This window comes from Melospiza melodia, chromosome Z (assembly GCF_035770615.1).
Source record: "Melospiza melodia melodia isolate bMelMel2 chromosome Z, bMelMel2.pri, whole genome shotgun sequence".
NCBI lineage: Eukaryota > Metazoa > Chordata > Aves > Passeriformes > Passerellidae > Melospiza > Melospiza melodia.
The window spans coordinates 45160421-45271255 of NC_086226.1; the positions used below are offsets into that span (position 1 = coordinate 45160421).

At 42.2% G+C, this 110835-nt stretch overlaps 5 protein-coding genes and 2 long non-coding RNA genes across 13 annotated transcripts; 4 read left to right on the forward strand and 3 right to left on the reverse strand.

Moving 5' to 3' along the window:
* Nucleotides 1-1967: 1967 nt before the first annotated feature.
* LOC134431808 (uncharacterized) lies at nt 1968-13323 on the reverse strand. Its single transcript, XR_010031113.1, has 5 exons — nt 13221-13323; nt 9770-9831; nt 8599-8678; nt 5352-5547; nt 1968-3284 (listed from the first exon to the last, which is right to left on the reverse strand). It is a non-coding gene; the product is annotated as an uncharacterized LOC134431808 (long non-coding RNA).
* A 604-nt stretch (nt 13324-13927) lies between these two features.
* Nucleotides 13928-63966, forward strand: SLC1A1 (solute carrier family 1 member 1). Its single transcript, XM_063179621.1, has 12 exons — nt 13928-14107; nt 27408-27548; nt 43827-43919; nt 45501-45615; nt 47449-47491; nt 49209-49316; nt 50615-50799; nt 52671-52778; nt 57491-57613; nt 58143-58337; nt 58830-58964; nt 61861-63966. Exons 1-12 carry the CDS (start codon nt 14017-14019, stop codon nt 62105-62107), a joined length of 1584 nt encoding a protein of 527 aa, XP_063035691.1. The 5' UTR covers nt 13928-14016; the 3' UTR covers nt 62108-63966.
* A 2889-nt stretch (nt 63967-66855) lies between these two features.
* Nucleotides 66856-73345, forward strand: LOC134431810 (glutamine-rich protein 2-like). The gene is made up of 16 exons (XM_063180006.1): nt 66856-67336; nt 67661-67747; nt 67963-68067; nt 68471-68764; nt 68885-68982; nt 69128-69236; nt 69399-69566; nt 69813-69935; nt 70142-70204; nt 70518-70682; nt 70831-70949; nt 71604-71669; nt 71977-72078; nt 72507-72603; nt 72774-72849; nt 73186-73345. Exons 1-16 carry the CDS (start codon nt 67001-67003, stop codon nt 73233-73235), a joined length of 2058 nt encoding a protein of 685 aa, XP_063036076.1. The 5' UTR covers nt 66856-67000; the 3' UTR covers nt 73236-73345.
* Nucleotides 73346-84110: 10765 nt separating this feature from the next.
* On the reverse strand, nt 84111-86829 carry LOC134431865 (uncharacterized). 4 transcript variants are annotated; one of them, XR_010031124.1, is made up of 3 exons: nt 86623-86829; nt 86256-86525; nt 84111-85844 (listed from the first exon to the last, which is right to left on the reverse strand). It is a non-coding gene; the product is annotated as an uncharacterized LOC134431865 (long non-coding RNA). The 4 variants fall into 4 exon arrangements; XR_010031126.1 differs by having other exon boundaries at nt 84111-85840; nt 85987-86525; XR_010031125.1 differs by having other exon boundaries at nt 84111-86418.
* Nucleotides 86830-86929: 100 nt separating this feature from the next.
* On the forward strand, nt 86930-90253 carry LOC134431863 (E3 ubiquitin-protein ligase TRIM7-like). Of its 4 annotated transcripts, none has more exons than XM_063180109.1 (3): nt 86930-87083; nt 88114-88216; nt 88543-89470. In XM_063180109.1, exons 2-3 carry the CDS (start codon nt 88141-88143, stop codon nt 89049-89051), a joined length of 585 nt encoding a protein of 194 aa, XP_063036179.1. In that variant the 5' UTR covers nt 86930-87083; nt 88114-88140; the 3' UTR covers nt 89052-89470. The 4 variants fall into 4 exon arrangements, with proteins under 4 accessions (XP_063036179.1, XP_063036178.1, XP_063036180.1 ...); XM_063180108.1 differs by having other exon boundaries at nt 86952-87250; nt 88543-90253; XM_063180110.1 differs by having other exon boundaries at nt 86952-87089; nt 88543-90253.
* On the reverse strand, nt 89838-92839 carry LOC134431864 (C-type lectin domain family 2 member E-like). Its single transcript, XM_063180111.1, has 5 exons — nt 92782-92839; nt 91757-91855; nt 90887-91059; nt 90440-90546; nt 89838-90051 (listed from the first exon to the last, which is right to left on the reverse strand). Exons 1-5 carry the CDS (start codon nt 92837-92839, stop codon nt 89838-89840), a joined length of 651 nt encoding a protein of 216 aa, XP_063036181.1.
* A 1902-nt stretch (nt 92840-94741) lies between these two features.
* LOC134431942 (killer cell lectin-like receptor subfamily G member 1) lies at nt 94742-98331 on the forward strand. Its single transcript, XM_063180242.1, has 6 exons — nt 94742-95363; nt 96031-96129; nt 96446-96586; nt 97026-97180; nt 97405-97514; nt 97928-98331. The coding sequence occupies exons 1-6, from the start codon at nt 95294-95296 to the stop codon at nt 98094-98096; spliced, it is 744 nt and encodes a 247-aa protein (XP_063036312.1). The 5' UTR covers nt 94742-95293; the 3' UTR covers nt 98097-98331.
* Nucleotides 98332-110835: the final 12504 nt, after the last annotated feature.

Here is a 110835-nt window from a genome sequence, read left to right on the forward strand (position 1 = left end):
AAGATGAGAAAGTCAAAGGCAAACATAGCTTGACAAAAACCAAATCAATCTACTTACTGCTGAGAGCACGAAACCAAAGCAATTTTGAACTATTTCCAGTTGGGTGCCTATTTTCCAACTACTTACGATTCCAAGAAACTGAGTTGTTAGAGTCCCGTTCAGCAATAAGTCTGTTAAATGATATGGAGTAAGCAATAAGAAGTCACCTTATTTTAACATGACAGCTCCTAAAAAGGGATGATACAAATCTCATGCTTGCACAAAAACACTGAAATTATTTTACTAGCTATTGGAATATTTTTATTCAGCAAAATAGATTATACAAGCAAGGTGATTTTAGGGAGATAGCAAGAAATAAATTAGCATAAAAAATCTAACTATTTAAGGACTATTTTTGCTGTTATTATAGTGAATTTTTTGTCCAGACTTTAATTTGAACCAAAAAAATGGCCTAATGTACATATACATAATTATATTATATTAATTATATTAATTATATAGTATCATATTATATTATATTTTATAGAATTCGGGAAAACTTCCAACAACAGACTTTCAGCATCAAATCACAGCTAAAGTGACATACAATGGTAATTGGAAAAACTCTTCAAACTATGAATTGCAAACCACATTGCCAAAAAATGGCTTCCATGGGATAATTTACTTGTTGGTTTGGTTGTTTGGTTTTTTTTCAAACTGAGAAAAAAATATACAAAAAAAGAAAAAGAAATGAAAACAAAATATAACAAAGAAGAAAAGTGTGACTGCTTACTCCCTTCAGTAAATGTTACTTAGAAAAAGTTATTGCAAACTGCCCAGTTAGGGTAATTTCACTATAGAGATGTTCAGAATTTAACGGATCCCTTCACTTAAGCATATTTAGTCTCATCACTAGTAGTGTTTCCTAGGAAACACTGTTGGGCCTGGTCCTGTTTACTAACTTTATCAGTGATCTGGATGAGAAGCTTGAGTCTACTATTAGCAAATTCATGGATGGCACCAAGTTGAGGGGGAGTGTTGATCTGCTGGAGGGCAGGAAGGCTCTGCAGAGGGATCTGGACAGGCTGGATCATGGGCCGAGCCCAGTGGTGTGAGGCTCAGCAAGGCCCAGTGCTGGGCCCTGCCCTTGGGTCACAGCAACCCCAGGCAGTGCCACAGGCTGGGGCAGAGTGGCTGCAAAGCTGCCACAGGAAAAGGCCCTGGGGGTGCTGGTGACAGCAGCTGAGCGTGAGCCAGCAGTGCCCAGGGGGCCAAGAAGGGCAATGGCATCCTGGCCTGTGCCAGCAGTGGTGTGGCCAGCAGGAGCAGGGCAGGGATTGACCCCCTGTACTCAGCACTGTGGGAGCCACACCTCAAATCTTGTGATCAGTTCTGGGCCCTTCAATTCTGGAAGGACATTGAAGTGGTGAAACAAGTCCATAGAAGGACAGTGAAATTGGTGAGGAGTCTGAAATGCTTGTGCTGTAAGGAGTGCCTGAGGGAGTTGAGATACCTTAGCCTGGAGAGGAGGAGTATCAGGGGTCCTCTACAACTCTGTGAAAGGAGGTTGTACCCAGGTGGGAACCCTTTTTCCTAGGCAGCTATGAATATTAGAAGAGGACGCAGTCCTCTTCTAGAAGGGACATTTAGGTTGGACATTAGGAGGCATTTCTTCACACGAAGGGTGATAGACATTGGAATGTGCTACCCAGGGACATGGAGGTTTCACTGTCCCTGGGGATGGTTAAGGAAAGAAAAGTGGCACTCAGTGACATGGTCTGATTGACAAGGTAGTAATTAGTCATAGGCTGGACTGGATGATCTCAAATGTTTTTTCTCAAATTAGCTGAATCTGTGATTCTGTATTTCTCAGCACATACACTCAGAAATCACATGTTCTGAGATTTTGTGCCTTGATCTGTCCAGGTTGAATTCTTTGCTGTTTCCTGCAACTCATGAAGACATGTCATGACATTAGAGCTGAAAACTGAGTGACCAACACAACATTTTATTGGGCAAATATCTCCCTGTATGTATCTTCTTACCTTCCTGTAAAGGCAATGTAACAAGCTGGTAGAAAGGATTATCAGCCTCAAATTATCCACATACTCTCCCACCTCAAAGGAAGAATGTTTTTGATTGTTATTTTCAACATATAGACTCTACCAAAAAAATCCTTACATTATTCACTGGCTTGGGAGGGTGTCACAGTAAAGTTAACCACTGCTGACTTTTACATTCACAAAATTTGAGACTAGGAAAATCAGCACTGCAACAGACTCTTTCCCTGCTATTGTATTTTTGTTTTCAATGTAGAATGTACTTTCATTTTCAAGAAAGCATGTGGTCGTAATCTGAAAGTAGCAGAATTTAAATGTAACCAGAATTTCTTTAGACTACAGATGACACAAATGGAATACCCCACAGACACATTAGATGAAAAGAAGTAACCTACTGTCAGCTGACACTGTGAAGATTATACAATATGATTTCTGTATAGTGACTCCTGCTTTGACAAAGAACATGTTTGACTCCTTCCTACTGGTTGATTGCATGAGAACAACCATATTATTCTTTTTGTATGGTCTCCAGATAGAGCGATCCTGGGGTGCTAGACACATCTCTGGAAATTCTAAAGTGAACCTACAACTGAATCTACTAACTTGAAATATAATATTCTGCTGCAAGTTTGACCCCAGTTCCTCTCTGCTCCTTAGCAGGTGAAAAGAGGACATAAGCAAGGGGTTGAATGCACACACATGGACAGAATCTATCTGAATTTATGTACAGATTGCTTCTTGAGTACTTTCCGCTTCTGCCATAGAAAAGAGCTGTGTTCTGCAAGCTCCTGATATTGACCAGCAGTGTGGGGTCATTTCCATGAAATCCTTTTGCTAGCACAGCACAAAGTAACCTGCTCACTTGTTAAAATACTTTCATATTTCATCAGTCAAAAACCTTACCATGCAAATCTGCTGTACTGCAGTTAAGTCCTGATGCATAGGGGGACTTTATGTCCTTTTGGATGACAAAGAGTTTCCACAGCTATTTCTCAGGAGATTTTGTCTCTCCAAAGGCTATTTTCAGAAAGATTTGTTTGTTCTTACAGGACATTTCTATCAGAACTGTGAAGTTATGCTTAAACTGCCCTGCCGAAAGTTAATTATAAAACTTGCTAGAAGCATAGGTTGAAGTCCTGCTTACTGCTGGTGACCACAAATTTCTGTCAGGCCGGAAAAGTCAGCTGCTTCAAGCCCAGCAGTATTTCCATGACAATATTGTGTCCAAAAAATTCATTTTAAAACCTAAATTTAAAAAAAATATTAAAAGGTGATTGCTTATGGTTTTAACTCTATTTCTTACTATAGAGTTTACTGATCGCCAGCTAAACAATTCCTAAGAAACAAAGCAAAGCCTCAAGTCTTCTCTTTTGGCTACTGCAATTAAATAACAAGAATTACCTCCTCTATTGCCCCCTTACCAGTAATAGTTACACCTCTGGTGATAAGTAAGAATCCTAAGGCCTAAGAACTCTGTCCTGGATACGGGGACAGGAGGATGGAGCTTTCAGTGTTGTGTATTCCACACCACCCACATCACTGCTGGAGGGGTGCGGCCTCGACAGGAAAACACTATGAGCAGAAACTGAAGTGGCACCATCTTTAGCCAGGGCACATGGAAGGGCGTGTGCCAGAGCAGAGTCCAGACTGCACTGCTACTAGGCACCAGGATAGAGCTGGCACCATAGCTGTTGTAGCCATCAGAGCCAGCACGCCGGAGCTGCTGGCTGCCACTCTGCTGCTGCCACCACTGCTGCAGCCACAGCCCTGCTGCTGCTGTGATGGCAGAGAGCGAAAGAGAGCCTGCACCGGTACTGCTGCCACCACCAGAGCCAGTGTCTCTGCACCACAGAGCCTTATCTGGAAAAAGTAGTTTTCCAGATTTTGTTTTGTCCCTGTTTTTCATTGTTTCTGGACTGGGGAGGAGGAGGTTGAGCCACAGGAGCCGCCCTGGCATGCTGCCTCTGTTTTGCTGAGGGCCATGTGATGATGGTTCTATTTTGCCTGTGTTTAGACAGATTGGTGCCCAGGTGGACGTTTGGTGAATACCCTTTTGTGGGCAAAACTCTCTCCTGTCGCTGCCTCTTGTACACTCTTTGTTACTAATATTGTTGTGATTATTTCAGTAAGTTGTGGTTCCAGTTTACAATTTCTCCTAGTTTCCACCATTATAAGAAGGGGCAGGGGGGAAAGGGGGCAGCTACAATGGGTTTAATTTTTCACCTGGGTTTAAAACCAGCACAAACTGAATCACTGAAAGGCATATATAGGACTAAATTGGTCAAAAGTTAGAAAAAAATTACACTAAAAATGACAGTAAGTGCTTTGTCTCCTATGAACTACTATCAACAACAACCCTCACATGATATATTGAAATAATGACCATATTACTGTTCAAACTGCTTGCACAATTTGCACTAAAATATTGTCTCTTGTATACTAACAGCTGTGTGTGAGATTTACGTACCACACTGGCTGAGCATTCACCTGGTTCCTCTTGTTCATTTCCCCTCCTTGTTCCTAGCAGACTTTTTCTACAGTTAATGCACTGAGACAGATGCTTGGCTGTCTAAGGCTTTCCTACAACCAGGAAAATTTGGCCTATGACTTTCCATGCAGTTTCAACCTAAGCTCAAAGGCCAAGCTTCAAGTCTCAAAATAAGATTGCCTCCAAATCATGGGCATTTTTATAATACCAGCTTTTTTCTTGCAGCTAAAATTTTGGCATACATTCATTGCAGTTCAGGGAGGGCTGTAATTTGTCAGCCAGCACTTCATCTATGTTTGTAGAGATATGGTAGCCCATGGTGTTCATCCTGTTTCTCCTGCGTTAATATACCCTTTGACAGTTTTCATTCCCCAGCTTTTGCAGAAATTCTCTCTCAGAAGAAATTTAAGAGCATGGAGAAAGGATACACAGAATAAAAGCTTCAAGGGTCAGGTGGATTTTGAGATAAACCTGATGAGGTACAGCTGCAGATCCTGAGGAAATTGGTGGAGGAAGTGGCTAAGTTATGTATCATATTTGAGAAGTTGTGGCAAGCCACTGATTAGTAAAGCAGAAATATAATCCCGATTTTTTAAAAGGGAAATAAGGTATACCCAGGGAACTATAGGCCTATCAGTCTCATCTCAGTGCCTGGCAAGGTCATGTAGCATATCTTTCTGGAATGAAGGTACAGGGAGGTGATTTGCAACAGCCAGCATGGCGTCACTAAGGGCAAATTTTGCCTAACAAGTTTGGAGGCCTTCTATGAAGGATTATAGTATTGGTGGATTATTAGTACTACCAATTTTGTGGACGGGACGTACCTGAGTTTATCTGGCCCCTGCAGCTGAACCACAAGGTGACAGCTGTGGTGTTTCACCTCAGAGATTCTTTTGGCTAACTGGATGTTGCAGCTGGGCACGTGGAGATAAGTCCAGGCATGCTGGGGCTCCGGTGGTGGCAGGATGGAGCTTCCTCTCATAGACAGTCCGCTCCTCAGGTTTCCCTCTGACGGAGAAGCTTTAAGGCGGTAGTGAAGGAAAGGAGTCAGTTCTGATGGAGGGCTTTAATCCAGAGCTTTTATTCTGGCCCACAGGCCTCTGAATCCAGCAACTCCTCCAACAGAACTCCCGGACCACATGGTTGCTCACTCTTTTACTCAGGGGAGGGGAGGAGGGAAGGGATAGGAAGCCCACCAACCAGGTACAGGAGAGGAGGTCTCAAGGGACAAAGGACACCTGGATGGCCCAATGGCCCCCCGGAGGGTAAAGGGCATCTTTTGAATCTGCCCAATCACTTGACACCCTTCTGGAATTCCAGGATTGACAGACAGTGCTTGGCAGGGGGCAGGGTGGGGAAAGGAGGGAGGAGAAACCCAGGGGTTTGGGGTAAACCCTGAAATCATACTGCAACAGTGAATGAGGGAGGAACAACTGACATCATTTACCTGGACTTGTGCAAAGCATTTGACAGTGTCACACATGACATCGTTGTCTCTAAACTGGAGAGACACAAATTTGGTGGGTGGAACACTATGTGGATAAGGAATTGGCTGGGTGGTAGCCCTCAGAGCTGTTGCTCCCAAAACAGCTTGATGTCCAAGTGGAGACCAGTGAGGAATGGTGCTCCTCAGGGGACCAGTGCTACATATAGTATCTGTGGCAGTGGCACGGACAGTGGAAGCACCCTCAGCAAGTTTGCTGATGACACCAGTCTGTGGGCAGCCAATGCACTGGAGGGCAGGGATGCTATCCAGAGGGACCTGGACAGGCTGGAGAGGTGAACCTGTGCCGGAAGGTGGGCCTCTGGAAGTTCAACAAGGCCAGATACAAGTTCCTACCTCTGTGCTGGGTCATCCCAAATACGGACACAGGCTGAGTAATGAATGGATGGATGGAGAGCTGCCCTGAGGACAAGGGCTGTTGCTTGACAAGAAGCTTGACATGACCTAGCAAAGTGAGCTTGCAGCCCAGAAAGCCAACCATGTCCTGGGCTGCAGCACACGAAGTGTGACAAGCAGGTTGAGGGAGATAATTCTGCTCAAGGAAAAACTTCTAGCCGCCTTACAGCATCTGCAAGGGATCTACAAAAAAGCCAGAGGACTTTTTACAAGGACATGTGGTGAGAAGACAAGGGCGAATGGTTGCAGAGACTAGATTTAGAATCATAGAACAGTTTTACTTGGCAGGCAGCTTAAAGATCATCTCATTCCAATTCCCTTGCTGTGGACAGGGAAAACTTCCAGTGGACCAGGTCACTCAGAACTCCATCCAGACTGGACTTGAACACCTCAAGGAATGGGGCATTAACTGTTTCTCTAGATGACCTGTTCCACTGTCTTCCCACTCTCACAGTAAAAAGTCCTAATGTCTAATACAAACCTACTCTCTTGAGGTTTGAAGCCATTCACCTTGTCCTGTCACAACATGCTCTTGTAAAATGTCTGTCTCCATCTTTCTTGTAGGGTCTCTTCAAGTATTGGAAAGAAGGCAAGGTATCAGATAAAATGAGATTTTGAAATATTTTAAAAGATGAGTTCTTGAACCATTTACAGTGCATTACCGTTGTATTTTTCCAATTTTTTTTTACATTCTTTTGAAGTAGAATCCTAGTTCACAATTAGATGTTTTTATTCTAACGTGTGCAGGCAACTAAAAAAGCTGAGGCTTAGACACAGACCATGCTAAAGCTCCAAATCCTGTGATGAAACTCCTCAGAGCAAATTGGGAATACAATGACTGTTTAGTACTGCCTAGAAAAGATGCCAAGGGCACTGAGTATTTTCAAGCTCTTGAAATGTCCCAGAAGGTCAGATCATATGCCTATAATTCATTTTTGAGTTGCATAGCCAATAATTCTAAATTCCTTTCTCAACTTTGCTCTTCAGATCTTTGGCTATCACAGTTAACATATTACCTCAAACTTGCTGAACATTTTCTAAATTAGTGTTCACTCACTCATCCATTTCAATGTGCTACTAAGAGATTTGAGTTCCAAAATAATTTTGTGATTTGCTATCATTATCTTCTATCCAGAAAACGTTCTGCTTCATTACGCCTTCATTAAAATAAATCTCCAAATGGAGTGTGGGTGAACAGTGTCCTTCAATTTCACTTATGTCATTTGTGAAGACTGGTAAAAAGCAACTGCTTGCTAGAATCAATAATTTTATAATTACATGTATAGTACATAATTATATGTATTAGTACGGCAACTTGTACCATATATCGCATAATGAGGCATCCTGCAGAGTTGCTGGAGCAGCAGTAGAATATTATCCTATAATTTTTGCTTTGTTCACTATCACCTTGTATTAATACATATGTACTTTGTGTAGTATGGAGGTTAAATGATGTTACTCCAATATGGCTGGAAAATATCACCATCTTCACTTGGGGAACAAATTATTATTATGCTAATAAAGTGATATTTGTTCAACATAGTTTTACCTCTTAATTTTTCAAGATTAAGAGACGCGATTGCCACTACAGTAAAGATTCAGCCTTTTCACATGGGCCTAGAGGTCAGATGCAGGTGCTGCTGTGAAGTAACTCTTCCTCTGAGGTGGAATTGCCTTGTACATATTAGTGTGCCAAAGAACAATATATCCTGTGCAACACCCAATATCAAGTCACATCTGAAAACAATAATGCCTGATTCACAGCTCAAAAATCTTGGAAATATATATGAGGTCTAGTTCAAATTTCTTTTAGTCATTTGCCTTAAGCAGAGTTCATTTCTGAGTCAGCAGGTGAGAAGATATTACAAAAATCAGAAGTGAAAAGGTAAATCTCCACTCCAGATAGTAGATCTATTGTTCTACTCTACAAAGATTTACTGAATAATTTTGCCCATGAAGACATCATACTTCAAAACAAACCTCATCCCTGCCATGCTGATATTCTCTGACAACCATTTTTAAATGCTTTGCAGAAACTCAGATATTTTTACTCTTTGTGCAAATTTAATTAGTTTTTTTATTACTTCCAGAGTTCCTCTGCACATGAGGCTAAAGAAGGGTGTTGTGAGAAATATGTGTGCTTCATACTTATCCTTGTTGTTCATACTTACCCATTTTGTGTAATTAGGAAGGAAAACTATTTGCAGTCATATTGGTCTAGATTTTTTCACGGACTCTTAAGTGGCTGAATCTTTAAGAAAAGGAAGAATAATTTTTAAAATCATTGCCACAGTATGCACCTGGATTTACACCACTGCTGGTTCATGATCACTTCACAGATATGCCATCACTCTTTCTAGGCAAATGAGAAATTTGTGACCTTGTAAAATGTGTCTGCCTGTAATGATTTTCAGAGCTTGGCTTTCCTTCAGTCTTCTGTTAATAGTACATAACTACTAGTTAAATCTCAATCTGTGAAACACATTTCATGCCACCTTCCCACTCTGCTTGCCCACTTTCTTACAACATAAAATGTCTGCAGCCAGGAGAACATATAATCACAGTATGAAATATTTACACTACTTGAAACAAGAAAAAGTAATGACACTTTCTCACTGATAGAAATTCCTCCAAGTAAGATATGGACACAACATCTTCCAAACTTCATTAAAATAAGTGACAATATACGCAGTATTTTTACTGAGGCCTGGAACACATTTACTAAAAAAAAACCAGAAGTGATCTAGAATGCAAAGTTCCACATCCGTGGTTTTAAAAGCTTAACAGGTAAACCATTATCAAGGAATTCTAATACTTTTTCATCATTATTCTTTTATGTTTGTTTGACACATATGAGTTTTGATACCAACAGTGAAAAATAGCTGATAAAAGAATATTTAGTTACCAAAAGTGGGTTTTGGTAGCAAAAAAATATATTCAATATTAGAGGGCTACAAGCTGGCAAACAAAAATCTCATCTGCAGCTGTTGTCTTCCTCCCAGTTGTGGTCCCATTGACTCCAACAACAATAAAAATCTCATTGATCGGGCATAGGATTTCATTTAATTAAGGAAAACAAAACAAAACCCCAACAACCACTGACACCCTCCCAAAGCAAGCAAACAAAAAATAAAGTCCAAACAACAAAAAAAAACCCTCCCAATGTCCTCTCTTTGTTAATTTTAGCTCAAATCCAGACTTTTTTATCTACTGTTAAGCATAATTCAACAATTCTAAAAATTCTCAGTTGAAGAAAACATGAAGAATGACTAATTTGATAAGGTTTAGGGTATCTTTGGCAAGAGTAGAAAAACAACTGCAAACAGAAGATAAAGCACCTACTGGTAATATTCTGGAAGTTCTATGTAGTTAGATGGATCCCCCTATGCATTCAGGAACAGCTACTGAAATAGAAATATATATGACTTTAAAATTATAAGAGAGGGTTGGATTAATTAAATATACCAATAAAGTTTCTGGTAGTTTAAAACTACACTGGATTAAACAGCAATTGTGAAAGAAAAGTCTACTGCTATGAGACCAGTATCATGGCACCAGATATAAAATCAGCCCCCCATCAGCTCTGCCCTTGAGGACAATCAATGCATCTGTCAAGTAAAGCTCAGTGGAGGAATTTTTTTCCTATAATATATTTTTTTCTTATCACATACGCTATATTATACAGCATATATGGAAGTTAAACTTCAAGGTCAGATGTCAGGAGGCATGTCTTCCAGGCTATAAGGAAAAATTCTGCAATTTTAGGTGCTTGGTAACACTAAAGTATTTACAGACATAAGACACATAAGATCTTTGGGCATTTTGTTCCACATGCTTTGGCACTTCACTGAACTTAAAAATGCTATGATTTTTTTTGCATTATTTTCTCATTAAGACAAAGAGATATTAGAAGGAACTGATCAGTTTGTGTTTTCAAATTTTGCATATACTCATGGCTTTATGTTATTAAAAACTATTGCAAAGTTCCTATCTTGTGCACTGGCCTTAAATTAAAAAAGCAAAATTAAATTAAACAAGCAAAATTAAATTAAAAAAGCATATTTAAAACCCTCAACTATTCTACCCATATTTTATGTAGATTATTTTTTGAAATATTTTAAAAATACTGTTGTTTATCAAAGCATTTTTAAAAACACAATATTCAAAATTTCCTTAATTCCCTGTTGATGCAGTTTCCTTTGTATGCTCACCATAAACTAGAAGAAAAAGGCACTTCATTAGTTTTCTATGGAACAAATCAACTGTCACCAAAACTTATACAAATTATATTAGTAAGCTAACCAATGCAGAAAAAGCTGAACATCTAAATAAGTAAAACTGAAGTGATTTTTTTTCCCTTTCTTAATTAGAATCACTGAAGATCTTTTTTAAGATTTATGAAAGGGCAAGCTTCCACTTGCTATACTCTGCTCTGCATTGTACTGTACTGTACATGCTCCAGTAGGACTGCTCTCCCAGCATCTCCCAGCACTGAAACATTCATATGCCTCAAAATTGAAAATATTCCTATGCTGGTCTTCAGTAAAAGACCAGTAATGCTGGTCTACACTTAAAAAATGTAGTTAAGAGAGTTATACAGATTGGAAGTTATTGTTGAGACATGGCTGTGTAAGTATTAGGACACCATGTGGTAATAATTTATCAATAGAATGGTTATTTATGTATTTATGTACACTCCTAATTCTACAACAAAATAATCTGAATTATTTTAGCCTTCAGGAAAAAAAAACCAAACATGGTGAATGTATGTCATTGTTTCCCAGGACAGTGTTCACATTTTCAAGACTGATTCCTCTGTATGGTTCATTAACATTAAAAAAATTGAGCACAAAAAATTAAATCATTTTTTCATGCATACAATCCTGACCATGATCTACTCTGACAACTTTGTAACAGTGATCAATATAGCTGCAGAATATATTCTTATCATCTTTACAGGTAGAGTGTATCGACATTTTTTCACAAATGCATTCTATTCCTTTCATAATGATTCCATGATGTCTCAAAATCAGACAAAAATTTAAAAAAATGTTTTAAATAGAATATAGATTTATGTTTGCTCAGTAGTTACACTCACTAGTGTACAAGCAGGTAGTCTTGAAAAGTGTTATGTCTTTTAGTCTTTTCATATAGATTAATTAGTTTTTAGAATAATTTCAACATTTCAAGAATGATCCATGGGCTTGGGCTACATTTCTTTTCCATTTTATTGGGATGCTTTTTTTGTGATGTTGGGTTTTTTAATTTATAACTCCCTTTACAGAAACTGCCAGCTTGACTCTACATCCAGGATCAAAGCCAATGTCCATCATTCTATAATAGGAAAATTAAATTTAAAACGGCTTGCTCATCAGGATGTTGAAAACATCCCTATTTCATAGGCTTGATTTTTTACACCCTTTAATTTTCAATGGGTGTTGTGTTGTCAACTTTGTGGGTTTAGGTTTGGTTTTTTTGAGGTCAAGACTGTGGAATTACTTTTGATTAAATTAAAAAATAAAGACAATTATTAAGGAAAAAAAGACTAGAACTTTGGCGTGCTTTTTTCCTTAAACATTTTTAGGGACAAAACACTAGCAGAAAATAATAGAACATTGTATTGTAACAAAAGGTATATGGAGGTCTTCAATATTATTCAATATATATATTGTGTTGCTGTTGCAGAACACAAAAATAAGATCTATCTCTAGCCTTCACAAGTTGTAAAGCAAATTGTCTTATGTTTTTTCTAAGGTTGTGCAACTCATTTAAGATATTTCAAGCTTCAGGAAGAAATATATCAGCCACAATCACATTGTTTTGCACCTACAGAAGGGCATTTTTCTGTCCTTAGAATGCTGCAGATAATTCTAGATGTACCAAGAAGGTACTCTAAAATCCTTAATGTGAAATAGGATACTTAATGTTTCAGTATTAAGAGAACTACAAAACCTTAATAGAGAAATAAGTAAATTCTAACCTTATTTTAGCTAGTCTTCAGGAACTGAATTGGAATAATTTCCCCTAGCTCACCAAAACAGCTCAAAAGAGAAGCAGAGTAAGTTGTAAGAAGGTGTATGTGAGAAGGTGAATAGAGAGAAAATTAAAGGAAGGCCTAAATTCTGAAGATGTCTTGCAAATCATTTTGTTCTTACTATCTAGAGAGGCACCAGTTCACCACCTCCTGGGGCAGATCAGACATTTGACTTACTGAAAGCAACATCCGAGACTCCAAGTATATAGGAGAGGAAATAATAGTTTTAAAAAATTATACCCTGTGGCAATGAGATCCAAAGTCAGAGCTCTTCTGCACGAGGTATGCCTGATCTTGCCCATCCTGAAACCCAGTGTCTTTTTCTTCAAGTATCTCTTTGGTGCCACTCATACTTTGTGATATTTCCGTACCAAAGTCTAGGCACAGTTGTTTCTTATAATTTCTTTGCATTAATTATTTTTGCTTTGCTTTACTGTAGCTTGTAATGTGATAGTATGCCAGCCTTCCTTTTAAGAGGTCTGACACATTTTATGGCTTAATTAAACTAATATATTTACTTATCTGTTTCCTTTCCACCACTGGGCTACCACTTATTTTTTTTAATTAAATTCTCCTGATGACAGATGCAAACAAATTACTGCAGTTGCTCTACACACCTGAAAAATAAGGACAATTTTAGGTGTGTCTCTATGAATTTATGTATCTAGGTCCAGGTTTTAACACTTGAGATTGATGACAGCTCTTGCCTCTCATCCAGGTGGATTTCAGTGCTCTTACCTGATTTAACAAGGTACATACCTGACTCTTTCTCCAGGCTGTCACACAGCACAGCTAGATTCATGTGAAGGAAGAATGAAGAGAGAGCAGAAGTGACAAGGTTTCAACTGCGGTTTTTGCTGATCTCCTTCAGGTCTTAGTTATCCAGGTGTTATAGACAGAAATAGGTAAACCTCAGTAGCGTATGGTTAGAAATCAATGATATCAAGTGCAATTAAACAAGATAAAATAAATTTTCATTCTGCTCTCTCCTTCATGTCATTCAGCAAGACAATGGCAGATTTTGGTTGGGGGCTGTTTGTTCTTTGCATTTACCATTGAGCTACGGGTTTGACAATCAAAATCAGCATCTTTATAGACATATTGAAAACCATACACCCACAGAGAACTGGGTCCAAATATTATATAAGCTTTAATCAGCCTTATGATGGGGAGGAAGAAGGAGAACATTACCAGTGAGATGCACAAGAAATAAACCCTTCTTGGATATTTTAGTATGTAAGCCTACCAGGGTCAAATCCCGGGGGGGAAATCCGACATGTGTGTACCTGCAGTCCCCAATTTTGTCAGCAGGAGCTGGGTGTGCTGGCCGGCAGGTGGGCCGGCCGAGCGAGGGGCGGGCGGGGGCCGGCCTCTCCGGTTGCCAGGTGAAGCGCGACGTCTCCGCCTCTCCGCGGTGAGCGCGCAGCCCCGCGGAGCGCACGCAGGCGGCTCGCTCGGTTCGGTCCGGTCCGGTCCGGTTCGGTTCGGCTCGGATCGGATCGGATCGGCTCGGCTCCGCGCGACACGCACCGCACCAGCCCCGCCGATCCCCGCCATGGCGAAGGCGATAAAGAAGGGATTGCTCTGCCCGAGCTTCGTGAGGGAGAACTGGCTGCTGCTGAGCACGGTGGCCGCCGTGCTGACGGGTGAGCGCGGGGCAGGCAGAGAGCGGGGCGACGCCGCCCCCCGCCCGGCCTTGCCAGCACGGTACGGCCTTACCGGGCCGTACGGTGGCGCGGCGCCCGACCGGGGACCACGCCGGGGCGAGGGGGGCTGCGCGGCCGCAGGGCAGGGCTGGGCAGCGCGGGGCCGTGCTAGCGACCCACCCGAAAGGCAGGCGAGGGCGGCGGGCTGCTCTGCAACGGCTCCGCCGCGGCCGCGGGGAGCAGCCCCGCAGTGTGACGGTGCCGCGGTCGGGCGGGAGCGGGGCTGGGAGCGGGGGGACGCGACGTTGTCAGCCCCGGGCGGCCGGGTCGGCAGCGGGGGCCCAGGGCCCTCCTGGCCGGGCCGGCTTCTGCGCGCGTCCCTCCGGCCCGTGTGGCAAAGGTCGGTGATCGGCGGGGCGAGACCGCCGTGCGGAGAAGCGCACGGGCGCCGGGGGCTGTGAGCCCTCCATGCTGCGGATCCCCACGGCGGGCTGTGCCCCGGGGGCCTCTGCAGCTCTGGGGGACGCGCCCCTGCCTACTGCTGGTCTGCAGGTGGCAGCCCCGCCGAGGGAAGCTGCTGTAGGGCCGGGGAGCGGTGCAGGTGGCTGCTTCTGGTGGCCCAAGCGAGCGGTGCAGCTGGAAGAGTTTGGCAATGCCGCCCATCTTTTGGAGAGGTTTTCGGGGTGGAAACGTCTGGCAGTGCCATCCGGCTTTCAGAGAGGTTTTCACGGCCATCATTGTAAAGATAGCAGGATTTATCCCCTGTACGTCAACCAGCTTCTGAAGGAAAAACGAGTTGAACGCCATCTTATTAAGGATAAGTGGGCAAAGGAAATGCACTGTGTTACTTAGATGAAGAGATTTTTCCATAGGGCATCATTTTGGCCCTATTTATTTCATTTTCTCTTGGTTATTATTTGGAAAGCCTTGTTCACTTTTTTTCTCCTGTAGAGAAGTGGTGCTATAAATATTTCCTTAGCTTGTTGTCTGGGTCTCTTTCAGATGACTTTTCTGCTAATTTGAATTTTGGCTCAACCATGCCTATTTTAGTGCAAATTTGTTCAGAAGAGAATTATTATTTTGGAATTCCTCCTAGTTATTTATAAGCTGTAATCAGAACTGTGCTTACATATATATGTTTTCCATAATACACTCAGTATTTGAAAGATCCCTGGATTTTTCTGACCTTGTTCAAAAATATTTTTGTGAGTTTTGTATACCAAGTGTGCGAAGGGCCTTGCTTTGAAAATCTGACTGTACAACTGGAAGAGTGTGTTTATGTGTCTGTGTTTGCATGTGTACAATTGTTTTTTCACATAGTCTTGTCAGGTATTCTTCCAGGAGTTGGCGTACTTACTTTTGATTTACAGAAGTGGTTAAGAAATATTCCCCTCTTATTATCTTCGGTGTCTGTAGTTAGAATTGAAGACTGTGATGTGATTCTACAGCTGCAACATTCTGAAATTAAATTTCTCCGAGAGCCACAACTTATGACAATGCAGGAGCTGTGGGGACAAGTGACCCCAATTCCCCTAATACCCAATAGGAATTCCCAGTAAGAGGACAGTCTCCCAGCACCTGCTATGTCCTTCAACTTCTCTGCCTGCTGCCCTGTAATTAACAATCCATATCTCAGGGGAGCTCTATAATATTGTCAAAGAGAGTCTTCATCGTAATTCTGTGAGCCTTGGACCAAATTACCTTTTCAAGGAACTGTGTATCTGCAGCATTTCCTGTATTTCTCATAGGTGAAGTAAGGTACACGAGAAGAACAGTGAAACCCTTGTAAAGATGAAGTTAAATTATATATTATTGCTTTACTACAGCATGAGGAAAGTTTGTAGTATACCTACAGTCCACAAACCCTTCATAATTAAATTTACATATTTATTCTTTTTTAATATACTCTGGGAAATTGGTCTGAGGTTTGTTAATCTAGTTAGTTTGGAAGAACAATTTAGCATTTATGAGCAGAAGAGTGGCACATCATTTTGAAATAAGAAAATAGGCTTTTCAGAAGTGTATGGAAGTAATAAATGCATCAAGCTGTGAAAGTATGCTGTGAAAACTGTCCAGCTGTCTTGCAAAGTACCTGACATTCTTGCACCATCGTATGGAATCATGATTTTTGCTCATCATCCTCAGAGCCACGTTCAGCATCCAATTGAAATACGCTTATCTTTTCTAGTACCCTTACTAAATTGAAAAGTTTTTCTGATTACTTGTGTGCAGCTCTGAAAAGAGACAGAAATGGAAACCCCTCAGAATTCTGAACACTGCTTCCTTCAAGAGTATTATTATCTTAAACATTCAACATTTTGCCTGTCCTTTCCCTTTTCAAATGTACCAGAACTTCTTTCATAGCAGTTGTGTATGTGGAGGGTGTAATTTAAAATCTGTACACAAAATATCTGGAGTGTCATGTTTTTTGGGTAAAAACACCTGAATGCACATTCAAACAAAACAAAATTTGAGGCTCAAGTGGTTATTTTCCTTGCCTTAGAAGAGAGTCAGCTTTAGGCCACTAAGCTGATGTGAAGAGATGTGAAACCAGGAGAGCAGCAGCCTCACACAAATATCTGCAAAAGGAGGTGCAAAAAGGTGCAAAAATCTTGCATCTTGTTGTTCTATTGACCTTACTGAGCCCAAAGCAACTGAGCTAACAAAAGTAGTGTACAAGTCAATTTGCTTCGAGTGCTTCTGCAGCCCATTTTATAGAAAGTTAAATTGTTTCCACATTATACAATCAAGGCAAAATCAACTGGAAATATCCCTGAAAATTACTCACCCTGAAACAGGCGTCCAAAGGGTAATTGCATACAGAGAGTTTAAGTCACACTTCACAGGTTTCTCATAGAGCATTTCTTATTTGTCATCACTTTGTCTCAAAAAGGTCACTGCTGCAACACAGACAAACCAGTCATGAAAGGAAAAGGCTGATTATGTGACAGTGTCTGGGAAAGATTATTCTGAGGGATTCAATTCACCTAAATTTGCAGATACTTTTTTTTTTAAATTGCTGAATGGAGTGTCTGTCACTTCCTAAACATATTCAGAACTTAAGATACCTCTAAACCTATCTGTGACTTGGGATTGGGCTTATTTCAACAGCACACATGTGGGACACTGAAGTTGTTCAGGTATTTATGTGGAAATGTGAGAAATGCAGTATTGAGATTGATAAAGAAGGAGGAAGCTAATGGCACCGAAGACTGTGAATCTCAGGTGTCCTTTCTTCAGCCCTTTGTTCATCAGGGGTGTGCCAGTGCGGTCTCAGTGAGAGGCGGCGACAAACACTTTTGTGTTCTGCCATTACCTTCCTTCATCGTTGTCCTCTTCACGAGTGTACACGGTCCTCACGCTGTACGCCTCGGGCAGGCGCCGCGCCGAAGGAGCCTTGGTGCGGGCCGGGAGCCGGGTGCCGCGGGAGCTGTCCGAGGTGGCCCAGCACGGCCGGCACCGGGCGGGCGGAGAAGGCGCGAACACGCGAGCTGCAGCCAGCGGCGATGCAAGGCGGGGCCGGAGTAAAAGAGAGGGCGGGGGTCAGGTATTGAGGCTGGAGCATGCCTAAACGACTGACTTTTCCACCTCTGAAGTGAATTTATTCAGTCTCTGCAGGATCAGATGCTTTGCTTGTGCAGTTCCATTGTTGAAAGATTTGGTCTGGCATCAGCCTGCCTTTGAGAGTGAGATTTAAACAGGCATAGTTCCTGTTGTAACACCAGCATTGCAGAAACTTTGAGTGTTGTGACTAAAATGATTTTCCAGAATTTGGTGAGTGCACTAGCCATTGAATCTTCTAGTTTGTATTTTATGATACCCCCTGGCAGTTTATATGCCTTTATTCTCTGTAATGTTAATGGAAGTTATTATATAAAAATATTAAGTAGTAATATCTCACTTTAAGAATATTTCTTTGTTTCTAGACAAATCAGGTCCATTCATACCTGCTAAACTAAGGGCTGTGCTCTCTCTGTAATCAGACTTGACACGGGGACTTGACAGCTGGTTTTAATAGCAGTAGTTCTGCATTACTGGAAGCCCACCAGTGCACTCATACAAGAATGAATGTCTCATAGGGTGAAGACAACAACAGAACAATTAGTAACCTATCACTCTGTTGATGGCCTTTCCCTATGTAGAAGGCCGCCTGAATCCAGGGAGCTTACAATATTCCTGAGGTTTTTTTGCAGATGTTGACTGCAGCCTCTAAACCCCAAAAACGTATTAACTCTCTGTCAGTAAGTTGCTTCTGTCTCTAGCAAATGCAATTTAAATAGCAAAATCCTAGTCTTGATATGAAGTAAAGTTTCACCATTTTCCCTCTCTCCCTCCTTGCACCATATCAAAAAGTGGCCTCTTAGGTTAGTTTAGGCTGTCTTCAGTACCATTTCTTGCTTGCACAATATAGTGGTAAGGTTCCAAACAATGAAGCAGATTTATAGTCTCTTGAAATATGCTAGCAAAACCAGCAAGAAAGAAGTTCTTGGGGAATAAGGAGAATATAATAAAACAAAAGAATTATTGCTTTGTTTCTGACAAGTATAAATGTAAGCCAAGCATTCAAATTCTTTCTTGAATTCTAAAGCACAGCATTTTATTAATTTGGAATTTATAAAATATGAAAACCAGATATCTTGAATCAACTGTGGTAGCATGGAGATTTAAATGAAAACTGTTTTCTTCTTGCTGTGCCTCAGAACAGCAAAGATGATACTTGTGACTTTCTGTGCCACTCTAGACAGTGATGATTCTTGTGTCTGTGTTTCTCTGTAACACTTGCCAACAGTTTGATATAGGATGGGATCTCTTCAGAAATGTATGAAACACAGCAATTCTGAGAAAATGTCTGAATTTAATTTTAACAATGGAAAATAAAATGTGTAGTGACAAATAATTTCATCTGACAGTTTAACATGCCACTGAGGATCAGAAATTCTCTAAATCAGGAAGTCAGACAATGGAAGAATTCAAAGGTAATTGAAGTTAAGCATGATGCCTCTTTTGAGCTGTTTTGAAGCGAAGAAAACCCATCTTTTATTTCTTCTTCTGGCATGTAAATTTTCCAATTTTATTGTTTGTTTTAACCCAGTCTCTGGGTTTCACTTTATGTGAGTAAAGTGAAACTATCACTAGAGCTGAATTTTAAAATCTTTGGAAAGGGTGAGCTTAATGTCAATTTACACTCTGAAAAGTCCCCAAACTACCAAAGTCTACTGGTATTATTTTTACATTTGAAGCAAGAACCCCAATATTAGTATCAGTAAATATTTACTGTATCAAATTTCCCAATATTATTTAAGGGAAGATGTAATTGCAAAAATTACAATGTAATTGCAAGAATTTCTTTTATATTTACATTTTAGAAACAAAGCATAAAGACACTTTAATCTTATATACCCCATTAAAAAAGATAATGTTCAGGTTGAGACTACTTGCAAACAACAGTTGCACTGTTCAGAAATCTTTTTTTTTTTTTCCTATAAATGCCCCATAGGATTTGTGCAAGGCATTTGTGCTTATAGTCCCACAACATTGTCTTGTCCAGTGAGAACACATGTGTATCACATCTGAAGATGTTTCAAATTTCGTGGTCCTTTCATTATTTTGGAATGGTGAACAACCTGGCCTTGCTTAATCTGAGCTATTTTTTTGGGTCATATATCTGATTTCTCAAGGCTTTGAAATCTTCATTAGTTTCAGAATAACAATGTTACTGCATTTTGCTATCTGTCTATCTTTAGTGTCCACTAAATTGCCTTTCCATCTGCTTATCTCTATCACAATCATTCCATTGCTCTTCCAGCAAGGGGAGAACTAGAACAGAATGTCCTGTTTACTGTCCTTTTCTCTCATGAATGAAGTAATAACAAGGTTTAGAATCTGGCAGATATTTCCAGTTACTGGCCTTTCACCTTTCTTATACCGCTTCCAACCATTTAGTTTCTTGTGTGTTTTAGGGGTCTTAAGTAAAGATGCATTTCTCCTGATGTGCTCTACTGAGCTAATATCTCTTGGGCTATCAATGTACAAAGGTGCTCATGCAGCTTTGGGATAGCAAGCAAAACATTGTGGAAAGAGAACAGAAAATCAGTGGGGTTTTATAAGGAAGGAGGAGAAATTATTGGTGTTTTGTGTGTGGCATTGTAATGGTGCCCATGGTACTGTAGTGTGTCGGGCCATATAAGCAAAACATTGGATGCTACAACTGAGAGACATGAATTTCTGAAACGATTGAGAAAAGGGGTCTAAACAAAAACACTGCTTTATAAATTGTAGTGTGTTTGGAGACATTGTGGAAGCACTAAGACCTATACATGTCTGGATGACTGCATAATTAAAGAAGGCTCACACATCATAGATGGATGAGATGAAGGAGAAGGGTAATGGTTTTAGAAGTGATATATGAAAGGGGTCATAAGGAAGGTCTGCAAAAGAAGAAAGACCAGTTACTGTTGTCAGGTTACCTTTCAATTTTACTGTAAAGCACAGGAATAGAGAGATAGAAGGATACCCTCTGGGTTATCATATCTAGCCTCTGCTGCTTTGGGTTGCACCATTGTAGATAAAATTCTGTTAAATGCCATGCTCCATCTTAACGTTATATAGGCCATTTGATGCTGTACATCCTCCTAGGAAGCTGGATTCTTCAATCTAATGGTTGAAAGCCTTACGACTTCCACTGTAAATGTACTGTTTCACTATTTATGCATCCAATAATTAAAATATTACTCCATCACTAGTATTCAACCATTTTCTATATTCCTACCTCACTCATCCATGGTGGACAAAATAAGCTCCTTCATCTCCCCTCAAAAGGTAGGCTCTTCATTTTTTTTAATTACCCTATAGTCCTCCTTCATGTATGTTTGAAACTGATTTTGCTTTTCCTGAAACCTTAATGAGTTTCACACAGTATTTCCCAACAGAACAGGTGCTTTCACCAGGACACATCCAAATCCATGAAGAAATGTAGGTTGCATAGCTGCTGGGACAGAATTGTCATTTTCCCCAGATTGTTTGTTTATGACATGACCTTGCTTATAAAATAAATAAGTTTGTTATGTTAAGGTTGTAAGCACACTACTTCATAAATATAATAAATTAACAAGTTTTTGAAACTATGAAAGAAAAAAATCTTATCTCTGGTATGACAGTTTATTTTTTAGTGGTAGATTCTTTACTAGAGTTCTAGCTAGATGAAGCACAGTTGAAAGGTTTTTTTCTTCATTCACCTGTATATTGTTTTCTTGGCTTTCTCTGAAGGAAGTTTCATCTGCACATGGAAAATATTTGGAAAGTATGTGCAGGTGGAATTCATCTACACTGTTTGGATAAAGGAGAGGAAACCCAGAGTCCAGTAGGAGACATGGTTAAATAATCAAGCTGGTTAGCCCTCTGCATGTTTGGAGGGAGTACTGGTTCAGATTCAGCAGAGCTGTGGTCACACAGTCACAGGAAAATAGCCACTATTTCCCTTTTCCTGGATGAGTGAGGTAACTGCTCTTGGTTTGAGGAAGGAGGAGGTGTGCCTTGTGCAGGGCTGCATAGCAGAGGGGCTGCTCTGTGTTAGTGGTGACTGCTACAGGCTGCCCTGTGTTATCAGCCCTGTTCCAGGCTCCTGCAGCACAGAAAGTGGCAGGAGTTATGTGGGTTTGCTGTTTGCAGTGGCCTTCAAACCTACTGTGAGTAAAGGGAGCGCACCTACACTGGAGTAGCTGATTTTTACCCCTCTGGCCAGCATTCCACCTTGCCTTCATTCCTGAAGGTCCATCACATGGAGTCACTGTCTTCCTGAACTTCCTGAACTTTTCTCACACTGCAGTCAGATAACAATGTGCTACTTGTGTGAAGGAGTTTACAACCACTGCACCCTCAACAGGATAATCTGAGAGCATCAGGGGGTCTCACCATGGCAGAGGACAAGCATTCTCTTATACATTGCTACTAAATATTCTTCAGTAAATCAAGAGCTGATATGGAAACTCTCTTCTGGAAGATTTCTGAGAGAACTTTTCTTCACATGTCTTTGTAAGCAAGCTGGTAGTCTGGCTAACACAAGCAGCCATAGAGTTAAGATTAGTTACCATGTAATTATACCCCTTATACCTTAGTGGTTGCCTGCAGTTTTTCCAAGAATCATCTTTTTTCAATCCACATCAGTATGTTTATTGGAAGATAGAGTGTAAAACAGTAAAATGTGTAATATTAGAAAGTATTAAAAACAATGCAAAAGAGCTGAAATAATATGTTTATAAGCCTTTGTAATATATTCTTCCACACTCTCTCTTTTAGTGTTCTGTAGTTGGCACTATATTTCTTTGCACTGAGACAGCCAGTGATAAGAGAAACTCTATGGAGAGAGCAGACAAAATTGTTTTATAAAATATTTCTAAAGGACTGAGAATGTACCACACTGCAAAACTCCTTCCTGCCTGTGCTGCAGTTTGACATGTTTATATTGAATATTTTGTATTGTGTTTGAAATCAAGTCAGTGAACTTTGTTTGCTAGCCTTTTCAGTTCCATGAACCATCTGCTGTGAGGTTAATCCAGTTAAGACTCACCAAAATGATAGAAGTAATTGTTTTAGTCTGTCACGTCTGTGCAGCATATAATGTGAAATTATGAAGAGCCTAATCACTTAGTTAATAGCACAATAGATATTGATACAATTCAATTAAATATTACCAGGTTTGAACAATGTGACTTTTTTTTCTTCTTTCAGTGCTGTGTCAAAGCAAAATTCCTGTAATTTCCACACTGTCTAACAGCATCAGCAGGATCACTAACTGCTTCAGTGAGAAGGAGTTTGCACATTATAAAATTTTAAGAAAACAGGAAAAATAAATACCACAGCTTTTTTTTCAGAGCAATACACGTGCTACAGAACAGATAATTTTACAAAACAGATTATTAGTTTTACGGAAATACATGCTGGATTCCTTTTCTCATTGCCTTTATGGTTCATTCCTAAGGATCATTCGCATAATAAAGTCAGTGGGAGGTGAAGGTGATATGTTGTTTCTTCAGTGTCATGCACATTGATGGAGAACTCCCTGTCAATAGAAACTGTGCATCCCAAACCAGTGTTCTCATCCATAAATGCAAATAACATGAGGGAGTCCCACCTGTTGGATAAATTTTTTTTTTCTGTTTCACATTCTCTTTCAGTGAGAAACAGAAGCAAGCGTGTCTATATGTGGACTTAGGTTATCTGTTTCAAAAATTGTGAGTTGTTCTACCTGTGAAGGTAAAGAAAGTAAAGGGGCATGCTATCTTACCATATTCTTATCAGGGATGTAATCAGGTTCTGAAGAGCAACTAACCCACAATAGTAATGATGTAAAGCAAATAAGTACTGTAATGTCATACTGCATATCCTGAACAGATTCAGATACTCAGGGTTTCTGAGTTTTGAAATTCAAAATCTGTATTTTGTTAACCTCACAAAAAAGGGTTCAGGGTTTAGCTATGACTTCCTGGAAAATTGTAAATGGTCTCCATGTTGGGTTGCTTGGGAGCTTCTGAATGGCCAGCATATTTTTACAAGTTTACAATAGCCGTCAGACAATCTATGACACACCCCATGTGTGCTAGTATAACTGAGCATGGAGATTATGCCAATGTTTTGAACAGAATGTGTGTAGGTTTTTTACTCCTTTCCAAATCTGTGTCATGAACTTCAGCAAGGCACTTGAAGAAAAATGTAGTAGCCCTATAATCGTTCCCATACAAAGAATTTACTTTTTCCTTAGATAAAATTTCAGAAAGAATAGCAATATGCAAAGAAACACTCCAGATGAAGATCAGATTGCAATAAATTACTGTTCACCACATACCCAGATGTCACAGAAATTGTTTTGCAGATAGACAGAAACCTCAACATAATGGTCTCCCAAGCCTATTTTACCTAATTTCAGTGGTGGACTCACTGACCATTAATACACAAGCAAGACTGGTTCTTCCTCCTCTCTACACACAGCCATCATCTCCTAGGTCCTGTAAAGCCTCAGGCTTGGCAGATGTAATGGATCTAGTGCTATGTACAGTGGAGCCAGTTGCAGGTGCTAGGTAACCCCTTGCAGCACTTTCTGCTGCCCTTTTTCTGGGTGGCACAATGAAAAACGGCTCATCCTATAGAGGGCAAACATGCATTCCCTCTGGCTTTTTAAGCTGGGACTCCCTGAAAATTGGGTGCCAATGGGTTTCACTTGGTGTGCTTATATTCAGTGATTTTCTTCTGCTCTGTTTTTCTTGTTCTTCTCATCCTCACCCCTCACTTACTTCGTCTGTATTTGCACATTTTCTTTGAAGGATTTTCTGTCTGTTACCAAGCTTATAAAAAGCCTTGTGTGTTACCTAGGAGAACAGTAGCAAAGAGTTAAAACATGTGAGAATTGTCCTGTGGCCTTCATTGTGCTTGCAAACTCAGGGATCTGACTGCACCTGTCGTTTGCTGTCTTGGTGGCTGCTGGGAGAGGAAATGTAGACCCCATGCTATACAGCATGTGCTCTACTATTCACAGTTACAAGGATATGTTTTCCTTAAAAATTTAAATTAAAGGTATGAGATTGTACCATTTATTCCACCATCATTATTCACATCTGCCAAAGACTGCAGAAATCTGGAGCTTAAGCAGAATGTGTCATTGAGCTGCAAGTAAAGGATTGCTCTTGTGGTAAAAATCATAACCTAACTTAGCCATGTGGACAAGAAGGAAAAGCAAAAAGAAGAGATGGAAAAGAAATACAACCAGTTTATCGTGGATGAGAAGAAAGGTGGAGTTCAAACTCCTCCAGGAAAGATGAAGAGAGCAAGTAGGAAAAATAACATTTTGCTCTTCAAAAAGTACAAGCAAATTATTCCATAAATTAAAGAATAATAAAAAAATAAAATTAAAATAATAATAAAAATTAAAAATAAGAAGGAAGGAATCCTAATATATAGAAGCAGCTTTGAAGACTGTATTTTAAGGTTGTTAAAAGTAATTGTTGATTTTAATTTCAGAAATAAGGGAGTTATCAGTAGCATTCATCTAGAGAAATTGAGATTTTTATAACATATTGTCTCTGCTTTGGGCTGCTATAATCAATGTGATGTTAAAATCAGTGGTTACCATGTGAAATGTGTTTATGCTGAACCACACTTCTTTTTGTGTGTTGCAATTCCCAGAAGAAATTTCCAAGTTAAACTTGGTTATGAAGAGGATCAAAAAGTTCTACATATGTCCATTTCCTGTACAACAGCAAGTTTATTCTGATGAATTTCTAATCTTCTCTTGTTACTGTTACAAAATAAAATTTCTGATATTCCCATGATATATTCAAGCAGCATATGCTAGATGCTAACTGCAGTTAAAAAGTAGCTGCATTTTACTGTAGTTTGGTATACTACATGAGTTAATATGGATATAAGGGCGCTGCCGGGTAAAGGAATTGCATGAATAAGGAATTGAGAGCAATAATGTAATTTCAAGAGATTGTTGAAACTCTGTTCTCAGCTATTGCCATTAGATAAATAATATCCTCAACAAAAAAATCAAACAGAACAGGTATAAGTGTATAGATGGAACATCTTAAGGAAACCCTGCTATAATTTTGAGAGCATGTGGGAAGTTTTTGTAATGAAATCTGAAGAAGTGGAAAATAGAACCCTCAAGAATTAAACCAAGGGTGAATCTTTCTACCTGCAAGCAATCCTGCTGAATATACAATTATCAGAATTCCATCTGGTCAAATATGGCAGTCATATAGAATGAAAGGCAGATGGTTAGAACACATCCTAGTCATACCTGCTGAAAGTAAAGTGGCAGTACACAATTTGCCATAAACATGCAGTTCAATCTTGCTGCAATTTAAGCAAATGTCTACCCTAAGTTACATGCATTGTCTGAAGACATGGAAATTACCTGTATGGTTAGATTCAGCTATTTACTCTAGTGCCTTCAGGATCAAAGCCTTAGCAACTAACTTCATCTCATGTAACCATTTTACAAATGGAATTTTATCTTGCTTGGGCTTATCTAAAAGTGCAGAGTAAATATTTTCAACTCATCTAATTCAGTACCTAGATGAGAAGTAGATATCATTGTGTCTTATCATTCTTTAATCAAGGTTATTTGCATAATATTGCAAATATCTTCAAGGCTATTAACATTCAAGATTGCTCCAAGGAATTCAAGCTGTCTGTATTCACTGGCAGAGATTATACCTTGATCAGAAATCTTAATAGTTGACTAGAGCAGCTCATTTTCTTGGAAGGTTATCTGGTTAATTTTCCATCTCTATTACTCTATTAACAGGAAAGACTTGGTTTTTAATCTGTTTTAATTTTCATTTAGCTTGATTTTGATGATGGAGAATTCTGACTTGTTCCTTCATTGGATCCAGTTAGAAACTGGATCTCTTGATCTCTTTTCATTCAGGACTGAAGCATTACCAAGCTTCTATGTGAAACAACAGTTCTAGTGCTTTTTAGACTAGAAAAAACATTTTACACATTTCCTGTAACAGTCATTTTAATTTGAAAATCATGTTGGAATGGAAAATAAAGCTATTGCCTGTCAAACTGAGGAATTTTGTCTTTTGACTCATAATTTTTTTTCTTTTGGTAGAAGTCTTATCTGTGATTTATCTCAGAAGTGGGAACTATCTGATAATTCATATAATCCAAAGACAAGAGGATGTATAAAGGTTCCTTGTGCCATGGCTCAATCACTGATTGAATTTATAATCTGGTATTTTTAGGCTGGTTGTGTTGTGAAATGAGTGTGAAATGAGCAGAGTGTATTTTTGTTGTTCTGTTTCCTGGAAGTTATTAAATTAATTTAGTGATTACAGTCACACTCTTTCCTAATTATGTAGAGCAGCAATTACTGAGTGTGTTGCTGCTGGGTAGGCTTATTTTCACCAAAAGAAATCATCTGAAGTATTTATGTCACCATCTCTCTTTAGTGTTTGGTAGTGTTTATATAGTCTATTGATTTTTTAAATGCCAGTTATGAGTCTTCTAGAACTGGTGAAGGTGGGTAAAAAGTCAGAACTGGACTGGACTGATAATCAGACCACCTAATCAGATTTTTCTGAAGACATACCTAAAGACATCTTGCTTCAGAATTATGTGTTATTACTTTGCTTATTAGAAAAGGAAATAAATTATTTTACCTGATTTAGAAGTTGTACCAGAGTTGTGAAAATATGTTTATTTCTCTTTTTATTCTGCTATTTTTTCTCCTTGTCTCACATGTTTCTATTATAAACTACATCTAATTTGTGTAACATTTTTATGTCCCTTTTAGGTATTGGGATTGGCGTGCTGGTACGGGAATATGGCAGTCTGTCTAAGTTGGAAAAGGTCTACTTTGCGTTTCCTGGGGAATTGCTGATGAGAATGCTCAAACTCATCATTCTGCCATTAATCATATCAAGTATAATCGCAGGTATGAATGAAAATGTACTGTTGGCTTGTGGGACTCTCATTATGGGTTAGCTTTTTTTCTAAAGGATATAACCCCTAAAAACAACTTGATGGAACTCTATACTGAGAAAGAGAGATTTCATACCTTTAGGTTAAATTATTTCTTTATATAATGAGAATGAGAAAAGATTTAGAAAGATTAGCACTATTATCTATAACATTATACAGAGCTGTGAGCTAATAACTTTGCAAATCTATAGATTCTTGTATCTCTCTCTCCCTATTTTCAGAAGTGGGTTAAGCACACTGCAAGCCCAAAGCTGCAACTACATATTCTGAGGTAGAGTTAACTGTTATAAGCAGTCTCATGATGCCATTTCACAAGCAAGAGAGAGCTGATCTCATTGCCTTCTGTCACAAAGAGGACATTCATGACCTATACTTCCTTGGTCTCGGCTAACTTCCCTGAGGTACCTTGCATGAAGTCTAGCATTCACTGAGCCCTTCTGCAAATCCACTTGTACTTCCCCAAAACTGAAAACTCCCTTGAACCAAGCAAGTGCTTGGGAGACTGTGTGGCCAGGAAGGAAAGAGAGAAGCAAAGCTTCCATCTTCTGGGAAAAGCAAGCAAGCTGTTGGCTGGAACCCTGCCCTAAGTGCTAGAATTTGCTAGCACTTCACCCACAGAGAAAACTTCGGAAAGATTTGGTGGAGAAAGCCCAAAGCAAGGAGACAGAACTGAATGTCAAATAGCCTTTCCTTAGAAATAACTTTTTTCAAAAAAGGGAAAGCCAAGTAAACTTCTCTTTATTCTTTAAGTCTTTACTGAGGGTGCAAGGATTGTGACTCTTTTCTTTTAGCTTCTTACAGTGACACATTGGTCCCTTTTCATCTCCACAAAACTTCTATTTTGACAACATATTCATGTCTAGATATTCATATCTGTAATGTAGGGTGAGATGAACCCCGTGTTAGAATTGAAATGGAGAATGTCAAGAGCTGCAAGATCCAGAATGGAAAGCTGCCAAAGGCAGAGTGAGAAATGATGTCACAAAATAGTCAAGGGTTATGTCCAAAGGAATGAAAGGAGGATAAGCAATTGTTAGTGTGTAAAGGTGAGGAGAGCCTTAGTCTGTGTCAGGCTATCCAGGAAAATGAATATCCAGGATATTTATTGTGTTTAAATGTAACTGCCAAGATAAGATTAAGATATTTCTTTTTTTGAACAAGGTTTTATTTGTGAGTGAAGTTGGGCTCATGTCTTCAGAAATAAATTGGATCATTAGGATAATCATGAAATTATTTTTTAAATCTATCTGTCCAGCACTTAGAGGGGAAACAAGAATCATCCTGTTAAAAAATATTGTGCTCACTTGATGTATAATGTTCCAGTATGAGTAAACTGCACTTGTAACTACTAACATAATCTTGGATTTTACAGATTGCAGATTACAGTCAAATACAAAAATGACTGTATAATTGGAAATGCCAAGGTCAGAATCACAGCATCTCATGGTGAGAACGAGATGCTCTGATTCTGACCTTGGCATATCCAATTTCCTTGGCAAGTAAGGCCATATTTTTCTACACTTCTGTATTAGAATTTTAGGCAAGGGAAAGGAAGCAAGGTAGGTAAAAACAGAAGCTACTTCGATAGGCTATATAGGCCTTTGCAAATGAACCACAAATGTCGGTGCATGATGCTATTTACCCATATCCATCCTCAGGATGTTAATGAGATATTGCCTCTTTTAAAATAGGTATGTTAACCTTCCAAGCATCAGAAATGCACATTTGAATTGAACAAGTAAACCTGTGAATGGTTATGAAGCATACTAGTCATTTTTCTTCTTTTACACAGAGTCATATAGAGTGATTGAGGTTGGAAGGGATCTCTTGAAACTATCTAATCCAGTGCCCATGCAGGATGTCATGGTGATACTGGCTAAACACCAGATAGCCACAAAAGTCATTCACTCACCTTCTTCTGTTGTAGTTGGGCAGAGGAGAGGGGAAAAAAAAATTAACAAAGGGCTTGTGAGTTAAGGACTGGGAGAAAAATACTCTAAGGGCAAACCAGGTTCAAATTTGAAGGTATAAGATAAATTAATTATTAATAGAGTCAGAGGAGGATAAGGAAAAGTAAAATAAACCTTTAAAACACCTTTTTCCCTGCCAGCCCCTCACTCCTTCCCACTGACAGTGGAGGAAGACAGGGTGTGGAGGTTCTGGTCAGTTCATCACCTGAGATTTTCTGTTCACTCAGGAAGAGGAATCTTTTCTCTGCCTTGCCATGGGGTCCCTCCCACAGGCAAAGAGTCTTCCCAAAACTGCTGTGGCGTGGGTCACACATCCACAGGCTGCAGCCTCTTAGGACAGGCTGCTCTGGTTTGGAAGTAAGGGCCCTCTCTATCTCTGGGAGCAGGAGCCCTCCCTCTCTATTTGGTTCTCCCATGGATCACAGCATCCTCATGGACTTCATGCATTACAGGGGGACAGTTTGCTTCACCACAGTCCTCATCTTGCATCTGACACTTGGAGCACCTCAAGGCATCACTGACCTTGATGCCACCATGTTGTTTTCTCTCACATGTCCTCATTTCCTCCTCTTCTCTGACTAGAAGAAAAACTGCTCCGTGTAGGTACCATTGTCAACAAGTTCTACCAATTCTGAGATTCCTGCAGGATCCCACAGTGCCGAGAGGTTCCACGCTGGGGAGTCACTCGTTGTGTTTCTGCTGCTGGCCAGGTGACCCTGCTGCCATGGCACAGGCAGTGATGGATGCCGTGGCACTGGCGCCATTTAACATCTCCCTTCATGTGGGGTCTGGGAAGGAAAGGCCACCACCACCTCTGCCCTTCTGCCCACGGCGTGGCTGCCTAGGGGCGGCCAGGCAGGCAAGGCCCGCCGTGGGCCGCGTCGAGATGGCGGCAGCTACGGCTCGTCGCCACCACTGGAAAAAACTGCACATGCTGTTTGGCTTTTCTTCTTAAATATGTCATCACAGAGGTGTTGCCAACCTCTCTAATTGTGCCAGCAGCATGTCCATCTTCAGAGCCATCAGACACTGCCTCTGTCGGGCATGGTGGAAGCTTCCAGCAGCTTCTCACAGAAGTCACTTCTGTGGCTGTCTACTGTTACCTAATAATGCAGGCTGTGTCAAATCAACACACAGGGTCAGCTAAAGCAGTGTCTTCATGTTCAGATTAAATCTCATGGGTTTTTAAATTTTTTACTATTGTCTCATGTCTTGTTTCTGGGCACTACTGCTAAGAGCCTGGCTCTGTACTCATTCCCACACATCAGCAATTTATACACATGACTAAGGTCACTCTGAGCATTCTCCTCTCCAGACTGAACAGTCCCTACTCTCTCAGCTGTCCTCATGTGAGAGATGCTCCAAAACGCTCATCATAGTTATGGCCCTTTGCTAGACTAAGTCCAGTAAGTCCATCCCTTTCTTCTACTGGGGAACCCAGAACTAGACCCAGTACTCCAGGTGTGGCCTCACAGATGTGTTTAGAGAGATCACCTCCCCCCACATGTTGACAGTGCTTGTCACAGTGTTGCCCAGGAGTCTGTTGGCCAGCTTTACTGTGAGATCTTACTGTCTCATGGTCAGCTTATTGTCTGCCAGGACTCCCACATCCTTCTCTGCAGAGCTGTTCCAGCCAGTCAGCCTCCAGCATGCACTGGTTCCCTGCAATATTCCTGCCCAGATGTAGGGCTCTGCATTTTTTCTTGTTGAACTCCACAAGATTTCCCTCAGACAAATTCACCAGCCCATGCAGGTACCTCTGAGTGACCATATAACCATCTCATACATCAGCCACTGCTCCCAGTTTTGTCTTGGTGATTCATGCACAAAGCTGTTACCTGTAACCAAAATCTAGTATTTTGACATGACATAAATTTACAAAGGCATCAAAACTTCCTAGATGCCTTTGGACTCAGCATCACAGTCTAGTTAGAGTTATGTACCAAATGAGCCATTGTAATTGTCTCTGCTGCACACACTTCACCTTCAGTAAAGGCACAATAACATGACGATGTTTTTTCTCTCGTGAGCTAATTGCATCCCCTTAACTTGTAAACTAAAAAGACATTCATTCTGGGCCAGCTGAAGTGTTGTTACTACTTTAACTGCAGCAGCTTTGAATATATTATGGCCCCAAGTGCCACTGAGGATGTGAACACATGCACAGGTCCAACAGCTGTGATCATCAGATACAGGCCCTATAGGCATTTGCATAATACATGCATTCCAACAAGGTGGACATCCTCAGAACACATCTGGTCCCACCAAAGACCGCCAGCCATCATGCAGATTGTGGTGCTTTCCTTGCATATCCTACATTTAATCAAGAATGATGAGGTGTCTCTGGAGGAAAATGCTTTTGGGTCTCATTCTAGGAAAGGCAACGCCAAATGCAGAAATACGTGGCCTTGCCACTAACAGTAAGGCAAACTGTCTTGTTTACAGTCATAGCTAAAGACAAATCCTGGATCTTCCATAAATTTTTCATTCCCCTCTTTGTTTGCTTCTTTACAGTAATTTTTGAAAGTGTGAATTTTGCTTTTGATCTGAAAATGCAAAATTTCAAAGAAGACATGTGGTCTAACTTGACTTTAGTAGTAAGGTTTTTGACACTCTCACATAACGTCCCCACAGATCAACTGAAAAAAATACAGGTTAAAGAATTGCACAGTGAGGCAAATTGAAACCTGTCTGAATGGGCAGACCCAGAAGGTTGCACAAGTCTGGTTGGAGACAAGTCAGTAGTGATGTACCCCAGGATTCAATACTGGGGCCAGTCCTGGTTAACATTTTATCAATGACTGATGATGGAGCTAAGTGCTTCTTCAGCAAGTTCACAGGTTTGTTCAGTGGGCAGAAGAGAAGGTGACAGGGAGACCTTATTCCAGCTTTCCAACACTTGATGTAGTCTACAAGAGAGCTGGAAGGTGTCTTTTTACATGGGCATCTAGTGCTGAGACAAGGGTCAATGGCTTTAAACTGAAAACAAGTAGGTTTAGATTAAATAGTGAAAAGAAATTCTTTGCTCTGAGGTTTGTGAGGCACTTTTCAGGAGCAGGTTAACCCATGGAAATTGTGTTTGCCTCATCCCCAGAATTGTCCAAAGTCATGTTGGATGGAGCTCTCAGCAACCTGTCTAGTGAAAGGTGTCCCTGCCCTTGGCAGCTGTGTTGGAACTAGAGGATCTTTAAGCTCCCTTCCAACTCAAACCATTCTATGATTCTATGATGCAAAATATATCACCAAGACATTTTTGAAAATGCAGTCTGTGGTTTTCTTTTTTAGGATTATAATGTAATTAAATAATTAAAAAGGTAATGTCACATCCTGAAGAGAATCAGGTTATGCTTTAGAGATGGGGAGCTGTGGACAAATGCATGTCCCATGACCAGATCCCAATCCATTTGTGCATAATGATGTAAATCAAGCCACAGCAAAGAGAGTGGAAGTTGGAATCACTCCTTGAGATTTCAGGATTTTCTGCAAAATTTGAAGTATTAATAATTTTAATTTGTTGGAATAAATTCCATCTTAGTAAAAAAAACCCTCACTGATTTCCTCAGTTAAATTAGGAACGTGCTTCTTGCTTCCCCTTGGAGCTTTAATTAGAGCAGAAAAACCCTTACCTCTATTTTGAGATTCAAAAGGTAAAATTCTCCCTCTGAAGAGAAGGAGGCTTTGTAAAATGTGGTTTTCATTCATAAACTCAGCTCCTTTGAGCGTTAGAGATGAAAAGCATTGTTTACGTACTTATTTAGCGTACAAGTTGCAATTTGTGGAATTTTTCCACTAACCTGCCTAGAAGCATAACTGTAGCATAGTAGAAAATAGGCATAAGCACCAAGCATGTATTTGTTTTGAAAATCTTGGTTAGTAGAACCTTGCTTTGGGTGTGGAATAGTCTGAGTAGTACTCCAGCTCAGACCGAAATTTTAATTTTTCTTCTCATAATAATTTTAATGGATTCTCTACTCTCACCCAAAAGTCTACCCCTGATAATTTGGTTCAATATATAGAGCTCTTTTGTCTACCCATGAGATTTCTATGCTTCAAATTAGTTAATAGCATACTACTGCATCATTCTTGTCAAGAAATTATTTGTATTTTCTGTTTTCTGCTGTAGTGACATGGGAAAATGGAAAATGAAAATCAAAAGCCTAGTGTTATTCAAGATCATTGCTATGATGTCAGAACTACAGCTGTACTGAGTGTAATGCTCCACACTCCAAATCCACTCTTTTTGAAGTAATTCTCTAAAAGAAGAAATATTAGACAAATACAAAAATATGTTATTTTTAGGTATCCTGTAGGGAGAAAGAATTGAGAGAAATCTCTTGTGTGCTTCATGGGAGTTTTGACACTTCAATGTAATCATTTTGGGAGTACTTATGACATATAAAGTATCTTTGAAAGTCTTAGAAATTCACAACTCTAATTTCATTCCGAGAACAAAAATTCCCTGGAGTTGTGCAGTGTATTTCATTAAGGGTGCATACTGAACAGATCAGTCCTCTTTAATCACTTTAGCTTTCTTTTTCATGAAGTGAGATTCACACAGTATGCAACAGCAGGAAATATTTGTAAATCTGTTTTCTATCAGGATGCCAGTAGAACTTAGGTTGGAGACAACTGTCAAGTTTCCTGAAGAGTTGTTCTCTTCTACTTGGGTTACAAGCTGAGGAAACTTACATGCCTAGTCTGAAGTTTTATCAGTCCACATAAAGTGTCTGGCCTTACTTCCTGCACCTAAGTTCTGGGTTAGTAGCTAGTGTCAGGAGATCTGGATCTTAACGCAACATCCCCAGACATCCAGATATTATGAGAATACCATGGGTCTGCTTCCCATCTCTTTTCAGTTGGTGCTTCTCAGATGGGGTTATATCATGCTGCCTGCCACATTGATTTTCAAACTGTAAGCAATGGGTCTTGATGTGGAGATCTTTCTTCAGGGCTAGAATGTATTCTGTCAAAAAAATTCACATCACATATGTGATAAATGACCTTTTTTTTGATGATGTTTCCAGAGTTACCCATAAATACCAGAAATTTTAGCTTTGTATTAAAGGATGTGGCACATAGCAGAGCAGGTCCATGTCTCAGATCTCAAAATTAATGACATGATTTTATCAGCTGTTCAACATCTGTTTCAAGTTCTGCAATAATCTGTGCCTCATTTCTTATATTTCCTCCCTGACAAAATATTAATAAAGCTTTTTCTTATGTTTCTGACCTCCCCTGCACTTTTAGCGTTCACAGACAACTTCAAAGAGACTAGAACCGATGCATGAGAGTTTCCTGCATAGTGAATTTCTGCAGGCTCGGCTATGGGTAACACCAAAATTTCCTAAAGCCATTGATGAGGCATTTGCAGGTACACATGGCATACTTCAGGACCAATGGGAAAAAAGACAGTCTCAATTACCTCTCTCAGGGCAGCTGTAAGTGAGCTATAAATACAATGTCTGCTGAGCTGTGGGTCTGGCAAAACTATAAAGTTTCCATCGCTGTAGAAATAAACTCTTGCTTTACTCCAGGGCCTGCTTTGACTCCAGGTCCACTGCAGTCTGAAGCATCATGCCAGTTCCATTTGTCCCTATACTAAATATACACTTTTACTTGCACTTGCTACTTATAGTACAAAGGCAATGATTTCACCACAAATCTGCCTCAGCAGTTTCTATTTCTACAAGTCCAAGAAGCGCAGCTATTGGGAGATGCTGTATTACTTACATCCTTAGGCATCCTTAACAGGCCCTGTGCATCACCAGCACAGTCCTTGGGAAATTACTGGGCTAGCTTAACATACTCAGGGACTGTCTTCTGAAGCACCTGCATGTTCTTTGTATGCTTTGCTGTTTCTTAAGCCAAAAGAGCTTCCAAGAAAATCAGATCTATTGTATAGTGTTAGTAAATTAGTTAACTGGGCTCAGACAGGAGACTCACCTCTTCCCTCTGTATCATTAATTGTGTGAAGGTCAGAAAACATTACAGTACTGTTAATGAGTTCTGCCTTCAGCTGTATTGAGGGATGTTGGAAGTTCTGTCCCTGCTGTCCATGTGCAATCATTGAAGCAGGCAGGATGGCAGAGTCATGAGTTATTAACGGACAAGACTTTGTGCCCCTCTTCTTCAGAATACTTCTGTCATAGTCATCTACTCCTTTCCCATCAATATCAGTTGACCTTATACAACTGAGACAGCCCCTACATTATTTGAAGTTTTAAATTAAGGTAATAAAACTTTGAAGTGCACTTCTGGTTCATGGAGCACAGTTACCACCAGCTCTCAAGGGCAAACAGCTCCAACAGAACAGCCATTTTGTGGTACCAGCTGTCACTGCCTGCTGGCCTAGCCATATCACTGTGGGCACTGCTGGTGGTACCACTGTGGATGGGTCTAAAGTCAGTTGGTGTCTTCTGTGGTTCTCTTGTGGAGCTCAGGACATATAAAACTGTTCAGGACATATACAACTAGATACTCAGAACATATACAACTAGATAAACCAGATTTCATTCATCTTTTTCACTCCATTTCCCTATGAGCAGATATCACAATCGATTAAAAATGCAGTGTCATGTTAAAGGGCTTTTTTAATAGCTTGGAAGTTAAACCTTGTCCACCTACACATTTTGCTATCAATAATTTTGAGGGAATTCAAGTACTTTCAATACTACAGTTTTCTGTATACATTCCATACATGTATCACCAGCAACAGTTCAGGGCTATATTTCTGCTGCATCCTTGAACTGAATCTGATTTCTGTAATGAATCTTGTTAGTCTGTCCACCTGTCCGTCTTGGCAGATAAATGTGTCATCTTCCTTCCTTTCAAGTTCTTCTTATATTCCAACTGAGGAACATCATCTCTCCTGAAAAGTCATTAACTTCAGATTATATAACCTCTAAGAGCTTTCTAGAGAAAAACTAAAATGTTCCTAGAAGTGATGAATAGAAGGCAGTACTAATACCCTCTTTCTCTGCATGTCTCCAGTAAGCTCTGTAGGGAAAGATACAATGATTGTGCCAGCTGCCAAGAACACAGCACAACAGTCCCTCAGCAAACTGATATCCAGGGTCTGAAATTCCCTCTGTTTTATAATTGCTTTAACCCTTTCATTGCTATAAACTGTTCATCTCCCATTCCACCCTATCTAGCATTTAGAAAGGTTCATTACAATTACTTTTTCAACCTCATCCTAAATGAACCAAGACATCTCTCAGTATTTGGGCTGTTATAACTATTGTTATATTCCACATTTTAGTCTCTTTGTTGGGGTTTTTTTTCAAATAATATTTTTTCAATGCCTCTCCAAAGTTAAGAGACCAATATTTGACATGTTAATCCAAGTCTCATTAGATCATGTAATTAGAAATTGAGAATTTTCTGACTTGAATTTTTGGTTATATTTAAATAGCAAGAACAATTGTTTAGGCATTACCTGCATGCATCTATCTCTCTTTCCCACTCTCTCCCTAACACTGTGCCCCTGTCATGTGCTAGTTTTTCTCATTTCATTTGTAAGACATTCTTTTGTTGCACTGACACAACTTACAGTGGGATAACAATCACTTGTTCTAAAGAAAAGCAATAATAAAATTTCTATCAAGTCGATTGAAAAGGTAATTGCTACAAGCTGACATAGAAATCCTTTTCCTTTACAGTAAGTAACAATGACATTTGAATAGAAAGGATAACTGCTGTTACAGAAGAATTGACAGAATAGGAATGGAAGACTTGCAGTAAAAACACTAAAGACAGTAGATCATGTAAAATCTCATTTGAGAGACTGCAAATCACTGTGTGTTTGGGGTTTCCGTTTGCCATAGCTTTTTCATTACCTGATCTTCTCAGCCAACATCTGACTTGGACCTGTCCTCCTAATGAGACACAGCTAAAGAGGTCATTCAGTTAGCTGGGGAAAGACTCATTGCAAAAGATCTTTCCAAGCCCCATGACACAGTAAACATGAGGAAAAAATAAAATTATGAGGTGCATATCAAGTGAAAGATATTTGAGAATGATCTAGTGGCAATAGCAACCTGAGTCCTTTGTCTCAGATGAGCAGTGGACAGTACATTGTGCTGTCTGAAGTCCTGTGTGTGGGTGGTATTTCAGTAGACAGTTGTGAATGACTTACTCGGTCCTGGTCGTCTTGTTCAAACACACGTAATATGGTATTACATTTCCCAGAGAATTCCACAGAGCATCAGGGAAAAAAAGAAAATATTCACCATTCAGCTTTTGGAAGAAGCAACAGAAATTGCTGTTAAACTAGTCTGGAAACTGAAATTTCAGGGAGAACATGAAGAAAATGACATTTCAGGAGATTATTGACAGTCAGACCAAACTTGACAGTCGGGGCTTAACTACAACATCATGCAAATAAAAGGGCAAAATGGGACAGAAAGGGCTCAGAGTCTGGAATGGGAAGAGGGGAAAATCATAGATGACTCAAAAATGTCTTCAGTAAAGCATAGGCTCTGAATTCACAACCATGATTCCCTCACTGCCCTTATTTTCCAAATTGTAAGCAGAAGGATTTTCCCTTCAAAAAGTGAGCATAGACCAAGGACAAAAGGAAATATTGGGCCAAGAACAAAAGGACAGAGGACAACTGGCTTTGGAAGCTTGCTATACACTGCTTGTGCAAGCAATAATCTTGCTCAACACTGGAGCTAGAATTTGGTGTTCACTCCTCAGATAAAAAGCATGTTAGTCTTCTGAACTAAAGGCCAAATACTGTTTTAGCATTGGTAGTGTTTCCCATTGCAAGTAGAAGATGGCAACTAATTCAGAACTTTCACTTGCATCTAAGAAAGATTGTTTTTATGGCCTGACCACTAGCCTTGTGATGACCAGTGAATTAAATGAGATCTCTCAGAAGAGAGTGTCAGCACTCTTTTGGGTTTTTCTACTCAGTACTTTTAAAGAATAAATATTACCTTTTTGCAACAGCACATAACATAGTTCATCCCAGCAATAAAATTACATTACTTCTTTTATATAAGACATTGTGATCCCCTTAGAAGGACTGCCTATTGAAATTCTCTGTATGCATTTTAAGAGTTGCCTATGGTTTTCTGGTTTTTTATGTCTTATGCAACATTCTGTAAAAACTTTTTGCTTCCCTGGATGCTCACCATCATTTAATTTAATTTAATGTAATGTAATTTAATTTAATTTAATTTAATTTAATTTAATTTAATTTAATTACATATCATTTATTTACATATAATTTCTATGATGTAGTGACTGCATATTGCAGCCAGAAAAGCCAAAATGGACATGAAGAAATATAGTGTGAACACCTGGGAGAAGTTGAGAATAATTTTGTGATTTATCTAGTGACTTCAGAAGTTCTTCAATTAGTCAGTAAGGCTGCTAGCAGTTTGGAGCAGCTTCAGAACTGTGTTTTGCCTTTGAATCAGCATTGTGGTCATAGCTGAGAAGGTCTAAAAGGCATACAGCTCTATTCTTCAGGAACTTTTTTTGTTAAATTTTTTTACAATTGGGGATTAGATAGGGAATTAGATATCAGAACCCTTAGAGAATTGGTGTGCAGTTGATATGCACCATACTTGAGTTGATTTTCATCGGAATTGAATTAGCTTCTAAAACTAATAGAGAAATATACCATGTGTCTGTCAGTAGTGTGAACTTGGAAGGACCTTGAGCCAGACTCTTCCTTCAGGCCCTGGGTCACTTAAGGAGAACAACTGTCAGTGCTAGAAGCTGGCTAAGTGGCATTGAGAAAACTCACATCTTGATCCTCAAGTGTGGCTGTGCTGCAAAAGGAGTTAAACAGCCTAGCTTTTATGGATTATACATAATGATCAATGTGTTGTGCAGATAAAGTGATGATCCTGTCAGCTTCCACTGATCTTTGGAAGTTTGAGAACAGCTAAGTACTGCAAGAGATGGACTTGATGATGGCACTGAAATTTGTAGAGCAGGAATAAAAAATGTCAGGAGGTCTACGTATGATTATTTCTGTTGAACAGAGTCAACCACTGCACCAAATTTATGATTAAATCTCTCATGATGTACTGAAAAAAAAGCACCTGGAAGTGTAAATCTGTGTGTACAGTTGCATGTATTCCAATCTGTAGAATGGTATGAGAAATTCTAAGGATGTAGGTGTTATCCCGTAGGGAATTATGAAGATGATATCTAGCAAGTCAGAAGAGCCCTGTGATTGTTTCCAGTACTTCACAGAACTCGTTTTACTCCCAGATCTCGCAGGACCGAGCAGTGGTCTCACAAGAGCATAGTGAACAACTCTGGAATTACAGTGCTGTGCCTCAAACCAAAGCCATTTGCCCATTTGTATATAGGCATTTTACAGGCCTCTAAAGTGAACATATTTCATGTTCAGTGGCTACTCCTAAAAAATTCTGAAGCACCATGTTTCATATTTAAACTTAGTTTTGTTTAAATGAGACTATTCCCTTAGATAGCTTTATCCACTAGTATTTCAGGGAAGTAGTCCTAAACGTGTACCATTTTAAAAATTCCTGCAGTGCAGCATTTCACTTTAGGAGGGTTTTGAGGTCCTTATACAAGAAAGAGTAGAAGGGAGAGACTTCATTTCACTGATTTTTTGGGTTGTATTCTTTTGCAAGTGTATGTCATACAAAATAGAGAAAACTGGGCAAAAAAAGAGAAGAGTGCTAAGAGCTTCAAGCTGGAGACTGTAACATAGAAAATGTGGGAGGTGAATTGCAGACTAGACAATTGATTCCAAAATTTTACTTCAGTAAATAAAACCTTAACTCTGTTCTGCTAAAATCATATGGGCAGAGAGGTAGGTAGATTAACAGATTTTAACATCAGTTAGTGTCTTTGTTGATGATCTCACTCTTAAGCCTTTTTGTATCATAGCCACAGAATTGCATTTTGTGCTTCAGTGGCTACAGCTGAATTAGGAAATATCTTATAGGAAGATTTAGGGGACTAATCAGAAATAACTGCAGTTTTGAAATGCCATGGGACAGAGGAGAATCTATCGTGTCTGTTCAAACTCTATACAGTAAATTATATTACCAGTTTATCTTTTCAAACATGTTTAAATTTGGGGATAGATTGAGGGAAGAAAGAACAAATACATGACCTGTAAACGTTTAGTTGTAATCCAAAGTAGATAACCAAACCTAATTACACTGCTTTTGTGATCTAATTTTGAATGACACTGCAGACTTTCCTATTGAAGCAGCATGTGTGCCATCTTAGTTTGAGTAATTAGTGTTCTTCTGAACTGAAATTGGTGTTGTGTAGTAGTTTAATACTACTAGCTTTGTAGTTAGTATTGTTTTAGTGCTTTCTCCAATACATCTTCTATTAACTCTTTCAGTTCCAAAGAAACTGAAAGACATAATGAAACTAAAGCCATGATGTAACTACAAAGAGAATTTAAATTTCAGTTTTCTTGAGAAAAAGGCTAGTGGCTATCAATTATGTTATCAATTGCTCAGTCATGACAGTAGGACATATCTGGATAGAAGTCCATTATTATATATCATATTTTCTTATGTGTAACAAGCTAACATGAAAAAAAAGGAGCTTAGTAGTATACATTACCCAGTGTAAACCTGTGTCTGTGGCACTTGTATTGAATGCTATTTCAGTCTCTAAATGGAAACATCATTCTGAATGCAGGTTTCAGAGTACAGCAGCTTTCAAAAAATGCAAATCCCACACCTATCATCCCCAGACCATTGTTGTACTTATTCAGCCATGTCTGTCAATAATTTGTGTGGTTTTATGGTTACCAGCAAAGCAGCATCAACATGACAATGGAAGGACAGGCTGGATCCTAGCATAGCTTGCTCACTAACAGGATCATTACTCAGTTTAAAAAGGCAGGGGCAAAGTTTACCCTTTATTATACCTCTATAACTCTACTGAGCATAACAGTTTGCAAAGGGATTTCATTTGAAGCCAGAAGAATTCCTGTCACAGGAATCTCCTTTCATATTTACTGTAGAATCTTTATGACTGACTACTCCAGGGAAATAACCTTGCATGATTATTAGGGTCTTAACTAAGTCAACAAGACTGTCAGAGAAAAAAAAAAACAGGAAGGCATAAGTTTTAGAATAAAATTCCATTATTTCCAAGTTTTTTTTTAACTTTTCATTAAAAGATACGGAATGGTGGCAATACCCGCTTGCTCTCTTTTAAAAAAAGTATGTGAATTCTTCCGAGTTAATTTATCAGGTGCAGAAGTTTCAACATTGAACAGCCTTTGAAAATAGGTTTGTCCACAGAAAGCATTATTTGTTATTATTGGTGTGAATTGACACAATCAGGTAACCAAGGGAACCGCCAAGTGACAGCTGAAACACAAAGAGTAGATTTATTTCATTACCTCACCAACAATGCCAGTTGGCCGAGGCACATGGAGACAGAGCTCCCTTAGGCTTGGCTCATCCTAGCGGCCAGGGTGGGGGAAGTGCTTGCAGCCTGCCTCCAGAAGGCTTCCTGCATCTCTGTGAGAATGCGTTATCTCTCCACAGGAATTCCACTTCTCAAAAGAGGCACAGGCTAAACAACGCTAGGCGTAATAAATGCAGTTTTCCCACGCTGACATTTTTAGCATTCCCAGCTGCAAGGTCACTTAGGTCTAAACTATTCCCTCCTGCTCCCCAAATTTTCCAGTTCTAACTATTTCCTCCCAAAACTATCCATTCTGAGGAGTTCTTGCTGCCATGACTTCCACAGCTGAGCCCACCCCAATGGAAAAGTCCTCCTTTCTACCTTTTTCCCCCCAATTCCCAAGGTGAGAAATGGAAATCAAGGCTCAGATTCTGTGTTTATTCTGTTATTTGTGCCTCAAACAATATCCTTACTGCTGACAGTTTCGTGTAATAGCTGTGGCATTGTTTTTCTCTGCATTAATCTGTATTCCTTTGCCATATGAATAGTGCATTGATTGTCTTTATTTGCTTTACAAGTACGAGAATCTTTCAACTATGATTTTGGTATATACGTGTAGTTCTTCTGTACTCAATCTTATGGTACACTATGCCATAGAAGACCCCAAGATAATCAGATTATGAAATAAAATAACCTTCATTCTTCCCTCTGAGTATTGTTTGCATTTTGAATCACAATTAACAGAACGAGTAAGACATTATATGAGTACTCTAAGCACAAGTTGTCAGTGCTGTTAGTATAACTTCTGAATGAGACATCAACACATGGTTAAACTGTGCTCGCTAAGATCCTTTTTGAGCTCAAAGATCAATAAGTTACATGTAAGTCAGATCTCTTGATTTTTCTTCCTTCACTTTTGAAACTATTTTTCCCTACAAAATCACACTTCTCTGAGGCTAAATATCCTCCTCATGGTTTACCTTTTGTATGAAAAGAAATCCAGCCAGTCTTTGATAAACTGACTCAATAAACATACAAGTATTAATGGATCACAAAGGTATAATAAAGAGATAGCAGTGATTTATTAATTAATGTTGTTATAAAGACACAAGTTTTGGAGTCAAAATGCTCACTTTGCCCTGGTTACTGATTTTACACATACAAGTTTTATAAATCTTTTAAACAACTAATAAATACTTCACAAGAAGTTTCATCTAGTATTGTTGCCAGGAGCTAAGTTGACCTGAGTGTAATACCTGTTTCAGCACTTTCCCTACTTTCATTAGTAAATCTGCTGTCAGTTCTTGACAATGACATATACAGAGGTGGAGAAGTGTGGACCATCCAAACTTCAGAAAAAGCTTTAGTCAAAAATTTAAAAACAGTAAACCTGGTAATGAAGACAAACTGACCAGAAATGATCCTTACTTGTCTGATAAGTCTTTGAGCCACCTGGGGTAACAGGCCTGAGCAACTCTCTTCACATGGCTTTTAGCTTTAAAGCCAAAATGTTACAGATCTGGAAAAAGTGAAGCTATGAGTTAACAGAATAAGGAAATAAATTGTGACATGTTCTTATAAACCAAAGAAATCTAATTAATCACAAACATCAGGGAATCAAGAAAGCTCAGTTGTCTTTGTTCTAGAAAAAAAGGTGGAGGGGGAAAGGGAAAACAGATTTTTGAAAAGAAGCAGAAGCAAATATGTTGGTCAGCTACAGATATTTTTCAGAAGTGCAAATGTCAATTAAGTATTTAGAAACATCTTGAATAAGGAAAAATTTTCTGCAAACAAGTAAGAGACAATAATTACTTCTCTCTACAAAAATGACAACATTCTTGTAAGACTGGTTTTTATTGTTTTGTTTCTGTGGCTGTTTTTTTCAGGTGTTGCTGCTTTGGATTCCAACATTTCTGGGAAGATTGGTTTGCGAGCAGTTGTATATTATTTGTGCACAACAGTCATTGCAGTAATATTAGGTACTCTGTGATTCTGTAACTTTTAAATCATCAGCATTGCCTAATTACAAATGTACTGCACTGTGACATTACTAATTTCTCAAGACAGGATGTGCAGATAAGATGGGGAATCAAACCAGACAACCTGACATTACCTGTAGTCAGATACAGAGAGGAACTGTCCTGCTGTCCATGGTTGGGCTGTGTTCATATCCAGTGTGAGGCCACAGGCAATTTCACCATATTTTTCAGCTCAGGGAGGATTAGGAGCTGTCTGCTGAGATAAAAAATGACCAACACTGAGAAAGCTGAATCAATGTCAAAGACCAACCTTAAATACAAAGTGAATTTCCTCAGTTGCAAAACTGATAGCCTGTTCCTGATTCTCTTATTGAAAAATATGTAGTGTGTCACACCTGAAAGAATGACAGAAATTACTGGTTCCTTTGTCATCTTGTTTCTTTCCTTAAAAGTTTTTTTCCCCCTCTGTGACTGCCAGGCTCCAATCCTAGATCTCCAAAATTCTCATCTCCTGTTACAGGAAGTTCCTGACAAGCAACATTGATATGTTTTGTATTTGCTTAAAGAAACATCCTCAGCCTGCCTTCCTAAAAAATAAACAATATAAAACAATCTATCTCATATGTCTTGGTAATTTCTGTAAATACATAAGGAATATTATATAAAGCCTAATATTAGTATATATCTAACTTTGAAATTGTTCCAACTTTGGGTGAGGTGTTAAACCAGACAATCTCCCGAGGTCCTTGCTATTCTAAGTTGTTCCATGGCATTATGACATTACTTGTTTCATAATGCAGAGCTACGCAAATACAATAATGCTTTTATTCGTTAGAAAGACTTGTTCCTGCCTGGTTGAAGGGTCATCCAAACAGCTCTTTCTCCCTTCTTTCTCCTTTCACTGAAATTTAGTAGTTTCATTTTCTTTGGCTTTCTCTGGACTTGTATAAGGGGAAAAAAAAGAGAAAAAATATTTTGAGAATTTGGAGAATAACAATAGTAAAAATTCTTAAAATGGAGCCACTAAAGTAAATGAAAAATTTGTCATTGATTTCAGTATTTACAAGTTCAAATCTAGTATTTCCTAATCTACTTTTTAAAAATGTCTTTCTTTTTCTGAAGCCTTCTCTTACATAAGCTACCCAACTTTAATGAAACACCCTGTGACTCTGGGGTGCACACTTGTATTCATATCTGAAAGCTGGTAACAAGAAGAGCTACCTAAAGGACAAGGGAAATAGCAATTAAATATATTCACTCTGCAAAAGTTGCAGCACACTCATCTGAAGCCAGCTGAAGTAATGTACCCTCTTGGTGAGCAGTAGTGATGTAGTACAATACATACAAAAACAAAGCTAAAGTGATGAAGTCTAGGGGCAAACCTGCAAGTAGCTCCTCTACAAGGGGAACCCACACATTTAAGGACACCACCTGCAGACTTTTCTGCACATACTAGCAGAAGCACCCAGGGAAAGTATTTGTTGAGTTGAGTTCACAAAGAGTTTGGATACACAGGATATACTGAGGAAGAATGCACCAATGCCTCTGCTTGCACGGTGAGCTCTGCTTCTCCTTCTGCAGGGATTATCCTTGTTGTGACCATTAGACCTGGAGTGACTCAAAAAGCAAGTGAGATTGACAGAACGGGCAGTAGCCCAGAAGTCAATACTGTTGATGCCTTGCTGGATCTGATCAGGTGAGATTTTAATTTTTAGTTTCCATATCCCCTTTGCAGAAGTTCAAACAAACACAAATAAAGTTGTGATATGTAATACAATAAAATGCTCTCTGATACTGTTTGGATGAATTAGGGTAGTATTTCAACAAATTAGACATTTTAAAATTTACTCAAAGCAGTTTGTTTAAAAGAAATTCTCCTTATAGCATAGACTTCAGCTAATAAACCAGTGATGAAAAATCCATCCTTCACAGAAACTGACATGCAAGATTTATCTATTATGAGGAAAAGATCCATAAAGGATTGGTGGATTACTGGTGGATTACTGATTGGCAGCTTCTGTGTCATCCAGCATAGACAACCAGCTGAAATTGCAGAGCTGTGGTTCCCCTCCGCAAGGCAGCATGCAGAGTAACAGATGCAGTATGCCAAGATTTCCTGGGGTTCCACAGTTAAGAAGTTTGCTGCATCACCAGTATCTAAGGCAACCGTATAATGTGTCTTTCCCCATTAGCATCATGGACAATGACAAATATTTTAAAGTGGTTAGAAGAAGGAAACCCCTAGAAAGTCTGCAGAAGACAGGTCCAGGTTTTCAGAGCTACTGTGTATAAAGGATTTGAAGAAAAATAACATCAATAAAGGCTGCATTTCCAATAGAGGCTAGAGGCTAGGTGGTACCTTCAAAAATATTTCTGTTGATTTTTTTCTTCTGGTATATTTAGCCTCTATTCTGGGTCACTATTCCTGCCCACCATTTTGTCTTTGTAGAATTTTTACATAATCTGTCATGTAAGAATCAACTGCCACATATCTGGTAGTTTGGGGGTTTGCTATAGATTATAGCTCAACTTCTTGCAAAGAAGCTGAAGACTGTAAATTAGCAGTTAAAAGATCTGAAATTCACTTTTAAAGGAATTAGAATTCCCAGTATATTTATATTCAAAAATACGGATAAAAATAATAGATTTAGGATTCAACACAAGACAGTCTTGTAAAGTTGAAGGAAAAACCCACACTTGCACAAACTGATTTTACTTTTGAATAGATTTTGCTTTTAAAACTTGAAGACCAAAGGCAGAAGTTTGTGAAAGATCTTTAGGGGAGTTTTTAAAACTTCTGCTTCAGTATATCAATGTATTATATGTATTAAATGCATTTTCTGCACTGGATTGGATATTTACCAAATACCTAATTAATGCTTTCTTTTTGCAACTGCTTGAATCTGAAATTGGCATTTGGAGTCACACAACTGCATTGCACTAAATCTCCTAATTTTTCAGTGTTTGAAAATTGTCCTTGACACCAGAGTAATACAGGAGAATTTACCATTAACCAAGATTAATTTCTGAATTCAAAACCACAAAAGAGCATACCAAATATCTTATTCTTACAGCACAGCCTTTGTAAGAAGTTTTTTATTTTTCTTTTCTGCCTATATTTGACATAACCTATAAAGATGGTGTGTCCTATATTTCTTGCAGAAGTCAAGGAGATAATGTAGGAGGGATAAAATACACCGGGTTTAGTATCTTACCAACAGAAATGCCAAATACTGAAAAATAAGCCCAAAAGTTCAACAAGTGCTAGCAGGAAAAAAGTCATTGAGACTCTTAAACCCTTTATTTCTTTGGAAAAAAAAATCTATCTATCTATCTATCTATCTATCTATCTATCTATCTATCTATCTATCTATCTATCTGTCTCTGGTGATGCTAAATGTACTTCTTTCTGCTAAAAGAAACAAAACATGATCTTGTTTTTAAGCATCAAATTTTATCATTTTGTTTATAGCAAACAACTTTTCCTTAGTATGCTGTCATATTGAAATGCTTCTATGCTTTTTAACAGGAATATGTTCCCAGAGAACCTTGTTCAGGCCTGTTTCCAACAGGTAAGTTTGCACATTCCTCTTTATTTCTGTAGTTTTCACTGTTAACCACAAATTATTTTCATATATCACAAAAAAGTTGTCAGGCAAGACTTATTTCTGAGAAGTCCAGGAATATCTTCATCTCCTATAAAAAGGTGGGGGTTTAAGACATCTTGGTTCCATGTCCATTATGATAAACACTCTGCTATCAGCTATTAAGTCCCAAAAAGGCACTGTTTAAGAGCTGGATGCAGAAACCAAGCAGCATGTAAGATAAGATGTTTCCTTTTGGGACAACAAGAGTTAGAAGAACCATCTTAAGAGGATTAGTTGCCTTGTTCTTAAGATCCCTCTGTGTCTGATAAAGTCTGTGTAAGTTTGCCCTCACCCTGAAGTGTCTCACATCTAATATCAACTCCCAGACCAAATCCTTTGAAGGAAAAAGATGATAACTAGTAGTCTATTTGAGACATCTTTCAGGAAAAGGGAGTGTTGCAAGATGAAAGAGGAAATTTCTGTCTGTATATTAGACTTATCAGCTAACCTTCCCCAGAAATTTATATAAGAAATTTATATGCTCTGTGCACAACTCACTTTATAAAACTTCTCCATGTAGTTTTTGTCATCATTACTGGCCATCCCACTCTAAGGGGACAGGCAGGCTCTTTTAGGAATCCTTGACAGAATGCTGGTGGCATTAAACTGTAGTTACTATTAAAGTCTTGTTTTCTTAATGGATTATGATTAGTGTAGCACAGAACTTACAGTCAGAATAGCACAGGATTTCTGTGAGCAGAATCAGTGTAGAACAGTTTTATAGTAGCACAATTTAACTTGTTTTCTAATCACCTGGAGCCACCGCATATTTGGTCAAATCTTAATACTTAATTTGCTTTATCAATATAACAGCCATAATCTAGGTTTGAAAAACAGATGAAAGAATGCAGGTTGGTCACTCAGTCCTCAGAGGAAGCAGACAATGACAGAGGCATCCCTGACCACCCGGTCTCACTGTCCTGCAGCAGTTTTGGTCCAAGTTACTCACTAGGACTTACACCTGCTTGGTTTTATGGACAGTGTACCTGCTGCTGTTACATTTGCCTGTTCGGTGACTGCATCATCAACATTGCTCATCTGGCTGGGTGCCTGGAACATTTAAGACAAATAAGGAGAGGGGTAGTCAGCCTAGTGCCAGGAATCTGGAGGCTAGTAGGGAGCGGAAGAATAAGTCTGTTCGGTTTGTCTGCTTGGTGCACAGGACCTTGAAGACCTGGCAACGAGGGGTAAAGGAAATGTGTAACCCATTTGACCACTAAGAATGTCTGTTTGCCTAGCATAGTGGCATTAGTTATGCTGACCACACCGCCAGGGGCCTCTCCTGGCATGGCTGTCAGCAATTCTCTCCAGGCTGTTTGTTCCAGCAAAAAATTCTTGCCATTGTCAGGAGCTCTAGCTCATGCCCCACAAGACTGCAGCACATCCATGGGGTATCCAAAATCCTGGGGAGCAGCATTCATAGGATATTATTTGTGAACCTCTTGTTTGATCTGTAGCTTCTGAGGAACAGAGCCCTGACGGCTCACATGAATTGGGAAATAAAGTCTTTGTCTGTGTTTGCTACCTTCAGCTTCAATTGGTTAATTTTTCTCATATTTTTACTGAGCCTTTGTCTATTCTTCAGTTTTCTCATTTTCCTAAATAAGTTCTTCTGGATTTTTTTCTTTAAAAACTTTTCCAGTATAAAACTAAACGTGAAAAAGTTAAAACTACAACTGCTGTGGATAAAAAGAGCTCCCTATTTCGAGAGGAACCCACTACAATGGCTACAACAGCAAAGGCTTCAGAGGTACGATCTTTTATCCTTTCATTCCTTCATAATATATGAAGTAAGAAGAAAGAACATAGACTAAATTTGGTTCATTTCATGTGGTTAGTGATGAAGAAATGATTGGAAATAGCACATAGATGGATTTTAGCAAGAGCACAGAAGTTAATTAGTAAATGCCTAGAGGTCCTTCCAGTAGGATTAAGAACATCTCAGGATCCCATGGGTAATGGACCAGTCCAAAGAAAACAGATGAAGATTGATTACTTTTATCTGCTTATGATTTGTAAATTTTCTGAGAAATTTAACACTCACTGCGGAAAGAATAGATGTACATCACCTTGAGATATTTGAGTAGCAATAACTGTAATTGTAAGCACTAAAAAAAAAATTAGTTGAAAATAATAATAAATATTTTTAATGGAAAACAAAACAATATAAAGCATTTGTTAATTAATAGTTTTTACTCTGAAAAAGAATGTACAAAAAAAAAAGTGAAGAGATTTAAGAAGACTTTCATTAGAAGTGTAGAAAGCTTTTGGGTGTTAATGGTGTATAAAGTCTAGACTTACTCTGGAGGAGAGGGAGAAAGGAATTCAATAGAATGTGAATGCAGAACTATAAACAATACCAAATCAATATACATTTTATTACACTCCTTCCAAATTTCATCTCAAAGTAATAATAGCATGGGAAGATGGGCTATATGAAGAGACATTAATTAAATCCTGAACCAGAATGTAGTGAAGAATTGCACCCTTTTGTTGATATGTTCAGGCTGCACAGAAGAATGTATGAATATATCTTTAGTAGGATTTTTATGTAACGTGCACACAATTCTCCTATAAATTATGCAATTACACTGATGTCCCAGTTGTTAGGCAGTGGTGAATTTATCTTAGATCCAGACACAAACCCTTGAGTTGCTCAGAAACTAACGCAAGAATTCTACATCTGTGTTTTGCTTTCCAGTGGGGAGTAAATCTTGAGTGTAGAGGAGTAGATCTCGAAAGCATGACTCTGAGTACTTAGACCTTGCTATACTCATGTCAGAAGTCTATAGAAAGGACAACACAAATTAAGGGGTGCTTTACTCCCTGCTGAGGTTTGGTCAGATCCATACATGGCTTTAAAATACACAAGTTCAGTTTAGTGTATTCCTGAACTTGCGCACTTGGCTATTTCAGAAAGCCAGTAGAGTGGCTGGGAAAGAGCTTCATGTCTTTCAAAAAAATCTAAATGTGTTTTTGTTTTAGAACTCTTTAAAGTAAATTCACTATTTTCACATAGTATTTTTTTCTCTTGATTCCAATTTATAGAACAAAACCCAAGATTATAAAATTGTGGGGATGTATTCCAGCGGCATCAATGTGCTGGGGTTGATTGTCTTTTGCCTTGTTTTTGGAGTGGTTATTGGGAAAATGGGAGAGAAAGGACAAGTGCTGATGGATTTCTTCAATGCGCTGAACGAAGCTACCATGAGAATAGTTCAGATAATTATGTGGTAAGTTCAAGGATATACTAGCATTTTCCAATAACTTCTTTAAGTGGAGTTTGTCACTGAAGAGGTAAGAGCAGACTCAACCTCATGTCTGCTTTTGCATAGTACTTTACAGAAAGCAGCTTTCAAAGAAAGATTGGTAAAAATTTTCCTTTCTACAGAATTTGATCCTTTTGAGGGAACTGGAAACAGGGCTTCTTAATATATACTAAAGGAGCAGTCCTATTTGTTCCCAAGAAACTTGAGTTTTTTAGACATTCTTGCTAGATGTTTATAAAAAACTAGTGCACTAGTCATTTCAGGCCTCTTTTGAGGATAAGCATTACCATTCATATGCCCTTCTGAGTCTTGAACATTATTCTCTGAAAGACATTGTGTTCACAGGATGTCTGTATTTGATCTAACTTCCTTTAGAAATCTAATTAATATGCAAGCCACAGCACAGAGAAAAATTCAAAATGGTATGCAAAATACAACTTAGTATCATTTACCTCCTGCTAATAGGTTTTGAGACGGCATTCTCATAATGTTCTCAGACAAGAAAAACAAATTTAATATAAAGAAACTTGTGTGATAGTGTTTGGTTGGACTTCACAGCTATTAATAGAATTTTGTATGTGCAAATCACAATTACAGGATCAGGACTATAAATACACACAACTCCTTCCAGAGTTTGATCCTACATGCGGAATGCCTTGTGCCACTTATTACAATACTCTGCTCATGTGCACATTTCATACCAGTACCATGTCAGATCTGACTGTTCCATGGGTTTTTCTTACATCCCAGCATACTGAGATGTATGTAAACCAGCAAACCTGTCCAGGGTTTGCACAATTCTTGCTTCTTTAAAGAAAGGTAAATTAATTTCTGCAACTAGTCCTATGCTAAGCAGCTAGTTTAGTCCCAGGCTAAGTTAAAGCCCTGTGAGACAGGTTGCCTCACTCTGCAGAAAATTACAAACAATGAGACTCCAGACTTAGCACATGCCATACAGGTATTTACTTATAAATTGATTATCCATTTTCTTGCATGTGCCAGAAGCTGTGGCTACAGACTCCCTGAGTTTCTACAGATGTGGGAGCTGTTGTTTGAAACAAGACAGAGTTTTCTGCTGAAAGTATGAGGAATTAGTACTGTTTTCATCAAGTTCAGTGCTTAGAGGAACTAGGTATACCTGCTTTTTACAGGTGTAAGATACAATTTTGTTTATGAGATAGCACACATACATTCTATAATAACTTGTCTCTGTGACAGCCTGCTCTCTGGAACCAAAATAAAAATATGCAGTGGAGCTGGTGCTAACATAATTCCTGATATTTCCCTTGAATTTTCTATAGGCAATAGCCTATACAGCTGTTCAGCTCCATGAGGCATGGCCTCGTGCAGGTTTATTCTGTGACACAGGTGACACAGATATAACCCCCAGTGCTGCTGGGCAGCTCCTGTAACTACAGGAGACCTTTCCCATCTGTGTGTGATTGCAGACTAGACAGACACTGGTCTCAACCCTGCAAACTTCCACCCCCAGGGAGCCTGTGGTTGTACACAAACATTTGCTGTAACAGGCTATATGCCCATACCCCTTCCTGACTTCTGTATATTCTGTGACACCAAGTTATACAATACTAGCTAGACTATGTGTAGTCTATTTTCCAGGTTTTTTTCATCACCTCTGTTGTAGCCTTGCTGCAAATGAATAAAGTCCAATGTATAACATAATTTAAGAAAAAAAATCTGTTGTTGTGAAATAGGATATCAAAACATATTTTTTATCTGTTTAAAAAAAATTACTCTGGGAGAGAAGTTATTTCATGGTGAGCATACAGTATTTCTGAGAATGCATTTTTGATAGCTTTATTTTTCCTTTCTAGGTATATGCCAATTGGTATCGTGTTTTTAATTGCTGGGAAGATAATAGCAGTTGAGGACTGGGAAATCTTTCGTAAATTGGGTCTTTATATGGCTACAGTAATAATTGGGTATGTAATTTCTTAAATATGCATGCAGTTTTGGAGCTCAGTTGACTACCACTCAATTATCCACCACATCCAATCTTCTAGGTGAGAGACAAAAATTCTCATCAGTGAAAATTATGTGAGGATATGTGAGGATGGTTTGAATGCACATTTTGCTGGATGCATGTTCTGTTTTAAAAAGTCACTGCCTTGCCTTCTAAAAAAAAACCAAAACCCAAAAGTAAATTCCTTTATTGTATTCACTGTTTCATCTTTACAGCTTGTGCTGAAGAAAATATTGTTGTATTAAAGCTGAGGTTATGAATTATTTCTTATTGGGGCTTGCCAGCCTATCGAACTTATACAAATACGTGGATTATGTTGCGAACCTCTATGGAACTTTTTGGGAGTTTTTGGGCCCAAGGTGTTGCAGCACAGACCAAACTCCCTGCTGAATACAGATGCATAGTAAGAGCAGTGCACAATAAAGGATGCTAAAGAGACTGATCCCTTCCCTCCGCAGTACTGAGCAGACAGCTGACATCAAGAGAAGCCCTGGGGATTGCACTGTTTGCTAATTCCCCCTCCAAGGTTAGGGTAGATGGTGAGGCTGCAAAAAGAGAAGTTGTAATCTGAAAAACATAGCCAAGCATCAGAACTTTTTTTCTATTCTTTTTTTTTAGCAGTTGTCTATGTAGAACAGTCTGGGTGCAGGAGGTTACACCTACACCTGTGGAGCCTTTCAGCAGTGGAATTTTAGAATAACTTAACTGCTCCAATTATAGGTTATAATACCAGGTTATTATCTATCTCTGAAAACTATCCTACAAAGGACTCTTTTGTCAGATAAATGTGCTTAAATTTCTGTTTCCAATTCAGTGAAGCATAGCCTTCTAGGCAGTCTTGGTCCATTACCTTAGCATCCACTCCTATAATTCCTTCAGTATACCAAGGACTTATATATGTTTTGTCTAGAGGCTCAGTCCAAAATTGTTCGAGAATTTCTTTCCCCACACGTTGTGCATTTGCATGCTATTCTTCAAATGTCTTTCACACACTTTCTGACAGCCAAAGAGAATGGTAATATATTAGTCTTAAATGCAAACTACTTTATAAATAGTCAAGACAGATCTCTGGGGTTTTTGCATTAATCTGTGCTAGATAAGCATATTTATTTTAAGGTTGTTGTTTTGTTTTATTCATAAGCCAGTATGTTTGGACTAGCTGTTTGAAAATCAGAGATAAAATTTATTTCTAAATATGAATTACTGTTCCAGAAATAGCACTGATTCATTACTTCTTCAAAATGTTACAGAGATGAGTACAAGTTATGTTCATCTAATGCATTATACAGTTTTTGTGAGTATTTCTTTGCACTTGGAAAATAGGTCAGATTTTTAAAGGTTTCAAAAGCTGATATTTACCAAGAGATGGTAAATCAAGACTCTAATATTTTCTATAGAAATTATAAATGACACCCCAACCACAAGGTAGATAGAAATCATTGACAGAATGAGTGTATTACTTCTGCTGGTTTTCTATGTCATTAACTCCAGTTAATTCAGAGAAGGAATATGTTGAATGGATTACTACTGCCCCTTTTGACTTCAGTTTTACATCAGATAGTAAGTTTTAGTTTTAGATGTGATAGCAAGTTTTATGACTATTTACCTATCGATTACTGGTTATAGGTTATGATTTTACTGTGACAAGGCAAGTCTTCCTTAAGGTGTGTGTGAAGGCGCAGTGCCTTCTCCAAAGCACTTTTATTGCAAAGTAACCTGCCACTGCATAGCCTCCTGTTTAGCTGGTAATAATTTGTTTGACAGGCACAAGAATTTAAAGTACATCCCCAGGTGCCATCAAAAACATTAGTGAGCACTAATTTGCATCCTTGGAGAGAAAAATTCTCTGTTCCTCCAAATATGACCATGTTCCCTGATGGGTGCTCTGGTAGAAGACCTCTGCAGCATTTCTGCCTCCTGCAGAGCAGCCTTCCATGAGTGCTGCTCAAGGCGTTGTTTTGCATATTCTCTGCAAAACTGACCATCAGGGAGAGCATGTAATAATCAGATCACAAGAGCAGATATGAACACATACACACAAAGCTATAGGCTACAAGGAAAGGGGGCTTGTTCTACATTTTTCAGCCTGAAAGAATACCCCTTATTCTTACCTCTCAGGAAAAAGGAGAAATGTTGCTCTTTGTTTGGGTCTCTTAAAAACTGCAGTTCCCACCATCAGTTTGGTTTTCATTCTTATGTATTTGACCCTGTCTGCAGTGTATTCTGTTCACTGGTGTCTTCTGTAACTGCTTTTCATCCTCTCTTTAAGCTTGAACCTGAAAATAACAGGTTATCTTAAATGTTTCTTGTATTCCTTTTAAAGATATTTGTCCTATCCTCTGCTTTCTTTCCTTTAACCTCCCTAACCAGCTCATCTTCTTCCTAGCTTAATTATTCATGATCTTTCATAGCCTCAGCCCTACCAGGACTCATCCACCATTGTCTGCAGCTCATCTCAATCTCTCTGTCTGGTTCAGGCCACCATGAGAGAACAGACTTCCCCCAGTGTCTTTGGTGCAATTTGCCACTAAGTATCTCAAGTCTCTCATGATTGATGGTTACAGAGTCAGGATGAGGACATATTAGAAGTTACAGCAGAGGAAAGTCAAAGTGGAGACATAATTTAAGTGCCAGAGGGAACTCAAGCTGAAGGGGGGGCGGGGGAGGAAAGAAAAAAAAAAAAGAAAAAAAGAAAGGAAAAGAAAAAAGCTGCAGCAATTCCTTGTCTCTCCTTGCCTGTGCCTTTTTCTCTTCCTAATGCAGCAAGGAAGCTACATCCCTGTAAGAGATATTCCTACATGGAATGGTAGCTTGGGATTCTGAGGGACATGACTCTTCCTAACTTAAAAATGAATGCTATTAGAATTTCTGTTTTCAATTGCTGATTATGATTTTGGTATAAAAATTCTGCTGCTTTCTGATAATTGCATCTTATGAACAAAAATAAATATTACTTAAAATTTGTTTCAGGAAAACCAGTAGTAGCAAAGCAGATAAACAAAAATATTTTGAATAATGTCATGTTCATGCTACTACTAAAATGATGCAAATCTAAATTTTTCAAATAACTAAGTCAGTATGCTTTTAGACTTAGACATACTCGAAATGCTTACTCTCATTAACATTTTGTTAAGACAGCAAATGGCACCCATACCACTTTATTTTTTTCCTATATTCAGTTTGTTCTCAAGCATGTCACAAACCTAGCAATTTATACAATAATGCCTTGTGTTGGTGCATGTGTAATTTGCTAGATTTCTTTCTAGAGTTATTTATAAAATTTTATCAAGACATGTTGCATGTTATTATTTACATTCCACTAAATATATCATATGATTCTACAATTCTGTGATGAATGTAGAATGAAAACTTCAACTTCATACAGAATGAAAACTTCAATGCCTGTTCCTTTTAAAAAGATAATTTTTCAAGGAAACATATATGTAGGTTTTGTGGATGATTTTTCATGCCATTGTGGATTTCTGTACTGTGACTACTGGTCTCTTAATTGTCTGGTTTTGGCAGAACAAATGGTACCATTATTTATTGCTATCTTTATCAACTGCTCTGAAACCATAAAGCGTTATTACAACACAGGAATGTGCACAGGAACATTTTGTAAGAACAGAGTAAAAATTCCAAGGTCATGGGTGACAGCAGTTTTTGGGTTTATGTTTCCAGGCTATGTGATAATTTCTTTTCACAAAAAGCGAATGTGCTATAATTGCAGCCTTTGAACACAGGGAGTATTCACAGACTCTTCAAATACATTTCATTTCAAACGCACTTACAGCAGTCCGTTTACCTTTTATCTTAATGTCCACAAGCTCTGCATTCCTGTGCATTCAGGATTACTGCACAGTGTTCAAAATCAATGCATAGGTTGAAGGATGATTTCATCCCTGAGACCTATACAAATGCCCAGGCAAATACATCTGAGCTGCTAAAGTCAAGAGAGTGAGTTGATCTTCTATGAGTCAACCCACCTAATTTTAAAAATTAATACTTTCAAAACATATTATTTCAGCATCTTACAACATTAAAAATGCTTAGACTATATACACCTCATTTAAACAGTCTCAAATACCTCACCACATTTTAATTGTAGACCTGAGCTTAGACAGTTTTGCCCACAGCAGATGTCGATTTTTCTAAAGGTCCATATTTGAAGATTCTGCAGAAAATGTGCATTTCAGCTGACCCTGACTGGAAAGCATATTTACCTTTATTTCTAAAACATGTTCTGTAATAAGGGCAGACAAACTGAGGATAATAATTTGACTTGGCTTTCTGACTCTGGTTTGCATTGTAAGGATTTGGGAGAAAAGAGAAATGTTTAAGTGTTATTTCAAATCACCCTCTGCACATCACTTTAAGTATTACATATTAGTTTAGTCTTCTAATTTTTATCAGTTTAAAAATTTTTCAAGTTAATTTTCGCTCAGCTTAGGAGAGACAATTCATATATGGTGTGTCCTTTCCAAAAGGAAGTGTAGAACAGCATTAGTCTGCTTTTTATTACATTCTCTCTAAATTTATCACCTAGGTGAAACACCTTTAGTGTTTCATGATTATATTTGAGGACAGAGCTGGGTACCTATTATCAACATCTTAGTAAAGAAAGACAATGAGATGGATCTATTTGTTTAACTAGTTGATTTTATTTTGCAGACTTGCAATCCATGCCGGTATAGTTCTGCCGCTTATCTACTTTTTAATAGTAAGGAAAAATCCTTTTTGGTTTGCCATGGGGATGGCTCAGGCACTTCTTACAGCCCTTATGACCTCTTCCAGGTAAACAAAAACAGTATCTTTTCTGTAGTGTTCCTAACAGTATTGCATGGTCTGTGCTCTGCTTTTATTGCTCCTTTTTTAAAAGCCCTGGTATCAGCTGGACAGTTCTCAGTCCCTCCTCTGGAGGCTGAAATACTGTTTTCAATGTTATTTCTGTCATAACCAAAGGACACTACAGAGTGTGTTAGCCTTACACCAAATGAGAGTCTGCCTTTCCCTGGAGGAGGCAGTTCTTTGCCATTCAGTTCATTAGCCGCAGACTTGACAGCATTTAAGTGGTTGAACATTTTTTGTGACTACATATACCATGGCAATTTACCATGTAATTTTGAGAACTAACACTTAGCTATTTCTTCCAATATTTAGAAGGTATAAGAGAGGTTGCTTTGCTTTTTCATGGTGCAGCCTCCCTTCCTGCCTTAGATCTCCTTTTGAGTCATGGAGCAGATCATGCTCTGAGCAAAAGGAAACATAATAGAAATGGTGTGTTGTTGCTTTCACTAATTTTATGTGTTTCATTATGTGCCAGTTCTGCAACTTTGCCTGTCACCTTCCGCTGTGCAGAAGAAAAAAACTTGATTGACAAAAGAATCACAAGGTTCGTTCTTCCAGTTGGAGCTACCATCAACATGGATGGCACTGCTCTTTATGAAGCAGTAGCAGCCATATTTATTGCACAGCTGAATGACTTAAAACTGGATATTGGCCAAATAGTTACCATTAGGTAAGACTAAAGCCATCACATACATTTTGTGGGAAGTGAGCTTTTTTGTGAATGGTACATTCGGATACCCCATGGGAAAGTTTAACCTATCATTCACAGCATAAGAAATAACAAATATTCTCATTTCTTGATCCAAGGAGTAGCCAGTGCACCCTGATGGGGAGGTAGGATGGATCAGGATATACAACACTGTTATGAAAATTGCTATTATTCTTTCCTGCAAACACTTGCAAACCTAACTCAGCCTCTACCTTTGATCCATCCAGTTTGCTTGCTAGACATGTGTTGCCTGTTATTCTGTAGTGTAACCATAAGAGTACATCAGAACATAGCTTGTCCTATAAACTTGATACCAGACTTTGAGTAAATACTATTCAGGATGAAATCTGAAACATTTAGGCTTCTTTCTTGCAGTGAAATTAAACTATTTGTGTCAGAAAACAGAGTAACATGTCTTCTGAATGCCTTTTCTGGGTTTTATTTGGGATTTAGCGTCACAGCTACAGCAGCCAGCATCGGGGCTGCAGGCGTGCCCCAAGCCGGACTTGTTACCATGGTGATTGTGCTGAGTGCCATTGGCCTGCCTGCCGAGGATGTTACTCTGATCATTGCAGTTGACTGGCTTCTGTAAGTTTAAGGCACCTCATATTTAATGTTTTTTTCTTTTTTTCTTTTTCCCTATCTTTTTTTTTTAATGTTTGCATAAGTTGCCTAGAAATGTGTGAGTCTGAGAAAGAAAGCAATAACATCATTTAGTTTCAGAAAATGGACAGAGATTATTCTTATGGCCAGGCTTGTTCAGAGTTAAATGCAGTAATGGCTTTGATTGTGGGATAAGTCCTGCATGGGATGGCAGTGAATAACCTCCCATTCAGAGATGCTATCTGCCTTAAAGTAGTGGTCACATCACTAATAAATCATGAGCATCATCCTCAAGACAGGCAAATTGGATAGTACCAAGAAATGTCTCTAGAGTGTCAGAGACGCCACCACATTATGCTAAACACATACATCATTCATAAAACTGAAATGTAGCCACAAGCTGCAAAGCACATGATATCCATAAACTGGCAGTGGAACACAACATGAACAAAGCAAAACTGACCCTGGATTCCCTGTGCACACATATAGCAGGGTGTACACAGATCTGTGCTGCCAGCACTACTTTGCTAGGACTGTTCTTCACTGAGAGCACTCAGGGCCCAGCCCTCAATCAACAAGCACACATTTAAATTTGGAAAGTGATTCTTATGCCTAATCTAAACCATATCAGAACACTTCAAAACCTCTCAGTCACATTCATCTGCTCTTTCTGGAGAGAAGCCTTTGCATCAGAAATCTTTTCTGTTCAAGTTACACCAGTGTGTATCTCTGCCAATTTTGCAAAAGCCCAAAGAATCACAGAGTGTATTCTGGAGGTCAGAAGGCTATCAATACTCAGTTTTGTTCCATTATATAGAGGATTCACAAGTTAACAAGTATAACTTCAGGTTTTTTGCCTCCTAAACTGTGTGAGCTTTGGTGATCAGGCCAAGGTCTTTTTCACCTGCAGTTTGCATGAATGACATTTCACTGGTATCAATCCAGTGATCTTAATAATTTCATAGTATTTGCATGTCTTCTTCAGGTATATTTACATTCAAGATAAATGCCTTGCTGTTCCTCCTCTGGCCTTTCCAGTCATTTTATTGAAGGATTTCTGGTGGCAACCTATGTATTTCACAGATATATTTAATTTATTTACTATATAACTCAATTTTGCAAATAGAGAGAAATGCCAGTCTCCAGAAAATCAGGGCTATTGTATGGATCCAAGAATCAATTCCATTTATGTATAAGCATAATTTCTCCAAAGGAACCAGTTCTGTCCACAAGTAATTTTCCCAGTCAGCTGTCTGCAAAAGGGTCTAATAGTTTTGTGTGCTGTGCTCCACAGTAATTTTGTTTTCTTTAGCTCTCTTCTATTCCTAGTGGGCATTTAATGTTTTTAAGGATAGTGCAGATCAGTACAAACCGCTGGCTCAGAGCAGGTATCTGAAGAGTCTCAGACCACCCAAATGTATAATGGTTCCTTTATCCAAAGTATTTGTCCAGCCTCCTGCAAATTGCAGAACAGAGAGCTCCTGAGTTAGAAGTGATTTTTGTCTTCTTCTACGAATGCCTCATTGCTTTGGGACCCATGTTTCCACAAGTCCTTCAGAGATGAATTCCACATTCTAATGATGCAGAGATATAATTGAATTTTGTTTGTTTTCATCTACGCCCTAATAATTTCATTTGATGCCCTTTACTTACCTTATGGGAGTGAGAGAGAAAGAGAACAATACCCTATTTCTCAGAGCAATCATGACTTTATGGATCTGATTTTTACTCCACTTTAGAAGTCTGTAGCTTTTGTGGGTTTTAGACACAATATTAGTACATGGAAGGTTCATGTTCCACCGTGAAACATACAAATAATTCAAGATGTTTCTGGTTCTAATTAAGGCAGTTTTCAGACTAAGATATGTTTTGCTGTGTAAATTAAATCAAATAGAATAGTGCTATTATAACCAATGAGTTTCCAGTGGTGTTGATTCACTCACTTGTCACACTGATTCTACTAGAATCTTTACAGCTCTCTCTTCCTTTCCCTAACATATATTTTTGTTGCACATAGAAAACTTTTTTAGCACTAGAATTCAGCAGTTTTGTAGAAGTATTGGGAAATACTGTAAATATATCCACCTCAAGGTCTCTGCACAGAAAGAGAAACTTGTTCTGCCACAGAACCTTTGTAGTGCTCTGTAGCTGAAAAGAAAAACAGGGAAGCATGGCCTTCCACGCTCCATACCATACTTCCACATCGATTTTCAAATTCTATTATGTTGCAAGGGTTTGTTGTTCCTCTGCCAAGTAGCAGCAGGTTTTTAAGGCCTGCATGTCACATTTCTGTCTGGAGAAAAATCAGTAGTGCAGGAGTATCATATTCCTTTAAGTGAATTTTTTAGTATAGGTTTGTCCTTCAGCCCTTAAATAAGGAGAAGCCAGCAGAGGACAGGCCTTTCCCTTTGTCAGCTTTGGGCCAGAATACTGGACATCCTGGGCTAGGTGCTCTTCTGGCTGAGGACATGACTGTTAGAATGACAAAAGGCACAATGCAGATTCTGCTGCTGCACCCCACAATCTATCATTACAAGAGGGAACCAGCTTTGTAGCATACTTCAAGGGCCTGAGAGGTGATCCTTCCAACATTTTGTACGGCTATACCACACCACTTGGCTCTAACAGACAAGTGACATGACTTGCAGTTTTGCATGTCCTGTACAAAATAATTTCTCATGAAAATTACCCCAGGCTTCTTCAAATACCTGTGGGTAAAATTCTGATTCTTGTTTTAAAAGACTGTTTTCTTTTAATTGAATAATTACCCAAATCTGCACTGGGAAGAAAACAGTGTTGCATGAGCTAGAGTACCTTACTTTTACTAAAAGGATTTTCTTAACAACTGGATGGTGTGTCTGACAACTTTTTTGTTCCGTAGGGATCGATTCAGAACAACGGTGAATGTCTTGGGAGATGCCTTTGGTACAGGAGTAGTGGAGAAGCTCTCAAAAAAGGAGCTGGAGCAGATGGATGTCACCTCTGAAGTCAACATAGTCAATCCTTTTGCTTTGGAAACAGAAATACTTGATAATGATGAAACACAGGCCAAGGAATCTTACATCAATGGAGGCTTTGCTGTAGATAAATCTGATACCATATCCTTTACACAGACATCCCAGTTCTAAAGCCAATAGCTTTGAGATAAAACAGGAGCACTAAGCATGGCTATATGCAATATCTCAAAAAGCTAAAAGGAAATTGAGAATTAATTACATCTCACATCTGATTTACCACACAGACCCTGATTCTCCTTACTGGTTCTTCCCCTGCTCATCATCTCCCTCAACAGTTTGAACTCACCATTTTTAGTCTTTACTTGATAGGCTGAAGAAAAAGACAGTTGTAAAATACTTTTTTTTTTAAGAATATATACTATTCCTGAGGCTGTGAAATGCCTCTCTGGAATCAGCATGCTCATAAATGGGTCATTAGCTGGGACAGCCAAATGTGTTTTACTCAGGAGTAGCACAGCATTTTACACATTACCACATCACAAAGTACCTGTATGAAATCCCTTTTTACATCCTTGCCTTCTAAACAGGTTGCACTGTAACTTGATCATTTGCCAAAATGCTAATTTCTGCAGCTGAGGGGATACTACTTGCATGATTCAGGAAAAAAACAGACCAGAAGGGCCTTGAAATAAGTACGTTTTACTGTGAATAGGGTTTAGTTTTTATTCAATTGTGAAATAATTAGTCACTGAAAGGGGTCCAGTATTTATGCAGCTAAGTTTCCTCATACCTTTCATGTGAATGCCAGATGCTGGTATTGGCTTTCAGATGTGAAATAAATTGCTCTGAGCTTGCTCTTCTGGCACTTGAGCTATTGTAAAGTTATACTTTACCTATTTAGGTCAACTTTGATGGCTTCCTCATACATTTCCATCAGAAACAGAATCTCATTTTCTATTGTCCATTTATGATTTTAACAAAATATTAGTCAGTCCAAAAGTAAGAAGAGATCATGAGAACAAAAGTGCAGAGTGCAAATTCTAAATGTTTCTTCCTTGCAATAAAAGCAGATAGATAGATATATATACATATATCAAGAACACAGGAATGAGACTTTTCTCATAGAAAGAAGCCACTTTCACTAAACTCTTTACACAGACTGGTTGGGGTTTTTTGGCTCTTTGGTTCTGTTTGTCAGTTGAACATGCAAGTTTATAGCTGCAACACCACTATAGTGCCAACCTGTCAGCTAAACTATATCTTATGAACCATTTCTGGACCTAGAAAATCATCTCCTCAGGTGGCTTGCTGTAAGATAAGCACCGAGAACTTCCTCATTAAAAATCTCCATTTTCTATAACATTTTACACAAGATTTCCATGGTGCAAAAATCACTCTCTCTTGGGAGGAGTTGATGTAACAATTTTTTTTCTGCCTTGCACACTGAAGAAGTTTAGCCATTTTATATATAACTTAAACTGAAATTCATATATAGTTATTTCTTTGTGAATAAGCTTGTGGTAAGCATAAATAAGCATTTATTTGCTAACAAAAAACCCTTCAAATACCTGCAGTGTTATATACTTGATTCAATCCTACACTTTTGTATTTAGACAGACCAGAAGTGTGCCAAAGAGAACTGATTAAGAAGAAAACATTTACTGTAGATTTTGATAAATTGCACCTTAAATTAATGAGACATAATACTGCATTTAAATTTAACATCAAAAACTATATGAAATGTTAATCTAAGTATTGGTAAATTTATACAATAAAAAGAAAATGTACAGATTGAGCAAATCAATCTTTTAAGTTTGCAGAAATAGTATGAGACAGTCTTTATCTGTGTAGCTTTGCTTATGGGAGGAAAAAGCCTACCAGTTTCCATGACGAGCCTATAATCTCTGCCTTGTCTTTAACCAGCTTTTTAAGTCACCCTTTTATGATCACTTTATTATTTAGTCACCCTGTTAATGATGTACTGTTAAAAGTGTTCCTAATGTGTTATAAATAAATAATTTCTCTCATTACTCTTGTTTTAGCCTACTATCTTCTCCTTAAGAGTTCCTTTAGCTATAACAAGAAAACCAAACCCCATCAAACTCAGGGTTTATGTTATTGTCTCTAGTGATTTAGCTGTAATTTTGGCAAGAATTGCTCTCTTCCTCCAATAAAATAGAAGTTTAAGAGCAGAGTGCTGAGATTGCAAGAAACCCCTCTAACTACAGATGACCTGGATTCATGCTATTATTAAACACAGGCTAAGCAGGTGTTTACCTATAACTTACTCATCTGGATCAGATTCAACTGAGCAGGTGTTGATGGTATTGTTTTGCCATCCTACTCATCTATTACATCTATAACCAAGAGACCAAAGCATATGCTGAAGATCCTCTTAACTCCAAGGATGCTTTTCTTGACACAGTATTTCAAGTGTGTACCTTCTATATGTGTGGAAACACCCTGCTTGAGCAACGTCTCCTCTTTTCCACAGTCTCCTGGTCTGGAAGATTTGAAGAGTGGTGAAGAATCACTGTTAGAAAGGCATCTGCAGATTTTGGCCCTTTACACCATGTTGTTATGTTCTTGTAGGGGTTTTGGGGCTGCAGAAGCTTAGCACAAGATTGGACTCTGCATTTTGAATAGTGTTTGTGACTTTAATTTGACCTGGAGGACCAGGTTACCCACACACCATCCCTGCCAAAATACTCAGGGGCTTATAGTTGACTCAACTCTGAACGAGGAAAGAAAAGCACTTGCACATAAACATACACAGGTCTGTCAACACACGCAGGTCAGCTATATCAGATCCACAAGATCTAAAATTGCATAAAAACCACTGTGACATATGCAATTCACTTGTTCTTTAATATTCTCTGATATGACCAGAAACTGACCAGTGTTGCATGCGCAGGCAGGAGGCAGCCAGTGGACCCCCACGCTGGGACACCACAGGATCTGTGGCCTCATCCTGCCATCACCACACAAACACCTTCTGCATCACTTGCCCCTCCTCACAGGGTCAAGGTCTTTAAGGTGCCTGGTGACCCATGAGAACCCATAGCCTGGTGACCTGCCCCAGACCCATGGGGACCCTTAGCCCCATCTCAGGGTACTGCTCCTAGCTGCAGACCTCCAGTGGAGATGGGGACTTCCTGGGGACAAGGACCTCTGGGCACTGGTAGAGGAGGGTTCCTGGTCAGGGACCTTCAGACTCTCAGGGAACATGCCATTTGAGGGTCATGGGTGGGTGACATTCCCACACTGAAGTGGCCCTGTTCCCATGGCCCTCTACTCCCCCCAAAGGAACCTGCTGTAACAGGGTCAGGGCCAGGGTGTTAGAATCACTCACAAGTTTCTCACCAGAGGAGCTGGAGGACTTATTTAAAATTTGAAATCCTGGTGTCAAAGCAGATCTTAGGCACAGCTGCATTCCCACTGCATGTCACAAGTGGCACAGGGACTAGTGGGAGCTCTGGGACTGAGCATACTGGAAGCACAAGGATGGGGGAGCTGGGCTGGCCGTGCTAGGTAGGACATGCTTGCTGGCAGCCTGGGAAGGCATTCTCATTGTGTGTTCTCAGTGGGCACTGGTAGAACAGAGATGGGCTGTTCTGGGAGTCCTAGTGTAGCAGTACTGGCAGCGCTGGGCTGAGGGTACCGGGTCATTGGGCCACACTGAGATGAGAGGCACTGGGGGCAATACAAGCAGTGTGTTTTGGGGTGTGGTTTAGAGGCCGGATGTGCTAGGCCAGGCATTTTGGGGGAGTATTTGTGGTCCATTGTGGATATTTGTGGGCCACGGACTGGTTTTGAGGGCTATTTGGGGTGCCTAAGGGTCATGGAGCAAAGGCTGTCCCACAGAGTAGCTGTCCCCCTCCATGTCTGAGGTTTTGGAGTTCAGTGTGATGCTGGAGTGGGAGTCCCCTCAGGATAACAGCAACTCCAAGGGCAACCACTACACTGTGCAGAAGGTGATGGGGAAACCCCTACCCACTGCCCCCCAACTGCCTTCCCTTAGAATCCCCAAATGATGCCTGGGTCCTCTTCTGGTTGTGAGGGGACAGCCTGGATGCCAGTGTTCCACTTCTGGCCTCGTGGGGGAACCCTAGACACATAGATCTCCTCCTGGCTGTGGGGAGTCGCCCAGACACCATCCCGTCCTTGTCCTGAGGGGCCATCTGGGCATCTGGGTCCTATCCGGAGACCATCTCAAGGAGGGCACACCAAAATCTGGATCTCTTTGGGGAGCTGCCCAGATACATTGTCTCCTCCTGCTTGTGGTGGACACCCCAAATACCTGGGAGTTTTGTGTTTTGGGGTGCCACCTGTCCTCTGTCCCTGAGAGCCCAAAGAGGGAGCAGGTGTGGACAAAACCACCTCTCTTTGCTGCCCCCACATCCAGCTGCCTGGGTCTTTCCGGGATTTTGAGACTGAGCAGGGGGTCCCTAACTCAGGCCATGTGTCCATGTGTGTGTGTCCAGGACTTAGACTGAAGCACTCGAGTTCCATCATGGCCCGTGCTCGGGCCCGTGGCTCGAGGCCCCGCGGCAGCTGAATCACTGCTCTCAACTGCGCTGTACCGGGCAGCCCAAGGGGGGGCGACACCTGAGGGGACGGGGGTCGGGGGGCTCGGGGCACCCCCACTGCTGTCCCTCCCAGCCCAAGGTGGAATGTAGATAGACATCAAGGGGAGCAAGGCAATTTTGGGGCTCCTAACCACATGTTCCCCCAATCCAAGGTGGGGTGGCTGAAGAACAAGGGGCCATCAGGGAGGACCCCTCCAGCCAAGGGCCACCACAGCTGCAAACACGGGAGTCGATGATCTGTAAGAAGTCCCTTCCGATCCGGAAGGGATCCTCCATGGCTCCGCGACAGCCGGCTGACAGGGCCAGGCGTTACCTGGCAACAAGCGACACCACAAACACAGGGACCCGCGATCGGGGCTCTGGAAGGCAGAGGAAGAGGAGGAAGGAGGGTGCTGGCTGCCCTCATTCCTAACTGCAGCTTCCTTCCGAGCACGGAGAAAGGACAGGTGCTGTGTTTTCGGGCAAGGCAGCAGCCATGGCGTCAGGCAGCCTGTTTCAGCTGCTGGATGAAGCCATCGGGACGCCCGAAGTCAATGTTAATTTGGAGGCGCTCCGCAGACTGCTGAGGGTCATATTGGAACACCTGAGCCTGCTGGGTCTGCAGGACGTGATCCCCCAGGAGGGGGCCCAGGAAGCCGCGCCCGCCCCGGGGCAGAGCCCTGCCGCCGAGGCATGGGACACAGGGCAGCCTCCCCAGCCGCCGGGGGAGGATGAGCTGCAGGGCACCAGGAGCGGCTCTCCTGTCACCTCGGGGGCTGCCGACATGGTACAGATGGAGAAGACTGATGCCAAAGAGAGTGGCATCTCCAAGGTAGAGGCTTTTCCCACCCCCCTGGGTGCTCCGCCCAAGACTCCCACTCTCGTGGGGTCTGTGCCCTTATTTGAGGGTTTGGTTGAAGCCCAAGCTCTGAGCAGCATGTTGACTCTCATTGTGGGAAAGGGAGGGAGATTTGGAGAGAAAATCTGGGGCTGAAACACTGCTCTGGGTGCCTTGGGCCTTCCCATGTTGGGTCTTTTCCTGCTGAGCCAGGATGTGCCATAGGCTCCCCAGGGCAGGAGCTGGAGTCTCTGGGGTGCTGCTTGCCTGGGGCTCACCCCCAGCATGTGTCTCTCCTAAGCCACTGCTCTCCCCCAGGAGTCCCACAAGGAGATGGCTGGGATTAAGACCATGCAGTTCAACATGGGAAAGGAAATCCAGAAGATCAAGGAGGCGCTTGGCCAGGTGAGCTGCCACCATCAGCATGCTGCAGGTGGGAGACAGCAGCCAGTGACCTCTCTGTGCACTGGAGGTTCAGCTGCATCCGGCCCTGCCAGATGAATGGAGGGTGCAACCCACAGTGCCCAGCTATCTGGCTGTGCCCCCAGGTGCAGGCAAAGGTCCTGCAGGTCCCCAGGGACCCTGCCATGAGGCTCATCCCACTTACACCCCTCTCCTAGACTACGGATCTCTGCAAGGATCTCTGTAAGGAGATCAATGAGATGAAGGCCACACAGTCCCACATGGGAGAAGACATCCGGATGATCCAGGAAGCACTTCGCCAGGTGAGCTGCTGCCTTTGGGAGGGAATTGGGCCCTCCCTGCCTCCCTGCCCCCTCTGCCCTGTGTCCGTGGGTGTCACCCACTGTGAAGGTCACTGGGAGGGAAGAGTGGGAAGGGTGTCCTGTGAGGGAAGCATGGAAACTCAGCCTTGCTCACTAGGAGGCCCCCACCTCTGCCTGTAGATCAACCTGGCAGTAGAGGTCACTGCCGGCCTCAGCCAAAGGGTTGCTGAGGCATTTTGAACTAAACAGTCCTGAAAAAAGGGAAAATGTGGAAAGAAAGAAGGTAAAGATCTACCAGTACTTGGCAGCCACAGCCCACCCAGGGTCTCTCTGGCTTAGGCACAAGCGCAGTTGTGGATGTTTTGGGGTCCTGATTGCAGTCCCTCTTCTCACTCCACTCCAGGGGAACCTCCAGGATGCTGCTGGCCAGCCACTGGTCCTCCACAGCCAGCCTGCCCCTGCCAAGCCCTACACTTCAGACACGGACAAGCTGGGGCAGAGCCCTGCTATGCAGAGCACCACCCCTGGGGTGCAGACAGGGACCTCCAGTGTCCAAAGTGGCACCACTGTGACACAGCCTGGTTTCCAAGCAGGCCTTCCAACTATGGAGAGCATCCTCAGAAACCTATCTGAGCTCCAGGGCCAGATGTCCTCCCTGCAGAACCTGGCCAGAGACCTGCAGGGTGAGAAGGAGAAGGTAAGCCCATATCAGTCCCTAAGGGGGCAGCAAGAATGCCAGGGGGAGTTGGCAGAGAGGAGGCAGGCAAAGGAGACCATGGGGTCCATGCTCTGACTCTGCCACTACCACCCTTCCCAGATCAGACAGCTGCAGGATGCCCTTGGACAGCTGGGTGTGACTGTAGCCGAGCGCGAGCACGACGTGGGTGGCACCAAGGAGAGCCTCCTACAGCTGGAGTAAGAGGATGGGGAGAGGATTTTGTATCCTATGGGGCTGCAGGGGAGCCAGGAGGAATGGAGGGTGGCAATCCAGGAGCATCAGATTTGGGGAGCAAATTTTGTGGAGGTTCAGCCTGCCTTGTGCCCTCATCTTGTTGGCTAGGCCTGCACTGCAGGAGATTAAGCAGGAGCAGAAGGAGCTGAGACAGGAGCAGAATATTACCAAGGCCATACTGCAGCAGGTGGTTACAGATGACCAGCTTCAGGATCAGGTGAGGTTAGGAGGCAGCACTCCAACTGTTGTCTTGAATGGCAGGCTGCTCCTTGTGGGGTTCCTGGCCACATTCCCTGCCTGGTCAGGGCCATCTGGGCACCAGGTTCTGCTGGCTGCATCCATTCTATCTCAAAATCTATTCATTCTCCCCTTTCTGCAGCTGAATGAGTTGAGAGCAATGATGGGGACTGGGAGGCAGCAGCAGGGAGAGACACACACAGACAACAAGCTTGTGAGGAAGCTCCTACACCGCTGTGAAAGGCTCCAGCAGCAGGTGGACTCACTGGTGCCACAGCTGGTGCAGAGGTCACTGCCAGACAAGACCCAGGTGCGCAGCTGGCAACATGGAGGGCTGCATCGGGACCCTCTGTCTGTGCTCACTGTAATGTAGAGCAGCCCCTTGCTACCCCCCAGCTTGGTTTGGACAGGTCAGCAGTATGGCAGGAAATTAAAGCCTTGATACAAATGTCCAGCTGGCACTGACTGCTCATAGCCAAGTAACCCATATCTGTCCTTCAGGGCAGCCAGATACCTCTTGCATGACACTATCTTGTCATCTTTCTCCCTGGAGCAGGAGGAGGAGCTGCTAAAGAGCATCCAGGCCACTGTTGTGCGGGTGGAAGGGGACTGCGAGCAGCTCGGCTACCTCACGGGGAGCCTCCGGGATGACCATCGCCAGCATCAGAGAGATATCGAGGTTGGTGGCTGGACCCCCAGAGGCTCAAAGTATCCCCCAGGCACACCAAGGCTGGTCTGATCACACAGAGGTCTGATCCCCTGCCCACCTTCTCGCAAGCCCTTTGTTGGTTCAAATGGCCTTTCCCAAAGAGCAGGGAGCCCTGGCTGGCCAGAACACAGCTCTGACCCTGCTGTGGTGTCATGAGATGCTTTTTGCATTGGAAGGCTCTGTTCCGGTCCCTGGAGGGTCTTGAGAAGAAAGCAGACAAGGAGGACCTGCTGCTGCTGGTATGGTCTTGAGAGGTCCATCTTCAGCCCGGGGGATCTTGGGCAGGGTGACAAATGCACTTTGCTCTTTGGGCACGCAATGGCAAACTGGCTGGATGGGGAAGGGGGAGGGTGTGAGTACTTCTAGACTGGCTGCAGATCCCTTGCCAGGTCCCTCTGTCCATCTCTTTAAATCCCTTTGACCCCATGAGGGTGATGGCGTAAGCAGGCCACACAGGAATGTTTCTGCCTCTATCCCCAACACACAGAGGCTGGCCCTGCCTCTTGTACCTCTGCCCTGTCCCACCTCTCTCCTGCCTTTCCTCCCTGCTAGAAAGTGGACAAAGCTGCCCTGGGCAGCAAAGTCAATTGCGCCCATTTTGATGAAACCATGGAGCATCTGGAGGAGAGGATGCGGGAATTGCTGAGACGTGTGCAAGGTCAGGAGCAGCGCTGGCAGGAGGCCCAGCAGCAGTTCAGTGATGCCCTGGACTCCAAGGTGAGGGGTACCTTATTCTCATGGTACAAAACTGGCTCCTTGGGGGCTTTGCAGCCTGAGGCAGCCTCCCTGTGAGGTTTCCCCCTCTGCTGGCTTTTCCCATGTTCCATCCTGGAGCAGCTGGTTAAGGGTATGCATCTGTCCACAGCTGGATCGCCTGGAGCTTGGGCCTTTCCAGAAGCAGCTAGAGGATAACTGGGCAAAGATCATTAAGGATCTCAAGGATGAGTTGACAGTAGAGGTTGGCGATGCAGCTGGAATTAAGAAGTGAGTGCAGTGGGATGGTACTGGCTTTGGTAGCAGCACTGGCCTCATTCCTTCCTGTATGGTACCCTGGCATCAGAACAATGTAGCCAACAAACGGCAGGGATGCTGACAAAGCAGCTGCACCTTCTTCACCGATCAGTATCAGGTTCCCCACATCAAAGGAGGCACAAGAATGGGCATCTGCAAAACGAAGCTGTGCAAACCAGAACTGGGGTGTGGGTGCAAAGGTTCAAGGATGGAGAACAGAGGGTTGTTTGCCTGGGCAAGGGTGCAACTCATGGTGCCACAGGCCTCAGTCATGACCTGCCCACCTTGGCAAGATGGAGGGGAGTTGTGAGTACTGACAAGGTGATGACACCGGGGAAGAGCTGGTTTGGATGTCAGTGTGGGTGCCTGCCCCCTTCCCATCATGTCCCTGCCTGCTCTGGGCAGCTATGGGCCACAGACACAGTTCAGCAGTTCCAGTGCCGCCAAGGCAAGCTTATCTCCTTGTTCCCTTGGATGGGAAGAAAACCAGGCTCAACATGCCACACCTCCCGGTGCAAACATTGAGGCTCCCTGCAGCAATGTGCCTGGCACCTGTTGCTGCCTGTGAGCTGCTGGCTGTGTGCACTGCAGCCCTGTCAGGAGCTCACCCAGCCCTTTCTCCCTTAGGCAGCTGCTGGTCCCTTTCAAGTGCCTGTCCTGCGACCGGCAGCTCAACGTGCAGGTGCCTGGCCCGTGAGTAGCACCCAGCACTGGTATACTGGGGAGCTGCGTGGGTGGGACAGGGATGGGTGTGCTTGTCCCCAGCTGTCTCAGGCACAGGGGTTAGACTCTGCTGAGGGGCCTGGGGGGCTTGACTCTGCTGAGCCCCCTCTGAAGTCATGTTTTTCAGATGTGGAGTGTTCCCTCCAGGAACACTTCTCTGAGGGCAGCAAGCAGAGTGTTGCTGGGGGGTACAAGTCTATGGGTTTTGGTACTCTGCCCCAAGCTGGAGTGCCTTATTTGTCCCCTGTCACCCACCCATGGCTCCTGCCCTCCCCAGGCACATTGACACACTGCCACTGATTCCATCGCTGCCCAGCAGCCATGCTCCACACCCCTCTACCAGCGGCACAGAGGAGCAAGCACAACAGAACGGTCACAGGTAGGGGACATAGGGACCCATCACTGGCCTCTGGTATGCTGGGTAGTCCTGCCTTGGCAAGGGAGATCTCGACCCTGAATGGGAGGCACAGGGGGCCAGGGGGCCTGGGCAGGGTAGGCTAGGGGAGCAGAGGGTCAGCTGTACTTGCCCCAGGTGTCTGGGCTTTTAAAGCCCATACTGCACTGCTCAAGCCCTGGTCTCAGTGGCACTGAAGCCAGGTATTATCAGTTGTATCTGGTCTCAGCCTGACCTCAGGCTTGGTGGGGACTCAGCACAGTGGGACAGGCATGGGTTTCCTGCAGCAGTTGTTGGGGAGTCAGCAGGGACACCTGTCAGTAGGGAGCACCCTCTGCCCCCCCGCTTCTCTGGCACAGTGGGATGAAGCTCAGTGATGGACAATGAGCACATCTCCATGCTCCATCCCTCAGGAAGCTGGTCAATAGCAAGTTCCTCAAGTCGCAGAGCTGCAAGGGTCAGGACACATGCAGTGCACCGCTCAGGCATGTCCTACAGCTCTCCAAAAAGGTAGGGATGGTGAAGGGAAGAACATCAGGGAGGAACAAGGCTGGGAGAGAGATGCTGAGCATCTGAAAGCCACCCTACCTCAGTTTCCTCAAGGAGACATGGGTTGGGAATGTTGCTTGGGGATGCTGAATTGAGCCCCACATTGCAGCCAGCCATTCTCTCCTTCCCAGCCTAGCGTGATTGAGCTGCTGAGCAGAGATGATGGCAGTGTGGACCAGGTGGAAAAGAGGGCACAGGATGAGCTGGGTATGGCCTGTCAGGGCTCCGGTGCTGGGGGGAGAGAGCACCAGCTGTTTGCTGGTGATGGGTGGGCAGGGCTCTGTCTGCACACCTGGGCAGGTGCCGCGAGGGTCTGGGCAGGCTGAGGGGGGGTGGAAGGAGGATGGAGGGGGGTGACTGGTGGATGGGACAACTAGTCCTTGGGTGTGTTCAAGACGGAGTGCAGTGTGGAGATGGCCCTGGCCAGTGTGGGAAAACAGCCCATATGTTGGAGGGCAGGGGCCAGTACCCTGTCCCTGAGGATCTCTGGCCATGCAGATGACCCTGGGCTTCAAGGCGCTTACCTCTGTCCTTCATCCCCAGGCCCCACCACCTTAGAAGAGGACCAGCCAGCTTCAGATGTCAAAAACTGATCCCAAGCACTGCAAATCCAGTTCCCCTGGATGGAACTAGTAGCCAGGCAGCTAGATGTGACTGGATGCTTGGAGCCCTGCATGAAATAAAGGACCAGGACAGCTGCCCAAAGGGATTTCTTTTTCAAGTTAATAAAAATATTTTAACCTGCTGTGTTTGAGATATTCTAAGCAAGACTGATTTCAAAACTAACCTCTCACTTCAGAGCTGCTACCCTAAAGCTGGACAGGTGCCACAGGGAAGGGCGAAGTTTTGGTGGGGACAGGAGCAATAGAATTTGGGGTGAGGCCCCAGACTGGGTCATTTGGGTATGTGGGGGGTGTCTCTGAGCCTCGTGGAGGGGCTGGAGGTGCCTCAACCCACGGGCTGTCGAGGTGCAAGAGGTGTAGCTCCTCCACCTATGCTGCTGGTGCCCCGAACTGAGCTTTGGCAAGGCTGCTGCAGCGCCACACATCTTGGGGGAACTTGAAATGAGCCCAAGAAGCACTGCTCCCTCTCCCACATCAGGCTCAGGGCAGGGTTTAATACCATCATCATCATCCATGATTTACACTCTGAGTGAGGAGTGAGCTGGAGCACCTCCTCGTGGCCTGAAAACTAGAGTGCACCTTCCTGACTCCTCCCAGGACACTGGATTCACAGCATTAATCTGGTCTTTACAGCGGGCTTGGACCTGCTTTGAACTATCAGTGTCCTTCTGCTTCTTGGCATCATTATTTTATATCACATCAGCAGTCACATTAATCACTGCTGGTCAAACAAAAGTGCCAGTATAGGAAGTTCATTCTTCCTCTGGGCGGGCTGTAGAGGACAGACATGAGTGGTGAACTCTGGCCCTGACCCAGCAAAAGCATGCAGGGGGAGCAGAGGGTCATGGAGCTGGGTACGGGCCCACCTCATCGTGGGTACGTCACCCACCCCTGACCTGCAACGCTGCATGTCATCTGCAGAGCTCCCTGACCCGCTGGCTCCCCAGCCAGTCACAGAGGTCCCGTTCCCCCCAAGATCCTCAACCCCCCAGCCTAGATGTCTTTGTTCTCACAGATCAATTTCTCCCTGAATATCCTCACCTCTGGCTGTCTCCATTCCCGGGAGGGTCCCACCTGGGGCAACACTGCAGTGTGGCTCAAAACCACCTCATTTAAGACACCAGTTCCGGGTTATGAGTGACACAATAAATCACTAAGCTCAGCCAGCTTATTCAAAGATAAAGTTCAGTTCATACTTTTTTTTTGGAGTTTGGTGAGTTTTTGTGTGGAGGATTTGGGTGGGCAGCAAAGCACAGCTGGCTCACCATAGCTCCAGGGGGAAGTTCCTCTATGTGGGAAATTCAGGTCTAAAGCACGGGCCCATACAGAGTGACAATTTTATAGAATAGAAGGCAAAACCTAAAAATTATCCAATCTTCAGTTCTTTTTTGCTCATCCCAGCTATCAGATCTATTAATGCTGCTGACGCCCTATAATGCACTACAGTGTTTCATCCTATGGGCCTTTAAAAAGGCCCCTTTTAGCTTAAATAAACCCTCAGATGTGGCTTTTTGGAGGGAATTTTGAGCAATGAAGGGACTTGGAGGGAGAAACATCCTGCTTTGCTTCATTCTGGGGAGAAAAAGCCTCTTCCCAGAGCAGGAGAAATTATAAAATGGAAAAAATTAAATGAAATTATGAAATTTTATCCCAACAAACTGGATAGGAAAAGGGGAAAGGCCCCTGGAGGGGGCAATTGGGCAAACTGGCAAACCGGTGACACATGAAAAATTTAAACCTCCACTCCCCCCCAAGCAGCATATAGGTTAATTCTGGAAGGGTTTAGGGATACTTCTGGAGCTGTTTCTTCCCCATGTCCACTACTAGTGCTGATAAAAACAAGTCTTATTTTCACTTAAAAGGGGACAGTCTCAAAAACAAAGGCGTTGGGTGTTTATCAACCCCCAACAAAGCAAAGGCGTTGGGGAGCACTTTCTCCTCAAGGCAGCAGTGCAGAGGCCACCATTTCTTTAACAAGTTCCTCTCTAATTTGGAGATTTCTTCCCTGTGGGCATTGTTTCGAGGTGGAAAATCCCCATCTCCCGCGGTGCTAGCTGCTCCCTTGGGGAGAAGGCCCAAAATAGAGCAAACATACCCAAAACCAGATGATTAAAAACACAGACCCCTCCCCCAGTTGCACTAGAGCTGTATTTTCTGCCTTCTGGATGCAACAAGCTGCTGATTTTTAAAATTGCCTTTTGATTTCCATTTTTATAAGCACCCATCGGCACCAACAAATTATTAACAGTTGATAAAAAGTTGAACAGTTGTAAACCCACCCAAAATGCATCTCTTTTCTCTTACAATGGACCTCAGTGAGGAGCAGGAGAAGATTAACACCCTCACCATCGTGGAGGGCCTGAAGTCCTTACTCAGGTTTGCCCCTCCATGCCTGCTGCACCTCCCTTGGATTCACAGTTCCCACTCGGTGTGATCCTGAGGTGTTAGTGGAAGAGGAGCAGCATGGGGAGAAGCAGGAGGCAATGGCTAAAACTCCCCTCAGGAATGTTCACCCTCAAGCTCCAAATTCCTGCAAAATGCACCCCTGGCTTCAGCTTTGTGGAAAAAACTTTCCTGTGGGAAAAAAAACCCTTCAAGTATACTCCCCTCTTTCATGGGCTGGTATGAGGTGTGCCTGTCACTCAGGAGGGTTTTGGGGTCCAAGGGTCCATGTGGCAGGGCTGCAAGGTGCATCTGCTGGTTCTGCTCAAGGACTGGGGGCTGTGCACCCTCCACACCCAACCATCTCCCCTCCCATCTGCTGACAGGATGCTGTTGAGCTGCCCTGGAGCAAAAAGAGGCTGATTTCCTTGCCACCACAATGCCAGAGAGCCAGCTGTGGGGCTATTGAATTACACAAAAAGGCAGGAGGTTTGGGGGTTTTTTGTACAGACTTTCAAATTAAATATCCAAAAAGCTTTTCAGACAAAAAGTGGATGGAGTGTTGCGAGCTCATCTGTTGGAGCAGGATGCTGCAAAGAAGTGTTTTGCTTTACACATCACTGGACCTTGTCTTTCAAGGAAAGACAACTTCACCATGAGCCAAAGAAGGAAAAAACTAATTATAAAACTGAGCAGGGCTGTAATGTGTGTTTAGCTGTGACCTGTGTTTTGTCAGGACCCTTGTCTAAAATTCAGGTCCCAAAGGTAAAAGTTTCTGCCTTTCCTGATAGTTTCTCCTCTTCCTCAAACTAAGCTGAAGACTGCATGTGGATGGGGAGGCAATTCTGGCAGCAAAGGAGAGACTGGGACTGCAAGAGGCAGAGACCTGCCCAGTCCTGTCTGGGCTTGCTGATAACAGCACTTTATTCCATGGTTGAACCCTAAAAACAACCTTCTGCTGCTTCAAGATACTGGTTCATTTAGTTTTGTTCCCCTTCTATTCACTTGCAGGCAGTGAAATGGGAGATGAAATTCTGTCTGTGGCCTCTCTTCCTGCTTACATCCTGGCAGTGAACACAAAGCCCTGAAAAGGCCCAATCCTGAGTGATCCTCAGAGACATAAAACATGGTTTTAACCCATTTCCTCTAAATTCTCTGCAAATCCTAAGCAGAAAAGTTTCCACTTGCAAAACCTTATTATGAGACATCTAGCAGCACGAGAAAGCCCATTTTCTTCCTCAAGACGAGTTTTGGAAAGCTTTTAGGGACATTCTCCCTGTTTCTCTGGTCCATGCTTCCACTGACAAACAGCTGAGGAAATGGAAATACCTCTGTTCTCCCACTGAGAAGCAAAAGAGAGAAATATGATTGTTAAATTAGATGTTATAAGGAAAATGAAATGGGTCTGGGGGAAGAGTGGGGCTGTTCGTTGTTGAGTGGAGTGTTTGCTGGGGTGGTGGAAGTGTTTGCACTTGCAAGGTTCAGAGTGGATTTTTGGGGAAATCAAAGTGTGAGCAAAGCTGGCCCCTTGCCCAGCCAGAGCAGTGGCCAGAGTCATTCACCTGTGAAAGTGGGCGGGGGAAAGGCAGAGACTTCAGTCTGACTATCAGCATCACAGAAAGCCACCTGCCCGCCAGCATGATCCAAATCCACCTCCATGTGTTGGACAGTGTGGCTGTGGGGCAGAAACATGGGCTGGGCCAGGTGAGAGCCTGCAGCTGCCCCAGCACTGCCCCACGGCCCAAACCCCACATTTGAGGCTGAGACCAAAGCAGCCCTTATGGGACACAAATTCCCAAGCCAATCTCCAGTGCCCCGTCAGAAGCAGGACAAACCTCCATGGCCCAGCAGTGACAGCCCCCCACAAAGTCCTGCTGACCCAAAACACAGCAGAGAAACTCAAAACTCTCCATTCCTGAGGGCAGAGGAGCTGGGGGTGATTCCAGGCGGCCTGCAGTCCAGCCATCCAATGACACCAGGATTTGGGGTGAGCTGTGGCTGGATCCAGGGTCATGGTTGCTGACAGGGAGAGGGATGTTCATGAGCCTATATGCATTGGAATATCACCTCCAAAAATTGCACCAGAGCATCAGCTCCAGGCACTGAACCCAAATGGGAGTTCAGTAAGTCCCTGAAGCCAGACTCACCTCTCCATATCCCTCTGAGTCTTTCTCCAGAGAGCACTCCAAGATGTTTGGAAAAAGAAGACGACCCCAAAGATTTTTACCTCTGGATGTCGCCCTGGGCCTTCTCCATATCCACCCTGCTGCACAGAGAAGGCAAGACCACCTGAGGTGGGAGACACAATGCCCTTCATCAGGCATCACCCAATTTAGTGTCCTAATTTGGGTGCTAATTAAGCATCAACAACATTCTGCACCTCCCACCTTCAGTCTTCCATCACTTAAGGCTAATCAGGAATAAATTCCTGATTTTCTTTTAAATAAATGAGCATCTGTGATGCTTTCACTTTCCAGCCAAATCTGCCTTCCCATTTTTGCTTAATTAATTCCCTTTTTCCCTTTTACACTCCGAGCACCTTTAAATTGTCACCGCCTCTACCAGCATGTTGGTTTTTCAAGTAAAATCCTCAAGCTATTTCCAGCTCTGACATCAACAGTCATGGCTGTACCTTCCTCTCTGTGCACCTCAAGAGGAGTAAATTGGGGTGTTTAATGTCAAATTTCCTTTCCCCATTGCTAGAAAACCACTGGGACATCTTTACTCACGTGGGCAAGGCTCCCACGCCTGCAAGATATGATGGAAGATTCCCCCATCACCACCAAGTTTTGGATTAACCATCAACCCCCTCCAGCTCCAAAGCAAAAATCCCAGAGGAAAAGAACACAGGGAGAGAAGATGATCCGAAAAATGGAGGGCTTGGGGCCAAAACTGGTGATATTTTTGGCTCCAATACCTGTTCAAGATGGTTCAGACATCCTGGAGAGGAAGGGAGAAAGATGCTTAGGGCTGCTTTCCTGTAAATAAAAGCAAAAAGCGGGGGAACAGATTCTGGGGCTAAGTTTCATCTCGCTCATAGCAGGTCACCATCTGGTTGCTGGCACTTGGCCTGGAGCTCTGCGTGGCATTGCTGGATCCATGACATCTTGGCAGCTTCACCATGTTGCTGTTCCTCCAGCCTCCAGCACAGGCAATGGAACCAGGAAAGAAACTGTGATTCCTGGTCACTCAGCACCCAGCAGAGCCCCTTCAGCATGGCCTGCAGCTTCTGCTTGTCAGCCCTGCCTCGAGTCTGGGGGATGAAGGAGAAGGACTAGGATGCTGGAGGGGGTATGAAGCAGTGTGGCCCCCATGGCGCACCCAGATAGCAGCACCACCCACCAGCATCTCCTGTCTTGTCTCCTCTGCTGCCTCAGTCAGCCCAGCATGTCACTTGTCCTCCTCTTGCAGGGTTTTTTGGGAAGCTTCAAACTGCTTCTGCAGGGAAAAGAGGTTTATACTCCAGGAGAAGGGAAGAAAAGAAGGACTGGAACCCCTAAAGTACCATATTCATGTGCAGATGGCCCCATCCTCACCCTCCTCCAGAGCTGGACTGAAGCAGATATGTACATTCATACCCATGTTATAACGAATTTCATAGTTATGCTGCACGCACACCCTCACCTTATCCATACAGTGATACCTGAGCAATACAGGTCTCCCAGACAGGCTGGGATAGCCCACCTCTCCAAGGTCTCCTGTAAAAAAGTTGCCACCTTAAAAGCTGCCACTCCTTAAAAAGTTCACTGACCACCCTTCAGTTTCCATCCCCTTCCCCCACTCCTTGCGCCCACAGCCAGGTCAAAACCCTCTTTGGGGACCTCCATTTCCCCTCTGCGCCCAGAAGTGGAATAGGAGCCCTCCACAGCACAGGTGCCAGGTGAGAGCAGGAGTTTGGAATCTCCAATATTTAGGTTTGGTCACAAAACTACCAGCCGCTATAAGGTTTCATACTTAGCCCTCACTAAATTGCAGCATTTCAGCTCGGTTTTGGCTTCTAGATGCTTGCATTGCTTTTTTCCCCTAGAAAAACAGGGAAAAGCCTTGCCTCTGCTCAAAATACATATTCTGGAGGCTGAATTTTAAGGGAAATTAGAGTCGTTCAGGCATGGGGGGAGTGTCTAAGATGGGGATACACTCACCCTGTAGCAGCGGGCAGCCTCCTCGAGCAGCACAGTGGGGTGGGCACGATGCTCATGCAGGCGGTGCAGACGAGGACTCCATCACAGTGACAGAAGACAGTGAGGTGCCTGTGGCACAGATCCTGCGCCGGCAGCGGGGCCAGCTCCTGCACGCCTGCCACCACATTGGCCAGCTGCTGGCTGGGGCAGAAGCCACTGATGCCTTGTGAAGGCTGACCTAGAACAGAGGCTAGATGGAGTTAAAGAATAAAGTAGGTATTTATTAAAAGGCCTCAATGGACACACCTTGGGCAGCACAAGAGCCCAGCCAGGGCTACACCCAAGATCAACGCTAAATAGTCAGAAAATGGATGACCGATCACGAGACCTCTCACTTTTTTAAGTTCTAGTCCATTAGCATATTGGAGTTAATTGTCCAATTATAGCTCTAGGTTTGGAAGCCACATCCTTCTTGTTTTCCTCTCTTCGGTCCACTGTTGTTTATGCTTTTGGGTCTGAGATTTGGATCAGTTTTCCTTGGCCCCCAGCTATAGAAGGAATTGTTTTGTCCACCTATTCTGTGACGACAGCTAACTATCCCTTAATGTGAAGTTCAGAACTACACACTAAAGCAGTACAGAAACCGGAAAATATAAAAGCTAAAACCTGAGGCATCACCACCTTGCGGGAATGGCACCCGGCACTGCAGGCACGCAGCGCCGCCCGCCGCGCACCGCGACACGCAGCACCGGCAGAAATTGTGGCCACAGCTCAGGGATCGTGACAGAATCCCGGAAGAAATCCAAGCAGACAGCACAGGTGGTTTCCTCCTGGAGGAAACCTGAAATCTGACGGCCTTTCCCGCGGCCATGGCTGTTTGCAAGAGGGGAGGCGCGCACGGAAAGAGGCCTGGCCCGGTGCTCCTGAGGCGGCGGCGGGCCGGGACGCTGGGGCCGGCGTCCGGAGCCTCCCGAGCAAAGGCAGTCCCGGGCGGGTCCGACATTCCCACCGCCTCAGCCTTGGAACAGCCCCTCGGGCCTGCGCCAGCCGTGGTTACGGACAGAAGGGAAGGCAGGCAGCGGCAGCTGGGGCCCAGGAGGGACGAGTTAGTGACGAGGCGAACTCTCACCCCTCGGGCTGCGACGGGGGAAGCAGAGTGAGGCCAGAAGGGGGCTCCAGGAGACAAGGATTAAAGCAGGAATGTGGCGAGTGAGCAGAGTCCCCTGGAGCTCATGTGGATACCAGCTTGGAGAGGGAGGGTTAAAGTGAAATAAAACCCCACCGCTGTGTGTATTTTAACTATAATAACGTTAACGGAGTTTCAATATACTATATCTCATTTTAATATAAGACATATATATGTTTAAAAATAATTGCAAATTTTGTTATAGAGCTATAAAAATAATAAGAAACACATAATATTTAAAATACTAATCGGGAATTGTAGTTACGAATAAGGTAGATAAAACAATAAAAGCAGTCTGATGTTCCCAAACAGCTGTAAAATCCGCTCTGCCCCAAAACTGCTCAGCTTTGGCTTTTTCACGGGGAAAAATAATTAGGGAGAAATTATGAGGAAAAAAACCGCACCGGGCATTCGTAAATCGCAAAAAACCGCCGTTTATAGCCTCAGATTTGCCTCTGCCGGGGGCGTGGGGTAGCATGGAAAACTCCTTGTCATTGTTTGATCTCGGCCAGCGGCGCTGTACGGTCCCGCCACTGCCTCCTCCGGGTGTGGAGCGCGACAGGGCGGGACTTCGAAACCGAGCCCAAACAAACCCGAAGATGGCTGTCTCAAGGCATAAAAAAAAAAAAAAAAAAAAAAAAAAAAAAAAAAAAAAAAAAAAAAAAAGGCGGGGGGGGGACGACGACGACGACGACGACCAAAATAAAACAAACAAACAAATCTTTTTTTTTTTTTTTTTTTTTTTTTTAATTATACTTCTAAGAAACACCCGGAAGATTACTTTGGTTATCAGCAGACCAACCTAATGCTTAGTTAATTCTTAATTGTTTCAGGCACTTACTGTTCTTTTAAAAGGAGGATCCCAGCCTACATAAGGATTCTGCAGCAGCAAGAAAAGTGAGGAATATGCTAGGTATAAATATTTTCCCAGGAATTTTCTCCTCGGGGTGAGGTGGCGGTGAAGGGGCTACACGCGGGCGAGGCGAGGCAAAGAAAAAAGCTGCCCCTCGGGGTGGCCGCTGCCTTGGGTGGCGGTGGCGATGCGGCGTGAGCTGCCCCTCGGGGTGGCCGCTGCCCGCGTCCCAAAGAGCTGCGCCGCGGGACGGGCAAGGCGGCGGTACCGGGGCCGAACCGAGCCGTGCCGGTGCCGGAGCCACCAGAAGAGCTGCCCCGAGGGCGAGACGGCGCTACGAGAGGCGCACCGCGCGGGTGGTGCGCTGCGAGCCGCCCTGGTCGCTGCCCAGGCCCCGGGAGCTGCACCACGGTACGGGCGGGGCGGCGGCAGAGGGGCCGCACCGAGGCGGGGGTGGGGGGCGAGATGTGAATGGAACGTACAGAGCAGAATAAAATAAATAGAATTAAAGAGCCGCAGCGGGGGATGGCCGCTGAGAGCTGCACGGCGGGACGGGACAGGCGCGGTCCCGTGGGGAGCGACCGCTTATCGTGTGAGGGCAGGCGACAGCCAGAGCCGCGGCAGCCGCTTCCAGCGGCGGGGAAGAGCGGGACGTGCTGTTCTCAGTCAAGGCTGTATAGCTTACGACCCGGGACAGGTCCGCCACCCTGCACCCGAGAACCGGGACCCGTGTATGCCCCTTACTCGCCTGCTCCCTTCTTCCTGGCCCAGCGGAACCAAGAAATACCTTAAAATCTAGCCTATGCATACACACACACACACACGAACAGGCGCATGCACAAAAGAAAAATTGAGGGTGGCTTTTTTGTTTGTTGGGTTTCTTTTCGCCTTTAATTCATGACCTGCGTGATGAGCAGCAACAGAAGATTGGTTACTAATTATAGCAGCTGGGAGGGAAATTTTCATAAAACCATTTGTCTCCTTAGGAGTATGGCCAGCACCTAGAATGAGGATGCACAGGTGGCATCTTGCAGAGTCCGTCTACTGTGTCCACGTTCTGCATCTCCTGGCAATGACCCCTACTAGCTACTAGCCAGCTACTAGCCAGCTCCTGACCCCAGCAGAGGGCTCTCTGGCCTCATCCTGCTCCTCCTTCTCATCCCCCCCACACCCTTTTTCTCTCTGCCAAAAGCTGTAGGAGAGGAGTCGTGCCAGCCTCCAGCATCATCTTTGCTGTGGGGAGACCCATGGGGGGATCCGTATCTGGGAGGAGGGGAGAAGGTGGGGAGTGAGGAGGTGAAGAGCCTGCTGTTGCCCTTCCTTTGGACAAGATCCTCTTCCTCCTGAAATGCCTCTGACTTCTCCCCAGATAACTAAATGATCCCAAAATGCAACTGAATTCCTCCCCCCAATATAGATGAATATCTGAATTATCTGAATATATCTGAATTATCCCAAATACCTCTGCATTCCTCCCCAAAGCCTCCGAGTTCTCCTAAAATATCTGATTTCTATCCAAATGCCTCTGAACTTCTCTAGAGTCTCCCACAGAGCATTGCTTTGGTGGGAGCAGGAGCTCAGGCTCTTCTCCAGCTGCTTGGGGAGCCCCGAGGGGAGGTGGAGCCTCATTTCACTCAAGCTGGGAAAAGAAATTAGAGGGACAGATGTTATGTGATGGATGTAGCAGCCAAGCACCTCTCCACAGCTGGAGCGATAAGGATGTGAAGCAACCAGTTGCCACATACCTGCTTAGGATCCTCCCAACATCCTAAAAGGAAAAAGGGAGTTCAAGACCCCATAGGCAGCACTTTGGGACAGCTTTTGGGTAAGAAAGGCACTCATCTGGAGCAAGCATTTGGCCTCCAGCTGCCCGATGAGTCTGTGGAGCTGTGCAATCCCCTCAGCCACCCGCAATGATTTTTCGGCGTGGGTAGCTGTGGAGGTGCCGTCCAGCTCAGCCAGCCGCCGCAGCGCGGGGCGCTCCCGCAGCGGCGCAGCCGCTCAAACTCAGCCTCGATGCAGCGCCGCTCAGCTTCACTTATCTCCTGGAGGAGACAAGAAATCCGCGTGCAACCCTCAGACCTGAATTTTCCCCTTTTGAGTTAAAGGACAAAAGTGCTTCTGCTGTAGCCAGCGGGGGGCTGTAACACTGGGGCAGGGCTGGGGATGCAGCTAATTAGCGACTGATTACGTACTTCACCCTGTCATGGTTTGGCACTGGCACAATGCCAGTGCCCTTATGAGAATACCCTCTCCCTGGTGTCTGCTGTGAGATGTGACCAGGAATAAGCAAAGCAGGCTCCTACTTAGAAATAAAGAAAACTTTATTAACTAAACTACAAGAAAATAACTAAACTACAAGGACAGGAAAAAAAAAAAAAAACACACAAGGAAAATGAAAACCTTACAAAAGCATTTTCCTCCTCCCCCCACCAAATTTCCCAATACAATACATCTCCCAAATCACCAACTCTCAGTCCGGCACCACCCTTTAGAATACTCAATCTTCAGTTTATCAAGAGTGAGGAGTCCTTCTTGTGCCATAGGATTCCCCCAGAAACACCATTGAGACCTTTTGTGTTTCCCGTCACAGGTGGCACCGCTCAGGAAAGCCTTTGTCGTCGTGACATCTTCCTTTCATCCTCAGTGCTCTCACCACTGCACATGGACCAGAGCTGCTTCTAGGGTTCCCCTTTAAGGATGCTTTGCCCAGTTCTAACAAAGAGCACAGTCTCTCACTTTTGGGACACCTGTCCCCCACAAATTTCACCCCCTGGGGCTGAGGGGTCTCAAAAACAGAGATCTTCTCTTCCACTGAAGTGAGAGAACCAACCACGCTCCTCACCTGTTGTCTCTGTTCGTGCACTCTTACACATAACATCACTGCGCTCCCTTGGTTCTGAGCCATTGCCTTCCCCTAAATGCAGCCTCTGTGTCACAGGGAAAAAAAAATGGTTCAGTCTATGGCCACACAAGAAAAGTCCAGCCAAAAGGCCACTCTGTCATCTCTTCCCCCACTCAAAAGTCTTCTCCACTTCCCTAGTGGCCCATCCCCTCTTATCTCTCTTCTCATTCAGCTCCAGGAGGATCAGCATTTGCAAGATTTCTATCATGCAAGAAAAGGGTTAAATATCTCAGTCTCTGCCTGTCCCAGAGCTTTGGAACTCCCATGCTGCCCTGCCAGGCACCTTCTCGCTGCACTCCCCCTTCTCCTCCTCGGCAGGCTGATATCAAATTTAGACGCTGGCTCTCTCTCTCTCTCCCATGGGGTGAGGGGGGTGGGGGGGGCTGCCCGATGCCTCCTGGGGCTCCTCCACCCTTCCATCCTCAAGGGCCTCTCACCCGCCATCTCTGTCCAGCCCCAGGCCTACCGCATGGCTGCCCCTTCCCCGCCCAGCAGCAGCAGCTGAACAAGGCAGGGAGATCCAACCTCTTTGCCTCCGGAGCCTCTCGGAGCAGCAGCTCTGCTTTTTAACCCCTGTGTTCTCAGAGGCATGTCCAAATGTCCCAATGGCCACACCAGGTGCCAATATTAAAATCTGAGCACCCATTGGTTTGACTACAGCATTCTAGAATTCCCATTTTTCGGTCAAACCACCACAACCCCATGATTCTCCTTTTCCCTCCCTTTTTGCCATTCCTCTCTATATTCTGTCCAAAACCAATCCAGGTCCTGAGAACCAGGGGGGAGTGTTAATTCCATGTTAACACATGTCCCTTTGTGACTCAGTCTGGGATGAAAATGAGCAGCACCATGACATTGATTTAAAGTGTGGATAATAAGCAGCTGCACATGGAGGTGGTGCTTGCCAAACCTGCCCAGGATCTGCGCCAACCACTCCAGCTGGATGTAGGGCTTTACAGGGTGCCAGGATGCCTCTTGGATATGATCCCACCCATTTCTTCAAGAGGGGCTTGGGGAAAAATAAATACCCAAAGGCTCATTCAGACTGCCGTAGAACCTGTATCAGGTAGTCCTGGTGTCTCTTCTCTTCTCTTCACTCTCTCTCCAGTCCAGAAATTCTGCCAACACCTTCCTTAAGGATTGCACATGAGACTGCATTTTCTCCTGAATACACACACACCCACACAAAAACCAAACCAAACCAAAACACAAAAAACCAAACCAAAACCAACCAAAAAAACCCCAAAAACAACAAAAACAACAAAACAACTTACAAGTGAAACAATCAGCTTGTTTCTATAATCCTAACTTCAAAATCTTACATTATTCAGGGGAGGAAAGCAAATAATCCCCCTAAAAAAGCCCCCTCATTGCCTTCCCTGGAAAGCAGGGATCAACTCATTTTGTGTTTCTTCCACAGCTAGGAGCAGGCACTAGAGCTTTGCTTTCCCAAGAAGAAATTAAAATATTTTCACTTTGCACCTTTTTTTCCACGGGGAGAGAGAGGGGGAAGGACTGATGGGTCACAGGAAGGTGATCTCACCTCAGAGATCTCATCTAGTCCTCCAAAAGTCTTCATGACCACAGCCTGTGGTGTCTCACTCATTGCCTCCTGAGGGGTTTTTGTCTCTTCAGCACCAAGAGATGAAGTTCTGGCCAGTGTCAGCATGGGGGTTTTGCGTGGCTGCTGTGGCCATGCTGCCCTCCTGGCGAGGAGAAAGGAGTGCTGGGGGTTGGCCATGGCACGGGGTGAAGCTGCCTGCGCTTGAACCACCCCTGATTGTCCCTGTGCTCAGTTCACAAGCTGCCCCAGCTGGAAAAGCAAACGTCATCACCCACAAGTAGTCTTTAAACAAATTTTATATCCACAAGTTTGTCTTATTTCCAGGCATTGCTGTCACATTCCTCACCTTGAAGCTACTCCCAACTTTGCCTTGTTCACCTCCATCATGTGTAAGGGGCCAGAGTCAGGTTTGGGGAACTAGGGAGGCAAAATTTAACCGATTTTTCCTTTGTGGTGCCATGCAATAATGGGGTTTTTTGCAATGCTTTAATTTTCCTCCCTTTCCTCCCCAGTGCCTGTGTTGAGAAAATAAATGGCCCTGATATGGGGGGAAAAGGGGCAATCAGATGGTGCAGGTGTCCAAACACGTCATGGCCCCATCTGCATGCACGAGATTGGAGGGCTCCTCCCTTCTTGGCTGATAAAAGCTGGCAGAGGCTGAGACAGGACTGAGCTTTGGCTGAGCCTGTGCCAGAGAGAGGAAGAAAAAAATCCCAAGAAAAACGCAGTGGAGAAGCAGCCAGTAGAAGAAAACCATCTGGAGGAACGCAAATACAGCACCAGGACAGCAAGGAAAATACCAAGAAGGTTTGAGTAAGAGGGAAAATCCCAGTGCCGATGGGGGGGTTACATCACCCTGATGTCTGGGGAGGGGGGAGAAAGGGGATTTTGAGCCCCCTCCCCATCCCATGAACTCAAGAAGGGAAAGGATTTACCCTTGCTTTTGTCTCAAGATCTTTGTTTTGGATTTAAAGGTATTTTGCAATGGAGGGTCATGATGATTATTTACTTCTCTTCTACCTGTAACAATCCAGCCAGGGAATTTGTGTGAGAAACAGCATGGCTCCTGATTTTATCTCCATTTGGGTGATTTTCTCACCTTTTTCTCACTTTTACTCATTACCCTGCTGCTTTAATCCCCTTATCTGCAGATTTGCAGACGAAAACGCAGGGAAAAGAAGCAACCTGTTTGTTTTCAACTCTCACAGCATGGTTTATTCAATCATTTTGGGGCTTTATTAGTCATGCCAGGGCCCTTTAGCATGGGCAATCCCTTGTTTGCATGCAAAATCCCACACTGACTTCCAGAGGAAGAATTTGAAGCCATTTGGTGCCAGCTCTTATCTCCCCCATACACATTTTCTCCAAGATCAATAACAAACTTCCCCTCTCACAAGATTTCTCTGGATATGAGAGATGAATGTGGCTTATCTCAATTTTAGGGACTTTCCTCACTCAAATAACTTTGTCAGATTTGACTGGCGTATGGTGGAAGCAGAAACAGATTTAAGATGGACAGATTCAGCCTTCAGCCAGCTCAAGGATTTGGGGGTATAATAATATCTACAATGGAGATGGGTTCATTCCAATGTGCTACTCTTGTTCCTTTCATAGTCATTAGGGAATTAATTGATTTAACCCATCTCCAAGGGTCTTCCCATAAATGAACCAAGCTATGTTGCAACTGTTGAAGAAAAATAATGCTATTTTCTTGAAGTAGTTTGATTAAATGTAGTGGTTAAACACATTTTTTTACATAGAAAGGGGCAGAAGCTGAGATAGCAATGAAGGATGATAATTGGATTTTATCCTTTCTTTCCTTGTTCTGTGCCTCCAGTCAGGAAGAGAGGACTCTGAGGGTGCAATGGCTTTCTTCCTCAAACCACGGCCATGCACATGGGACCTTGCCCTGGACTACCACACCGCCAAACAGTTTGAAGGTAATCAGAGGCAGCTCAAAAGGAGCAAAGTACCTGTTCCTTGTGTTTTCTGGGCTGAGATGTTCAATGGGGTTGGAGATTCTCCAGCTCCACCTTCTGTCTCCCTAGGGCCTCTGTCTCCAACCTCCATCTCTTTGTTCTTCCATCTCCAGCCTCAGCTGGATATATATCCTCCATCTCCTACTTCCACCTCTTCACACTTACATCTGCAGCCTCACCTTTCCTCTCCCTTTCTCTTTGAAAAGTCACCAGTGAAGGCATTTTGGGGGTGTATTTTCTCTGGGCTTAAATTTGGCTTCTGATCCATTCTCTGTTTTGCTTTTCAGTGGACGTAACCCTGGATCCAGCCACAGTGGGCCCAGAGGTGATCCTCTCTGAGGACCTCAAGGAAGCCACCTGGGGCAGACCTCGATGCCAGTGGCCTGAGGGTCCAGGCCGGTTCGACACAGACCCGTGCATGCTGGGCAGCAAGGGCTTCACCTCGGGCCGCCACTACTGGGAGGTGGAGGCCAATGGGCGCTTCTGGGCCGTGGGGGTGGCTCGTGAGTCAGTTCAGAGGAAAGGCCGGGTCCTCTTCAAGCCCAACACTGAAATTTGGGGCTTGCAGAAGTATGATGAGCTCTGTGTGGCCCTCACAGCTCCCTCCCACACCTCTGTTCCACTCCTCAATGGGGAGATTGGGGTCTACCTGGATTATGAGGTGGGACAGGTCTCTTTCTACGCTGTCAGCAGCCGCCAACGCATCTTCACTTTTCCTGCCTCCTTCAGTGGGGAGAGGGTCTTCCCCTACTTTTGCGTGCTCCTCTCAACCATTAAACTGTCCCCCAAGGGCTGATGCCCTGAAAGGATCCTCCCAAAAGCTGGTTGCATCACAGTGGTTGGAAATGCTGGTTGATGCTCCTCAACTCTAATTTTCCAAGTCATGAAGTCATTTCTAACTCAGTTCATGGTCATTTCTTCATCTCAGATGTCTCTGTTTTGGGTTGTGCCATGGAGATATTGGGTCTGACCTCAGTACGGCTCATCTCAAGTTGCTAAATTCATGCAAAGCTTGTTAAAAGGAGCTGGACTTCCCTGAGCTTGAGCTAAAATCTTCATTTTTTTCTCCCAAATACAGCTTCCTCTGGAAGGTTCCTTTTGCTGACCTCAGTGCCTATGATTGGCTGGGCTTCCAGCACAAATTAAAAATCTTGATTTTTGCAGACTTTGTATTAATACCAGCAGCTATTCCTCATATTAAAACTTATAATTTAATATTGTTTTATATCATTTAAATCCCCTTGTTATCACAAGGATGTGCTCACATCCACTGCCCCCACTCTTTTCCTCTGCTGTTCCCTATGCTTGAGACTTATTTCCAAGTACTTAGCATGTAAATATGCTCTAGATAGAATAAATTTCTTTTTCTCTAAGAAATCTGTATTCAGGCCATCACCAAGTTGCCCCAAACCCAAAAAGAGCCCCCAGAGCTGCCCTGCCACCCCACCCCACTCCCTCAGAACTATCTCATGTGGATCCCCAAAGTCTGCCTTGTCCCAGAAACACTTTGTTGGCCTCTGGAAACATCAATAACCCCTTGCCCAGGGATTCCAAAGTCTTCTTGAGAATTTCTTTCATGTCCCTATGGTGCACCAGATATCTGGGAGTGAGAAGGCTTCCCTGCAGCGCCCAAGGAGCTGACACAGAGGTTTGGAGGCCGTCTCATCCTGTTGCCCTTGCCTGAGCTCTGCAGCTCATGTTTATTACAAATCCAGCTCCTCTCAGTGCTGCAGTGGGAGGAGCTGAGCCCATTGTCATCCAGGTAAGCACAGAGCCCACTACCATGGATCCGAAACCTGGAAGTACAGAGGACATAACCCATTTCAGATGGAGCAGCAGGAAAAAGGAGAAAAGTAACATATAGGTTTCCCTCAGCTTCAGTTCTCAGGCATCCTCATGGGCACCAGCATGCCAAAATACTCACACTGATCTATTTCTAATATGAAACCCAAAGCTTTGCAAGAGAGAAACAAACTTAAAATAAAAAATCCAAACTTAGGATTTTCTCACCAAATGCGTCACTCCCATCTTTTAGGTCAAAGGGGAAAACAAAGACCAGTTCCAGATGCAATGTTGCCCTTCCCAAATATTGTATCATTGCTACCTCAAGTACAAGAAGAAATGCACATTTTGTGGCAGAGGAAACACCAACCAACATCTTAATAATGAAAAACATGGACTCACAGGTGAGATAGAGGTGAGCGATTCACCCACATCCACGGCTGCTCCTCATCCTCCCGCAAAAGGCCAATCCAATGCTCTGAGATGCCTTTGTACCTCATCACAAAGCTCTGAAAGAGAGGGAAAGATTTTTACCTTCTTCCAACCAAAGCCCTCCATTTTACCAGTTGCTTATGCTGCTTTAGGGCTTCTTTGGGGCTTGAACATTTCAATCTGCTACCAGAAAATGTCATCTAAAAACAGGAGTTTATCCCTGCAGTCCTTGCAGCAGTTGGCTTTGGTGAGGAATTTGAGGAGACCCATGATGACATATTCTCAAATTTTCCCCAAATTCTCACCCCAGATCTTCAAAAAAGACCCTGGAAGAGCAGTCACAGAAACCAAAAGGTTTCAAATACAGTGCTTTTGGTTTTTTCCCCCCATGCCAAGCAAGTTCTCATGTCTCCTTACCAAGTCCTCCGTGCTGTCCAGCATAGCCAAGGAAGCACCAAGTGCTGAGCAGTTGTCCTGGCTGTATGTCCAGTTCCCTTCAACCTCAGAAAAATAGTAGCATTTTCCTCGGTACCTGATCCAGTCAAAGGGGCACTGAAAGCAGGGCTGGGCATGAGGCTGAAAAGCTTGCACTGTCATTAAGAATAGAACAATGTTAACGAGCAGCACCTTCCCCTTTGCCTCTCTGGGGTGGAGAGACCATCCTCCACCCCTTGGCTTCCAAAAGTCTTCACCCGTCTCAACTGTAGGAGAAGAGAAAAATTAAGATACCAGGAGAGATCCTGTGAGAAAATAAGCTCATCATGGCCCAGCTTGTGATGTTGGATAAGAAATACAGGTGCTGCACCTTCAGAGAAGGAAATAGGGTGGTAGACTTCAAAAAAACACATTTTAAAGAGGAGTTTCAGAGTAGTTCTATCGCTAAACATGCCCTTGGGTGTTGCTCTCTGTCATTAATGCAAAAGTAGTGAAAAAGACAGGACAAATGTCCTCTTATTCCTGCACACTTCTTGACTTGGTGGAACTCATGCCAACATCTCCAGGTCCCTTCTTCTCTGAAAAGAATACTTCTGTGTGACTGTACTCCTGAAATGGCTCTTCCTGTTGATTTTCTAAGGGTTTCTTGATGACATCAGTTCCCACACCATGGGGAATGGGTTTGTTCTTCTGTAGAAAGACTGCTCTGAAATGTCCTTCTCTCTCTCAGAGAGAACAGCAGCTTGGGTGGGCTTTGTCTTCCGCAGGAACATGGAAATAAATCTGTCAGAAATTCAACAAGCCAAAATATCTCAGAGACATTACCTGTGAGACTAAAACTTCGACATTCACCTGCAAAAGCGATGGCTGTGATGAGCAGAGCTGTGAAAAGCACTGCCAGCATCACCTGGCAGGCGACACGTGCCTCTGGCTTCATCTCCATGCTGTGACCTGCAGGAGGACAGACCTTCAGTGCCTCTGCAGGGGCTCCCAGGGCAGCAGCACGCCACAGGCCATGCCAGGAGCGTCAAGGGTTGGTCTTGTGCCAATGGCACTGCACTTGGGGTCGTTTTGTGTGAGAAACACCAAATATTCTTCTTCACGTGGAACAAAAGTAGCTATTTTTTTATTTATGGGAGCTCTTTGGGGAACAGTTTCCTCCCCAGCTCCAGATGCAAACTCATGAAATGTACCACAATTAAAAATCTGATTTAATTTCTGGGATTTACCTCATTATTAAAATTCAGTGGCGTTTTTTTCTCCACCTAAACTAACACACTTTGGGTCATGGTGCCTCCATTTCCGTGTCTTGTGATCCAGAATATGCACTTTCCCTTCACCATGAGCAAAGAAAATTCTCTTTCCTAGAGGTTTTATACAAACATCTTAGTGTTTTCATCTAGTAGAACTTCCCCATTTTTTGTTTAAGATTTTCCCTTTTTGTTTCCATCATATGAACCAAATGTTATGGGAAAAACCCTCCTCTCACCTCTTCTTCCTGGAAAAAATATTAGAAAGTAAGTCAGAAGCCAAATATTTAAAAAAAAAAGTTATATTAAAAAATTTAAAATCAACAAATAAAAAATCAACCAAAAAATTGAATATTTGTGGGTAAAAAAATATGCCTAAAAGAATCAGTTACTCAAGAGCCTCAGGAAAGTTTAATGCTAAATCTGAATAACCCATCGTGTCTGAAATTGGTCTGTTTAGAGCAAAAATTCTTTCTGCTGAGTGCAAAAATTTTCCCTCAAGGGAAGTGCCAGAAAAAGATTTTCCCCCCTACAACCTTACTTCAGCTGGGTTTGATTCTCAAATTACAGAAGTATCAAAATAAAACTCAAACCCAGTGATTCTACAGTTCACTGCCCTACAGTTACCTGCCCGCTTGTTCCTTTCCATGCCCAAAAATCCGGAATAAACTCTTATTTCCTCCATTTTTGGGGTTCCACCTCTACAGGTGCTCTTGCCTCACCTGCCAAGCAAAGTTTCATCTATCAGAGGTGTCACAAAGGCTCTCCATGCTCAATTCAAATTTTCTCACAATTTAAAATTTTATCCCTGTACCATATTTAAACTTTTCTCCCCCCCTGAAGTTTTCCTGCACAATTAAAATCTTGTCCCTGCAATTAAAATTTCCTCTCCCCCCAGTTAGTTTTATCTGGTTAATTATACTTTTCTTCCCTCAGTTAAAATTTTCTCCCTCTATGTCAAGTTTTCTCCCTGCAATTACACTTTCATCCCAAATTAGTTTTCCCCACCTATTTAAAATCTTAAAAATTAAAATTAAAGTTTCCTCAGGTAACATTTTCTCCCTGCAGTTAAAATTTTCTGCTGTAATTAAATTTTCCTCCCTGTAAACTTTTCTCCCCATTTAAGGTTCTCCCCCAATTAATGCCTTCTCCCCTCAATTAATATCTTCTTTTCAGTTAATATTTTCTCTCCAAAATTAAGGTTTTCTCTACTAAATTAAAGTTTTCTCCCCCCATTTAAAATAATCTTCCCTTATTTAATATCCCCTCAATTAAAATTTTCTCCTGCAATTAAAAACTTCTCCCTGCAATTGAAATTCTCTCTTCCAGTCAAAATTTAAGACCACCTCCCCTCAGCCCCCAGGCCATCCCAAACCCAGTTACCTGTGTCTGCTCTGTGGGAACAAGCCCAGTGCTGAGGCACAACCTGCTCCTGTGAAGAGAAACACAGTTTTTTAAAAAGAATGTTGTTTGGGGTTATTTTATTGTACTCGTAGGGATTTTCCTGTGCCTCCTCGAGGGCAATGAAGAAGGGGCCACCTGCCCACCCAAGGAACCAGGGGTTCCCCTGCAGCTCCACCCAGCAACACTTCACCCTCTTTCCCAGCATTTCCGGAATTTTCTCTCAGCTAGGGAGATGGACAGTCCAAAAATGCTTTCTTTAGTGTGCAGTTGGAGGAAACACTGCCGGAGATCACTCTGTTCCAGGATGTCAGGGCACCCCAGAACAGCGTTCAGGGATTCTACAAGGGAGAAGTACAGTTCCCTTCAGCACATTTTATAAGGTTTTTTACTGTAAAATTATAAAAAAAATAAGTGTTTTTGCAATTAAGCTACCCAGCTGCAGGTTTTACCCTAAAACCTAATTTATTTTGTATTTTTAGGGGATTTTTGTAATCACTGGTCACACACCACTGGAGCAGCTGCCTTTGCAGAGGGCAGGAAGGCTGGCTGATAGCAGCTCACCACAAAAACTTTCTGTGACAAAGAAAAGGCTGAGGGGGGAAAAGAAACTAAAAATAATCATGAGACAATAAAAAAACAAACAATAAAAAGTACATAAACACAAATTTAAAATAAAACTATTTATTTTACTTTAACTAAAAGTTCTAAAATTATTTCAAAATAAAATAACACAGTGCTTTTCTTACTGAGGCCTTTGGGTTTATCTTCTTATTTACCCTATTTCTGTGTGGTGGTAGCTACTCGGAAAAATTTCTGCATTTTGCTTGCTTTTTTTTGGGGGGGGGGTGTTTGAGGAAAAAAACATCATTTTTGCCTCTGTAAAAAGGTGTTGCTTTGGAATACTGTGGCACTGACTAAAACCTGGGCTTAACACCAAAAAACCCTAAGAAAAGGGAGGGGGAAAGGTTACTGTAGGCTGGAAATTGTTGGTGGTTCCATGCAGGAGTCAAAGAATCCCAAACCTGGAGGAAACATAGGTCTAGATGGTGTAAAAGGACACATCAGGAGTGGGAGCATGGGCTTGCAGGTGAAAAAGTCAAAATAAAGTAACAAAATAAAATTCATTAGCAGCAGGCAGCCAGATGGAAATCCAGATTCTTACCTCATCCTGGGCAGGAGCTGGGCAACCCTTGACCACATTGGATCTCTTTGCCCCAGGATAAAACAGAGACCAAATATTATGTCAAAACCAGCAGAATAAGTCACATGGAGCAAAAGGCATTTCAAGTTCACTCCCAGCCCATATTCTGAGGAAGAAACACCAAATGTCACCTGTCTCTTCCCCACCTGCCTGTGGTCACATTGATCTACCTCCTCACAGTCAAAACCTTATTTAAAGGCTTTTTGAAATGATTATTTATTAATTCTGCTTTTATAGATGTTTAACACAGCCACCAAACCCACAGATGTTTCTACACCTCCAGGTGTGCCGCCTCTTCCTGGCTGCAGGACACCCATTCTCTCTTCACCAAGTTCCATTTACAAGGGAAGGGTGTAGAACACACACACACACATATATATATATGTACATATATACAAACTGAAAAGCAGATAAAAGCCCCAGCCAATACCATTTCCTGGAGCAGATGCAGCTGTGAGTGCGTAGTTCACAAGGCAAGGGGTTGTCCAAGGACAGTGTCACTTTTGGGCTGCTTCTGGGACCTTCTGAGCAACCATGGCTGGGGAAATTGTTTATGCTGATTTGAGGCATCCTGGGGACAGTTCTTCTGCTGAGAAGCATCATGGTAAGTGCTATTTTGGGGAGAAAATGCTTGTTTCAAATTTTGGGAAGTTTTTTGGATTTGTTTACTTTTAGGTTTGCTTGCTTGCTTCATCTCCATGTTAAGGTTTCCAAGATCATGGAGAACATTGTTGTGGGTTAAATGTCTTCTAAGGTAGCATCCTGGCTTGAAAAGAGGAGAAATAAGAGAAAGGAAGGGATGGGAGAGGGTGACAGATATCTGGAAGCCATTTTGCTTCTGAGACTCTTCACCTGGGGGGCAAAGTGGGTGCCAAGAAACCTAACATGAGCCAACACACCTGGATGGGAAGGAAAGCTGCTGAGATCCTGTCTGGAATCCTGGTGGAAATGAGAGCTGGAGTGACCTTTGTCTCACCAACTCCCAGCTCTAGCAGGAGCTTTAAATTAAGCCAATTTCAGAATGGTTTCCCATCCCCCAAGATCCATCATTGGGTGCCCAAGGATGCTCCTGAGGCTCCTGCAGACCCTCCTCCACCTGAGAAGCCACCCTCACCCTAGACCACATCAGTGGTGATTTACTTCTTTGGAGGAAGCAAAGAAGCTGTAAACTTCTGCTCAAGCTCACCAGCTTCAGAGAGGGGCTTTCTTTTTCCTCTAAACCCCCAGTATTTTCATCTTTCATATTTTAAAGCAAATGTGGCCTCTTTCAGCACCTGCCTTCTGTCCATGGTGGCACAGGCTCCTTCTCATAGCCGGGGGGCTGGGGCAACTCATCCTGCTGGTCCTGGTGGTGGTGCTGAGTGTGTGGGGTGAGTAACCAGCTCTTATCTACACCTCACACTCCAGTGAGCAGCCGGGGAGGGGAAATTGGGGTTTATTTCAACATTTCAGTCTTTGGAGGGGACAAGGTTGTCCCGTAGAGATGCGACATCACCCATCAAGAATAAGCCCATTCTGAGTAAACCTGGATTATACCCATAGCTATCAAACAAGGGTGAAGAGTACAAGCCATGTTTTTCAGGCTGGCTTAAGCAACTGTATAAAAAAATGAAACCCAGTTTCGTGGGGTTTGTGGTATTTATCCCCAAACGGCTGCAGCTTCTCACCCCGGATTACTGCTCCAAGTTTTTCAGGGGTCCCCACAGCCAGTGGTGAGAAGCACTCCACAGCTAGGCAGTGGGATCCAGGGAAGGAACCAAGTGGAGCAGTGCATGTTTTCATCCCTGGTGCGGTATTTCTGCAAGCCCCAAGGGGACAACCCCACAGGTAATCCCCCTTTCAATCTGACTCTTCTGGGAGATGTTCAGGTGAGACCTTTGTGGGGATCTTCTACTGCAAGAAGAGAGACCCTTGGGGTTGTGAGACCACAAGAGTTATTTGGCAAAGAGGAGTCTTGCAAGGAAGAATCCTCTTTTCCATGCAATTTGTGCTGATCCCTCCTCCATGGAGGAGCAGCATCAGCCCTAGGGAGGAGGTTCCTTGCCACTCTTCCTCCACCTCCACTGGCCAATAATGTCCTTGTGGTCACCCAGCCTCAGTAACCTTCCTTCTCTCCAGTGGCTGGTAAAACCACATCGATGTGAAAAACCCAGCAATGGGGAAAGAGCTGGGGTGTGGGATGGGGTACCTTCAGTACCTTCAGCTGGTGGCTGGGGAAGAACCTGACAGCCCTTGGGAGTGTCTCATGGCTTTTTCTCCCCTTCAGCTTATGCTGGCTGCAAGCTGTGTCCCCAGGACTGGCAGCTTCACGGGGAAAGATGCTACTGGCTTTCTGAGGAACTGGGAAACTGGACTCAAGGCATGAAAAGCTGTGAGAACCAGGACTCCCAGTTGGTGGTGCTCCAGGACAAGAAAGAAAAGGTAAATAGGGAGAAGAAGGCTTAAAAAGGACACAAAAGTCCTGATTTTTAGGTGGGCAGGGAAGAAAAAAGTGCCTATCAACAGGAGGGTTTGGAGAAGCGTTCAAAGTATGGGGGAAATTCATGTCTCATTAATTTGAGAGTCAGATTTACTCTGTGAATTTGATTGCCATGAAACCCTCCAGAGAGAGATTTTGGGAGCAACTGGTCACTTCTATTTTCCAGGAGCACATCAAGACTGTTACAGGCAAGAGCCCACCACCAGTGTGGATTGGATTAAGGTCACATCAGAAGGTGTGGAGATGGGTAGACAACACAACTTTCAACCACAAAATGTGAGTATATCCACAGTCTGTTGGTGTAAACAGCAGCTTTGCTCCATTCCAGACCCAATTCATGCTCTGACCCATCTCTCCAAGATGTTGGAGTTTATGCAAGAGTCTCATATTCCCCCCAGCAAAGTTCTGTAGAACAAAGGTTGGGGAACTGTACCGGAGCACAGTAATCCCACAGCTCCCACCAAACCCATGCAACAATGTGTGGAGCTTTTCATGCTCCACACGTGGTCCTCGTAGATCTTACTGCAGGTACAGCAACTCTCCTCAAATCTGGTCATCCTCCAGCAAGAAATTATGCATGCACAGTGAGAGAGTGCAGGAAAAGGGCAGAACAACCCCACCCCACATCTCCTTTTCTGCAAGATTTGGAGAGTTTCCTCCTCTTCAGCAACACCATTTTTGTTTTACAGGCTTGGCACCTCTATGCTCAAGATGGATGAAGGGTGTGGGACACTGAGAGCCAAGGACTTTGAGGTTAAAAGATGTGATGCTGAACACAAGTGGGTTTGCAAAAAAAAGCCTTTCCTTCTCTGCTCTGTGACAGCAGAAGATGGAGAGAAAAGCGATGCCTCCATCTGACAAACACGCACCCCAAAATGCCCACCCCACAAGACACTTGCTGCCAATATTTGGGGTGAAATAGCCCCATCCTCACATTACAGCTTTGCAGCAGGGTTTGCAAATCCTCTTACCATGAGGATCAAGACCAGTTTTGGGGGCACAGATGAACCCCTGAGCTGGAGGATCAGAAAGGCCTGTGCCTTGGGCACAGTGTTGATAGAGCTGTGGCATCAATAAAAGCTTATCAAACTGGTTTGCTTCAATTTATTGAAATAACACAGGCAAGAGCACAAGTGGCACATCATGCAAAGTTCCTATATAAACATTGCAAATTTCAACTCAAAAAAGCTTTTATGAGTGACAGATATTGCCTGTATGCATCTCTCCAAGCACAGCTGAGAGTGTCAGCACACTGATGCAAGTAACTGGGTAGATGCAGGCAGCTGGGTTTTGCTCAAGTTTTGAGGATCTGGAGGGGTTTGTTTTTCTTCTGAGTTGTTTTATTGTTGTTGTTTTTGTCATTGTTTTAGGGTTATTTGTTGCTGTTGTTTTGGAGAGGTTTTCTGTTTTGTTTTTGTTTATTTGTTTGTTTTTTAGGTTATTTTGATTGTGGATTGTGGTTTTATTTGGTTGGTTTTGTTGTTTTTACCAAATTCCCTCCATTTTTTGGATCTCCTTCAAATGGTAGAGAAGTGTGCAAGATACAGGGAAACTTCTTCAACTCTGGATTTGGAGGGAAGGGAAGGGAAGGGAAGGGAAGGGAAGGGAAGGGAAGGGAAGGGAAGGGAAGGGAAGGGAAGGGAAGGGAAGGGAAGGGAAGGGAAGGGAAGGGAAGGGAAGGGAAGGGAAGGGAAGGGAAGGGAAGGGAAGGGAAGGGAAGGGAAGGGAAGGGAAGGGAAGGGAAGGGAAGGGAAGGGAAGGGAAGGGAAGGGAAGGGAAGGGAAGGGAAGGGAAGGGAAAAGATTTGGTTGATATTCAAGAATCACCTCCTACAAGATCAACAAGCGCCATCACAACAAGTAGAAGAAGAAAGGCGGCTGGAGACTGGAATGACTATGTTGTTCCTAACTGAACTCAAAAGGAAACACACACCGCAGTGAAAGCTGGGACAGATTGTGCAGGAGGGATACAGAGCTGTAGTGATAGCACCAGGAAAGCCAGGGCCAGCCTGGAGATGAATCTAGCAACATTTCTGCACATGAAGGGTAACAAAAGAGAGTTCTATGTGTAGTTGTAGGAAATAGCAAAAGGAATAAAAGGACAGCCAGGGAAAATGTGAACTCTTCCTGGATGGGGTAGAGGTGCTGATAACAAAGAACATGGAAAAGTCTGGGATATTCAATAGTTCTTTGCCTCCGTGTTTTCTAGTAAAACTGTCCTTGAGGAATCCCAAGCCCTAGAAAACAGAGGAAAGTTTGGAACATGCCTGGCCCTCCACAAAAGGAAAAATAGATTAAAGAGAGCTTAAACAAACAGTACATATATAAGTTCATAAAGCATAAGAAGTTGGACCTACAAGTGCTGGGGAAGCTGCATGATGCCACTGCAAGTTCACTCTTTATTACCTCGAAATGCCATGGCAACTGGGAAAGATTCCTAAGAGTGGAGGAAAGAAAATGTTACCTCTATTTTCAAGAGTGGCAACATGAAACATCAAGGGTACTACAGGCAGAGCAGCTTCAAAACAATCTCTGGGCAGATAAAGGAACAACTAATCCTAGAAGCCATTTTTCCAAACAGGTGAAGCACAACATGGTAGTCAACATGGAGTTATGAAGAGGAGGCCATGCTTGACTAACCAGATAACTTTCCACAATGTGGATGATGTAACTGTTTTGGTGGATGATGGGAGAACAGTGGAAGTTGTTTACATCAATTTCAGTAAGACTTGTGACACTGGCTCCCCTAACAGACACAGAACAGCTGGCAAAATACAGGTTAAAGAAGCATACAAAGAGGTGCATTAAAACAGCCTACCTGCCATGCCCAGACTGCTGCGACCCCTGGTTTAGAGACAAGACATTAGTGGCGTATCCAAGTTTTGGGACCAGCACTGTTAAACATCTTCACCGATAACCATGAGTACATCTTTCAGCAAGTACACAGTACACAACTAGAAGGACTAGCTGATCTATAAGGTGATTGTAGATCAGAGATAAGGTAAGATTCAGAGGCTCTTGGCCCAACAGAAAAAGGATGTCAGAGAGAAATCTCTTAAAGAGCAACAAGGATGAATGCAGATGTCTGTGTCTGGGGAGGAAAAACACAGCATACATGCTGTGGCCTGGCTGACTGAAGAACAGCCCTGCAGAAAAGGATTTGAGGACTTTGGTGAACAAGTTGACCATGATATAGTGATGCAAGCTGATGGCAAAGGCAGCCAACAGCCTCCCAGGCCACATTAGGAAGGGAACTAAAAGCAATGTGGAGGGAGGTGGTCTTTTGTCTCTACTCATCTCTAAAGCCACACATAGAGCACTGTGTCCAGCTATGAGCTCCCCAATACAAAAACAAGATGGACTTACGGGACAGTGAAGCACTACAAAGATGACTAGGAGACTGGAACATCTTCCAAATGAGGAAAGCCTGAGAGAGCTGAGACTGCTCAGCCTGGAGAGGAGAGGCTTGGGGGTGCCTTACCCACATGTACACATACCTGAGGGGTTGGAATGAAGAGGGCAATGCCAGGCACTTTTCAGTGCTGCTCAGAGACAAGAGGCAATGTGCACAAATTGAAAACCATGGAATTCCATCTGAACACAAGAAAACACTGTTCTACTGTGAGGCTGGTCAAACACATTGCCCAGAAAGGTTAAGACATTCAATGAGCAACTGGGCATGATTTTGAGTAACAAGTTCTAGCTGTGAGCAAGAGAGTTGGTCTCATGAAATGTTTTCCAATAGAAACAATTCTGTTATTCTGAGATTGTGCAGTTGTCTATGACTATCTAATGCGAGGATATAGGGAAGATTAAGCCAGGCTTTTTTTCAGGCAAGAATAAATGGTGTAACTTTTACTTAGATAGAGGGAAAACTCTTTTTTACCATGGTGGTGGTCAGCCCAGAGTAGCTATGAATCCTCTGTCCTTGGAAATATCCAAAACTCAACCACACATGGCCTCAAGCAGTTTACTCTAACTACACCAGCTTTAAGGGGAATTTGGACTAAGTGGCCTCCAGAGGTCCATCTCAAGCTGAAGCATTTCATGATTCTCCATGGCTGGATTTAAAAAATGTAACTCATAACAGCTCAACATATTTGTGGTAGCACTTAAAATACACATGACTCTTAAATATAGGGTTGGTAAAACATGCATACTGAGGAATACAAGACCAGGATCTAGGCAAAGCTAAGTTACTCTAGCTAGCTATCATTTTAGATTGGAAATGCTGATCACCTGAGATATGTTCCTCTATATATATAAATAATCAGAAGAGCACTGTCCTAGTAATTTTTAGTGCTTTGAAACATTCAGATGGAACACCCCACTGACTAAACTCAAAGGCTTACAGATGAAACCCCAAAAACCTTTTCCACTAACTTGAATGACTAAAAAAAGAATTTGATGGATCTAAGGGGGACTGACAAACATTGCCATATCACCAGGTGCCTCAGCCTACTTGGCCTGTCAGTAAGTGCAAACAGGCCCAGAGATTTCAGAAGGAAACAGAAGGCCTAGCTCAAAAATATGAAAAAAACCTGCTCATTAAATCCTTACCAAATATTGAAATGTACAGATTGGTTTATGTCCAAAATAAAAGGAGAAGGTTAAAAAGAAAAAATATTTTAATGTGTCTTTTGAATTTGAAATTCAGGAATATCTTTTCCTTTCCTAAATATTCCTAACTCATTAACCTGATTTTCACCAGAAATTTGTCTATGATATCTAGATACAAATGCAATAGTAAAAGTAGACTCAGACTCAGTAATAGGTTGTAAAAATTGGAACCAGACCTTCATCCTTAGCATAAATGCTTACCTAATTTTTCCTCCTGTACTGAAGTGGAAGCTCTCCAATAGTTGTCTTCATGCAGAACTGTATTTTTGGTGCTATTCCCTTGATAATAACTGTTAATCACTGCATATGCATCACTCTTATAATCAGAACACTTCAAAACCTCCATTGAAACTGCATAATCAGAAATTACTAAAGGAGGCATTTTAGCTAAAGAAGCCTTACAGCAAATTCACCAGCAAATAACAGTGGCAGTTTTCCTGTGAAAAGCAGCACTTTGATTTTAGTCTGCTCTTTTAATTGGTATAAACTGTACCAGAAGGGGAACATGATGCACAAGGCCAGCATGTTCCAAACACACACTTGAGGCACTGACCCAGGCACTTGGTAGTGACTTTGACACTTCCTCATAAAGCCACTATTGTGAAGAAAGGGGAGGAGAAACCCTTGATCTACAAAAAACACATACAGTTTTTAATTGTAAGTAGCAGCTCCTTTTGTACCGTGGTGGAGGTGGACTAGCTTAACCCAAAAGACACTTTCTAAAGTGATGTGAAAAAGAAATTCAGATTTGCTTTTCAAGGCAGGTAATGCCATGAAAAATACTGTAAAGACACTAATGAACAACAGCCATTCACTTATCTTAGACTTTGAATTGTGCATTTCTAGAAGCTAGTCTCTTTCTTCTACAAGAATGACAGAGAAATCATGGTACGGTACCTTCAAACTTCATTTGCCCCTACCCTTATGCAAAGAGGATAATATATAAGCAGTAGTGATAAAGAAGAAAAGAAATAAGGTACACCTGGAAGGAAATATGCTGACATATTAGTAATCTGAATGCAGAATCTGGCTGGCCCAGACCCAGCCAGAGAAATGAGGTGATGCTGCCATTTCTCCTTCTGGACCTAAGCTAGTTTGAGGGTACCCCCAAATCACCTGTTCCTTTAAAACATGTCACCACCTTCTTTGTCTTCATCAGGTTCTTAAGGACCAAGTTAAAAAGTTGTACAATGTAATGTTTAGTTAACCTGAGCATATATTTCTAAATTTCCATTCCAAATGTATAGAAAGTATTCCTGTATTAGGCAGAACTTTGTAACAGTTAGATTTTTTTTAAGTCCAGTATTTCTATACTTGCAATTTATATATAATACCTGATTTTGTGATGTGAAATAATGCCATTACTAGTTTGTAGAGTAAGCACGAGAACCTTCTGAATGAATCAGTGCAAAAGTGAGTTCACAGGAAAGATGACCCTCCCTGTTCAAAGCTATTGCATGCTGAAATACACTCATATTAATAAAACTGAAGTCAGTTTCATTGCTTCTTTTGCATAATCTAATCCATAATGTAGTGAGAAGTATGGAAAAATAATTATTCTAGGCTGCTGTTTCTCCTTCTGGAAACAATGAACCCTAATAAAAATAGGCAGTGGGAGGCCTTACAAAAATAGAATACCCCCAAGAGAAGAGTGAGAACAGGCAAAGTGAAAAAAACAAGGCATGTACATGAGATAAAGAAAATGGACAGCAATCTGGCATCCCCAAGGGCCACTGGCACAAAGAATCTTGAAAATCTTTTAAGTGACTGGACCTTTCACACTATCTGTGGAGGAAGGCATATAGCTAAACATAATGTTTGGTTATTAGATCTTCTACCAGCCTACAGGGTGTGACTAACAAATTTGTTAGGATGGCCTGTACTTGGAACATTCTCTCAGCACTTCTATATTCAAAAGCGCGCAGGAGCACTCCCCTCTGCTCAAGAAAATTAAAGAGAGAGTCAAACTCCATTCCACACAAAATTGCCACTGCCACTCCAGTCCTTTCTTCAGACACGTATGATAAGCACTAGTTTCAGGCAACTTACCGGAAAATAAGAAGAAACTGTCATTGCTAATTCTCTATCCATACCACAACAGGCAGGAGTCAGCTTGCATTCTGGGAACAGGAAGTCTCCTGTACTCCCTTCAAAAAATGCACAGTCATCCTCTACTAAAAGAAGAAAGAGACACCTATCAAAAATAGCTGTCAGGGTTGTTATATGGAATTGCCATTGCTGTGCAATGAAAACTTCATAAATTTATAAATGTGAATGAATGAGTGAATGCTTTTGACAGAATGCTGCTCGTCTCGCGCATAGTGATGCTTTCAGAAGCAGGCGGTGGTTGGAACATTAGTGGGCCTAGGAAGCGTGGTACAGGAATGGCACATATTTAGCAGGATTAAGAATCCTGCAGATGTTGGAAATCAGCATACTGTCCTTCTCTGTTGTCAGGGAACATTTCAGTTTGCATTCCTGAACACAGCAAACAAAACCAGAGAAATACAGCAAGCCCAAACCATTTGGTCCTGTATTTTTATATAGGAAAGAACACAACAACATCAGGGGTTTTCTGCCTGCTTGACTAAAAGATAACTACTTCTCCAGAAAATGGCTTATTCAATATATCCCCAGAACTCTTACTTTGCTGCAGCTGATTACTTTGTTTTCTGAACAGGAAATGAAGAGGGTAAGAGGTTGGGAAACCATTTATGTTTGCACTGGTTTTGAAAGATCTGGTTTAGCAGAGCAGTCCTTAAGTTTGATGCTGTCATTAACTTTCACAGCATTAAAGAAAAGTACATTGGGGGTGGACACAACTACAAGACTTGAAGGCACACTACTTATTTAGGTTGTAGAGAATGTCCACAGCTGTGATAGAGGATGTTGTGCTAGTGCATATTTTATAAAATATGTATAAGGCATATGTTTATACACAGATTACTAAATCTTGATCTTGATTTTTCAGTGTTTTCAGTACAATTAGAAACTGTCTCACACAGGGAAAAGAATTAAATATTCTAATCCACTTACTGCAGGAATAAAATAAAAACTTTTGATATGAAATTACAACACTTTAATGTTTGTTCAGCAGATGTGTCATCATAAAGTAGTGTTGAAAGATAATCACCATAATTTTCAAAATGTATTTCCTCCAGAGAGCCAGCATGTAGTAAATGAACATTGTGTAATTTGGCCAACAAGCCATACAGCATGCAAGCAGTGTCCTACAAACTGAGGGTGTAAGTATCCATGCATTACAAGCAAAAAGGTGATGCTAGTCTCTCAAGGACAAGGCACAACAGTCAACAACTTTGGCTTTGCTGAAAGTATGGCATTATCAGTACACAAATCCTAATCAAATGGGGGACCAGTGGAACTGCATGGGAGTACAGCTCAAAAGATAGCAGTGCAGGGACAGATAATAAAAGTTGCACTGATTAACTGGCTTGCCTTTCATATATGCGCAAAATTCTGTTTTGTTCCCCAAGGATCTCACTGCTTTTGTCTGAATTCCAAGACTGGGAACTGGTCATCACACTGGTATCTGTGCAAAGTTGAGTGCAGATGATGAAGGAAGCAAGCTATCCTGATTACTTTCACAAGATAAGACATGCTTTATGTTTTATAACATAAAGCATATGAGGGACTCTGCATATGTGGATGGGGAGAAGTAAGGTACTCCAGATTACCATGACCAGATATGATGTACCTGGGATTGTACATACTTGGATGAGGGAGGTGAATCGTCCTGGGTTATACTTTCATAAGCTCCCAGCACAGGAGGAAAGCTATATGGCACACTGTCAAGCATCTGGCTTATAAACTATAGCAGAAACTAGAGCCTTCCTGAGGTGTGACACTAAGATGGCCACAATGTATATTCTGCTAAAAAAGCTGCTGCCTTCACTTGGACAGGTTCTGTGTCTTTACAGGAGCGGGGACATGTTCACTTCTAATCAGAGGAAAAGCAAACCCTGCAAACCATGCTACAAGGCTGACAATTTTCAGTAGAAGTTAATAATGAGTCTACCATGTTTGATTGTATTCAAAGTTTCATCTTTTTTAGTCGCACCGCTTTTCTGCCTTTCTAATGGATCCCAGCTTTACAACAACCAAGAAAAACTTTTGTGAGCTTTTGACACTCTGAAAAGAAGGCAATACAAAGTTTTGCCATATGAGATCTGACTTCGGCCGTACCAAGGACATAGGTGGGCACTGGTTCCTCTTGTGAGGACTAGACTTTGCGTTTGTCAATATCTTTTAAATTTAAAAAGTTGAAAGAAGATAGTATACCCCACAGTACAATAAGTAAGCCAAATCTCAAAGCTGCATAATTTTGTAGAGCCAAACAACAACAAGAATTAAAACAGATGGCATTTGATGGATGAAGGACATGTCAGTACTATGCAGAATAAAGAACAGATATTCTAAAGGGCCAGAATATGGTGATGATATTGTTAAATCCTTTGGCATTACGTAAAAGAGTCTCATCCCTTTTAGAGGTATCAGTCTTTTCCGTCCTGATGCACAGAAAAAGTATGCTATGCCCAGGGGACAAACAACCTTTATACACTACACCTACTCATCTGACAGCATGATACCCACAAAGCTTGCATGAAAGTAATCATACAAGAAAACGAGCACTCTCTGTACTAAGCTAGATCACTCTCTTTTTTTTCCCCTTGTTTAGGGTTTTATGTAGAGATAATAATAATAGATTATCTCAATTTAGTTTTTGCATCCTTCTCCAGTATCGCTGAGGTTTTTGAACCAGGAATAATATCACAAATTACCCTTTAATATATCAGCAACTCTTCAAAGCATAAAGCAAAAAGGAAAGGGAAGTATTATTATCTCAAGCAAAATATCTTGGAAAACAAATACCAAATGTACAGGAAATATTTGTTACATGGGGAACATAAAGTATTTTTTTAAATTTGATGTAACAGAACAATAACCAATTTTAGCAAATAGCCTGCAGTTTTAGAACATACATGAATGCTCCATAATCCATGACCTCAACAGTAGCACTCACCTGCCCACCGATGTCCATTTGCCTTTTTTCCATCTTACAAGAACACACAATATGAAGCCTGAAGATGACTATCTAACAAGATGAACTTTACATTTTTGTGTTCTGATTGAATGTAACCAGAAAACTAGACTGCTATCAGAAACAAGAAGATCAGGATGAAGAAACTAAATATCATGACTGATCCTAACAAATCATTCAAACTATTCAAATCAGAAAAGAATTTTTTTTCTACTCAAGAGTGTACCCACAATATACAAGAAATTATGGAGTAGAAAGAAATACCAGTGGAGGAGGTCCTTAAAATTATAAGGGAGAGAAAGCTAGGGGGCATGACATAAAACCAACACCAGTTTCCTTAGTATCCTGATACTAATATCCTTTACAGTATCAAATCAATTAGCATATGGAAAAATATTTACTTGCCTATTACCTGAAGACACAAGATGAGTTAATTCAAATTTTATTACATTAAGTGAGAGATGAAAAATAAAATATAGCAGGGTGTCTGAATGATAGAATAGATGTACTGTTTACACCTGGGACTGTAATAAAAAGCTACCCATACAGAAAGCAATGGAGGGAGAACAGCAAAGGAATGAGAAGAGTGGATAAATGATAGATGAGAAAGGAGATAGATGCAGAGCTACTTTCTACTTTGGTTCCTTAAGTGTTTGTTCTAATATTATTTTCATTATTACTAGAATAGATTCACACATAAAAGTAATATCAGGACAGTCGATCTCTGTGATTGACACCTGATGGATTGTAAATCCATCAGGACAATAGGACAGTCAGTGGCTTCTGCTTGAGCTTCTGTTGAAATTAACAGGAATGGCTTGCTCCAGAAGGACAAAAACCTGAAACCCTTTTAAGACAAAGGAATTCCAAGTGAATTAAAGCTTGTAGTGAGAGTCCTATGTATTAGATAAGTGGGTCCTAGTTATTCCAAATGAGCCACAGCTGTGGAGTCCTTAGTTGGGCAGCAGCTGTGGCTTGCAAAGATAACTGGGACAAAATGGGTTGGGTCGAGAGCCCAGGAGGAGCCCCTGTGAAGCCATGAGGAACTGCACAGCAGAGAAGAGCTACATGGTAGAAAACCAGTTAGAAGGTATGGACTTTAAGAATATCTTAACAAGAGTATGGGACTCTAGAAATATGAAATACAATAATATAACAAGAACAATTGGTGACCCCGGTGTGATGGAGGTATGCAGCCTGAAGAGCTGTGGAAAATAGGACAGCCTGAGAGCTGTAGGACTGTGGGAAAGGCAGCCTAGAACTGCAGAAAGAACATAGCTATTGAATCAAGGAGCTGTGGCAGCCAGGAGCTGAGAGAAATATGACCTTTGAGTCAAGAAGCTATGTGTTGTACATGACCTTTGAGCCATGGGGGAATGTGTGTATTGTACTTGTGTGGTGTGTGAGGCCTTTGAGTCTTGGGATACAACATGTATTGTAAAGGAAATGAATATATTGTACTTGAATATCTATATTGTATTTGAATACATCTGTTAGTAATAGAAAAAAGGGGGAAATGTAGTGAGAGTCCTACGTATTGGATAAGTGGGTCCTAGTTGCTCTAAATGAGCCACAGCTGCAAAGTCCTTGGTTGGGCAGCAGCTGTAGCTCATGAAGGCAACTGGGATAAAAGGGGTGGGTCGAGAGCCCTGGTTGAGTCCCTGTGGAAGTAATGAGGAACTGTGCTACAGAGAAAGACTGCATGGTAGAAAACCAGCTAGAAGGTATGGACTTTAAGAATATAACAACACCAGTATGGGACTCTAGAAATATGAAATACAATAAGATAACAACAACAAAAGCTAAGGGATGAAAATATTTTAACTAAACATGTGCTTCTGTAGGTATGACTGACTGTTCAAAGTTTACTAGCAATGGCAAGACAGAATGTAGACAGGCCATTGTTATAAATATTTTTTTTCTCTCCTACATCCCCCTACAAGCAATAGATTTTGGCTTTTAAAAGACTGCCTAACCATTAAATGTGACATGACTTGTCAAACTTCAAAATGCAAAACTGCTGATAGAAAAATGAAAAGCACAGTGTCAGGTTAGCCTAGTGTATCACACTAGGTGTCAGGACACAGCCTGTCCTAAGAATGGAAAAATCATGTAATTTATTTGAGGGCAGCTTGCTTATAAAGGCTGACATTCAAGTGGCTCAAATAAGTGCAACATAAAGGGGGACCAACATGTACCAGGTCATGTACTCTAGAAAGACAGTCAGACTCATTATGTGAACACATAGATCTACTTTTTCAATTTTAATTATCACCTATTCAAATATCATACTTTCTGTATTTTGCTTTCCGCAGCAGGATCTAAAGCACCTTCAAATATCTATGGGAAAACAGTAAGAAGCAAATAAATTATAACACTCATTAAACAAACCAGCATTCACAGGAACACTTTAATATCTATTCAAAATAATTCTCATATTTTTGCCAAGCTGCCACTGAGCAAAACATTTAGCTAATATTATAAGTTACTGAGTATTTTAGGATGTGATTTACATTTTTTAAGATATGCAATGTTTTGGAAAAAACAAAGCTGAAATTTTATATTCATTCATATAGGCATCAACTTCAGAACAGCCTGTAATTTGTAGGGAAAAATTATCAGGTTTACAGTACCCTGAGTAAAATTCTTTGAACTGTAAACCAGAAGAACCACAAGTACAATTGGGAAATATATGTTTGAAAAACACTTGAATTCTTAGCCAATCCTATAGGACACATCCCAAATTAAATATTAAAATATTAAAAGCTGTATCTGTAAACACCTTAAAGGACAGTAATTTTCCACAGAAGTTATGGGGAAATTAGAAAATGTAAGGAAGTTTTCCTTTATGTTGCTCTGTATTATGTAAAGTGTGTTTGAATGTCTTATAAAAACAAAATCAGTTAAGATATCACCTGTGAAATACCTTTTAAGAAACAAATTCAAATTTGTCTGCCTTTAGCTCTTGTCTATTTTGCTACAATGAATTATGTCTTATTCAAATGCTCTTTGCACACCTTGGAGTGAAATTCTGACCCCTTTGAAGTAAATTGGAATTTTACCACTGATTTTACTTGGGCATAAATGTCAGACATTCTATCTATTTAGAGAAGATGCATTCAACTGCATTCTTCTTGTTTTATTAATATTTGTTACTCTTTTTTTTTTAAGGCATCAATGTCCTTCTTTGAATGACAGGAGTGTTTTCAGACAATATTTTAGCAATAGTCTTTTTTAAAGAGGGTTGACCTAAGCAACGTTTTCTCTAAGAAAATGTGCTACTTCACTGTTTGTCAACACCTACTGATGAAGGTGACAGGCACAAAAAACCCTAATGTGTGGTAAGAAAAAAGATGAACTTATCTAACAAGACCTACTTCATGTGAATTACTTGGTTTAGTAAACGTGTAAGAAACTACTCTTTGGAAGTGGTTATATTTCCCACTTCTGGTCATAACATGGCTGTGGGGTTTCATTGCATAGACATCAAAGAGTCATGTGCTCAGAGCTGCATCTGCCTTGAGATAGGGAAAAGGCATTAATGAGAATAATAGTTCCATGTGTAGTTTTACACTTGTGTCAAAGACAACCAGAGGGGAAAGGAAAAGCAATCATGCTACTCAAAGAAAAGCGTCTTGAGAGCCAGATGTAAACAATTTTAGAGAAACAGGTAGTAAGAGTAATTTGGAAAACCATCAAGAAGACTTTGGATCAAATAGATAAGAAATATACTGTTCCTCTAAACTTGTTGCATACCTGTTTTGCAAATGGCTTCAGCATGGGCTTGCTTGTCAGTAGCCACAGGCATGCTGCCCTACACCATTTCTTAAAAAACAATCTTCCAACACAACATACATTAACATATAGTAAGGTACAGGAAAAACACTGAGACTCCTCTTATGATCAGTTCCAGGTATGT

What these genes read in the sequence shown, in the direction of transcription:
- LOC134431810 (XM_063180006.1), top strand. Translation starts at nt 67,001, where the DNA reads ATGGCGTCAGGCAGCCTGTTTCAGCTGCTGGATGAAGCCATCGGGACG. An exon ending in ATGACCAGCTTCAGGATCAG is followed by an intron (nt 69,237 to 69,398) that starts GTGAGGTTAGGA and finishes CCCTTTCTGCAG; the next exon opens with CTGAATGAGTTGAGAGCAAT. An exon ending in GCACAACAGAACGGTCACAG is followed by an intron (nt 72,079 to 72,506) that starts GTAGGGGACATA and finishes TCCATCCCTCAG; the next exon opens with GAAGCTGGTCAATAGCAAGT.
- SLC1A1 (XM_063179621.1), top strand. Translation starts at nt 14,017, where the DNA reads ATGGCGAAGGCGATAAAGAAGGGATTGCTCTGCCCGAGCTTCGTGAGG. An exon ending in GGTGGCCGCCGTGCTGACGG is followed by an intron (nt 14,108 to 27,407) that starts GTGAGCGCGGGG and finishes TGTCCCTTTTAG; the next exon opens with GTATTGGGATTGGCGTGCTG. An exon ending in GGCCAAATAGTTACCATTAG is followed by an intron (nt 58,338 to 58,829) that starts GTAAGACTAAAG and finishes TTTGGGATTTAG; the next exon opens with CGTCACAGCTACAGCAGCCA.
- LOC134431864 (XM_063180111.1), bottom strand. Translation starts at nt 92,839, where the DNA reads ATGGAGGAAATAAGAGTTTATTCCGGATTTTTGGGCATGGAAAGGAAC. An exon ending in CACAGCCATCGCTTTTGCAG is followed by an intron (nt 91,060 to 91,756) that starts GTGAATGTCGAA and finishes TCTTAATGACAG; the next exon opens with TGCAAGCTTTTCAGCCTCAT. An exon ending in TGGACAGCACGGAGGACTTG is followed by an intron (nt 90,547 to 90,886) that starts GTAAGGAGACAT and finishes CCTCTCTTTCAG; the next exon opens with AGCTTTGTGATGAGGTACAA.
- LOC134431863 (XM_063180107.1), top strand. Translation starts at nt 87,693, where the DNA reads ATGAATGTGGCTTATCTCAATTTTAGGGACTTTCCTCACTCAAATAAC. An exon ending in GCCAGCTCAAGGATTTGGGG is followed by an intron (nt 87,828 to 88,113) that starts GTATAATAATAT and finishes CTGTGCCTCCAG; the next exon opens with TCAGGAAGAGAGGACTCTGA. An exon ending in CACCGCCAAACAGTTTGAAG is followed by an intron (nt 88,217 to 88,542) that starts GTAATCAGAGGC and finishes TTTGCTTTTCAG; the next exon opens with TGGACGTAACCCTGGATCCA.
- LOC134431942 (XM_063180242.1), top strand. Translation starts at nt 95,294, where the DNA reads ATGGCTGGGGAAATTGTTTATGCTGATTTGAGGCATCCTGGGGACAGT. An exon ending in TCCAGGACAAGAAAGAAAAG is followed by an intron (nt 97,181 to 97,404) that starts GTAAATAGGGAG and finishes TCTATTTTCCAG; the next exon opens with GAGCACATCAAGACTGTTAC. An exon ending in ACAACTTTCAACCACAAAAT is followed by an intron (nt 97,515 to 97,927) that starts GTGAGTATATCC and finishes TTTGTTTTACAG; the next exon opens with GCTTGGCACCTCTATGCTCA.